This window comes from Bufo gargarizans, chromosome 3 (genome assembly GCF_014858855.1).
Source record: "Bufo gargarizans isolate SCDJY-AF-19 chromosome 3, ASM1485885v1, whole genome shotgun sequence".
NCBI classification, from domain to species: Eukaryota; Metazoa; Chordata; class Amphibia; order Anura; family Bufonidae; genus Bufo; species Bufo gargarizans.
This window is the reverse complement of record NC_058082.1, coordinates 90,809,779-90,953,957: the sequence shown is the minus strand read 5'-3', so window position 1 is coordinate 90,953,957 and position 144,179 is coordinate 90,809,779. Positions and strand designations below refer to the sequence as shown.

Sequence of the window (144,179 nt, the reverse complement as noted above, 5' to 3'; positions counted from 1 at the left end):
ACCGCAAAACACATACGGTCGTGTGCACGTAGCCTTAAGAGAGGTGTAGCACAAAATGCAAAAGCACTAATATTCCTGAATCATGACCAGGACATGACGTAATCCAGGAGAAATTCATGTATGCTGTCCTCATGCATCCTGAGGCCTATAGGTGTAAAAGGGCCGACACATATACGGTACATAGATAATATAGTACTGTACTGTATAATATAATGACCCACCAATGTCAGATATCCAGGTATTTTCCGGGTATCCGGGCATCGACTCTGGTTGCATACCGGATCATCTTCATATCTGTACAATCTAGTAGCAGATTATTTTAGAATGCTGCTATATTTCACCACAATGCCAGCGTGGGACAAGAAAGGCCAGGTGGTTTTATAAAACAAAAACCAAGGCATTAAACATATATCAATGTTTCCGCAGCATAATCCATGTTCAGAATGCCATCAAAAGATTCTCGTTGACTTTTACTTGTACACATGGTAGTTTTTTTTCAGCAGTTGATTTGAAAAATGCTTGAGAAGTGAAATGTTACTTCTTTGAAGCAGATTATTGATTTCCATAGAAGTCAATGGGGAAGCAGGAAAACCTCACTTGGAAGCCCTTCTAAAACGCTTGTAAAAATTCTATTAAAACCAATACCAAATTACAAAACTACAATAAAAAAAAACAACCCATTTCAGATACTGATCTGGTACGGTTTTGCCGTGTGAACCCAGCTGAATTACAGGAACCTTAATCCCAACTCTGGCAAGAAAGGCCGGGGTTGGACTGATTGGTCAGGACTCATGCACATGACCGTGTTTTTGATCTGTGTCTGTTCAGTATTTTTTGTGGATCGCACAAAAACCCATTAATTTCTATGGGCCTGCAAAAAAAAAACGGACGGCACACAGATGTCACCTGTGTGCTGTCCGCATCCATGCAGACGGGCTACAAGTTATAGAACCTGTCCTATTCTTGTCCATTTTACAGGCTTTTTTGCAGTAGGTCCTACGAAAATTGCGGGATGCACATGGATCGCATCTGTATTTTGCGGATATACAATTTTCAGGCAAAATGGATACGGTCGTATGCAGGAAGCCTAAGGCAGCAGTGAGGAGCCACAGTGGAAGGCTACCTATATGCAAAGCTTCTTCAATACCAGCTGCTATAGAGCACCTTCTGCTGCTCCCAGACAATATGATCCAGCTACAAAGGTTCCAACAATAACTGCCCCTTTGGCAACTGCTGGATAAGGATTCAGTTTCCACTCAGTTTAGTATGGTCAGCTAGCCCGACATTAAGTCACATCACTAGTCCCATGCTGTTATTTTCAATTGTCACAGATAGGTCTGCCATGTGAAAGTGCAAAATCTCACGGATGGTCATGGCAACGAAATATAGAACAAAAGTGGTGCATCAGTATATAGGTCTCTTTCAAATCAAGAAAGGCCAGATTCACATGGGGATAATATGGTGGCTGCATTTCAGCCATACAATAGCTAATCCGTGATTGACAGCTATCTCTCTATACACAGATATGCAGAGAAGGCTGTGAACCACTGATGGGAGTTCACCCTGGAAAGAGTAGGGACTGAGTGACTGAAATGAATAAACGCTATACGGAATCTTTTCCCACAAAAGTATATATCTGCTTAGCTCCTTCTGCCCTATAAGATGCTACCCACAGATAGGACTGCGTGTCTGTGACAGGTTCCCTTTAATGGGGTTCATACAATGCAGAATGAAACGCCCTACACTCTAGCTAATAGATTCAGATCCTGAACATGTCATCTTCTCTATTAAAGGGGGTTATCCTGGTAAAGAGGATAGGTCATCGTTATCACATCTGCAGGGCTCCGAGTCTTGGCACCCCCCCCACCGGTCAGCTGCGGCACTCACTGGACCTGGGCTCCTGCCAGCCTTCCAAGCACAACGCTATACATTGTATAGGGCAGTGCTTGGTATTGCAGCTCAGCGCCATTGACTTGACTGGGACTGAGCTGGAACTAGGCCCTGTGAGCGATGCACGATGACGTCACATGGTCTAGGAATAGGCGGCGGCACTCATGGAGCTCCCGGTCTCTTCTAACAGCTGATCTGCAGGATACGTTACACAGGTTTTGTAAACCAGACCCCTGTAAGCATATACTCTGAAACAAAGTCCTACGTGAATAAATACAGTGCGTGATTGTTGTGGTGGAGCGGATAATGTATCACACTTTATTGGTATAGACGCCTGAGAACAAACGGTCCATTTTAGCACATCGGCTATGACATCAAATATTTGCTTTATTTCAGGCAATAGCGGTTACCTTTAAAAGCAGCAAATTATATCCAAGCCGCTCTCTAATTTCCCCATCATGATATGCCAGTGCTTGATGGGCAGTACAGCTCCGGAGGCAACTGTATAAAAGGATCACGTACGAGAGGTATTCTAATAAATAGGCCCATGCACAATACTCTATGGAAGGTGGATGGTTGCCTCAGCAAATGTACCACCCAGCATACAGCAAGTCCAATGTCAAGATGTTTTTTTTATTTTGTTTTGTTTGTTTGTTTTTGTACAAAGCCCAAGTGCCTTAGGTCATTGTGGACCATGGCGCCCAACTAGATGTGATCAAGTTGGGTCACATCCCATCTTCTGCCGTGCAGTCTGTACACGTAGGGCAGGATCTCGTCATTGATATTCTCCGCACGGCTAATTGCTTGTACTGCAATAATGGTTTTGTTAATTGCTCATTGGACAAGTGTTTGCTCAGTAGTCATTTCCATGTCACCAGCTTTACTGTTCAAGGGAAACTCACAATGATTCTCTTAATCGTCCCACATTGCGAAACCTTGAGAATGTGAAAACAGATTTGCTTCAATAAAGAAATGTTAGATGTTGACTAATGTGTACTGCGGTACTTTCCTAGGTCTATCCTGTGATTTGGGTAAAATGACCTACCTTGAATGCAGTAATGGATCCACGGGGCTGAGATTACTGGTCCCTGTTTTAGCTATATATTTCCTACCACAAACCTTAGCAGTTCCCGACAGAAGGGAAGAAGGAACACACACACAAAAAAAAAAGTTTTAAGGTGGATTCAGTGTTTATTTTTCAGGCATTTTTGCTATATTTTTTCCCCACATTTTATGGTGTAAGGCAGAAGCAATTATTGGGATGGGACAGTTCCCGATAACTGCCTGCTTATCATCGGAGGAGAGAGCTGCTTTTACATGTAGTGATCACCTCCACTGTATGATGATGCGCAATGGCTACTGTCATCGCTCATCCTCATATTGGCATTAATTGTTCCTGGGCAGCAGATCCCTGGTCACACAACACGATCTGCTGCCCAGAGTGTTTGTACGAACGTTCGTTAGCAATAATCTGCCCATGCAAAGGTGCCACCAATTACCTGATGCATGAGTTAATCGCACAAAGGATCACCTCGAACATTGTTTGCAGGCAGCAGATCACACTTTGCTGCCGTCTAGCAATAAGTCTGTATGGGGACGATCGATGGCATTAGTGATCGTTCCTCCCCGTACTTGTAAATGCTGCAATCTCCTCCACTGGTGAGCAAGCAATTGTCGGGAAGGAAGCACAATCACTTGCTGTATTGGGCCATGTAAAGGGGCCTTTACATGGGGATATTGGGAAAAAGTGTTCGTGGTAACTTTAGTTCCCGATAATCTGCCCGACATTTGGCCCATGTAAACCCGCCTTTAGGCTAGGTGTTTCCATATTTAGTGCCCAAAACAATGAAAGATCATATAACTAGGTCTAGTCAGTCTGACCTGTAACTAAGAATGGAAAAGAGGCAGAGCATGTATGGTCAGAGCGCATGTCGGCATATACATTAGGAGGATCTCCCAACATATACCTCTAAGGCTAGTTTTACACTAGCGGCAAGGAACTCCGGCAGGCTGTTCCGGTGGGTGAACAGCCTGTCGGATCCGTACTACCGCTCCGGCCCCATTAACTATAATGGGGGCGGGCCGGAGTGCATGCTGCAGCATGGCAAACATGCCAAGAGGTGGCCGGAATAAAGCTACGACATGTCATAGTTTTATACTGGCCGCCTCTCGCCATTTCTGCCATGCTGCCGCCGGAACTCCGGCCAGCCCCCATCATAGTCAAAGGGGCCGGAGCGGTAGTCCGGGGGCACGCGTGTACTAGCGGCAGCACGGATCAGACAGGCTGTTCACCTGCCGGAACAGCCAGCTGGAGTTCCTTGCCGCTAGTGTGAAAGTACCCCAACATAAGGTTGTGACATATCCCACTGTATACACATACAATGGGACACACTGCTAATTGGCTGCTAAGAAAAGAAAAACCCCTATATACCATTAGGTATACTATGTTTCCTGTATGGAATAGCAAAGTCTACTATACAAAAAAATTTATAATTAAATGTCAAAAATCTGAATTAGTCTTAGGCCTTTTTCCCCGTTTACTTTCCGTTTTTTGCGTTCCGTATAAGGACCGTATACGGAACCATTCATTTCAATAGATCCGTGAGAAAAAAAAAAAAAGGTACTCCGCATGCCTTCCGTTTCCGTATTTCAAAGATAGAACATGTCCGTTATGTGGACAATAATAGGACAAGGATAGTACTGTTCTATCAGGGGCCAGCTGTTCTGATCCGCAAAAAACGGAATGCACAAGGACGTCATCCGTATTTTTTGCGGATCTGTTTTTTGCAGACCACAAAATGCTGAAAAAGCTATACGGTCATGTGCAAGAGGCCTTACCGGTAATTCTGTTTCATTGAAGGCATACTAGGAGATTGACCTTGGATCTTTGTAGGGGCAGAACAGAGAGATTAAATTGTCCCTTTGACCCCCTCCCTCTAATGTTTTCTAAATTACTACAGTAAACTGGATTTAGGGTGAATGAGTATAGACTTCATACCCAAAATAAAATTTGAAGGGAAGGAATATAAGTGCCATCATGGTGGAGTCAAGGAAACAGAATTAGATGTAAGACTAATTATGATTTTCCATTTTATCCCCTATGACGGCATACTAGGAGAACAGATAAATAACTATGGGGTTAACAGTCTGCAGTACCTTACAACCAAAGGCAAGATCTGCAGTAGCCGATAAGTCTTACCTACTGTATAGAGTCTAACAAATGTGTTAATATGGACCAAGGAGCCACTTTGCAAATTTGATTCAATGAAGCACCTGTTTTTTCTGCCCAAGATAAAGCTACTGCCCTGGTTGAATGTGTCTTGATTCTTTTTGGGCAGGAAAGACCCCGACGAGCCTAACAAAAAGCTATAATGGTTTTAATCCACCTAGCAATGGATGCTTTAGATAATTTCTTCCCCTTGTTTTGGCCAGAGAACTGAATTAGATTGTCGACTTTTCTAAAGTCTTTAGTGACTTTCAAATATTGTAGAATAGTTATTCTTAGGGTACTTTCACACTTGCGGCAGAGGATTCCAGCAGGCATCGCTGGAACTGCCTGCCGGATCCGTCAAAACGTATGCAAACTGATGGCATTTGTCAGATGGATCAGGATCATGATCCGTATGACAAATGCATTAAAATGCCGGATCAGTCTCTGGTGTCATCCGGAAAAAACAGATCTGGCATTTCTTTTAATATTTTTTGCGGTCTGAGCATGCGCAGACCGCAATGCCGGATCTGTTTTGCCGGAACACTCAGGGCCGGATCCGGCATTAATGCATTTCAATGGGAAAAAATGCCGGATCCGGCGTTCCGGAATATTGGACTGAGATAAAACCGCAGCACGCTGCAGTATTATCTCTGTCCTGAAAAGTCAAAAAGACTGAACTGATGCATCCTGAACGGATTGCTCTCCATTCAGAATGCATTAGGATAAAACTGATCAGTTCTTTTCTGGTATAGAGCCCCTAGGACGGCACTCAACGCCAGAAAAGAATAACGCTAGTGTGAAAGTACCCTTACTGTACATCTAGAGAATTAAATTCTTCCTTTGCATTTCTTGGATTGTTACAAAAGGAGGGTAAAATGATTTCTATTAAAATCCGTGACCATTTGTGGTAAAAAGCTTGAAACTAGTTTTAGTACTATACTATCACCTGATATACAGTAGAAAGGTAAGGTTCTCTTGAGGAGAGAGCCTGAATCGCTATAAAAAAAAGGACGCTTTGTAATATAGATGTTTAAGTGAGACTTCGGATAGTGGTTCAAATTGATGCTTAGTTTGTCCTTTGAGAACTGTTTAAATTCCTCTAAGGAATACGAGGTTTAATAGAGGTCCTTAGTCTGAATGCTGCCTTCAATCTTTTAACCCATCTGTGATCTGTCAGGTCAGTGTCAAAGAAGGTGCTAAGTGCTGATATCTGGACTTGAGTGATGGGTTTTAGGCCCAAATCCAATATTTATTGTAAATAGTCCAAAATAGTCTATATAAATGGTTTTGACCAATTCGGAAATCTAAGACCAGCTGCAAAGTTTCTTCCAAATTTTGAGGCATATGGCTGATGTAACTTTTTTCCGGCTAGCCTTCTCAACAGCCTTTCAGACAGACCCTGTTTTAGTATTGAACCCCCAGGATCCAAGCCGTCAGTGTGAAAATTTGGATGAAGGATAAGTACTTGAGATAATATGTTCTCCTGGGAAGGAAGGATCCAGGGATCTGACGGGGCTCTCCGTTTTCGAAGGGCAAACCAGCCACTTTTAGGCTTGAGAGTCAAAGGGAAGGAAGTAAATACATAGGTCAGATTCCATGTCCAAATTAGAGAAGGCATCCACTGCCCATGGATTTTCTCTGGGATTTATGGAACAAAATTTCTGCACCTTGGCATTTATTTTGGACGCAAAGAGTTCGATTTGTGAAGGGACCCATTTGTATACAGGTATAATCTGGAAAATCTGCCATTTGCTTTTGCGACCCCTTGAGATGAACTGCTGAGATACAGCAAACGTTTGCCTCTGCCCAGCAAAATATTCTGACAGCTAGCTTTCATAGGGCCTCTGATCTTGTTCCTCATTGGTGTTTAAGTTACTCCACTGTTGTCCGAAAAGATCCTCCGATGCGTTCCTTTTAGATGATGTTCTGTATGTTTTAAAGGTTTCCAAGACCGCTTTGAGTTCTCAATAGTTGGAGGAACTGGGGGTGCGTGGCCTGGCCGGCAATGTAGAAGGACGTGTGCGCTTGTAGTCCCGGGGCAGCGCTAACAGAATCCTCTGTCATCTTGTGGCTGATGCACTAAAACAGCCTGGCACCACTGCTACTTGCTGAGGAACCTCTCTGGACCCCAGGCCAGTATGACCCGCTCAGCCAGAAAAGAAAAGGAAGCGGCGGGACCAACTCAACATGGTGTGGCCACATCGTCTAAAGCGGCGGAGGTCGCGGCGCGCCTGGAACAATACGCCCGACTCCCCCCAACCAAAGAGGACCCTGTACATGAGGGCGCTCTGTCAGAAGCGATGACAGAACATGCAGCAGTTTCGGCCGATTACCTGGTGGAGCGAGGCACCTGCTCCCAAGATGGCGGATCCACGTGTAGGAGCTGGAGGCAAGTGGAGGGGGGGCCCTGCTGCTGAGTCTGGCTCACTGCAAAATGTCAGTGTACAACCCTCTACCTCCTTTATTCCCACATTGCCACTACTGGCCGATCCTACTATCAAAGACATATATGCGGCCGTGCACCAATGTAGTGCAGCTCTGATGACCCTCAACACATCCATTGGGTCCCTCAAACAAAATGTGTCTTTTATTAGACAGGATATAAGAAAGGCTAATTAAAGAATTACTGTAGCGGAGGGGCAAGTAAGCCAACTGGAAGACCAAGTCTCCCCTATGAAACGTGATCTGGCTAAAGTAATACACAACGTCACTCTCCTGATAAGTAAAACAGAGGACTTGGAAAACAGATCGCGACAAAATAACCTTTGCATTTTGGGGGTCCCTGAAAAACCCGAAGGACCCCATGCTGCCCAATTCTTTGAGGATTGGTTTAGAAAGATATCTGGAAAAGACTCTGTATCCCTTCTTTGCCATAGAGAGGGTGCACAGAGTGCAGTATCGCCCACCACCACTGGGCGGCCCTCGTAGACCAAAGCTAATGAGGATTTTACATTTTCAAGATAGAGATACCATTCTCCACAAAGCAAGAGAGCACCAGAATTTATCTATGGCTGGATATAAAGTTTCTATCTTTCCTGACTTTTCAGCGGAGGTGCAGAGACGACATGCACGATTTCTGGATGTTAAAAAGCGACTACGATCGCAGAATATACAGTACACCATGCTATATCCCTCAAAGCTCTGAGTACTGTTTAAAGGGAAAACCCAGTTCTTCGAATCCCCGGAGGACGCCAACCGGTGGATTGAACAAATGGAATCCTATCCATCCGAAAGTTATGACAACGACTGATAGAAAAGTGAAAATTGCTGTACCTGGGTCTTCACTGAGGACAATCTAGAGGACTCTGGGGATGGGCAGATAAGTATAATGTTCCATATTTGTTGAGCGTTCATGTTTATACTACCGCCACAATGCTCCAGCGAAGTAATTTGGTGCCATCTTCTGGCAATGACTTTAATAGCCATATTTGTGCTGTTCATTTGTTTAGGTGAAATGCCAAGCGTTAACTGTACCAAAATGCCATCTGTCATATTGTTTTATTGCTGCCCGGGTCGCTACTACTGAGACCTGTTCCGTGAATGCGGATATGTTGTTGCCTTCTATGCGGAAGGTCACAGGAACCTTTCCTGTGCCTCAAGTCCTGTTCTGGGACCATCACAAGTTCTTTTTGTTGGGGATATTATGTTTATTGTTCACTTAGGCTCAGAGCCTGCAGAGAGATGATACACGCAATTATTCTTTCATTGCCTGGTGAATATCTTATCTTGTTGCCTAGATCTTCCTTCCTTTTATGTCTCCCATGGGACGATGGTCGGATAAAAATCACACTATACAGGTCCTTCTCAAAAAATTTGCATATTGTGATAAAGTTCATTATTTTCTGTAATGTACTGATAAACATTAGACTTTCATATATTTTAGATTCATTACACACCAACTGAAGTAGTTCAAGCCTTTTATTGTTTTAATATTGATGATTTTGGCATACAGCTCATGAAAACCCAAAATTCCTATCTCAAAAAATTAGCATATCATGAAAAGGTTCTCTAAACGAGCTATTAACCTAATCATCTGAATCAACTAATTAACTCTAAACACCTGCAAAAGATTCCTGAGGCTTTTAAAAACTCCCAGCCTGGTTCATTACTCAAAACCACAATCATGGGTAAGACTGCCGACCTGACTGCTGTCCAGAAGGCCATCATTGACACCCTCAAGCAAGAGGGTAAGACACAGAAAGAAATTTCTGAACGAATAGGCTGTTCCCAGAGTGCTGTATCAAGGCACCTCAGTGGGAAGTCTGTGGGAAGGAAAAAGTGTGGCAGAAAACGCTGCACAACGAGAAGAGGTGACCGGACCCTGAGGAAGATTGTGGAGAAGGACCGATTCCAGACCTTGGGGGACCTGCGGAAGCAGTTGACTGAGTCTGGAGTAGGAACATCCAGAGCCACCGTGTACAGGCGTGTGCAGGAAATGGGCTACAGGTGCCGCATTCCCCAGGTCAAGCCACTTTTGAACCAGAAACAGCGGCAGAAGCGCCTGACCTGGGCTACAGAGAAGCAGCACTGGACTGTTGCTCAGTGGTCCAAAGAACTTTTTTCGGATGAAAGCAAATTTTGCATGTCATTCGGAAATCAAGGTGCCAGAGTCTGGAGGAAGACTGGGGAGAGGGAAATGCCAAAATGCCTGAAGTCCAGTGTCAAGTACCCACAGTCAGTGATGGTCTGGGGTGCCATGTCAGCTGCTGGTGTTGGTCCACTGTGTTTTATCAAGGGCAGGGTCAATGCAGCTAGCTATCAGGAGATTTTGGAGCACTTCATGCTTCCATCTGCTGAAAAGCTTTATGGAGATGAAGATGTCATTTTTCAGCAAGACCTGGCACCTGCTCACAGTGCCAAAACCACTGGTAAATGGTTTACTGACCATGGTATTACTGTTAGGGCTGCAACGATTAATCGATGTAATCGATTATATTCGATAACTGGATTCGTTGTCGACGAATCCAGTTATCGAATAATCGCCGATTCGTTGCTATGCGGGCGGTCGCTGCATCTTTATTTTACCTTTTTACAATGACGCTCCTGTAACAGCCAGGCAGAGCGGACGGCGGCGTAACGTCACTCACTCACGTGACACGCCTGCTCCGCCTCCTTCATTCATGAGGTGGGCGGAGCAGGTGCGTCACGTGAATGAGTGACGTTGCGCCGCCGTCCGCTCTGCCTGGCTGTTACAGGAGCGTCATTGTAAAAAGGTAAAATAAAGATGCAGTGATTAGTCCGACTTATAAGCATCGGGGCCGGGGCTGTTATGGGGAGGGGGGAGGATCTGTCTATGGCACTGCTATGGGGAGGGGGGAGGATCTGTCTATGGCACTGCTATGGGGAGGGGGGTCTGTGTATAGCACTGCTATGGGGAGGAGGGGGGGTCTGTGTATGGCACTGCTATGGGAAGGGGGATCTGTGCACTGTTATGAGGAAAGGGATCTGTGCACTGTTCCCATAGCAGTGCCACCCACAGATCCCCCTCCATAACTACGCCACCCACAGATCCCCCTCTCCATAACTGCGCCACCCACAGATCCCCCTCTCCATAACTACGCCACCCACAGATCCCCCTCTCCATAACTACGCCACCCACAGATCCCCCTCTCCATAACTACGCCACCCACAGATCCCCCTCTCCATAACTACGCCACCCACAGATCCCCCTCTCCATAACTGCGCCACCCACAGATCCCACTCTCCATAACTACGCCGTCCACAGATCCCCCTCTCCATAACTACGCCGTCCACAGATCCCCCATAATAGTGTCGTCCACAGATCCCCCATAATAGTGTCGTCCACAGATCCCCCATAATAGTGTCGTCCACAGATCCCCCATAATAGTGTCGTCCACAGATCCCCCATAATAGTGTCGTCCACAGATCCCCCATAATAGTCTCGTCCACAGATCCCCCATAATAGTGTCGTCCACAGATCCCCCATAATAGTGTCGTCCACAATTTGTTTTAATATGGCCTTTGAACATAATTTTTCAAGTAAGATCATATAAACCTCTCTGTTTTGTAATTTTGTCGTTTTTCCCGATTAATCGTAGAAATTAATCGGCAACTAATCGATTATTCAAATAATCGTTAGTTGCAGCCCTAATTACTGTGCTCAATTGGCCTGCCAACTCTCCTGACCTGAACCCCATAGAGAATCTGTGGGATATTGGGAAGAGAAAGTTGAGACGCAAGACCCAACACTCTGGATGAGCTTAAGGCCGCTATCGAAGCATCCTGGGCCTCCATAACACCTCAGCAGTGCCACAGGCTGATTGCCTCCATGCCACGCCGCATTTAGGCAGTCATTTCTGCAAAAGGATTCCCCACCAAGTATTGAGTGCATAACTGAACATAATTATTTGAAGGTTGACTTTTTTTGTATTAAAAACACTTTTCTTTTATTGGTCGGATGAAATATGCTAATTTTTTGAGATAGGAAATTGGGGTTTTCATGAGCTGTATGCCAAAATCATCAATATTAAAACAATAAAAGGCTTGAACTACTTCAGTTGGTGTGTAATCTAAAATATATGAAAGTCTAATGTTTATCAGTACATTACAGAAAATAATGAACTTTATCACAATATGCTAATTTTTTTAGAAGGACCTGTAGTATGGAATGTTAGAGACCTGGGAGATCCTACTAAACGCCAAGCATTTTTTATGGCCGTTCAAAAGTATCAGCCAGCCATAATATGCCTCACTGAGACTTACTTGACTAAACAATCCCATGGGTTGCTTCATAAGCCATGGATCTCACAGGCCCTTTTCTACACACGCTAGGGTAGTTAGTGTCCTAATTCACAGAGCTATCCCCTTTGAATGCCACTCAAGCAAAATTGACACGGAAGGTCGATATGTATGCCTGCAATGCTCTATATTTGGGGTACAATTTTTCCTAATTGCCATGTATATCCCACCACCATATTCCTGCGGCGCCATAAGGGAGGTAATGTCATGGGTATCTCAGGGGCCACAGGTGCCAATCCTAATGTTGAGTTATTTTAACAAATATTTAGATCCTTCTATGGATAAATTTCCGCTGCCTCCTAACCTAACAAATTCTGGTGAGACTTCATTGGCAAAGCTACTCAGAGAACTGGATCTGCATGAGAATTAGATACCCCCAGGAACGGAGTACTGCTGTTTTTCTGCGTCTCATGGGTCCCTATCCAGAATAGATTTGCCCATTGGGTCTCTAGAAGCACTGTCCTATACCTCTGTTATAGAATACCTACCGCGCTGCCTCTCTGATCATTCACCTATCCATATAGAATTGAGGTTTGGAAATGATAGGGGGCGCTGTGGTTCAGTGCTCTGGAAGCTCAATCCCTTCTGGATACAACTATTAGACAAAAAAGATCCTCTAACGAACCAAATAAATGAATTTTTCAATCTCAATAAAGGATCAGCAGCTATAGGGAATATATGGGACGCTATGAAAGCATATGTAAGAGGCCTCTATATCCAGAAAATTAATAGACGCAAAATTAAAACGAGGGAACTCACTAAAGCTTTACAGCAGGAAGTGACCAGAAGTGAGCAATTGTATATTAGTACACCCTCCCAGCAATCTGAAACAGTATGGAAAAAATGCACAATCTAAACTTACTGACCATTTATTGCATATAGCAGACAAACGTTTTTTTCATGAAAAAAAAAAAATATTTTGAGGCAGGGGAGAGTGAGTACGGGTAGTCTACTGGCCAGAGTAGTCCGGTCACAAGAGGGTGCGTTCAAAATAGCAGCAATTAGAACCATGGATGGGGCACTCTTGGTGGAAAATTCAGTAATCCTTGATACATTCCATAAATATTATAAGGAATTATATTCTTCTAAAATGACCATGGGAGGAGATGATATAAAGGAGTATCTTGGGCGAATATCAATCCCTAAATTGTCCCTAGAATCTGCTGCATACCTGGATGAACCCCTTACTTTGGAGGAACTGGAAGTAGCCTTGAGCGCCTTCCCTAATAAAAAGGCCCAGGTCCGTGGAATTTTTTAAACGGCATCGAGACTGTCTCCTCCCACATCTTTTAGAGACCTTTAATGATGCGCTGAGAACTGGGATATTACCTACATCTATGAGGGAAGCGATCATGGTGGTTATTCCAAAACCCAATAAGGACCCAATAAGACCTGACTCCTATAGACCCATTTCTCTCCTATCAAAATGATGTAAAACTTTTAGCCAAAGTATTGGCCAATCGGCTTAATAAAGTAATTACTCAATTAATACATAAGGATCAGACGGGCTTCATGCCAGATAGGAGCACGGCCAGTAATCTTTGTCGATTATTCCTGAATATCCAGAGGCCATTAAATACCGGGGGTTGCCATGCAATAATTTCCTTAGACGCTGCCAAGGCTTTTGACAGCGTAGAATGGGAATACCTATGGGAAGATTTGGAGGTCATGGGCTTTGGCCCGGGATTTGTCTCTTGGGTCAAATTGCTGTACAACTCCCCGCTAGTAAGGATTAGAGCAGATGGGGTACTTTCTAATCAATTTCCATTACATAGGGGCACACGGCAGCATTGCCCCTTATCTCCCCTATTATTTGCAATAGCAATTGAACCCCTAGCTTATCTTTTACGTACCTCCCCAGACTGGTAGTGATTTTCATATAGGGCCCCAGGAAGAAAGAGTCTCGTTATACGCAGACGATTTATTATTGTACAGGTCCTTCTCAAAAAATTAGCATATTGTGATAAAGTTCATTATTTTCTGTAATGTACTGATAAACATTAGACTTTCATATATTTTAGATTCATTACACACCAACTGAAGTAGTTCAAGCCTTTTATTGTTTTAATATTGATGATTTTGGCATACAGCTCATGAAAACCCCAATTTCCTATCTAAAAAAATTAGCATATTTCATCCGACCAATAAAAGAAAAGTGTTTTTAATACAAAAAAAGTCAACCTTCAAATAATTATGTTCAGTTATGCACTCAATACTTGGTGGGGAATCCTTTTGCAGAAATGACTGCTTCAATGCGGCGTGGCATGGAGGCAATCAGCCTGTGGCACTGCTGAGGTGTTATGGAGGCCCAGGATGCTTCGATAGCGGCCTTAAGCTCATCCAGAGTGTTGGGTCTTGCGTCTCTCAACTTTCTCTTCCCAATATCCCACAGATTCTCTATGGGGTTCAGGTCAGGAGAGTTGGCAGGCCAATTGAGCACAGTAATACCATGGTCAGTAAACCATTTACCAGTGGTTTTGGCACTGTGAGCAGGTGCCAGGTCGTGCTGAAAAATGAAATCTTCATCTCCATAAAGCTTTTCAGCAGATGGAAGAATGAAGTGCTCCAAAATCTCCTGATAGCTAGCTGCATTGACCCTGCCCTTGATAAAACACAGTGGACCAACACCAGCAGCTGACATGGCACCCCAGACCATCACTGACTGTGGGTACTTGACACTGGACTTCAGGCATTTTGGCATTTCCCTCTCCCCAGTCTTCCTCCAGACTCTGGCACCTTGATTTCCAAATGACATGCAACAGTCCAGTGCTGCTTCTCTGTAGCCCAGGTCAGGCGCTTCTGCCGCTGTTTCTGGTTCAAAAGTGGCTTGACCTGGGGAATGCGGCACCTGTAGCCCATTTCCTGCACACGCCTGTACACGGTGGCTCAGGATGTTTCTACTCCAGACTCAGTCCACTGCTTCCGCAGGTCCCCCAAGGTCTGGAATCGGTCCTTCTCCACAATCTTCCTCAGGGTCCGGTCACCTCTTCTCGTTGTGCAGCGTTTTCTGCCACACTTTTTCCTTCCCACAGACTTCCCACTGAGGTGCCTTGATACAGCACTCTGGGAACAGCCTATTCGTTCAGAAATTTCTTTCTGTGTCTTACCCTCTTGCTGGAGGGTGTCAATGATGGCCTTCTGGACAGCAGTCAGGTCGGCAGTCTTACCCATGATTGCGGTTTTGAGTAATGAACCAGGCTGGGAGTTTTTAAAAGCCTCAGGAATCTTTTGCAGGTGTTTAGAGTTAATTAGTTGATTCAGATGATTAGGTTAATAGCTCGTTTAGAGAACCTTTTCATGATATGCTAATTTTTTTTAGATATTGGGAAGAGAAAGTTGAGACGCAAGACCCAACACTCTGGATGAGCTTAAGGCCGCTATCGAAGCATCCTGGGCCTCCATAACACCTCAGCAGTGCCACAGGCTGATTGCCTCCATGCCACGCCGCATTTAGGCAGTCATTTCTGCAAAAGGATTCCCCACCAAGTATTGAGTGCATAACTGAACATAATTATTTGAAGGTTGACTTTTTTTGTATTAAAAACACTTTTCTTTTATTGGTCGGATGAAATATGCTAATTTTTTGAGATAGGAATTTTGGGTTTTCATGAGCTGTATGCCAAAATCATCAATATTAAAACAATAAAAGGCTTGAACTACTTCAGTTGGTGTGTAATGAATCTAAAATATATGAGTCTAATGTTTATCAGTACATTACAGAAAATAATGAACTTTATCACAATATGCTAATTTTTTTAGAAGGACCTGTATGTGGGAGATCTACAGGAGCCTATAGACCCCATAATGCACGAAATTACCGATTTTGGGAAATACTCTGGACTAAGAATAAACTGGGACAAAGCCACAATTCTCCCATTGGATCCTACCCCACCACTCAATTCAAATACTTAGGGGTGATGATAACACCGATACCAGCTGAATATATAAAACTGAATCTAGAGCCATTAATTACTAAATTTGTAGTCAAAATGAATATTTGGTGCAAACTACCCCTTACTGTAATTGGCCATTGTAACTTAAAATTATATTCATGCCACAGCTATTATATACAGTACAGACCAAAAGTTTGAACACCTTCTCATTCAAAGAGTTTTCTTTATTTTCATGACTATGAAAATTGTAGATTCACACTGAAGGCATCAAAACTATGAATTAACACATGTGGAATTATATACATAACCAAAAAGTGTGAAACTGAAAATGTCATATTCTAGGTTCTTCAAAGTAGCCAGCTTTTGCTTTGATTACTGCTTTGCGCACACTTGGCATTCTCTTGATGAGCTTTAAGAGGTAGTCACTTGAAATGGTCTTCCAACAGTCTTGAAGGAGTTCCCAGAGATGCTTAGCACTTGTTAGCCCTTTTGCCTTCACTCTGCGGTTCAGCTCACCCCAAACCATTTCGATTGGGTTCAGGTTCGGTGACTGTGGAGGCCAGGTCATCTGGCGCAGCACCCCATCACTCTCCTTCATGGTCAAATAGCCCTTACACAGCCTGGAGGTGTGTTTGGGGTCATTGTCCTGTTGAAAAATAAATGATGGTCCAACTAAACGCAAACCGGATGGAATAGCATACCGCTGCAAGATGCTGTGGTAGCCATGCTGGTTCAGTATGCCTTCAATTTTGAGTAAATCCCCAACAGTGTCACCAGCAAAGCACCCCCACACCATCACACCTCCTCCATGCTTTACGGTGGGAACCAGGCATGTAGAGTCCATCCGTTCACCTTTTCTGCGTCGCACAAAGACACGGTGGTTGGAACCAAAGATCTCAAATTTGGACTCATCAGACCAAAGCACAGATTTCCACTGGTCTAATGTCCATTCCTTGTGTTCTTTAACCCAAACAAGTCTCTTCTGCTTGTTGCCTGTCCTTAGCAGTGGTTTCCTAGCAGATATTCTACCATGAAGTCCTGATTCACACAGTCTCCTCTTAACAGTTGTTCTAGAGATGTGTCTGCTGCTAGAACTCTGTGTGGCACAGTGGCATTGACCTGGTCTCTAATCTGAGCTGCTGTTAACCTGCGATTTCTGAGGCTGGTGACTCGGATGAACTTATCCTCCGCAGCAGAGGTGACTCTTGGTCTTCCTTTCCTGGGGCGGTCCGCATGTAAGCCAGTTTCTTTGTAGCGCTTGATGGTTTTTGTGACTGCACTTGGGGACACTTTCAAAGTTTTCCCAATTTTTCGGACTGACTGACCTTCATTTCTTAACCACTTCAGCCCCGCTAGCTGAAACCCCCTTCATGACCAGAGCACTTTTTACACTTCGGCACTACACTACTTTCACCGTTTATCGCTCGGTCATGCAACTTACCACCCAAATGAATTTTACCTCCTTTTCTTCTCACTAATGGAGCTTTCATTTGGTGGTATTTTATTGCTGCTGACATTTTTACTTTTTTTGTTATTAATCAAAATGTAACGATTTTTTTGCAAAAAAATGACATTTTTCACTTTCAGCTGTAAAATTTTGCAAAAAAAACGACATCGATATATAAATTTTTCGCCAAATTTATTGTTCTACATGTCTTTGATAAAAAAAAAAAATGTTTGGGCAAAAAAAAAATGGTTTGGGTAAAAGTTATAGCGTTTACACACTATGGTACAAAAATGTGAATTTCCGCTTTTTGAAACGGCTCTGATTTTCTGAGCACCTGTCATGATTCCTGAGGATCTACAATGCCCAAACAGTAGAAAAACCCCACAAATGACCCCATTTCGGAAAGTAGACACCCTAAGGTATTCGCTGATGGGCATAGTGAGTTCATAGAACTTTTTATTTTTTGTCACAAGTTAGCGGAAAATGATGATGATTTTTTCTTTTTTTTTTTTTTCTTACAAAGTCTCATATTCCACTAACTTGCGACAAAAAATAAAAAGTTCTATGAACTCGCCGTGCCCCTCACAGAATACCTTGGGGTGTCTTCTTTCCAAAATGGGGTCACTTGTGGGGTAGTTATACTGCCCTTGCAATTTAGGGGCCCAAATGTGTGAGAAGAACTTTGCAATCAAAATGTGTAAAAAATGACCGGTGAAATCCGAAAGGTGCACTTTGGAATATGTGCCCCTTTGCCCACCTTGGCAGCAAAAAAGTGTCACACATCTGGTATCGCCGTACTCAGGAGAAGTTGGGAAATGTGTTTTGGGGGGTCATTTTACATATACCCATGCTGGGTGAGAGAAATATCTTGGCAAAAGACAACTTTGCTCATTTTTTTATACAAAGTTGGCATTTGACCAAGATATTTTTCTCACCCAGCATGGGTATATGTAAAATGACACCCCAAAACACATTCCCCAACTTCTCCTGAGTACGGCGATACCAGATGTGTGACACTTTTTTGCAGCCTAGATGCGCAAAGGGGCCAAAATTCCTTTTAGGAGGGCATTTTTAGACATTTGGATCCCAGACTTCTTCTCACACTTTCGGGCCCCTAAAAAGCCAGGGCAGTATAAATACCCCATATGTGACCCCACTTTGGAAAGAAGACACCCCAAGGTATTCAATGAGGGGCCTGGCGAGTTCATAGAAATTTTTTTTTTTTTGCATAAGTTAGCGGAAATTGTTTTTTTTTGTTTTTTTCTCACAAAGTCTCACTTTCCGCTAACTTAGGACAAAAATTTCAATCTTTCATGGACTCAATATGCCCCTCAGCGAATACCTTGGGGTGTCTTCTTTCCGAAATGGGGTCACATGTGGGGTATTTATACTGCCCTGGCTTTTTAGGGGCCCTAAAGCGTGAGAAGAAGTCTGGAATATAAATGTCTAAAAATGTTTACGCATTTGGATTCCGTGAGGGGTATGGCGAGTTCATGTGAGATTTTATTTTTTGACACAAGTTAGTGGAATATGAGACTTTGTAAGAAAAAACAAAAACAAAAACAAACAAAAAATTTCCGCTAACTTGGGCCAAAAAAATGTCTGAATGGAGCCTTACAGGGGTGGGGGGGGGGGTGATCAATGACAGCAGGTGATCACCCATATAGACTCCCGGATCACCCCCCTGTCACTGATCACCCCCCTGGTAAGGCTCCATTCAGACGTCCGTATGATTTTTACGGATCCATGGATCGGATCCGCAAAACACATGCGGACGTCTGAATGGAGCCTTACAGGGGGGGGGGGGGGGGGGGGGGTGATCAATGACAGAGGGGTGATCACCCATATAGACTCCCTGATCACCCCCCTGTAAGGCTCCATTCAGACGTCCGTATGATTTTTTTACGGATCCACGGATACATGGATCGGATCCGCAAAACACATGCGGACGTCTGAATGGAGCCTTACAGGGGGGGTGATCAATGACAGGGGGGTGATCAGGGAGTCTATATGGGGTGATCAACCCCCTGTCATTGATCACCCCCCTGTAAGGCTCCATTCAGACGTCCGCATGTGTTTTGCGGATCCGATCCATGTATCAGTGGATCCGTAAAAATCATGCGGACGTCTGAATGGAGCCTTACAGGGGTGATCAATGCAGGGGGTGATCAGGGAATCTATATGGGTGATCACCCGCCTGTCATTGATCACCCCCCTGTAAGGCTCCATTCAGACGTCCGTATGTGTTTTGCGGATCCGATCCATGTATCAGTGGATCCGTAAAAATCATGCGGATGTCTGAATGGAGCCTTACGGGGGGGTGATCAATGACAGAGGGGTGATCAATGACAGGGAAGTGATCAGGAAGTCTATATGCGTGATCACCCACTTGTCATTGATCACCCCCCTGTAAGGCTCCATTCAGACGTCCGTATGCGTTTTGCAGATCCGATCCATGTATCCGTGGATCCGTAAAAATCATACGGACGTCTGAACGGAGCCTGACAGGGGGGTGATCAATGACAGGGGGGTGATCAGGGAGTTTATATGGGGTGATCATGGGTTTATAAGGGGTTAATAAGGGGTTAATAAGTGACGGGGGGGTGTAGTGTAGTGTGGTGTTTGGTGCGACTGTACTGAGCTACCCGAGTCCTCTGGTGGTCGATCCTAACAAAAGGGACCACCAGAGGACCAGGTAGCAGGTATATTAGACGCTGTTATCAAAACAGCGTCTAATATACCTGTTAGGGGTTAAAAAAAATCAGATCTCCAGCCTGCCAGCGAGCGATCGCTGCTGGCAGGCTGGAGATCCACTCGCTTACCTTCCGTTCCTGTGAGCGCGCGCGCCTGTGTGCGCGCGTTCACAGGAAATCCCGGCCCTCGCGAGATGACGCATATATGCGTGACTCTGCGCAGGGCCGCCACCTCCGGACCGCACATCTGCGTTAGGCGGTCCGGAGGTGGTTAAAGTAATCATGGCCACTCGTTTTTTTTGCCATAATACAAATTCTAACAGTCTATTCAGTAGGACTATCAGCTGTGTATCCACCTGACTTCTCCACAACGCAACCGATGGTCCCAACCCCATTTATAAAGGCAAGAAATCCCACTTATTAAACCTGACAGGGCACACCTGTGAAGTGAAAACCATTTCAGGTGACTACCTCTTGAAGCTCATCAAGAGAATGCCAAGAGTGTGCAAAGCAGTAATCAAAGCAAAAGGTGGCTACTTTGAAGAACCTAGAATATGACATATTTTCAGTTGTTTCACACTTTTCTGTTATGTATATAATTCCACATGTGTTAATTCATAGTTTTGATGCCTTCAGTGTAAATCTACAATTTTCATAGTCATGAAAATAAAGAAAACTCTTTGAATGAGAAGGGGTGTCCAAACCTTTGGTCTGTACTGTATATTACACAATTCACCGGTATGGATCCCACAAAGGATTTTCTATAAGATTCAGGGGATTTTTAGATCACTGATATGGAAAAAGAAACAGAGAATCCGCATAAAAACACTCCAAAAAAGTAAGGAAGAGGGTGGATTTTCTCTCCCGAACCCATGGTCCTATTACATAGCTGCACAATGACAACACGTCAGGGGATGGATTAATACAACTAATTTAGACCCTTCAGCTGATATTGTTGCCCACACTGAAACAAAAAGCGCCTATTGCCTCGTTGGAAATAAGTAGGCATCAACCCCATGGTAAAAAACTTCCCACATTTTCCCTTTTGGCCAAGGTCTGGGCAAAATTTTAAGAATGAACAAATCTGACACAATTTAATGACATTACAAAACCCCCAACTGCCAGAGATATTCAGGCTGGAAGGCTTTTCCACATGGGAGGAGAGGGGCATACTCTTTTTGGACCAAATTCAATTGCATGGAGTGTTTAAATCTTTTACTCAACTACTGGAAGAGTTTGGACTACCCAAAACGGCATTCTTCCAATTCCTTCAATTAAGACATACCAAACGCAGTTTCCAAGAAACATAGTATTTGCCGCCTCTCCTCCTGTGGTAAAACAATTACTGGAAGCTGGGGTTACCAAAGGCCTGATATCCCAACTATATAAATATATTCTTGACGCTAGTACCCCCTCAACCCCCCTGGTGGTAAAGGGGAAGTGGGAAGAGGATGATGGAGCAATATCTCCAGACCAATGGAATGACATCCTGGCTTTAACTCCTAGTCTTACATTGAATGAATCTCAGAGACTATCTCAGCTGTATCTGCTACACAGAGTGTATAGAACCCCCAAACTCCTATTCAAAATAGGTGTGCGACCAGACTCCACATGCCCTAGATGTGGTGCAATGGAAGTGACACTGCTTCATATGGTATGGAACTGCCAAGAGTTAGGAAAATACTGGGAAGAGATACGAGAAATCATAGCCGTAACAACTCAGATACGATTGCCCAATGATCCCAGAATCTGTGTGTTGGGTATACCAGACTCTATAGGATTAAATGATAAATTATCCTTATGTATTCACAGAATGTTGTTCCAGGCGAGGGTTTTAATCACTAAGCATTGGATAAGAAATAGGCCTCCTAGCAAGCAGGAATATATAAATAGGATGAATACGATTCTACGTCTTGAAAGAGGGGTATATGTCAAAAGAAAACGTCCAAACAAATTCTGGTCAATATGGCAAGGCTGGATTGAATCCCGAAGTGTAGTTGACTCCAGGCTACTGAAGTGATGCATGAGGTCAGAAGACTCAGAATTCTCATGGCTTCTGATTGTGCACGATTTGTGTAACTTCTGATTGTGCACGATTTGTGTAACTGAAATTCTCATTTTCTTTAAAGGATATTCTTTTCTCCTCCAGAGGGACGAGAAGAGGTTTATGATCTGGAGTCTAACAGGATCCCTAGAAATCTTCAGTGTTAGTGGTTACAGACAGGATTTCTTCAGGTGTACTATACACCCTATATCTGTCAGGAGCTCTGGGAAGTAATCCATATCCCAGAGGATTTGGTCTTTGGTCTAGGTACGGGAAGATTATTATGCTCTTCTACCATTTCCACCAGTAGCTCGGTGAAGATCCTTGGGGCCCAACTAGATACCAAATGGAAGAGCTACAAATTGAAAATGTTTTTTGATGGCAAATCTCAGATGTTTTGGGGAATTTATGTGTATTGGCACATGATCGTAAGAGTCTTTTAGATCTACTGAGCACAAGAATGCCTCCTTCCCTATTAATGGGGCTGTAGAAGCTACAGATTCCATTTTGATCCACTTGTTCAGAATTGTTGTTTATTATAGTATGAAAAGAACCAGTTTTTTTTTTTATAAGAAAAGTCTGGAGTAATAACCTTAACCTTGCAGGGCTACAGGAACCAGAACTGCTACTCCTAACCTTACCAAATCCTGAACTTCATGCCAGGTTTTTTTCTGAAAAATTTCTGAGATGCGAGTGGTAATCTGGAATCCGGGGCAGACTGGGAACTTAAAGTGGCACTGGAAAAAAAAAAAAAAAACTAAGAGGGGGTTAAGTAGGAAACCTTTCCCTCTTCCCCACTTTGGGTAACTCCAACGACCTGATTTATCTTTCTGTCTAAATATTCTGCTTCGGGTATTATAGGAGCGAAAGGGCCATTTCCTTTTTCCCCAGGAAACCACTGCTTTTTATCGGCTGCATTCATATGGATTTTTATCAAGACCGGGTCCAAATACATATTTCACCGGAAAATGCAATAGAGCATAATTTAGCTTTCGAGGTTTTATACCCTGACCAGGATTTCATCCATAAAACCCTCCTAGCCGAATTAGATAAAGCTGCATCTCTAGCAGCAAATCTTACAGATCATGCCGAACAGTCTACTAGAAAGGCTGTCGCTGATATTAAGAGGGAAATGGACTAAATTATGTTCTCCCTTGGAGTTTTATTTTTAAGGTGATTCTCCAGTTTACTGAGCCAACGATACATGGCCCTCCAACAAGTTGCTGCTATATTGGTTTTTAACCCGTACATCACCGCTTCCCAAAATTTCCTCAATAAACAAACAATCTTCCTTTCTATAGGATTGCGTAATTGAGAGGAGTCATCGAATGGTACGGAGGTTTTCTTCACTACCTTTGCCACCTGCACATCAATTTTTGGGACCTCATAAAAAACTTTTTAATTCAGCAAGGTCAAATTCTGTAGAGACGCTCTGGGTTTAACCACTCATCTAAAACCATGTCTTGCACATTTTTTGAGACTCTGGACCTTTAAACTCTTAAATCTCCGAACATTCAGTCCTAGCCCGTACATGGTTTCTGTATGTCCTCAATACCTATAAAGGTTCTTAATGTTTTTAATAAATTGTCCATTTCCTCAAAAGAAAATATTTTTTCTTTCCCTCAATTATTTCACCTTCTAAAAACTGATTTTCTTCCATATAATCTCTGGAAGTGGATGCTTCCTCATCCAGATCAGAGCCAGGGAAGACTTTACCTCTTCATGTATCACAGATTTTAATTATTCTACGCTAGATGGTTGCTTCTCTCATAAGGTTAGATATGCAGACTTTACATAATTTCTTCCTGTAATTTTCTAGTATGTTTTGAAACAAGTTGCACACTTTCTGGTTCTGGATTTCACCCAGGTCTCTTTGCACCCCTACCAAAAGAGACAGCAACCAAATATATATGTATTATGTATAATACTCTCCTGCCCATATATACAACTGCCATTATTTCTCCCACTTGGGGAACTGACAGACTGTTGCAGAGGGAAGGTCTGGGACATCCATACGAGCCACCAGAGTCAGATCCTGGACCTGAAATGGTGCAGGAGTTCAGACCTCAGATCAGCCACATACCCTGTGGCTGCCCCTCTCATATGTGATCCTGGGACAGCATCTGTTGTCACTTCCAGAGCGTGACCAAGTACTTCCGGTGTGACACATATGGTGCAACCGAATCTGATGTCAAACGCTAGTAAAGTGCCCAATCCTGTAGGCCGACACTGATGCAACAGAGCCCCCAGCTCTGAGTGGGAACAGGCGCCCAAACAGAAGCACCTAATCCTTCTGCCAAACATTGGTATGGAACCAAAGGCAAGCAGAGGAGTCCAAGTGTAAAGGGTAAAGTGCAAGGAAAGCCCAACGCCCCCGATGTCACTAACCTGGACAAGAAAAAAAAATATATATAAAGGGGGACCATTTATTCTCTGTTCCTGCCCCTACATAGGTCAAGGGTCATTCTCCTAGCATGCCATCATGGGGGAAAAGGATAAAAATATACTGACTTATACTGCCCAAATAGAAGCCAAAAGGACACTATTGGCCTCCACTGGGTGAATGAAGCCCTATGGATACATTTGGAGAATATGCTGGGAGCTTTTTCCAAGCGTATATACCAAACATCGGCTCCAAATGTGACATGAACAGAGTCTATTCTATCCATTTCAAATGATAATTACAGTGCATGTCTGGTTACATCATTGGTAGTTGAAAATTGATTGACCATTATGTGCCTCCACCAAAAAGCTCTTTTGACACTTAAAGAGAAATCATAAAAAAAATAAAAATTGGGGGCAAACCCTTTAAATCTACAGTTTCATCAACATCAGATTATTCTTTCGACTGCAATCCAGTGGAATACAAAAAATAATGAATGCAAGCACAAAACCAGAAGAAACGTCCATTATATCTTTATTGTTAAACAACCTGGTTGAAAATAATTGCAACTGCAGCTTTCATGTACAACAAAAGATTTTCGTAAAAGGGAAAAATAATCCTAAATTTACTGTCATGAAATGATCAATACCTGATGTTCAGAGCGTCTGACCCAAACTCTTCAAGAAAGTAAAGAACTCTTTGAAGCCATGTTCATGCTCTTGTGGTATTACCTATGCTCTGTATATAAACCCTTACCTCAATATATTGACTGCTGCTTGGTCAGCTCATTAGTTCCTTAGCAGGATTAATTATAAGGATATTATATCCGGAAAAAACAAACAAAAAACAAAAAAAAACAGACTAAGTGCCTGATAAATTCCCTTTTTAGATCATGGCCATATATACCTGGGGCCATTCACTTGAATCAAAACCTCAAGTGCGTTATCAAACTTGTCCATAATTCCAACATCCTATACCCTGCACTACAAATCTAGACGTTTGCTCGCCATGAACTACTCACCAGTAAGCGACTGGAATTCCAACACTGATAATGATATGGTAGAGTTAAAGCCTGTCGCATATGCTCGTCCATTCAGGAGCGGCTATAATATAAAGTAACTATAGGAAGGACCATACGCCTGGAAACACTACCTAAATTCTCTGTGCAATGCAAACAAATGCCAGCTGATACTGCTGTGCCTTAAGGCCTGTGCTATATCTGCGTACATATATATACACTTATGAAATGTAATGACAGCAGCTGCATTTTGCACTAGAACCCATGGAGGATACCCATGGCGGGCTGGTGGATACTTTGGCTATGTTCTGCCTCCAATCCGACAGCCGATGCTGTAGGACGTCCAGGGGTTTGGCAGCAGATTTAGTTTTTTACACATTAAGCCTCTAAAATAATGAAGTTGAAATAGCAATGTTGCAGACCAACGTGGATGTCCGCTCTATGTGCTTGACTTATGTGGGGCAAGGGAGTCCAAAATGAACACCTTAAAAGGAGCCATACACGTCCACAGGATGTGTCTGTAGACTGCATTTAATATTGCTCGACCCCAGTGGGTACCAAGAGTTCAAATGGCACCTGCCGGGGTTGATGAAGGTTGTACTATCCAAAGTAGTGGAAACTGAATGCCGTACAATTACACTGAAGGCTGCTTACATAGATGTTAATACCGCTAACGTTTAGTTAAATCGGACAATACAATGCAATGGCGGACACTTATAAAGCATTTCTTGAGAATCGCTTCTCACTAGTAATTTCACATTTATCAAACTGAAAAAAAATAAAAAAATTCACATATCGACTCAAGGACTGAGCAGCCTGCAACTACCATAGCATGATGGGAGAAGTAGTTTAGAGGCTGCTCAGTCCTTAGACACAATCACCTTTCTGGACTGGAGGGCGGGCCCTAACAGAAAAGGCGCATTATATGAATAACGGATTGTATATAGCGTTTGTCATGCCTAGGATGTTAGTATTTGTATGGTTACCGGTCTCCTATAAAATAATATGCTTGTTACTACTTTACAAACTAATACAGACAGTGAAAGCAATCAAATAAAGTTAAAGAAAAAAAAAAGAAAAATATGTCAAACTAGGGTAAATCTTAGTAAATAAAACATGTTGTTGGTTTTACGAGGACCAGTCATCCTGTGTACGTGAGGTAGTATTATAAAGCTCACTCCCTAACACTAACCTCTTATTATAAAAGAAAAAAAATAATATATATATATATTTATATATAATGTCATGTTATTGCCAATATGCTAAACCAATTGTCAGGACATGGACCTTACTCTGTTCCAGAACATTTTAAGCATCATCATGATGGGACATAAAATTACAAATAATCCCAAATAAAAAATAAAAAAAAACACTCGCTAAACTCTGTCAGTTCTGGACTCATACTTCAGCTGTCCTTTCAAATCTCAAATCTTTATTAGCAGCTAACGACTAACTTTCAGGAAACACTAACTGTGACAATATGAATTGGTAACATTGATATGCTGGTGTTATGAACTGAAATGAGATGCGATATCTTCAGCCCTGCAGATAAAACCCATTTGTGATAGTCTATCCTCCACAGTCAGACTGGTACAGGTGCTTTGGCAAGGGGTGGGGCACGCTTTGTCATCGATTCTTCAAAGGCCTACTTCTATGTTGATTATTCAGCATAGTGTAGAACGGCGTTCGGGGCGAGGCCTCTTCACATGGATTCAAACTCATCGATACGCTGTTTCGTGTTTCCTTGTCGTATCTGGCGGAGTGTCTTGTACTTGTCGCGGCCTGCTTTTACGTTTTCAGCGTGAAGAACGTCATTCTGAGTTTTCTTGGTTTCATCTCTTGCTTGTGCCAATTCAGAACTTAGAGCCTGGGAATCAAATCAAATGGATTTAAAATTCACATGCCTTAGAGGTTATGTTGCCACTTGCAACCATTTTTTGTTCCAATGCATCTGGAATGAAAACTGAATTAAAGGGTTGTCTAGGATTAGAAAAACATGGCTTCTTTCTTCTAGAAACACCACTACCCCATCCATAGGTTGTGTGTGGTATTGCAGCTCTGCCCCATCAAATCCAATGGAGCTGAGCTGCCTAAGCCGACAACCCATGGACAGGGTTGGTGCAGTTTTTAAAAGAAAGCAGCCATGTTTTTCAAATCCTGGACAAACCCTTTTACTATTCCAAGTTTTACAGTTTCTACAAACCTTAAACAGATTTACTGCGTGTGTTGCCATAGTTAGACTACAAAAACAGTGTGTAGTCTGATCCTGCAGCCATGCTCCCTTCTCTGTTCCCTATACCAAATGTATTTTAGCAAAAAGTAGGGACAATGAAATTAGCAGCATACATTTGATGGATGCCAAGTCACAGGCAGCCAAATGGTAAGGCTACATTTAAACTGTGTGTAGTGTCCATTTGCAGTATGCACGAGGAATGTCCCTGGCATGTATGTCAAATGTATCCATAGGCCCCACTGACCCAACACGGGTCAAAAGAGTGTCCTTTTGGCATCTGGTATTTAGTTTTTTTTTGCATTAACATGGCAACCCAAGGATACATATTGGCAGCATCAGGAATGTACACGGTGTGAGCTGACTGTAAGTAGCCATTTTGCAATGCATATCAGTGGTTACCTGAAGCTGCTTCTTTACACGCTCGTTCTTTTGCGTTTCGGTCAGTCTCTCCTCCTCACTCCGATGATTCATCACCCCCTCAGAGGACAGTTCTGCACTGGCCTCTGCGCTGTTCTCATCATGCTCATCATGTTCATTTTCTGCGGGTGCGGCAGGTGGTGGAGGAAGAGGTGGTGGAGGGGGTGGTGGAGCAGACATCACGGTTTTTAGCTCTTCTTTGGTTTTTTCCAAATCTTCTTGTGCAGAAAATGCCTGGCCAGGACAAAAAAGTTGTCACATTCTATGTATAAATGTTGTGTATTTGCAGCAATGTAATGTTTACGGACAAGGCTGAAGCACAGCTGCGGACATATCAGCTCAAGGTCCACCGTAAAATGTTATCCATACTGTACAGACCAATGATTTCACTGTTCATTTTAAATCACGTTACATGTCCTTTAAATATGGAAGATGAAGAACAAGTCACTGCAGTCAAAGGGTAAAAAAAAAAGATGCAACTCCCAGAGACAAGGAAACGCAAGCGCCAACATAATAACGAGATCTCATCTTCACCATCAGCGACAACATGGAGCCAGAACCTGGAATGAAGCCAAGTGACTGACAGTTTGGAAAGCTGATTTTCTCAAAACTGCGCATATTTCTGACAGTGAACTATGGTGAAAAGAACAAAGATGGATACAGATTTGACCAAGGCCGAAAGCATCAAAGGGTAAAGCGGTGACTAATTTCTTGAGGGTTTGTTATCACTATTAAAAAAAAATTATAAAACTAATTCCTAATCTGACATCCAATGGAATGGAATTTATTTTATTAACACGAGGAAGCCAGATAGTCAAAACTCCACCAATAGTAAAACCAAAAAGCTACGGGTGTGTCCTTCATGGGCAATAGACACAATGGACAGGAGAGGACCGCCAGTGACTTCTATGAGAATTATTTTAGGCATGCTCTGACCTGTGCGCGAGGTCAGGAGGGAGTGGAGAAGCTGAGAATCGTGGACACAGTCATCTATGGTAATCCTGCCTGTGATGAGAATACTACAGCTACTGAAAAGTTACATTGGCATATTATTAGGCTTACTGGTCAGTGCAAAAACTGCATGACTTCGTATTTGTAAAAAGGAAAATGTTTAACATAAAAATATGATTTTAACAATAGGACACATTCCCTTTAAGGAGTTAACTCCTTAAGGACACAGCCTTATTTCACCTTTAGGACCAGGTCATTTTTTGGCAAATCTGACCAGTGTCACTTTAAGTGGTGATAACTTTAAAACGCTTTGACTTATCCAGGCCATTCTGAGATTGTTTTATCGTCACATATTGTACTTCATGACACTGGTAAAATGAAGTAAAAAATAAATCATTTTTAATTTATAAAAAATACCAAATTTACCAAAACTTTAAAAATTGCACATTTCCAAGTTTCAATTTCTCTACTTCTGTAATACCTCCAAAAATAGTTATTACTTTACATCCCCCATATGTCTACTTCACGTTTGGATCATTTTGGGAATATTTTATTTTTTGGGGATGTTACAAGGCTTAGAAGTTTAGAAGGAAATCTTGAAATTTTTCAAAAATTTTCAAAAACCCAATTTTTAGGGACCAGTTCAGGTCTGAAGTCACTTTAAGGTCATTTTTGGGTGGTTTCTATAAAGTACACCCCTCAAGGTATTCAAAACTGATTTTACAAACGTTGTTAACCCTTTAGGTGTTGCACAAGAGTTATTAGCAAATAGGAATGAAATTTGAGAATTTAAATTTTTGGGCAAATTTCCCATTTTAATCTTTTTTTTTTCCAGTAACAAAGCAAGGGTTAACAGCCAAACAAAATGCTATATTTATTGCCCCGATTCTGTAGTTTGCAGAAACACCCCATATGTGGCCGTAAACTACTGTACGGGCACACAGTAGGGCGTAGAGGGAAAGGTGCGCCGTGTGGTTTTTGGAAGGCAGATTTTGCTGGACTGGTTTATTTACACCATGTCCCATTTGAAGCCCCCCTGATGCACCCCTAGAGTACAAACTCCATAAGAGTGACCCCATTTTGGAAACTACGGGATAAGGTGGCAGTTTTGTTGGGACTATTTTTAGGGTACATATGATTTTTGGTTTATCTATATCTCATTTTTGTGAGGCAAGGTTACCAGAAATAGAAATGTTATCTACATTTGCCAATAACTCTTGTGGAACACCTAAAGGGTTAACGACGTTTGTAAAATCAGTTTGGGATACTTTGAGGGGGTGTAGTTTCTTAGATGGGGTTGCTTTTATGGAGTTTTTACTCTAGGGGTGCATCAGGGGGGCTTCAAATGGGTCATGGTGTCAAAAAAAAAAAGGCCATCAAAATCTGCCTTCTAGAAACCATACAGCGTTCCTTTCCTGCTGCGCCCTGCCGTTTGGTCATACAGCAGTTTACAACCACATAAGGGGTGTTTCTGTAAACTGCAGTGTGAGGGTAATAAGTTTTGTTTGGTTGTTAACCCTTACTTGTTAATGGAAAAAAACGGATTACAATCGAAAATTTGCCCCAAAAAAAAAGCTTTTTTTGGCACAGTTTTTATTTTTTACCGTGTTCATCTGAGGGGTTAGGGGGGTGGGGGTGGGGGGGTGGGGGATTTTTATAGAGCAGATTCTTACGGACGCGGCGATACCTACCAAAAAAATGCATCTCCAGAGTAATTTAGTTTTTAGCCCATTATCTTAGGTAGGGGCTCATTTTTTGCGGTATGAGAGGACGGCTTTATTGGCACTATTTGGGGGGGGAGGGGGCATATGACTTTTTGATCGCTTGCCATTACAATTTTTGTGATGTAAGGTGACCAAAAAAAAATCTTTTTGGCACAGTTTTTATTTTATTTTTTGACTATGTTCATCTGAGGGGTTGGGGGAGGCGTATTTTTATACAGCAGATTACGGACGCGGCAATACCATATGTCTACTTTTTTTATTTTAGTTTTATTAAATAATATTTTTGACTTTTTTTTTTTCGTTTTAGTGTCTCAAGTCTGAGAACATCCGATTGTCAGTGGCTAAATTGGGATATAAATTTAGTACTCCATGGAAGTGTGGTACTCCCTGAAGCAACCGTCAAAGCAGAGGCCCGGATGATCGGGGCATGTGTCACACTGAGTGGTGGCGTCCTTCCGTATCCCCCTCCTGTGACACTGCACCTTTTTTGGGTCCGTCCCTTCTTTCCAGTATGAGGGGACACACCTGGAAAGTGTTGGCCAGGGACGATCCGGGCGCCTCCAGTTCCCGAGGTACTCCGGCCTGCTCTTTCCCGGTCAGAAAAGATCAGGGCCTTGAGGACTGCCTCATAGAACTGAAGGAATGTCCCTGTGTTGCCAGCGCTGCGGGACAGCACAAAAAGAGTTGCACAAGGCAACCTGCACCAAGCAGACCGCAACTTTTTTGTACCATGCCCGGGTTTTGCGCATAAAGTTATATGGCTTGAGGACTTGATCAGAGAGATCAACTCCTCCCATATACCGATTGTAGTCGACGATGCAATCGGGCTTGAGGACCGTTGCTGTGGTACCTCGCACAGGGACAGGGGTAATGCCGTTACCATGAATTGTGGACAACATAAGGACATCCCTCTTGTCCTTATAGCTGACCAGCAACAGGTTTCCAGTGGTAAGGGCACGGGTCTCGCCTAGGGCTGCACGATAAATCGAAAAAATAATCAAATCGCGATAATCGGCAAATGCGATATGGCGATTTGGCCGACCCGAAAATGCCGCGATTATATATAAAGGGGCCCTGCGCACATAACTGCCTTTGCGTGTAAAGTGTTTTACTAGTGTGTGTGTGGGTGAAACAATCTCTCTCCTAACAGGTCCGGCCTCTGTACTCACTATGAATGCAATGCACTGCAGCGAGGTGGCCGGCCGGCGCGTGACTGACGTCACTTAGTAACGCTCCTGCTTCCTGAAGTGGGAGGAGCGTTACTAAGTGACGTCAGTCACGCGCCGGCCGGCCACCTCGCTGCCGCTCGCTGCAGAGCATTGCATTCATAGTGAGTACAGAGGCCGGACCTGTTAGGAGAGAGATTGTTTCACCCACACACACACTAGTAAAACACTTTACACGCAAAAGGCAGTTATGTGCCCAGTTTAGGACACATGAGGGGGACCAGCATAAGATGCTATATGTCTTAAGCTGGCCCTCCCCAGGTCCCCCATATAACAGCGCCCTCCCCAGGTCCCCCACAACACAGCGTCATCCACAGATCCCCCACAACACAGCGTCATCCACAGATCCCCCATAACTATGTCATACCCAGCCGCGTCAGCGGCTTATATGGGAAAATCCAAGCAAATAGACCTCTAGCACAATTCCTTTAAAATATTGCATCGCATATTGTTATCGCAATTTTTAGGGCCCTAATCGCAATCGCACAAAATTCCCATATCGTGCAGCCCTAGTCTCGCCCCTGGGGATAGGTACCTGGAGGCGGTGGGCAGGGAGGCCGCGTTGATTTGTCCGCACGGTCCCACAAGTGGACGTGAATCTGGCGGCGAGGGACTGGAACAAGGGGATACTAGTATAAAAGTTATCCACGTACAGGTGGTAACCCTTATCTAGCAGTGGGTGCATAAGGTCCCACACAAGTTTCCCGTTAACACCCAGAGTGGAGGGACATTCTGGGGGTTGAATACGGGAATATCGCCCCTCGTACACAAAACTACAAGTGTACCTTGTGAGAGTACCTCAAAGTTTGTACAGCTTCACACCATACCTCACCCGCTTAGAGGGAACATACTGGCGGAAAAGGAGTCTCCCTTTGAAAGCAATGAGAGACTCATCAACCGTGACCCCCCTTCCAGGCCTGTACAAATTTGGCCCCAAAGTAATCGATGACCGGCAGTCATAGGCAGGATCAACCTGGGGGGGCGGGAAATGCTGCATTATCTAAATAATGCAGGCATTTCCAGATGGCCTCAAACTGGGAGTGTGTCATGGCCGTACTGTAAAGTGGGGTCTGGTAGAGGACATCCCCACTCCAGTAATGCCTGACACTAGGTTTCTTGACTGGGCCCATGTGCAGCACAAGGCCCCAAAACGTCCTCATCTCGGCTGCACTGACCGGGGTCCAGCCACCGGGCCTAGTCAAAAAGGAGCCCGGGTGTTGAGCAACAAACTGTTGGGCGTACAGGTTCGTTTACTCCTTCATCAGGTTTACAAAGTGGTCACTGAAAAAAAGACCAAGAAGTAGTCTTATTCAGTGAAGCCCACTGTGGAAATCTGGATTCCTGGTTGGCCTACAAAATCAGGAATCACTGTCTCAAAACGTTCTGGGGTACACCAGACAAGTTCACCGGCAGGGGGCTCCGGTGGATTTAACTGGTGGGCCGGAAAACTAGTACGAGCCCCAGAGCTGCAGCACCCGTTGGGGGCTCTAGGGTCACACAGCTGTGCTGTGGACCCCAGACACCCAACTTAGGGTGATGCAATCACAAATTTTTTATTTTTTTTTACTTTCACTAACTTTCCCCTTTATATCCCTGCCTAACCCAACCTTTCACCAAGTACCTGATTGAACAGATGGGGGGTGCTGGGCACAGATGGGGTGTGCTGAGATCCGACGACGTGCAGCGCTCCTCTCTCCTGTGCTCACCTGACACAGGAGGAGAGGAGCGCTGCTATGATCCCATGATGGTGATTGGTGGTGTATTATCACACCACCGATCACCATCCTGTTCCGGATTATCGGGTCCTCAGAGACCCGAATAACCCGGAAACGCAGCAAACCGCAGGTCTGAATTGACCTGCGGTTTGCTGCGATCGTCTACACAGGGGGGGTCACAGGACCACCCGGCGCATTGTCCCCAGGTGCCTGCTCAATGATTTGAGCAGGCACTGGGTTCTGGCGGGCGGTGATCGAAAATACACAGGGTGTACAGGTACGCCCTGTGTCCTTAAGTACCAGGACATCAGGGCGTACCTGTACACCCTGTGTCCGGAAGAGGTTAAAGAGTCTTTAGGATAACCCATTGCTTATTTCTATCAGACTCCTAATCACTAATGAAGTGGATTTAAAAAACAAACAAAAAAAAAACAAAAAAAAAAACACACAATTCACTGGAAGACCCCTTTAATGACCATGATTTCCTTTGCTACACTTAGGATTATGGAAGTATGTGATGAACATTTCATACTTAATCCTAACGGCTCTCCCCCAGAGGGAGATGGACTGTGAAGAAAATTGCACTCTGTGCTGCACAATCAGACTGCTGCAGAGAGGGCTGATTGGTAATTACACTTCTAGAGGAGATAAAATTAGTTGCAATTCTGAATCATATCTCCGGAGAAGACGGATCTGTGCCCTGTATGGTTAGATCACTGGAGGCATTATCTTTAACAAGATGCAGTAAGGTACTATACAACAACCAGGTACTGAAAAATCCTGTCAGCATGATCAACCCTATTTAAACATGCATATTACCTGGTAGGGTTGATCATGCAGATTAAAATGGTACCTTATTTACCTTTGTAGGTTGCAACTAGACATGAGCAAATTTCCAGTTATAAAATTCGTTCACACTTCTATAACTGGTAAAAGGTGAATTGCGCTATGGATTCCGTTACCACAGACCATAACTCAATTCTATGACGGAATGCCTTCAAAGGCATACAGTTATTCATTCTGTCAAAATAGAAGTCTATGGCCTAAAAAATGGATCTGTCCCGTTTCAGTTATGCAGGAGAAAACTCCCCTGCATAACGGAAACTGGGTGGATCCATTATGCAGGCCATAGACTTCTATTTTGCGGAATGAATAACGGAATGCCTTCAAAGGCATTCCGAAATAGAATTGCATTATGGCCACTCATCTCTAGTTGCAACGTTATGGAGATATGAGGATTTTTATCTTTATTCATTTCAATGGGATGGCTTGGGTGTAATTACACCTGCTCACCACTGCAGATGCAACGGCGAGAAGGTGAACAGTAAAGAGGAGGCAGCGCTGGCATGGCGCGCACCTCCTCTTCAAACAGCTGATCGGCGGGGGTGCCGGACCCTCGCCGATCTGATATTGATGACCTATCCTGAGGATAGGTCATCAATTAATATAACTCGGACAACCCCCAGGCTGTGGAGCTTCGAGCACTGCTACAGCTACGCCCGTAGTGCTCATTACACCCCCCCCCCCCTCCTCTCTACTGGTGCGTTGTGACTCATTAATAATCATTGGTGGTCCAGCAATCAATCTGCTATATGGAAAAATTGCCGGGGAGGGGGTTGGACATAGGATTCCCAGGAGCGCTGTTCTTTAAAAAGTATAAAAAGAAGCTTTATTGATAAAAGAATAAGGCTAAAACACTTGTGTAACACTTTTTGATGGGGGGCCACCTTTATTCCTCAGACACATGGCAGATTTACTATTTTCTAAGCAAAGAAGAAAAAAAAAAAAAAGGGATCGGAAATGTGGACCCGGAAGTGCGGGTCCGCATTTCCGGATCCGGCCCGCACGTCCCCATAGAAATGAACGGGTCCGCAATTTCGTTCTGCAAAATGCGGAACAGAATTGCGGACATGTGAATGGACCCTAAGGATTCTTTCACATTGTGTTTTCCTTTCCAATATTGAGATCCGGCACATTAATTGTCACTGGGGAAAAAACTAAACTTAAAGGGAGTGCACCAGAATGCATTCCATTTGGTTGTCTTCCCACGCCGGACACTAAACCGCTGCAAGCAGCGTTTTTGAGTGCGTTATTGGATGTGAAACAAGATGGATCCATCATGAAACACAATGTAAGTCAATGGTGCTGGATTTGCTTTCTCAGACACAAGAGAACGGATCAGACGCCCATTGACTAGCAATGGTTTTATTGCTGATCAGTCATGGCTATTTCAGAGATAATACAGCCGGTAGAAACTGTCTTAGTTGCCCATAGCAATCAATTCCTGCTTTAATTTTCCAAAATAAAAGGTGGAATCTGACTGGTTGCTATGGGCATCTAAGCCAGTTCTACTTTACAACAATTTGACAAATGATCCCCAAAATTCATTTAAAAATTTTTAATAAATCAGAATCCCCTCCCCCCCCTCCTATTTTCCAATTCCAGCTTCAAAATTATCCATGATGCTTTGTGTTCCTTCCTGACTGCGGGTCTACTGTGCTCACATAATGCAGTGAATACAGTACAGTACTCTCTAATACAATCTCTAATACTCCTGTACCCCATGACGACAGGCATGAACATACTTAAACTCATTTGTACGCTAGCCTAAAGGCAAAGCTCGAGAACTGGGACCTTTGTGTTGTTGTAGGTGTCAGACATACGGCAAGTCTATTAAGTTCAACCACGGGATAGGCGAGGATGTGAATCTCTCTGCCATCAGGTTGCAGCATGGCTCACTTATTACAAAGTGCTATGTTTTAGAGAAAATCTAGCTGTAAAACAAGCTGGGAACAGAGTTTGGGATACAGGGAATACTGTGCAGCTTCTCCTCACCCTGCAAGGCTCGATTTACCGGTCTCTCCCTATATGCAAAAGGAAATAGATTTGTCAATAAAGTCAAGCACGGAAGACAGAAGCCGCACATCGGACTCATCCCTCGCTTCCAGCTCCTTTTGATTTGCCTGGAATGTAGCAGCATTTGAGTTAAGATGGCTCTCTGTCATTAAGGATCCCTGTTCAGGATTTCATGTTGCCCTTGGTTCGGGTAGCATGAACCCAATGACAGGTTCCCTTTAAATCATACATAGTTTGCTAATTATAAGTTTACACATTAACAAGTTACAACCCTGGCATCGGACGGGCACTTCTAATATGGCCAGAGCTGTAATCTGATTTTACTTCTTGCATTATTGCGAGGCATTTTAAGCAAGCCGCTCCACTGGCTATACACAATGACTCGCTGTGTATTCGGATTTTTGTTTTATGTGCTGGTCTTTTCATTTTCAATGCTGGACTTGAGGTAAGCAATCCATTTCTATAACCAGTAGACACACAATGTGACAACACTCTGATTACCTTTTGCTGCCACTCTGACGCTTCATCCTCCTTTTTCTTCTTCGCCTCTTCAAGTAAAGAAATCTTAGCAGTAAATTCGGCAAGTTCAGCTGCCTGCGATGAGAGAATAATTCAAAGTAAGAAACCACCACATTTCCAGCCTGATCACATTGGGCCCAGCTTCTGTGGTCTGACCTGCACACAGCACATTATAGAGCAGGAGGAGGTGAGCAGATTGATGTATAGTTTTATGAGAGAAGATTTAGTACAACTTGTATTTGTTTCAATCTCTGTTTCCTTGAAAAGGAATCTGTCACCACTATTCTAAACTGGACTGCGCCCCGAAACATGTAAGGATTTGAAGTGATGCGCATTTTATTTCTAACATGTTTCAATAAAGTATTTTTTATATTTTTGACTGCAGGAGCGCTGGAGAGTTTTCTGGATTGCAATCACCAGTGGCTGATCTGGGGTTTCTCCCTGACCGGAGTCCTGTGCTCATAAGCATTATGTGGTGAGCTGAAACATAACATTTTTTTCTCTCTAGTAATACACTAATACTACTGCGCAAGGTCACCATTTTATAATTTTCCTACTGCCCCTGGTTTCCCCGCTGTCAGCACTGAAATACATTCTGGACTTATGTGAAATGCTAACATATAAAGGACTCAACAGTCCTAACAATGTGTTTCAGCATAGCTTTAAAATCGCTGACAGTGGGGGAAGAGTAGACAAAATAAAAAATTGTGATCTGGACTCCTTATCTGCAGTGCTACTCACATATTACAGATAATAGCTCAAGATTGAAGGGAAGCCATCGCCACAAAGACTGGGTGTTATCCAACTCACCCTCACGTGATACATAGATGGGCCGGGCACACCAGAGGTGCTGACTGCGAGTGGCACTCTGCTGACTGAAGGACTTGTCTTCTATGACGTTTATATAGGGCATATGGAAATTGGCTGTCCCAGTGAAAATTTTTGTTTAAATAAAATAACAGTAAAAAATGCTATAAATGGCAATTCCCCAAGTGTTCTGATAACATGCAGGGAATCCTTGACCCATCCTTGATCCAGTAGCACAGGACAGCTTTTTGCCTTCACTGACCACGTCTTACCAGCTGTTCTTGGTTTTTCATCTGGTCTGCAGCTTGTTTGGCCAGTGCAGCCTTCGCTTCTTCTGCAGACCGTCGCTCTTTCTCCAGTCGCTCTGCCTCTTCTTTTGACTTTTTCCTCTCTTGCTCCAACTCTAAAGCTCTGCGAGTCTGCTCTTCTAATTCTATTAACACAAGAACACAAAGCAAGACAATTCATATAATGCAGGTTAAGGCCATGTTCATACAAGGCACAATTGTCACACATTTCAGATGCAGGATCTGCACCAATCATATGCAATCATTTATAGTATGATACGAGTATATGTGGACAGGGGCAGATTGGGAATTGAAAGTGGCCCTGGAAAAAATCGTAAAAGTGGCCCCATGTTTTAGGCGGGTCCAAACTAACAGAAGACGGGGCAAAAAAAAAAAGTAGGCATGGCCCACAATACCAGAGTGCAGCACAAAATACTGCTTCAGCCCAACCAAATACCACAGTGCAGCACTAAATAGTGCCGCAATCATCGCAGTATTCAACTATATCACTGTCCTGGGGGGCAGGTGCATAATTACCTGATGCTCCCAGCTTTAACTCCTGAAGTATCAGACCCATTTTATGTTTTTCCTCCCCTTGTTCCAATAGCAATAACAAAAATTTTTTCGTTCAGTGTCATGATGGCTTGCAGGACAAGATGCATTTTTTAATTGCACCATTTATTTTATCATTTCTGTTATTGGAAAGCAGGGGAAAATAAAACATTCTTTGTGCAGTTAAATTGAAAAAAATAAAATATTCCACCAAGATATTTAGGGTTTTGACATCACAGCGTTCACAGTACGCCAAAAATGACATTATGCTCTTATTTTGCAGCTCAATACGAATCCAGCGATACCAAAACTTGTGTAGGTTTTTTATTATTTTAAAAAAACCTTTGAAAAAAAGAAAACTTCTTTGCATCACCCTTTTCTGACAGAAATAACTTTTATATTTCGGTTTACCGTAGCTGTATGAGGGCTTGTTTTTGGTGTAACGAATCGTAGTTTTTATTGGTACCATTTCTGTGGTACAGACAACCTTTTGATCACCGCTATAAAAAAAAAATTGGGGGAAAAGGTGACTAAAAATGGCGAATTGTGAGTTTTTCCTTTTTTTCCCCCGTTACGCCATTTACCGGACAGGGATTATTTTTTTATATTTTAATAGTTCAGACATAGCGATACCCAATATGTTTTTTTTTTTTTCGTATGTAAAATTGAGAAAAAAAAAGGAGGGGGCAATTTTTTTTTTTTTTTACAATTACAACTTTTTTTCACTTTTTATTTATTAACTAACTATTAACCCCTTTAAGGGCTAGAACCTGGGATTATTTGATAACTTTTCAGTGTCTCCATGCTGCCCTGTGCATTCTGCACACGGCAGCAGAGAGCTTACCATGGCAGTCATGGATCGCTTAAGCAGCATCCAGGCTGCCATGACAACCGATTGGAGCCTCGCAATTTAACTGCCCTCACTCACAGGGGCGGATATCGGCGTTGATTGCAGCACCTGAGGGGTTAAACGACAGGGGCGGCACAATTGCCGTTTCCTGTCAGTGCAGCTGGGAGCTAGCCGTATGATACAGCCGGCACCCGCCGTGTATGGTGTGGGCCCGCTTCATACATCCACTGCAGAACCGTGATGTACCAGTACGTCACGGTGGCTTAAAGGGAGTCGGTCACCAAAATTTGGCACTCTAGCACAACTACACAAGATTCCAATGGTACCCTTGTTCTATTCTTCTGACTTTCACCAGCTGAAAAAAAAAACATAGGTTTTATCTATATGCAAATGAGGGCTCGCAAGTGCCCAGGTGGCGGGGTTCTTGTTGTAGGTGCCCAGGCTGCTCTGTATTCTTTTCATATTACCCCTCCCCAGCCTCTTGCTGGTCTCGCCCTACAAGGCTGTTTAATCATCCCAAGTACCGGCCGAGATCCGGCATGTGCGCAGTTCACCGCCGGCCCGGGCATGTGCACTACGGTGCCCATTGTGGGGAGCGGCATCGCTTCATGTTGTGCGCATGCGCCGGAGGACCGGAAGCAAGCAGGGAGACTGGAGGCAAGCCGAGCAAGAGAAATGTAAGTATATCCACATTGCAGTGCGCATGCCCGGGCTGGCTGCGAACTGCGCACACGCCGGATCTCAGCCGGTACTTGGATTGATGAAACAGCCTTATAGGGCGGGACCAGCAAGAGGCTGGGGAGGGGTAATATGAAAAGAAGGCAGAGCAGCCTGGGCACCTACAACAAGAACCCTGCCCCTGGGCACTTGTGAGCCCTCATTTGCATATAGAAAAAACTTTTTTTCAGCTGGTGAAAGTCAGAAGAATACAACAAAGGTACCATTGGAATTTTGTGTAGTTATGCAAGAGTTCCAAATTTTGGTGACAGACTCCCTTTAACCACTTCAGCCCCGCTAGCTGAAACCCCCTTCATGACCAGGCCACTTTTTACACTTCGGCACTACACTACTTTCATCGTATATCGCTCGGTCATGCAACTTACCACCCAAATGAATTTTACCTCCTTTTCTTCTCACTAATGGAGCTTTCATTTGGTGGTATTTTATTGCTGCTGACATTTTTACTTTTTTTGTTATTAATCAAAATGTAACAATTTTTTTGCAAAAAAATGACATTTTTCACTTTCAGCTGTAAAATTTAGCAAAAAAAAACGACATCCATATATAAATTTTTCGCCAAATTTATTGTTCTACATGTCTTTGATAAAAAAAAAAATGTTTGGGCAAAAAAAAAAGGTTTGGGTAAAAGTTATAGCGTTTACAAACTATGGTACAAAAATGTGAATTTCCGCTTTTTGAAACAGCTCTGATTTTCTGAGCACCTGTCATGTTTCCTGAGGTTCTACAATGCCCAGACAGTAGAAAAACCCCACAAATGACCCCATTTCGGAAAGTAGACACCCTAAGGTATTCGCTGATGGGCATAGTGAGTTCATAGAACTTTTTATTTTTTGTCACAAGTTAGCGGAAAATGATGATGATTTTTTATTATTTTTTTTTTTCTTACAATGTCTCATATTCCACTAACTTGCGACAAAAAATAAAAAATTCTAGGAACTCACCATGCCCCTCACGGAATACCTTGGGGTGTCTTCTTTCCAAAATGGGGTCACTTGTGGGGTAGTTATACTGCCCTGGCAATTTAGGGGTCCAAATGTGTGAGAAGAACTTTGCAATCAAAATGTGTAAAAAATGACCGGTGAAATCCGAAAGGTGCACTTTGGAATATGTGCCCCTTTGCCCACCTTGGCAGCAAAAAGTGTGACACATCTGGTATCGCCGTACTCAGGAGAAGTTGGGGAATGTGTTTTGGGGTGTCATTTTACATATACCCATGCTGGGTGAGAAATATCTTGGCAAAAGACAACTTTTCCCATTTTTTTATACAAAGTTGGCATTTGACCAAGATGTTTATCTCACCCAGCATGGGTATATGTAAAATGACACCCCAAAACACATTCCCCAACTTCTCCTGAGTACGGCGATACCAGATGTGTCTCACTTTTTTGCAGCCTAGATGCGCAAAGGTGCCCAAATTCCTTTTAGGAGGGCATTTTTAGACATTTGGATCCCAGACTTCTTCTCACGCTTTAGGGCCCCTAAAAAGCCAGGGCAGTATAAATACCCCACATGTGACCCCACTTTGGAAAGAAGACACCCCAAGGTATCCAATGAGGGGCCTGGCAAGTTCATAGAAATTTTTTTTTTTTTTCGCAAAAGTTAGCGGATATTGATTTTTTTTTTTTTTTTTTTTTTTCTCACAAAGTCTCACTTTCCGCTAACTTAGGACAAAAATTTCAATCTTTCATGGACTCAATATGCCCCTCAGCAAATACCTTGGGGTGTCTTCTTTCCAAAATGGGGTCAGTTGTGGGGTGTTTGTACTGCCCTGGCATTTGAGGGTCTCCGCAATCATTACATGTATGGCCAGCATTAGGAGTTTCTGCTATTCTCCTTATATTGAGCATACAGGTAATGAGATTTTTTTTTCCGTTCAGCCTCTGGGCTGAAAGAAAAAAATGAAAGGCACAGATTTCTTCATTCGCATTGATCAATGTGGATGAAAAAATCTCTGCCAAAAAAAAAAAATGGAGGGGAAAGGCGTCTGCCAGGACATAGGAGCTCCGCCCAACATCCATACCCACTTAGCTCGTATGCCCTGGCAAACCAGATTTCTCCATTCACATCAATCGATGTGGATGAATAAATCATTGCCGGGATTTAAATTTTTTATTTTATTTTTTTTATTTTATATATATACAAAGTGTTTGCCAAAGCATAGGAACGCCGCCTCCTCCTCAGCTCGTATGCCTTGGCAAACATATCTGTTACTGCAGAGGAGAAAATCCCGTCTTGCAGCGCCGCATACACCGACTTGCGTGTAATCTGACAGCAGCGCAATGCTTCTGTCAGAATGCACATCGGTGCTGCAGCTGGTCGATCGGTTGGTCCACCTGGAAGGTAAAAAGACAAAAAAAAAAAAAAAAAAAAAAACCAGGCCACAACGCAATAATTTTATTAACTTTGCAACAGAACATGTAACTAACTTTAACTGAACATTAACTTTTTTGCTTACTGGTGTGTTTTTTTTTTTTTTTTTTTACCTTTATAGAACAAACCTCTCCTTCCCCATGGGTGAATGTGCAAAGCGCAAATCGCCCAAAGATGTGGCGAAGTGCGTTATGCACTTTGTCCCAGGTGAAAGGAGACGTTTGCAGCAGCAGTGAGTGAATGGGCCCTAATAGCCCTGTGTGCCTGTCCTGGTGAGATGATCCCTATGCTCATAGTGTACCTGTGAGTGGTACTTCCGGAAACACTCTCCAAAGCATAGGGCAGGGTGGTCAGGACAGTCAGGACAGAAATAGCGGGTGTCACGCCTTATTCCACTCCTGCTACAGACACGACATCTTTTTCGGGGTGACGGTTGGGTTGAGGTACCAGAAACGACATTGGGGAAATGTCGCTCGTGTAGACGGCTAACTACACTGGTGGATGGGGCCACGGAACCTCCTGGGTACAGGAGGTTCTCGATGATCTCTTCCTGAAATTTGAGGAAGGATCCAGTTCTCCCAGCCTTACTGTAGAGAACAAAACTATTGTACAGAGCCAATTGAATTAAATATACAGACACCTTCTTATACCAGCGTCTGGTTCTGCGGGAAACTAAATACGGAGACAACATCTGGTCATTGAAGTCCACCCCTCCCATGTGGAGGTTATAGTCGTGGACTGAGAGGGGCTTTTCAATGACACGGGTTGCTCGCTCAATTTGTATTGTCGTGTCTGCGTGAATGGAGGAGAGCATGTAAACGTCACGCTTGTCTCTCCATTTCACCGCGAGCAGTTCTTCGTTACACAGTGCGGCCCTCTGCCCCCTTGCAAGACGGGTGCTAACGAGCCGTTGGGGGAAGCCCGCGCGACTAGTTCGCGCGGTACCACAGGCGCCAATCCGTTCTAGAAACAAATGCCTAAAGAGGGCCACACTTGTGTAAAAATTGTCCACATAAAGATGGTACCCCTTGCCGAATAAGGGTGACACCAAGTCCCAAACTGTCTTCCCACTGCTCCCCAGGTAGTCAGGGCAACCGACCGGCTCCAGGGTCTGATCTTTTCCCTCATAGACACGAAATTTGTGGGTATAGCCTGTGGCCCTTTCACAGAGCTTATACAATTTGACCCCATACCGGGCGTGCTTGCTTGGGATGTATTGTTTGAAGCCAAGGCGCCCGGTAAAATGTATCAGGGACTCGTCTATGCAGATGTTTTGCTCTGGGGTATAAATATCTGCAAATTTCAGGTTGAAATGGTCTATGAGGGGCCGAATTTTGTGGAGCCGGTCAAAAGCAGGGTGGCCCCTGGGACGGGAGGCGGTGTTGTCACTAAAGTGCAGGAAACGCAGGATGACCTCAAATCGTGTCCTGGACATAGCAGCAGAGAACATGGGCATGTGATGAATCGGGTTCGTGGACAAATATGACCGCAATTCATGCTTTTTTGTCAGGCCCATGTTGAGGAGGAGGCCCAGAAAAGTTTTAATTTCGGAAACTTGGACTGGTTTCCACCGGAAAGGCTGGGCATAATAGCTTCCCGGGTTAGCGGTTATAAATTGTGTGGCATACCGATTTGTTTCTGCCACAACTAAGTCTAAAAGCTCCGCAGTCAAGAACAGCTCAAAAAATCCCAGGGCCGAACCGATCTGAGCCGTCTCAACCCGAACTCCAGACTGGGCGGTGAAAGGGAAAACTACAGGTGCGGCTGAAGTTGGGGACTGCCAATCAGGGTTTGCCAGCACCTCTGGGATTCTAGGGGCTCTACAGGCACGTCTTTGCGGTGGCTGCGACGGGGTCACTACTGCACATGCCACCGTACCAGCTTCAACTGCCCTTCTGGTGCTCGCTACTTCACCAGGTTGTACGGCAGTGCTGGTACTCGGTCCAGGAAGGGCTGGGCTGCTGGTGTATGCCTCACCACGTAATCCGACAGCACCAGCCCCACTCTGCTGCTCTTGAAGCGGATCCTGCGCAACCTGTGGTCTAGCGACACGGGGCCGGGTACGCCTGGTGGTATCAGGGACCTCAGCCTCCTCGTCCGAACTTTGGGTCAGAGAGCCACTGCTTTCTACAGGTTCGTATTCTGACCCGCTGGATTCATCAGATGAGGGTTCCCACTCCTCATCCGACTGGGTCAGAAGCCTGTAGGCCTCTTCAGAGGAATACCCCCTGTTAGACATGTGGGCAACTAAATTTAGGGGTATTCCCTGAGACTACCCAAGAAAAAAAAGCAAGCCTGTCTTACAAAAGGGGAGGCTAGCGAAGTACCGGAGGCCGCTGCGGTTGATAAATATCAAAACTGATTTTTTTATCGCCGCAGTGCGTGTAAATCGAATGTGCAGCGATCAAAAAAAATTTTTTTTTTTTGTCACTGCGGTGGGGCGGGTGTGGGCGAACGCACGTGTGGGCGAGCGATCAGGCCTGATCGGGCAAACACTGCGTTTTGGGTGGAGGGAGAACTAAAGTGACACTAATACAATTATAGATCTGACCGTGATCAGTTTTGATCACTTCCAGATACTATAAAAGTACAAATGCTGATTAGCGATACGCTAATCAGCGAATAACGGACTGTGGTGCGGTGGGCTGGGCGCTAACCGATCCCTAAACTACCTAACCAAGGGGCCTAAACTATACTGAAACCTAACGGTCAATACCAGTGAAAAAAAAAAGTGACAGTTTGCACTGATCACTTTTTTCTTTTCACTTGTGATTGACAGGGGCGATCAAAGGGGTGATCAAAGGGTTAATTGGGGTTCAGGGGGGTGATCTGGGGCTAAGTGTGTAGTGTTGGTGTACTCACTGTGAAGCCTGCTCCTCTGCTGGATCCAACCGACGAAAAGAACCAGCAGAGGAGCAGGCAGCCATATAACAGATCATATTTACAAATATGATCTGTTATTCGGCTCTCTGATTGGATTTTTAAAAAATCAGCAACCTGCCAGCCAATGATCACGGCTGGCAGGTTGCTGACGAAATAGTCCTGAACGAAATGCCGGCGCGAACTGCGCATGCGCGGGCGCATATTCGCGTCATCTCGCGTCTCGCGAGATAACGCGTATATGCGTGACTCTGCGCAGCGCTGCCACCTCCGGACCGCACATCTGCGTTAGGCGGTCCGGAGGTGGTTAAGGGGTTAATTCTTAGAGCACCAGATCATTGTGTACCTAGCTAGCGGCTGTGAGGAGGGCTCAGACAGCGCCATAGGCATTGGCCCACCTGGAAATTTCCCTGTAGGGTCTATGGCCAGTCTGCCCCTGTTTGTGGCTGGGGGTTACAAAACTCCACATGCAGCACAAAAAAAAATCTGAGTGGAGATTAGATCCGTTACAGATACCTGCTACAGACTTTATCCGAGCGCTGTGCTCCGTTATCTCCAGCAGTCTCACAGATGAATGGAGCAGCAGTGCACATGCTTGACCTACAGCTTCATTCATTTCAAAAAGCCCTGAGGCAGACAAGGCCCCCCCATTCACGTGATCGTGGTGTTCCCAGCATTAGGACCCCCACGATTTAACAGTTCGCCCCCATCGATAGAATAGGGGCTAACTTCAAATTACTGAAATACCCTTTAACAGTTTTGCGCAAGCTCTGTTTGGCCTTTGCGAAAAGGACTCAATGGTTCAGCCTGCGCAGAGCTTGGGCAGCAGGGTTAGGGGGTGGCTGCTTTAGCTGCTCATATCTTTGGATTGGTAGCAGCTAGACAAATGGCCCGTGCGTAATCACTGAATCAGAAGCAGCCAGAATCCCAGAATTATCTCCACTACTTCAGCAGATTTCTAACAGGGATATCTTTCAAACAAGTCCATATCACTAGCTGCTACCATTCCCCAGATATGTGCAGCCAAAGCAGCCCTCCTGTCTTTAAGCTGGATGAGGGGGGCAGTTGGGTTGGTATATCATTGTACTGACCCACAGAATAAAGTTATGTTGTTACTTATACCATAAGGGAGCACTGTAAAAAAAATTCCATAAAACTGCTGTTTTTTTTTTTACCTTTCCTAAAAACAAATAAATAAAAGGTTCTTTAATATACTATATGTATCCCAAAATGGTTCCTAAAAAAACTACCGAACAATCAAGAAACATTTGTATAAAACAAAATGTAAAATGTATGCCCACTGGAACATGGGGGGGGGGGGTGTATGTTACTGGTCCTTAAAGAGGACCTTTCACTACTCTACAAACTAAAAACTAACTATACCTGTGGGCAGAGCAGCGCCCAGGGGTCCCCCTGCACTTACTAGTATGCCTGGGCGCCGGTCCGTTTGCCCGGTATAGGCTCCGGTGTCTGCGCTCCCTCTGACTGATTTCTTGTAGGAGGCGTGTCCCTTGCTGCACTGCTGGCCAATCGCAGCGCACAGCTCATAGCCAGGCTATGAGCTGTGCGCTGCGATTGGCCAGCAGTGCAGCAAGGGACACGCCTCATACAAGAAATCAGTCAGAGGGAGCGCAGACACCGGAGCCTATACCGGGCAAACGGAGCGGCGCCCAGGCATACTAGTAAGTGCAGGGGGACCCCTGGGCGCCGCTCTGCCCACAGGTATAGTTAGTTAGTTTTTAGTTTGTAGAGTAGTGAAAGGTCCTCTTTAAAGGGGTTGTCTCATCTCGCCTATACTAAGGAAAGATGTTGTGCTATGCTGTTTCAGTAGTTCTCATGCACGGCAATGAGAGCTACTAAAAGAGCAAAGCACCGGAACGCCCTGCTGTTTCCTGGGGGGGGGATGGGTTTCATCTTGCCTTTGTAACGGAGAGATGTAATGCCACCAAGAGGTTCAAAATGCAATTATGTCACCGGGGTTGTGCGCCAACAATATTTACAAGACAAACTGTATGGGGGTCTTTAGTTATTTTTTCTGCTAAACCTAACAATCTCAGTCTCACCCCCTTTCGCCAATTCATATGCACTAAGAGTAGAAACAAAATGAATGTCAAACAGAAGACTTTTTTTTACCTTTCAATAAGGGGAAGAAGGTGGTTAAAGGGGGATCTCATGGGAAGTGTTACCTTTTCTTATTAGTATTAGATTTTTTTGTAGCTTTTAAGTAGTGGTGGTGACATTTAGGATCTATTCACACGTCCGTAGAATGGGTCCGCATCCGTTCTGCTAATTGTGGAACGGGTGCAGACCCATTCATTCTCTATGGGGCAGGAATGGATGTGGACAGCACACAGTGTGCTGTCCGCATCCGCATTTCCGGAGCGCAGACCTGATCTTCCAGTCCACAGCTGAGGAAAAAAATAAAATAACATGTCCTATTCTTGTCTGCAATTGTGGACAAGAAAAGGCCGTTCTATGGGGGTGCCGGCCGGGTGTATTGCAGATCACCAAGACACTACAGACGTGTGAATGGACCCTTAGATTTGAGTCATGACTGCCGGAGCAGTTCGATACCCTTTTTCTAAGGACTGTCATTTAGACTATGATTCTGTAGGTGAATACTTTCCTCTTTGTTTATTTACCTAATGCTATTTACTGATCGTGTCTACAGTAAACCACAGAGTGGAAAGTAACTCCATTACTGATCTACAGGCAGAGCAGCCGACAGGTGGAAAAGCAGCCAGCGTACGATCCTCAACTGCAGTAATCAGAAGTGGCTGAAATAAGCACACCAATATACAGAAATTACTACCATCTGGGTCAATGCTGTGTATATTAGAGTAAATCTACCACATCAAAGGAATATATAGACAGCCAAACAAGTACTTAACAATGAATCCTTTATTATTATTCTTAATAACATTATAATAAAATAGCAGCAGCAGTCATGTATACAGGTTATTGAGAATAATAATAAAAGTTTATTGTTAAGTACTTGATGTGCTGTGAATATATTCCTTTGGTGAAGTAGATGGAATAGTAATGCTTCAACGATCTATCGCCATAGGATTCATCATCCCCTTCAGTAGTATTGTTCTTTTATTATATACTAGTGAACATGAAGCACACAAATGTCATTACAGACTGGCATTCTAATGTGAGGCAATTAGCCAAAAGGCCACATGCTCACGACAGTATGCATTCCACGGTCCACAAAATATAGATACTGGCCTGCGCAGGCTGCATTTTTCTAAGGCTACTTTCACACTAGCATTAATATTTTCCAGTACTGAGATCAGTCATAGGGTCTCCATACCGAAAAGAAAAGAAAAAAAAAAAAAAACGCTTCCGATTTGTCCCCATTCATTGTCAATCGGGACAAAACGTAACTGAACAGAAAGGAGTGCTCCAAAATGCATTCTGTTCTGTTCTCATACCGGAAAGCAAACCGCAGCATGCTGCAGTTTGCGGAGCAAGACGGATCAGTCATGACCCACAAATGCAAGTCAATGGGGACAGATCCGTTTTCTCTGACAATAGAAAACTGATCCGTCCCCGATTCACTTTTAATGGAGTTCATGACTGATCTGTATTGGCAATGTTAAAGATACTACAACTGGATCCGTTCATAACAGATGCAGATAGTTGTATTATCAGTAACTGAAGTGCATTTGCTGAAGCCTGCCGGATCCAGCAAAAACACAAGTGTGACAGTAGCCTAACAGAAGTGCCTGCTTTTGTCCGCAAAACATGACTGATACACAGTGCATTTTATTTCTTTTATACCTTTCTGTGCCTTTAGTGTCTGTTCCTCAATTTGCCGTAGGCGTTCGATCAGTTCGTCCTTTTCCCGTTCTATTCTTTCTTTTTCTTTCTCTGCTATCTCCCTTTTCTTCTTTTCATTTTCTAGCTGAGCTCTAGACGAGAAGAAACATGTTGTGAATAATGGTAAGAACCAACATTAATGATGCACAGGAGAATTTGCTGAGCAGTCACGTCCGAGGACAGCTCCTCATGTAGGTGCTAAGAGAAACACTCAAATATACAATAATTACTTTGTGCACTGGGTTTGCACAATAAAAAGCTCATCATGCACTCTTCTACACATTGCAGCATTTAAAGCGGTTATCCCTTGAGTCAGTCATTTTCATATGAAAAGTACTGGAAGGCTAGTGATGGGAGTTTTAAAGTAACTTACAGTTTCTAGAATAAAAAATACATTCCAGAATTTTTTGTTTACATGTGTCCCCTACTTTGTGCTGCTGTTAAACTCTGGAGAGAATCAATCTCTGTCTCCTTCCCCTTCTGGCAGCTGACACTATAGTCCCTTCATACTTCCCCTGCAGAAGCAGTCTTGCAGGGGCTCTGCTCTTTTCCTAACAAGCAGGGCTGGATGCTACTTCTATTGCCTGGAGAGACCTGGCTATGGAGAGAGTGACTGAACATGTGTGACCACTAGGAACCAGCTGGTGCCATGCTAAGCCAGTTAATCAAATACACTATTGGGCTCAATTATAAATCCTATGCCAGTTTTTTGTGTAAAAAAAAAAATAATTTGCATGACCCAGTATTGCGATGTTTTAAACATCCATGAAACAAAATTTAGACACGCAGGCATTTTCGCACCCTTCGACACTTGGGAATGGCTGGTGCCAGGCCATCAGTGGCAAATTTACAGGCGTAAAATAAAAGTGAAAACTACTACAGTCAGGGGCTTGAATAGTTTTCACTCCAGACGCACGGACTGCCAGATATGCACCCAATTTAGGACTAGAGCTGCACATCATTAAATAGGCGCTTCCTCCAGCAGCAGCCATGAAAGACCGGCGTAAAAAGCCAGTCTATAATAAATGACCCCAATATGCACCAGATAAACAGATAAATAATTTTCCATTGGGGCTATATGTATTATTGTAGGCAATATCTATTGGTGTCTGCCCACAATGGGTGCTGGTTCTCTCACCGGCGATACAGCTGCAGAATACCTTCCAATGGATCAGAACACTCAGCCACACAATAGACTTGTATGGATGCAGTATTACAGTCCCATATAACCTGGAGGGTGTATGGAGCAGTCATTGGATTGTGTGCATAAGCCTATGGACTTTTTGGTTACTGTGTGACACAAGCACCAACCATTCTACTAAATTTACACAAACTGCAAAGTGTCTGAAACAAGTATATGCTGTAAGTGGCATCATATATAGGACGTTCCTCACATATGAGCTTATGCAGTATGCCAGAGATTAACGTACTCCACAACAATTTATGTATGACCAGCACACAACGATAGAAATACCTTCAGTTACATTCAGTTAGTCTTTGCTAGAAAATCATTTCACAGTCAATATACCTCTACACCAAAGGTCTGCAACCTGTGGCACCTGTTTTGACACTACATCTTCCAGCATGCCACAAGCTGCAGAACACTGATCTAACTACCTCACAATACACAAGCAATAATGAAAGCAGCTGTACGCAGGATGGTGAATACTACGTGCAGGATAAAGCCTGCCTGCCCGCACTACACAGAAGTCCAGCACATAACCTGGCAGATTACTAAAAGCAGTCAATGTAAATCTGTATAACATAATCTAGTCTAATCTTCTCATCAACTGACATGGTAGCTATCTACATGGTGCTAAAAAGTAGTCGTACAGCTACATTCAGCTGCGGCTGGCAGACAAAGCATCGGCAGAACAAGCTAGGACAAATGAAAGCCATTTTATACCAGTCTTCATCCTTTAGAAGAGAAAGGACTTCGAGGTCTTCGGTATATGGACTGCAAGCTTGACCTGTGTCTCCACCCCTGCCCTAATTCAATAAATCCTGTCATCTCACACGTGCCGTGTGCGCCCCCCCCCCCCCCTCCTCCCCTCGTATTTCAGCTGCACAGGACCAGGATGAGAGTGACTAGGACAGTCAAGACAGGGCGTTCTAATGCAAAGGATGGTAAAGACTGTACGAGTGATAACTGGTCAGGTAATAAAAAGAACAGCGGCAGATCTATCCCTTCTATTCATTGCACTGGGGGGGGGGGGGGGGAATAATCTGAACGTGCAACACATTAATGTTAAGATTTAAATATTTAAGAGTTTACTGGAACTAAAAGGGTTAAAATATTCAGGGAGTCAAAGGACACAGAGAGATACATGTCCCATCTCTGGGTTATAACTTCTCTCCAAAATGGGGTCCCCCAATCTCAATTCTGTCTGGTGAAGAGTCTCTTGGCGCCACATCTGAGATGAGAAGGAACGGAGTGGTGGTCATGCATGTGCGGATATCTCTCTATTCACTGGTAACAGTCACTGATTCAGCCGAGCCACGGCTTCCATGGAAGTGAATGGTGAGAGCCACGGCCACCGCTCCATTCACTCTCTGCCACCTAACCAGGCAGGTCAGGGGTTCGGGAGATGGATGGGGTGCACAGATCCCAAAGGTACATTCAATGAAGGCTACTGAAGCTTATTACAGCCCTTAGCAGTTACACGCGTACATACTGGAATAACTAAGGTCAATGACTGCCTGTAGTGGCTGGATGGCAGGGTATAACAGGTGCCAAGGGGCCATTCACATCATAGCGTCTTAGTACTTTGCTGAGCCTTCTGCTGGGATTGGGGTGGAGCACAGTGGATACGCTTGAATATCTGAATGTATCCATCAGCAGATCTATTGTGTTTTCAGTTTTTTTTTTTATGCAATAGTGTACACACACTATTGTATCCTGCAAAACAAAAAACACACAGATCAAAAACAGGTCAAACTCCAAAGATTACTCTTGGAATCCATTTTTTTCTCATTAAAGTGAACAGATCTGCTGAGAGGTACATCTGAATTACGTTTCTGGTTATAAAAATTATTAGTCCTGCTGGATAGCTCAATGGAGAGTGGAAACATGATGTGAACGGCCCCTAACAAGAGGGATTCTCATGTTACAAATAATGAAGGTTTGTTTATTTTTTCCAAAGTAGCAAAAAAGTGAAGTTATATTTTATACTGTTCTGTTACTTTTCATATTAGAAAGCACAAACCCAATCGTACCTCTCCAGCTGCTTCTGATGCTTCTCTTCTCTGGCCTGAGCCTTCATTTGCTGAACTTCAATTGTGTCTGGCTTCCTTCGCCTCATATAGAGCTCGTGGTTGCCCATACACAAGGCCAAGATCCGTTTATTTATTCTTAATCGGGGAGCATAAAATACAAAATCCTGCAACAAAATATTCAGAGCAATAAGTTACTGTCACTTTGACCATATACAAAGGAGCAATCATTTGCAAGAAGCATCTGGCAACTCATTTTCAAATATCCTATTAATAGAGGAAGGTCCCCTATTTAGGAATCTCCTCCCATTGCAAAAATGGATAGAAAGTGCACCCAATGGTGCGCCGATGGTTATTCTAAGCTGAATGTACCTGCACTCATCCGATCGCAGAAAATAAACAGCTTAAAGGGGTTGTCTCATCACAGACAATGAAGGCATATCGCAAGGTTATGTACCCATTGTCTTATAGGTGCGGGTCCCACCGCACCTATATCAAGAACAGAGCCCTGCAAGGTCGTGGCTGGAGGACTCTGGTTCAGCCACCACCAAGCGTGCTCCCCGCAGAAGTGAATGGCAGCGCAACACGCATGGCCAGCCACTGCTACCACTCACTTCTATTGGCTCGACGGAAATAACCAAGCCAGCATTCAGCTATTTTCGGCGGCCCCATGGAAAATGAATGGAGGGTGGCTGCGCATGCGGAGTGCACCATTCACCACTTTCGGGGATCTGTTCTCATAGTTACATAGTTAATACGGTTGAAAAAAAAATTATAATAATACATACATAAGTCCGTCAAGTTCAGCCAAGGGATGGGTGGGGACGTGAATCCCAGAAGGAATTGAGACTCAGATTTCTAAACGTTTTCATAAGCATTAATGTCATTTACTTTTAAGAATTCATCTAAACCCTTTTTAAATCTGTCCACTGTTCCTGCTGTGACCACGTCCTGAGGAAGTCTATTCCACAGATTCACAGTTCTTACAGTAAAGAAGTTTTGACGCTTCCGGAGACTGAACTTTTTCTTCTCCAGTCGGAGGCAGTGCCCCCTTGTCTTTTGAGGGCATTTTACATGGAACATTTTTTCTGCGTATTTTTGTGTGGTCCATTTATATATTTGTATAGGTTAATAATGTCCCCCCATAGATGTCTCTTAAGACTAAAATTCTATTCTTTTAATCTTTCCTCATAACTAAGACCCTCCATGCCCCTTATCAGTTTAGTCGCTCTCCTCTGTACTTTTTTCAGCTGCAGAGCGTCCCTTCTATGGACTGGTGCCCAGAACTGAACTGCATATTCCAGATGAGGCCGCACAAACGCTTTGTAAAGTGGTAATATTACATCCCTGCCCCGCGAGTCCATGCCTTGTTTAATGCATGACAATATCCTGGTGGCCTTAGAAGCAGCTGATTGACATTGTATGCTGTTATTCACTCTATGATCTATAAGGACTCCCCCAGCGTTACATCACCTAGGACATATGAAGCACAGAGATTATTACTACCAAGATGCATAACTTTACATTTATCCACATTGAACCTCATTTGCCAAGTTGATGCCCAATCAGTGTTTAAAGTCAGCTTGTAGTTTATGGACATCTTCCATAGACTGTACAGTACTACATAGCTTAGTGTCATCTGCAAAAATAGATATGGTGCTATTAATCCCATCCTCAATATCATTAATAAATTAAAAAGAGGACCCAACACTGAACCTTGGGGTACGCCACTTATAACCTGGGACCATTCTGAATAGGAATCATTGACCACAACTCTCTAGACACGGTCCTTCAGCTAGTTTTCAATCCAATTACAAACTATACTTTCTAGGCCAATAGACCTTACTTTACTTATTAAACGTCTATGAGGGACAGTATCAAACGCCTTTGCAAAATCCAGAAACACTACATCCACAGCCACCCGTCTGTCCAGGCTTCTACTCACCTCCTCATAAAAACAAAATCAGGTTAGTCTGACAACTTCTGTCCTTGGTAAACCCATGCTGGTTATCACTTATATTATTTACAGTAACATACTCCTGTATATAGTCCCTTAAGAGTCCTTCAAACATTTTTACCACAACAGAAGTTGAACTAACTGGTCTATAATTGCCTGTGGAGGACCTTGATCCTTTTCTGAATATGGGCACCAGGTTTGCCTTGCACCAATCACTTGGCACTGTACCTAGAGAATCTTTAAAAATGATAAACAGGGGCACAGCAATGACTGAACTGAGCTGTTTAAGCACTCTTTGGTGTAATCCAGCCTTGTTCACATTTATCCTATTTAACTTCTCTTGAACCATATCTACAGTTAGCCAACTGAGTATATTACTGGATGTACTAACAGCCCCAGCACCTCTCTCTTTATTTGTATATACAGAGCTAAAAAACTAATTTAGTAACTCTGCCTTTTCCTCATCTTCACTGACTAACCCCCCCCCCTTACCATTATTTAGGGACCCTACCTGCTCAGACTTTTTTTTTTTACCATTTATATATTTAAATAATTTTGGGGGGTTTGTTTTGCTCCCTTTTGCCACCTGCTGATCGTTTTGTATTTTTGCCAATTTTATCTCCTTTTTACAGATTTTAAGCAGTTTGTAACCTTCAAACGCTACAGCTGAGCCTTCAGATTTGTATTTTATTGCCCTTTTTACAGTAGCTGTAAGCCATGGGGCGTTTAATTTTAGCAGTTTATACTTGTTACCTAAAGTGGAGACCGATCTAGTACGGTGAGCCCCAAATCCCGAGGGCGGAACAACCCCCCTAGAATAGTAAGCTAAGGAGATAGTCTGAGAAGAAACTGCAGATCCTCTCTTTTCTCCCTGAAACAAAAGGCAGCAGACGTGAGGACCTCCAAGGAGTGACCTGTAGATATTGCATAATACACCTCCTAACATCTAAACAATGGAATACCGATTCCTTCTTATTTTTAGGAGAGGCAAAGAAGGAAGATAACACTATCTCTTGGGAACAGTGAAAATGGTAAGAGACCTTTGGAAAAAAAAGAAGGATCAGGAGAAATCACCACCCGATCCTCCAAGATTACCAAGTAGGAGTAGGGAGGGTCAACGTAGAGTGCAGCAACCTCACCCGCCTAGCAGAGGTAATGGTCAGAAGGAACGCAAGTTTAAAGGGAGAGCATCTTTGGGGAGATCTTATCAATAGGCTCAAAAGGATCAGAAGGGAGAGCTGAGATGACCAAATTTAAATCCCAGGGAGAAAGAGGAACCCTACTTTTACAGAGCAGGGACAACTTGGATACTGCCGTCACAAACCCCTTAACCCAAGGATGTTCTGCTAACCTAAACTCAAAGCGCTTAAAGCTGAAATCTGAACTTTTAAAGTACTAGGTCTAAGCTTTTTCTTCCATCTCTCTAAAAAAAATCTAAAACAAGCGGAATGTCAGGAACATCTAACACATCTACAGGTCTATTGGTGAATCTGAGAAAAAAGACTTCCAAACTCTCAGATATCAGAAGTGACCTTCTTACGACTGGCCAACAGAGTGTTAACCACATCCTCAGAGATACCTCTTCATTAAAATCTCCCTTTCAACAACCAGGCAGTCAGGTGCAGATTCTTCAACTCTGGGTGAAAGATAGGACCCCGAGACAGAAGCTTCTGAGATTCTGGAAGCACCCAGCGGGTTGCCATTGACATCCTGCGGAGCTAGGAAAACCTTTACCCAACACCTTTTTCTCCAATAGGGAAAAAACATCTGAGATGATGGCTGACTGCTTTGTGTGATCTGAATGGTAATCTTATCACAAATCTCTCTCCTGGAATACATTGAAACTTTTTAAGCCATCCCTTTTTACAGAATTTATCCAAGGGTTGATGGAGATCTTCTGCCACTGATGAGAAAAGAGAGAGACAGACTACCTCCAACTGGGGGCCCAGCATCATTGGGACTGCTTTTTTGAGGCTTCAGACCCGGAAAAATGAAACCCCTTAGACTTCCTAGCAGCTCCTGTAAACTGCCTCTCTCTCCTCTTCCCTTTAAAGCGCTCTCTATTAAATCTGGGACGGAAAGACCTCCTAGGGGGCTGACTAACGGAGGGAAAGCCTTTTTTCTTGTCTGAGGTTTTTTTTCTAGTAAATTGTCAAGGACCGGCCCAAATAAAAATTCACCTTGACAAGGAATAGAACAAAGCTTAGCCTTGGAACTAGCATCCCCATTCCAGCCCTTTAACCAAATTGCTGTACGGGCAGAGTTAGATAAGGCAGAAGCCCCAGCGGAAAACCTTAAAGTCTGCAGAAGCATTGGCTAAAAAATATAAAGCATTATTTATAGTAGGGAAAGAATTAAGTAACTGCTCCCTAGGGGTACCTCGCGTAATGTGAGCCTCTAACTCCCCCATCCACACTTTTAGGGACCTAGCAACTGAAGTAGCGGCAATAGCGTGTTTAAAAGTCGCTGCAGAGGCTTCCCAATTCTTTTTTTAAATAAACCTCTGCTCTTTTGTCCATCGGTTCCTTAAGCGAACCCATATCTTCAAAAGGAAGTGCTGTTTTTCTGGACATCTTTCCCATCGGAGCATCAAGCTTTGGGGGAACTATCCCAAGGAGTGGATATCTCCTCATCAAAAGGATATTTCCGCTTCACAGAAGGAACAAAAAACATCCTATCAGGTTTATGCCACTCTGGCAATAACCTCTTGAATCTTTTTATGCTCAAACACCTTTCTTCTGGGACCTAAACCTTCAAACAAACAGAGTCCTGGACTGACTGCGGTGGCTTTTGATCATCCAACCCCATGGTAGCTCTTGACTAGGGAGCTAGTGTTCTCAACATGAAACAGTGGCTTCCCTGCAGACTCATCCTCAGAGGACTCATTTGATGACAACCATTCTCCTTCTTCCAAAACCAGAAAGTACATCACTGTCACTGAAGGGGGAATCTTTAGTCGCAGAAGTACTGGGGCGGCTTTTAATCAAACCTCTGACTTCTTCACGGATCATCTGTTTAATGCTGCTCATCAGAGACAGAGCCTAATCCTCCTCCATTAACTTGCTTTAACACATACTGGCATAGGGGTTTTGCCCAGGCAGAATGTAGCTTCTTTTTACACACCGCACATCCCCTTTCTTTTGTTCTGGAGGTCTTGCTGGAAGACCCCTTAGACACCCAAGCACAAAACATGACGCCATGAGCATACACTATAAAAAACATGCCGGGGTACGACCCCTCTTTCCCCACCGTGGTACCGGTGTATTATTGGTGGTTTCAGTGCGCTGAGCCTGCTCCATGTTGATAAAGCCAAACCAGCCTTTTCTCCTCGGTGCGCGCACACCTCGGCACCGCCCCCCCTTCCTCCCAACAACGCAACCCGGAAGTTAAGGATTCTAGAAAGCGGGCTGGCGGCCGAACATGGCCGCAGAAGTCGAGAAAGGGCAACCCCCCAGGCCATGGGAAGGAGAACAGAAAGGGGAAGGAGAGAGAAGGGAACCCAGTCTTCTGCAGCAGCTCCTAAAGGAGGCTTATGCAGCACAGCGTAACCCTCCTCACACCATTACATAGCGGGGGCCCCCGCAGCTCCATGTTAACTCTTAAACAGCAGATCCGATTCTTACCAGTCCCTTAGGAAAGGAAACTGAACTGGAGGGAGAGGGATGGTCCCTCTTTTAAAAGGCAGTTCTGATTCTGGTTTTCTGTCCTGAGGAGGTGGAGGCAGTCTCTCCAGGGGTGCCGTCATAGGCGAAAGAGAAATAAATTATACCTGGATAAGCCCTTCAATTTTATTGTATGTGAAGCATTTTTTTTACTACCATGAAGTGTCTCTATAGTTTGCCTTGAAATCCTTTATTGAAAAGGTGCCTTCCAGTCACAACATTTTCTATAAACAACTTTAAATACTACAAAATAATAAAAGTAGTAATACTCACCTTACCAAGTCATGCAGCCCTTCAACAGCCCCCCCCCCCTTCAGTCTCTGTTCACCCAATTTCAGCGATTATGAATTGACCCGATATACGACCACTTCAGTCAATCGCCAGCTGTAGCGGTTTTATGTTGTGTCAAATATTATTAAAAAAATAAAACTCTGGCTATAAATTTTTTTATTTTTTCTTTAAAATGCAGTTTGGGACTTTTCTGGTTATGAAGCAGATGAATCACTGAATTAGGGTACATTCACATGACCGCATGTATTTTGCGGTCTGCAAAACATATGGATGACGTCAGTGCTGCATCCTTTTTCCCCCGGATCCATTGCAACAATGCCTGTCCTTGTCCGCAAAACAGATAAGAATAGGACATGTTCTATCTTTTTTGCAGGCTACAGAACGGACACAATGTGCTGTCTGCATTTTTTTTTTGTGGCCCTATTAAAATGAATAGGTAGTGTGAATAAGGTCTTATTCTGCATTTAACATCTCTCTTCCTTATGTTATATCTAGACAGGCTAAAGAATACAATTTCGCATACATTTTTTATGTGACAGTCATTCAATGCACCACAGCACACTTAATAAGCAGAGGATGAAAAGGGAACAAGATGTCCTGAAACACCCAGCGCTAGTAGATTAATCACCGCCGCGCTGTGTAACAAAAGCGTTAGCAATGATAAAAGTTCCACAACAGCGGCTCTTACCGGAGCCTTTTTGTCGATTGGTTTTATAACAAACTTTTTGTCGTTAAATGAGATGTTTCTGATTTCGCTCCAAGGAAATCCAATTTTCGGTGTCAACCTAAGAAAAAAGGAAAGAAAAGGAGATATTTACTGCAATATGACATAACATTTGTGTGGCTGCCCAGAAAAATAACAGGGAACATGAGGCAAAGTAAATTACACAGAGAAACAGGTGGGTAACATGTCAACAGCTGACATGTCAAGTATTTCAATTTAAAAAACAAACAAAAAAACTAACTAACAGGGGAGTTAAATTAACCACTTCAGCCCCGCTAGCTGAAACCCCCTTAATGACCAGGCCACTTTTTACACTTCGGCACTACACTACTTTCACCGTTTATCGCTCGGTCATGCAACTTACCACCCAAATGAATTTTACCTCCTTTTCTTCTCACTAATAGAGCTTTCATTTGGTGGTATTTCATTGCTGCTGACATTTATACTTTTTTGTTATCAATCGAAATTTAACGATTTTTTTGCAAAAAAATAAATGACATTTTTCACTTTCAGTTGTAAAATTATGCAAAAAAAACGACATCCATATATAAATTTTTCGCTAAATTTATTGTTCTACATGTCTTTGATAAAAAAAAAAAAATGGTTTGGGTAAAAGTTATAGCGTTTACAAACTATGGTACAAAAATGTGAATTTCCGCTTTTTGAAGCAGCTCTGACTTTCTGAGCACCTGTCATGTTTCCTGAGGTTCTACAATGCCCAGACAGTAGAAAAACCCCACAAATGACCCCATTTCGGAAAGTAGACACCCTAAGGCATTCGCTGATGGGCATAGTGAGTTCATAGAACTTTTTATTTGTGTCACAAGTTAGCGGAAAATGATGATTTTTTTTTTCCTTACAAAGGCCTCATGCACACGACCGTTTTTTTTCACGGTCCGCAAAAACGGGGTCCGTGATCCGTGACCGTTTTTTCGTCCGTGGGTCTTCCTTGATTTTTGGAGGATCCACGGACATGAAAAAAAAGTCGTTTTGGTGTCCGCCTGGCCGTGCGGAGCCAAACGGATCCGTCCTGAATTACAATGCAAGTCAATGGGGACGGATCCGTTTGATGTTGACACAATATGGTGCCATTTCAAACGGATCCGTCCCCATTGACTTTCAATGTAAAGTCTGGAGTTCTTTTATACCATCGGATTGGAGTTTTCTCCAATCCGATGGTATATTTTAACTTGAAGCGTCCCCATCACCATGGGAACGCCTCTATGTTAGAATATACTGTCGGATATGAGCTACTTCGTGAACCTCAGATCCGACAGTATATTCTAATACAGAGGCGTTCCCATGGTGATGGGGACGCTTCAGGTTAGAATACACTACAAACTTTGTACAAGACTGCCCCCTGCTGCCTGGCAGCACCCGATCTCTTACAGGGGAATATGATAGCACAATTAACCCCTTCAGGTGCGGCACCTAAAGGGGTTAATTGTACTATCATATTCCCCTGTAAGAGATCAGGGCTGCCAGGCAGCAGGGGGCAGCCCCCCCCCCTCCCCAGTTTGAATATCGTTGGTGGCACAGTGTGCGCCCCCCATCGGGCCCCCCCTCCCTCCCTCTATTGTAATAAATCGTTGGTGGCACAGTGTGCCAACCACCATCGGCCCCCCTCCCTCCCTCTATAGCAGTAACATTGGTGGCAGTGTGCGGTCTCCCATTCTCCCCCCCCCCCCCCCCCATCATTGGTGGCAGCGGAGTACAACAGTAGAAGACTCATAGTTACCTGCTTGCTGCTGCGATGTCTGTGTCCGGCCGGGAGCTCCTCCTACTGGTAAGTGAAAGGTCTGTGCGGCGCATTGCTAAAGAACTGTCACTTACCAGTAGGAGGAGCTCCCGGCCGTTCACAGACATCGCAGCAGCAAGCAGGTAAGTATGAATCTTCTACTGTTGTACTATTGCTAAGTAACCATGGCAACCAGGGCTGCAGTAGCTTCCTGGTTGCCATGGTTACCGATCGGAGCCCCAGCTATTAAACTGGGACTCCGATCGGAACTCCGCTGCCACCACTGATGGGGGGGGGGGGAATGGGAGACCGCACACTGCCACCAATGTTACTGCTATAGAGGGAGGGGGGGGGGGGCGATGGTGGTTGGCACACTGTGCCACCAACGATTTAATACAATAGAGGGAGGGAGGGGGGCCGATGGTGGTTGGCACACTGTGCCACCAACGATTTAATACAATAGAGGGAGGGAGGGGGGGGCGATGGTGGGGGCACACTGTGCCACCAACGATATTCAAACTGGGGAGGGGGGGGGGGGGTCTGCCCCCTGCTGCCTGGCAGCCCTGATCTCTTACAGGGGGATATGATAGCACAATTAACCCCTTTAGGTGCCGCACCTGAAGGGGTTAATTGTGCTATCATATCCCCCTGTAAGAGATCGGGTGCTGCCAGGCAGCAGGGGGCAGTCTTGTACAAAGTTTGCAGTGTATTCTAACTAGAAGCGTCCCCATCACCATAGGAACGCTTCTGTGTTAGAATATACTGTCGGAAATGAGTTTTCACGAAGTGAAAACTTAGATCAGAAAAAGCTTTTATGCAGACGGATCTTCGGATCCGTCTGTATGAAAGCAACCTACGGCCATGGATCACGGACACGGATGCCAATCTTGTAGGACAGGTCATATTTTTTTGACGGACAGGATACACGGATCACGGCCTCGGCTGCAAAACTGTGCATTTTCCGATTTTTCCACGGACCCATTGAAAGTCAATGGGTCCGCGAAAAAAAACGGAAAACGGCACAACGGCCACGGATGCACACAACGGTCGTGTGCATGAGGCCAAAGTCTCATATTCCACTAACTTGTGACAAAAAATAAAAAAACTTCCATGAACTCACTATGCCCATCACAAAATACCTTGGGGTGTCTTCTTTCCAAAATGGGGTCACTTGTGGCGTAGTTATACTGCCCTGGCAATTTAGGGGCCCAAATGTGTGAGAAGTAGTTTGCAATCAAAATCTGTAAAAAATGACCGGTGAAATCCGAAAGGTGCACTTTGGAACGTGGGTCTATTTGCCCACCTAGGCTGCAAAAAAAAGTGTCACACATCTGGTATCGCCGTACTCAGGAGAAGTTGGGGAATGTGTTTTGGGGTGTCTTTTTACATATACCCATGCTGGGTGAGAGAAATATCTTGGCAAAAGACAACTTTTCCAATTTTTTTATACAAAGTTGGCATTTGACCAAGATATTTATCTCACCCAGCATGGGTTTATGTAAAATGACACCCCAAAACACATTCCCCAACTTCTCCTGAGTACGGCGATACCACATGTGTGACACTTTTTTGCAGCCAAGGTGGGCAAAGGGGCACATATTCCAAAGTGCACCTTTCGGATTTCGCAGGCCATTTTTTACACATTTTGATTGCAAACTACTTACCACACATTAGGGCCCCTAAATTGCCAGGGCAGTATAACTACGCCACAAGTGACCCCATTTTGGAAAGAAGACACCCCAAGGTATTCCGTGAGGGGCATGAGGAGTTCCTAGAATTTTTTATTTTTTGTCACAAGTTAGTGGAATATGAGACTTTGTAAGAAAATTTTTTTTTTTTTTTTTTAAATCATAATTTTCCGCTATTTTGTGACAGAAAATAAAAAATTCTAGGAACTCGCCATGCCCCTCACGGAATACCTTGGGGTGTCTTCTTTCCAAAATGGGGTCACTTGTGGGGTAGTTATACTGCCCTGGCATTCTAGGGGCCCTAATGTGTGGTAAGTAGTTTGAAATCAAAATGTGTAAAAAATGACCTGTGAAATCCTAAAGGTGCTCTTTGGAATGTGTGCCCCTTTGCCCACCTTGGCTGCAAAAAAGTGTGACACATCTGGTATCGCCGTACTCACGAGAAGTTGGGGAATATGTTTTGGGGTGTCATTTTACATATACCCATGCTGGGTGAGAGAAATATCTTGGCAAAAGACAACTTTTCCAATTTTTTTATACAAAGTTGGCATTTGACCAAGATATTATCTCACCCAGCATGGGTATATGTAAAATGACACCCCAAAACACATTGACCAACTTCTCCTGAGTACGGCGATACCACGTGTGACACTTTTTTGCAGCCTAGATGCGCAAAGCAACCCAAATTCCTTTTAGGAGGGCATTTTTAGACATTTGGATCCCAGACTTCTTCTCACGCTTTAGGGCCCCTAAAGAGCCAGGGCAGTATAAATACCCCATATGTGACCCCATTTTGGAAAGACACCCCAAGGTATTCAATGAGGGGCATGGCGAGTTCATAGAAATTTTTTTTTTTTTGCACAAGTTAGCGGAGTGTTTTGTGGTACTTTACACAGCTACCTGTGTCCTCTGGTGGTCGATCCAAACAAAAGGGACCACCAGAGGACCAGGTAGCAGGTATATTAGACGCTGTTATCAAAACAGCGTCTAATATACCTGTTAGGGGTTAAAAAAAAATCACATCTCCAGCCTGCCAGCGAGCGATCGCCGCTGGCAGGCTGGAGATCCACTCGCTTACCTTCAGTGCCTGTGTGCGCGCGTTCACAGGAAATCACGGCTCTCGCGAGATGACGCATATATGCGTGACTCTGCGCAGAGCTGCCGCCTCCGGACCGCAGATCTGCGTTAGGCGGTCCGGAGGCGGTTAAAGGCCAAAATCTGTGAATGTGTCTTTTGGACACTTTCATTCCAGCAGAGAAAGTCTGTGAAAATACAGGTTTCTGTGAAACTTGCTAGAGGTCAAATGTATAAGATCCCACACTAATTATCATGAGACATACATACATACATACATACACTTGCATCTTATGAAGTAGTGGCATATCGCTAAGAAGCAGATATACAAACTGTAAAAGGGAACTGTAAGGAATTGCTAACACATTTCCAGTCATAAGGCTGTTTAATATGAACAAGTCGTATTCTCTGCGAGTTCCTAAGTTCTACATGCTGGGAGATTAATTTTTTTCCATTTTTTAAAAGGTTTAGATATTTATGACCTATTCTCAGAATAGATAATTATCCGACACCTCCGCCAATCAGGCATCCATCAGAAACTATACAGTGGATGGAGCCAGATAAAGAAGCCTCTGTTTACTGTGTAGCTTCTCACAGCAGCATACTGCTATTTACTTGAATGGGAGCTGAGCTGCAATATGGTGGATTGGACACTACAGTCGACTGAGCCCTTTTCTTCTAGCGCCGTGCACTTTCTAGGTTTCCTCCACCTGCCCAAACAGCTGATCGGTGGGAGTGCCAGGTGTCAGACCCTTACTGATCTGATGTGGATGACTTCTGGTTACAATAGGTCATCAATATCTAAAATCCTGGAAAACCGTTTAACATCAGATTCTATAAAAGGTTACATTTTTTTCTTTCCATAATGCAAATCATCATAGCAAATTGTGAGCAGACACTGAGGCAGTAGGGAACCCAGGAGAGTTGAGATCAGAGTCCAGAGGAATGATGACTGTGGCTCTGCAATAAAATATACACAGCAATGCTGGCCATATTAGATGTCGGCCAAACAGCTCCCTCTCCTAACCCCCCTTCCAAACTCATGCAAGTTAAGTCCCCTTGAGAAAACAAGAGAGATAGCAGAAAGCTGCCCCTAAAACAAAAGGATTGGGCTGTTGAACCCCATCTGCCTGAGCCTCATCTCCCCCAAAACCTGTCAGGAGGACCCATACTGTTCATGTAGATTATTTCAATAGGCACATGTACTCAAAAGGTGTCCCTAGGCCTCACATGTAAAGACTTGCATGCCAGAAGCAAAGTAAAAACACCACACTTACTTGTCATCATGTTCATAAATATTAAGACCTAATGCGTCCACACCAAGCCATAGTTCAGTTCCTTTTTTATTTTTTATTTCAAAGTAATTGACACCGTACATCTCCAGATCCTGGGCAATCTTCAGGTATTCCATCATAGAGTCTTCCCTGCAGAGACAAAGATTAGATTCCATTTAGGCCTCATGCACACGACAGTTTTTTTTCACGGTCCGCAAAAACGGGGTCCGTGGGTCCGTGATCCGTGACCGTTTTTTCGTCCGTGGGTCTTCCTTGATTTTTGGAGGATCCACGGACATTGAAAAAAAGTCGTTTTGGTGTCCGCCTGGCCGTGCGGAGCCAAACGGATCCGTCCTGAATTACAATGCAAGTCAATGGGGACGGATCCGTTTGATGTTGACACAATATGGTGCCATTTCAAACGGATCCGTCCCCATTGACTTTCAATGTAAAGTCTGGAGTTCTTTTATACCATCGGATTGGAGTTTTCTCCAATCCGATGGTATATTTTAACTTGAAGCGTCCCCATCACCATGGGAACGCCTCTATGTTAGAATATACTGTCGGATATGAGCTACTTCGTGAAACTCAGATCCGACAGTATATTCTAACACAGAGGCGTTCCCATGGTGATGGGGACGCTTCTAGTTAGAATACACTACAAACTTTGTACAAGACTGCCCCCTGCTGCCTGGCAGCACCCGATCTCTTAAAGGGGGCCGTGATCAGCACAATTAACCCCTTCAGGTGCGGCACCTAAAGGGGTTAATTGTACTATCATATTCCCCTGTAAGAGATCAGGGCTACCAGGGAGCAGGGGGCTGACCCCCCCCCCCCTCCCCAGTTTGAATATCGTTGGTGGCACAGTGTGCGCCCCCCATCGGGCCCCCCTTCCTCCCTCTAGTGTAATAAATCGTTGGTGGCACAGTGTGCGCCCACCATCGCCCCCCCCTCCCTCCCTCTATTGTAATAAATCGTTGGTGGCACAGTGTGCGCCCACCATCGCCCCCCCCCTTCCCTCTATTGTAATAAATCGTTGGTGGCACAGTGTGCGCCCACCATCGGCCCCCCCCCTCCCTCTATAGCAGTAACAACATTGGTGGCAGTGTGCGGCCTCCCATTCCCCCCCCCCCCCCCCGAAACTCATATCCGACAGTATATTCTAACACAGAAGCGTTCCCATGGTGATGGGGACGCTTCTAGTTAGAATACACTACAAACTTTGTACAAGACTGCCCCCTGCTGCCTGGCAGCACCCGATCTCTTACAGGTGGATATGATAGTACAATTAACCCCTTTAGGTGCCGCACCTGAAGGGGTTAATTGTGCTATCATATTCCCCTGTAAGAGATCAGGGCTGCCAGGCAGCAGGGGGCAGACCCCCCCCCCCCCCCCTCCCCAGTTTAAATATCGTTGGTGGCACAGTGTGCGCCCCCCATCGGGACCCCCTTCCTCCCTCTAATGTTAGAAATCGTTGGTGGCACAGTGTGCGCCCACCATCGCCCCCCCCCCTCCGCACACTGCCACCAATGTTGTTACTGCTATAGAGGGAGGGGGGCCGATGGTGGGCGCACACTGTGCCACCAACGATTTATTACAATAGAGGGAGGGAGGGGGGGGGCGATGGTGGGCGCACACTGTGCCACCAACGATTTCTAACATTAGAGGGAGGAAGGGGGGGCCCGATGGGGGCGCACACTGTGCCACCAACGATATTTAAACTGGGTAGGGGGGGGGGGTCTGCCCCCTGCTGCCTGGCAGCCCTGATCTCTTACAGGGGAATATGATAGTACAATTAACCCCTTTAGGTGCCGCACCTGAAGGGGTTAATTGTGCTATCATATCCCCCTGTAAGAGATCGGGTGCTGCCAGGCAGCAGGGGGCAGTCTTGTACAAAGTTTGTAGTGTATTCTAACTAGAAGCGTCCCCATCACCATGGGAACGCTTCTGTGTTAGAATATACTGTCGGATATGAGTTTTCACAAAGTGAAAACTTAGATCTGAAAAAGCTTTTATGCAGACGGATCTTCGGATCCGTCTGTATGAAAGCAACCTACGGCCACGGATCACGGACACGGATGCCAATCTTGTGTGCATCCGTGTTCTTTCACGGACCCATTGACTTGAATGGGTCCGTGAACCGTTGTCCGTCATAAAAAAATAGGACAGGTCATATTTTTTGGACGGACAGGATACACTGATCACGGCCTCGGCTGCAAAACGGTGCATTTTCCGATTTTTCCACTAACCCATTGAAAGTCAATGGGTCCGCGAAAAAAAACCAGAAAACGGCACAACGGCCACGGATGCACACAACGGTCGTGTGCATGAGGCCTTATACAAACTTCTGAAACTCAATGGGAATCTGTCAAGTCCCTACAAGCACTACATAGAAAGGTTCTGCTGCCGCTGGCCTCAGATTGCGGTGCAATATATTAAGAGGACTGTTGAGAGTGCACTCATAATGGAGAGGAACCCAGGATAAGGAAAGACAAATTAGAAAACTGAGAGCTCGGAGTTGCTGGCGTAAAAGACAACAAATGTGCCTGGCCTGCCCCTCCCCCACCACACCCCTTTTTTGGTAAGTGGGGACGCCTTTTGTGACAAGATGTTGTTGCAGTGGCGTTTAAAAAAGTTACAAACACGTTGATTGGTATAAAAAAAATAAAACAACGTTGTTGCAAACATAAGGATTAGGAAGATAATGAATCTCCCCCACTAGGCATTACTTATCAGAACTGACTAAAAGTAAAATGGTCTGTTTCCTATAGCAACTAGTAATCACAGCTCAGCTTTCATTTCTTCAACTGCTCAAGAAAAAGGATTGGTTGCTGAGGGCATCAAAGACTTGCTGCAAGACAGTTTTCATAAGTAAGGCTAATCTTGGGGAAATTTATCAAAACTGGTTCAAAGTATAGTATTGCATGTAGCAGAGCTGTGTGTGTACAGGGTGCTTGCAGCAATGTAGCAGAGCTGTGTGTGTGTGTACAGGGTGCTTGCAGCAATGTAGCAGAGCTGTGTGTGTGTGTGTACAGGGTGCTTGCAGCAATGTAGCAGAGCTGTGTGTGTGTACAGGGTGCTTGCAGCAATGTAGCAGAGCTGTGTGTGTGTGTACAGGGTGCTTTCAGCAATGTAGCAGAGCTGTGTGTGTGTACAGGGTGCTTGCAGCAATGTAGCAGAGCTGTGTGTGTGTACAGGGTGCTTGCAGCAATGTAGCAGAGCTGTGTGTGTGTACAGGGTGCTTGCAGCAATGTAGCAGAGCTGTGTGTGTGTACAGGGTGCTTGCAGCAATGTAGCAGAGCTGTGTGTGTGTACAGGGTGCTTGCAGCAATGTAGCAGAGCTGTGTGGTGTGTACAGGGTGCTTGCAGCAATGTAGCAGAGCTGTGTGTGTGTGTACAGGGTGCTTGCAGCAATGTAGCAGAGCTGTGTGTGTGTGTACAGGGTGCTTGCAGCAATGTAGCAGAGCTGTGTGTGTGTGTACAGGGTGCTTGCAGCAATGTAGCAGAGCTGTGTGTGTGTGTACAGGGTGCTTGCAGCAATGTAGCAGTGCTGTGTGTGTGTGTACAGGGTGCTTGCAGCAATGTAGCAGAGCTGTGTGTGTGTGTACAGGGTGCTTGCAGCAATGTAGCAGAGCTGTGTGTGTGTGTACAGGGTGCTTGCAGCAATGTAGCAGAGCTGTGTGTGTGTGTACAGGGTGCTTGCAGCAATGTAGCAGAGCTGTGTGTGTGTACAGGGTGCTTGCAGCAATGTAGCAGAGCTGTGTGTGTGTGTACAGGGTGCTTGCAGCAATGTAGCAGAGCTGTGTGTGTGTTACAGGGTGCTTGCAGCAATGTAGCAGAGCTGTGTGTGTGTACAGGGTGCTTGCAGCAATGTAGCAGAGCTGTGTGTGTGTACAGGGTGCTTGCAGCAATGTAGCAGAGCTGTGTGTGTGTACAGGGTGCTTGCAGCAATGTAGCAGAGCTGTGTGTGTACAGGGTGCTTGCAGCAATGTAGCAGAGCTGTGTGTGTACAGGGTGCTTGCAGCAATGTAGCAGAGCTGTGTGTGTACAGGGTGCTTGCAGCAATGTAGCAGAGCTGTGTGTGTACAGGGTGCTTGCAGCAATGTAGCAGAGCTGTGTGTGTACAGGGGCTGCAGCAATGTAGCAGAGCTACGTGTGTGTACAGGGTGCTTGCAGCAATGTAGCAGAGCTGTGTGTGTACAGGGTGCTTGCAGCAATGTAGCAGAGCTGTGTGTGTACAGGGTGCTTGCAGCAATGTAGCAGAGCTGTGTGTGTACAGGGTGCTTGCAGCAATGTAGCAGAGCTGTGTGTGTACAGGGTGCTTGCAGCAATGTAGCAGAGCTGTGTGTGTACAGGGTGCTTGCAGCAATGTAGCAGAGCTGTGGTGTGTACAGGGTGCTTGCAGCAATGTAGCAGAGCTGTGTGTGTACAGGGTGCTTGCAGCAATGTAGCAGAGCTGTGTGTGTACAGGGTGCTTGCAGCAATGTAGCAGAGCTGTGTGTGTACAGGGTGCTTGCAGCAATGTAGCAGAGCTGTGTGTGTACAGGGTGCTTGCAGCAATGTAGCAGAGCTGTGTGTGTACAGGGTGCTTGCAGCAATGTAGCAGAGCTGTGTGTGTACAGGGTGCTTGCAGCAATGTAGCAGAGCTGTGTGTGTACAGGGTGCTTGCAGCAATGTAGCAGAGCTGTGTGTGTACAGGGTGCTTGCAGCAATGTAGCAGAGCTGTGTGTGTACAGGGTGCTTGCAGCAATGTAGCAGAGCAGGAAGCCTGGCAGGGACTCAGTGACAGGATTATTTTAACTCAAAGAATCAAATGAGTCTCTGACTCATTTGATTCTTTTAACTAATAAACTCTTAGACCATTATCTAAATCCCTGCAATAACTATACAGTGTAATTACATCAGTCTGCTCCACTGCAGCAGAGCTGTGTTTGCCAGGAGCGAGTCTCTCCAGACCTTCGGTTCACTTAAGAGCTGACTCAGCAAGTGAACCGAAGATTCGATGAACTCAGCATGCGCATTGATCTTCAGTTCACTTGCTTCTGCCGGCTCAGGAAGTGAACCGAAGATCCGATTCATGAATCTGTTCTTTTGAATGAACTGACTCAAATGAATCGATTCATGAAAAAGATCCGAACTTCCCATCTCAAACTCAGTAGCAGGCCGGGCGGCAGCGCAACTCACTGACGTCACGCGCCTGCTCCTCCTACTTCATTCATAAAGTGGGAGGAGAAGGCGCGTGAGCGGGGCCGGTGTAATAGAATACAGTGACTGCACCGGGCCCCGCTGCCATTACAACACCAGATGCCGGTGTTCCGTTTACTTGACAGTATTATGTCTATATCGTGGGAGATAGTTTTACATTACGTCTAGCTTGAAGTGCTGACTAATACAAAATTTTAAATCTTTATTTCCTTAAAACTATTTTCCACGATATAGACATAATACTGTCAATTAAACGTCACAGAGGTGCTGAAGAGGTCTAGATATTTGCATTTTGTTAACCTTTATTTTGTTTGCATTTTGTCAACCTCTACTGCGCCTGCGCCAAGTCGTCTTTTTCGCGCATGCGCAGTGTATTGGGGATCATTCACTCACAGGGACACTTATGGGGGGGGGGGGGGGATCTGTGGATGACACATATATAGCATAAGGTGCTATATATGTGCCATCCACAGATCCCCCCCATAACAGTGTGCCATCCACAGATCCCCCCCATAACAGTGTGCCATCCACAGATCCCCCCCATAACAGTGTGCCATCCACAGATCCCCCCCCATAACAGTGTGCCATCCACAGATCCCCCCCCATAACAGTGTGCCATCCACAGATCCCCCCCCATAACAGTGTGCCATCCACAGATCCCCCCCCATAACAGTGTGCCATCCACAGATCCCCCCCCATAACAGTGTGCCATCCACAGATCCCCCCCCATAACAGTGTGCCATCCACAGATCCCCCCCCATAACAGTGTGCCATCCACAGATCCCCCCCCATAACAGTGTGCCATCCACAGATCCCCCCCCATAACAGTGTGCCATCCACAGATCCCCCCCCCATAACAGTGTGCCATCCACAGATCCCCCCCCCCATAACAGTGTGCCATCCACAGATCCCCCCCCCCATAACAGTGTGCCATCCACAGATCCCCCCCCCATAACAGTGTGCCATCCACAGATCCCCCCCATAACAGTGTGCCATCCACAGATCCCCCCCATAACAGTGTGCCATCCACAGATCCCCCCATAACAGTGTGCCATCCACAGATCCCCCCCTAACAGTGTGCCATCCACAGATCCCCCCCCATAACAGTGTGCCATCCACAGATCCCCCCCATAACAGTGTGCCATCCACAGATCCCCCCCATAACAGTGTGCCATCCACAGATCCCCCCCATAACAGTGTGCCATCCACAGATCCCCCCCCATAACAGTGTGCCATCCACAGATCCCCCCCATAACAGTGTGCCATCCACAGATCCCCCCATAACAGTGTGCCATCCACAGATCCCCCCCCATAACAGTGTGCCATCCACAGATCCCCCCCATAACAGTGTGCCATCCAAAGATCCCCCCCATAACAGTGTGCCATCCACTGATCCACCCATAACAGTGTGCCATCCACTGATCCACCCATAACAGTGTGCCATCCACAGATACCCCCATAACACCTTCTGTTTCAAAATATTTTTTTATTTGGCCATTCCCCACCCCTCTTGTAATTATTCCGCTACTTGGCGCGCGGGAATGAGTCGAGTCACTTCAGTGGGCAATCCCGTCCTGCAGAGCGTGATCCCGCAAGACCTGTCGCTGTAGGTCACGGGTCTCGCGGGATCACGCGCCACAGGATGGGATTGCGCACCGAAGTGACTCATGCCCATGTAGCGCGCAAGTAGCGGATCAGTGGAACAAGTACAAGGTGGGTGGGGGGATGATCTGTGGGGTTGCCCAGACGGCTAGGCCCTTCACAGTAGTTATTAATCCCTTTCAGCAGTCCCCCATTCACTGAAGGGGAGACTGCTGAAAGGGATTAATAACTACTGTGAACGGCCTCCCCCCCTTTCACAGTAGTTATGCCCAGATATGTGCCCCCTTCACAGTAGTTATGCCCAGATGTGCCCCCTTCACAGTAGTTATGCCCAGATGTGCCCCCTTCACAGTAGTTATGCCCAGATGTGCCCCCTTCACAGTAGTTATGCCCAGATATGTGCCCCCTTCACAGTAGTTATGCCCAGATATGTGCCCCCATCACAGTAGTTATGCCCACACTGCTTCTAACAGAGGATCACTAATGGACGCTGAGATTAGATCACCCCATACGAGAGCATTGAATCAATGCTTTCCTATGGGGAAAAATTTGACCCTGGAGGTCATCATGCAGGGTGTGAGAATGTCCAGCATCAGATACCGGACCAAAGGTCTGTTTTAATCCAGGAAGCCCTCAAGAGGCTGCCAGCACTAGAGGCTGACTTATTGCTGGAAAGTAAACAATGCAGTTTCTCTAGAACATTGCAGCTCGATTTGCAAAAGGGACACTGTACCCAGACAACTTCAATGAGCTGTAGTGGTCTGGGTGCCTTTTGTGTCACTCTAACTTTGAAATCTTATTAAAGATTGTGTAGGGTGTGGCTGGAGGCGGGACAAGGGTGGTGCTTGCAGCAGAACATGGGTGGGGCCTGTAAGGGGGCCCTTGATTTATTTTGCCCGGGGGCCCTGAGGGTTCTCAGTCCGCCCCTGGGTGATACCAAATCAGTTTTTCTTTGTAACAGTTTTTATAAAATCTCCCCCACTGTCGGCAGAACTAAACTAACACGTTACATCAACATGTAACACACATTAGAGAGTCAGTCGATTCTGTACACCAGGGATCAGCAACCTCCGGCACTCCAGCTGTTCTCAAACTACAACTCCCAGAATCCTCATTTCACTTCCATGGGAGTTATATGAACAGCCAAGAAAGTGTGCATGCTGGGAATTGTAGTTTCACAGCAGCAGGAGTGCTGAAGGTTGCTAATCACTGCTAGACACTAGTCTAATGTGTATGGCCACCTTAACCCCTTAAGGACCCTGGGATTTTCCATTTTTGAGTTTTCGTTTTTTCACTCCCCGCCTTCCCATAGTCCTAACTTTTTTTTTTTTTACCATTAACATAGCCTTATGAGGGCTTATTTATTGCAGGACAAGTTGTACATTCTAATGGCATCATTTACGGTTGCATCACAAAAAGTGTAATAGCAAGCGATCAAAAAGTCACACGCACCCCAAAATAGTGCCAATAAAATAGTCATCTCAGCCCGCAAAAATCATACCCTACCCAAGGTAATCGCCCAAAAACTGAAAAAATTATGGCTCTCAGACTATGGAAACACTAAAACATGATTTTTGCTTCAAAAAAGAAATCATTGTGTAAAACTTACGTAAATTAAAAAAAGTCTACATATATTAGGCATCGCCGCATCCGTGACAACCTTGTCTATAAAAATATCACATGATCTAACCCAAGCATGCTCAACCTACGGCCCTCCAGCTGTTGTAAAACTACAACTCCCACAATGCCCTGCTGTAAGCTGATAGCTGTTCAGGCATGCTGGGAGTTGTAGTTTTGCAACAGCTGGAGGGCCGCAGGTTGAGCATGCCTGATCTAACTTGTCAGATGAATGTTGTAAATAACAAAAAAATAAAAACTGTGCCAAAACAGCCATTTCTTGTTATCTTGACTCACAAAAAGTGTAATATAGAGCAACCAAAAATCATATGTACCCTAAACCAATACCAAAAAAACTTCCACCCTATCCCGTAGTTTCTAAAATGGGGTCACTTTTTGGGAGTTTCTACTCTAGGGGTTCATCAGGGGGGCTTCAAATGGGACACAGTCCAGCAAAATCTGCCTTCCAAAAACGGAATGGCATTCCTTTCCTTCTGCGCCCTGCCGTGTGCCCGTACAGTAGTTTACAACCACATATGGGGTGTTTCTGTAAACTACAGAATCAGGGCCATAAATATTGAGTTTGGTTTGGCTGTTAACCCTTGCTTTGTAACTGGAAAAAAAAAATTTAAATGGGAAATTTGCCAAAAGAGTGAAATTTTTTAATTGTATCTCTATTTTCCATTAATTCTTGTGGAACACCTAAAGGGTTAACAAAGTTTGTAAAATCCGTTTTGAATACCTTGAGGGTGTAGTTTATAGAATGGGATCATTTTTGGGTGGTTTCTATTATGTAAGCCTCACAAAGTGACTTCAGACCTGAACTGGTCCCTAAAAATTGGGTTTTTGAAAATTTTGCTTCTAAACTTCCAAGCCTTGTAACATCGCCAAAAAATAAAATATAATTCCCAAAATGATCCAAACATGAAGTAGACATATGGGGAATGTAAAGTAATAACTATTTTTGGAGGTATTACTATGTATTATAGAAGTAGAGAAATTGAAACGTGGAAATTTGCAATTTACAAATTTTTGGTAACTGTGGTATTTTTTTTAAAAATAAAAATGAATTTGTATTACTTCATTTTACCAGTGTCATGAAGTACAATATGTGACAAAACTATCTCAGAATGGCCTGGATAAGTCAAAGCGTTTTAAAGTTATCAGCACTTCAAGTGACACTGGTCAGATTTGCAAAAAAAATGGCCAAGTCCGTAAGGTGAAATAGGGCAGAGTCCTTAAAGGGAGTCTGTCACCACATTTTAGCATGTTAGACCGTTAAAATAGGGTTATGTGATCCAGCCAGAACATAAAAACGGTACCTTTGTGGTAGAAAACGGACTTTTCAATTTGCAGAAAACGAACTTATAAGATTATCTTCTGAGCCCTCTCAAGTGCCCAGGGCGGTCTCTCAATCCTCGGAGCCCCAGGCAGGCACCTCCTAAACGGCTGATAACTCCGCCCTCCGTGCGCCTCTGCCCGCCCGTTTACTCCCCTCCCCTGTCCCTTTCCACTGCGGCTGTGCGGTACAAATCGCAGCGGGCGCATGCGCAATAGGTATTGCGATGCCCTGCCAGGAGCGGGGATCGCATCGCAATACCTACTGCGCATGCGCTGTCTACGAATTTGTCTGCGCAGCCGCAATGGAAAAAGCGAGGGGAGTAAACGGGCGGGCACAGGCACAAGGAGGGCAGGGTTATGAGCCGTTGGGGAGGTCCGGTCTTGGGCTCGGAAGATTGAGACACCGCCCTGGGCACTTGAGAGGGCTCGTTTACATAATCTTCAAAGTTCATTTTTGGCAGAAAGAAGACTCGGTTATATGCAACAAAGGTACCGTTTTTAACTGCTGGGTGGCACATATAACGCTATAGGATCTGTCTAATATGGTCAAATGTGGTGACAGACCCTTTAAAATAGCAGAAACACGACGACTAAGGTGCCCGCTGCACACGTGAAAGGGCGCCATGTTTGGGGACCGGACTTCCTTAAAGGGTTAAAGTGAATGTGTCACATTGTACATGCAGTCCTATCTATGAGCAGATTAATATATAGTTTTGCAGGAAAAGATTCCTTAAAACTTGCATTTCATTAGTTTATGTCTCTGGTCTTTCTATGCTTAGAAGTCCAGTGGGTGGTATTGATGGACAGCTATCTCTTCACAGGGAAGTCTGTCAATCACTGACAGGACCACCCATTGGGCTTCTAAACATAGAAATTCTAATGAATAAATTACAAGCTATACCAAACCTTTTCCCACAAAAGCTATACATCAATCTGCTCAGCTCCTCCTGAATAATATGCTGCCCACAGGCCGATGTCTCACAGAACCTGTATCCAGGTACAAAGAGGGGATCGAACATTGTATAGAAAGATTCAGAACCTGGTTACAAATATACACACAGTAAAACGGGTGATCTGGGTGCAGTACCTCAACATGCTCCTGTGTTCTTCGTGCCAGGTTTGTATTCTTTCTTCCCATTGTTCCTTCGTCAATTTATGTTGTTCCAAAACCCTGAAGATATTAAATATAAATATTAAATATAGATTTATAGCAAGAAATAACTGGAGGACAAATGTTAGCAGAGTTCAAGTAGAGGGCATGGCGATATAAGTCAATGTAAAAGTATATCATCTATGCATAGATAAGTACAGCGACTGCTCCAGCAAGAAAAAGTTCTCCACCACCTATTAACAGTGCAGGATATTTCAGAAAAAATAAAAAATTATCTATGGACATGGGAAATTTTTTTTTTGTTTTTTTTAAACCCCAAAAATGATAATGTTTCCTTCCAACTAGCACATTTTATCAATGCACAGGTATTTAGACCCCTTTGAAGTTTGTTAAAAAGGTACCGCAACGATAAGTTGATCACAAGGTGCCACGCTGCTGGGACCACCAGACATCTGCTGGGGACCCCTACAGCAAGTTTGCAGAATTCTATTTACCTCCTGATCCAGTGCAGGTGGGGGTCCCCCAATTATGTCAGGTTCACAGCTGTCATGCATGAACTCACAGGGGAAATTTATTCCCTCCACACAAGTTTACTGGCATTAAAAAAAAAAAAAAAAAAAGTCGCTAACATTGCGTTTGTCCCTATAACGCCACTTGCGCAAAAAATATGTGAGCAAGTTGTGTTAGTCTGCCACCCTGCCAATTTCACGAAAAATCTTCTCTATGTATGCCAGTAGCCCAGCCATGTCCCTCTTCTCCCTGTCCTGTATCTGGCTGTAAGATAACTGGCTGCAGCAGGAGCCTCACCTCTGCCCTGTCTACAGTAGAACAAAAAGACTGAAAATCCAACCTCTGGGCTAAGCCCCAGTAAGAAAGTTCTCCCACCCACCTATTACCAGAGCTGGATACTTCTAATAGCAATATCTATATGGGTACGTGATCACATTTTTCAATTTCAAGTTCAACCCCAAAAATTATGGCTTAAAGGGGTTTTCCCAGACAGACTGATGACCTATCCTTTGGATAGGTCATAAGTATCTGATTGGTGGGGGACTGTCACCTGGCTCTCAGTAGCACCATGGCCTTCAGGCATAGCGCCGTACATTGGATAACGGCTGGGGAGCTTTGGTGCACCTAGGCCATGTGACCGATGAACAGGACATCACATGGCCTAGGGAAAGCTGCAAGAAGTCAGCAGCGCTACTGAGAGCACTGGTGCCTTCTCAAACAGCTGACTGGTGGGGTGCTTGCGGTGATCGGACCCCCACTAATCAGATACTGATGACCTATTCTGTATTCTCTGGAGGATTTCTACCAGTTACAGAATCATGCAGAAAATCCCTCAAAATGAAAGAGTGAGGGCAAGATTATCTCCTGCTTACTTTTGTCATTTGATTTTAATTTTTTTCTATTCTTTTAATGCTCTGCACACCATATATGCAAATGGTCTATTACAAGATACAAGACTGCAGTTTCACAATCTGAAAGGCTCATTGTAAAGAGAAAAAAAAAAAAGCTGTTATAATGCAACAGAGGCTACGGGGGAAAAAAACAAAAAACTAAAAGCAAACAAAAACTAAAAATACCAGAATAATAAAGGACAAAGGGAGGGAATGACATCTTTGCAGCTAAACTGGTTCACAGACTGCACTTTTATATCTGTGCTAGTTACTTCAAGTTATTGTTCGCAGCACAAAGCACTTATTTGGCAGAAGGAGGACATTTATTTACAGATTCCATTTGATGTCCATTCTCTGAGAACATGGGAATCAATACTCCAGGGCAAGAAAAATGCTAGGCCATCCCGTTCTTTAGAAGAATGGTAGTAAATGGCGGCTTCCGGTGACAGCATTATGTAGGTTGGCGCGTCCCCTCACTTACCGTTGAGGCAGCAGGCGGTCATTGGCCAGGTAACCCGGCTTGTGGGCATCTTTGCTGTAATCGCCATACTTTGACTGCACGGCATAGGATGCCAGCAGGACCGCCGTCTCGGGGGGACAGTAGATTTCATCATTTAATATTGCTTCTTTAACTTGCAGAAAGAACAGTCTCTGGGTTATCTCCTGAATTAATTCTTCGGAAACATCCTCTGGGAAAAACTTGGCGCGGAACTTGAATTGCAGAGGGTTTTCTTTTCGGACGTCCTGCTGAGTCACCTGAAAAACCAAGTTCAGGTCGTCATAAGAAATTCTTAGCAAGTGGGATCTTACAATAACGTTTGGCCGTAGAGGAGCCCTGTGTAAGGTGGATCTCATACGGTCTTATCAGTTCCTCGTCACAGAGCTGCAGTCCCACCTACAATAAGCTGGTGTGTGAACATTGGTGCAAGCATCGCAGAGGCCAGTGAAGGTGATTTCTTTTGGCCATAATACAATACTCATATTAAAAGGGGTTATCCAATGATTATTATAAAAAATTAAAATCAGACATCATATGGTGCGAGCAGGTAAACAATGAAGGGAAGGTTGTGTGGAGGGCACCTCCTCTTCAAACAGCTGATCAGCGGGGATGACGGACCCCCACCGATCTGATATTGATGACCTGTCATCAATAAAAATTACTTTGATAACCACTTTAATGTTTCTTTTTTTCAGTTATCATTAGGGGAAATTGTCTAACAACTGTTATACCCAGGTTTGCATTACTTTATGAGGCTCTCCACCTGAAGGTAGGAAATGGACAATGACATGGTATGGTGATACAAACTGGCTACTAAAGATACAGTGTCTTACAACCACAGCCTCTTACGTTGGTCCCCAGCAACCATCTCAAGGTGAAACTGGCATTGAACACGGCACAAGCGTTTGGCAGAATTCACTCCACTCATTCACAGATATTACAACTATACTAATTAGAATTGTGTATTTTAAGGAAGAAATTCAAGGCAAGGGCCACTTAGGGCCGCAGTTTGAATATGCCCGACAAGGGATTTCTGAGATTTGTTTTTACCGATGACCTAACCTCTGGATAGGTCATCAGTATTTGATCTGTGGGGGTTCGGCAACCCTGCGATCAGCTGTTTTGAGAAGGCACAGGTGCTCCTGCGAGTGCCGCTGCCTTCTCCTTGCTAACCAAGCACAGTGTCTTACATTGTATAGTGGTTGTGCTTGGTATCACAGCTCAGCCCCATTCACTTGAATGAGGCCGAGCTGCTCCTAGGCCACGTGACGTCACTGGCCTAAGAAAAGCAGAGAGAAGGCCACAGCACTCACAGGAGAGCCACTGTCTTCTCAAACAACTGATTGCGGGGGGTCCTAATTGTTTGACCCCCTCTGATAGGTTGTCAGTAAAAAAAAAAAAATATATATAATATCTTGGAATACCCCAAGCACAAGTAATACAAACCGGATTCCAAAAAAGTTGGGACACTAAACAAATTGTGAATAAAAACTGAATGCAATGATGTGGAGATGGCAAATGTCAATATTTTATTTGTAATAGAACGTAGATGACAGATCAAGCGTTTAATCCGAGTAAATGTATCATTTTAAAGGAAAAATACGTTGATTCAAATTTTCACGGTGTCAACAAATCCCCAAAAAGTTGGGACAAGTAGCAATAAGAGGCTGGAAAAAGTAAATTTGAGCATAACGAAGAGCTGGAAGACCAATTAACACTAATTAGGTCAATTGGCAACATGATTGGGTATAAAAAGAGCTTCTCAGAGTGGCAGTGTCTCTCAGAAGCCAAGATGGGTAGAGGATCACCAATTCCCACAATGTTGCGCAGAAAGATAGTGGAGCAATATCAGAAAGGTGTTACCCAGCGAAAAATTGCAAAGACTTTGCATCTATCATCATCAACTGTGCATAACATCATCCGAAGATTCAGAGAATCTGGAACAATCTCTGTGCGTAAGGGTCAAGGCCGTAAAACCATACTAGATGCCAGTGATCTCCGGGCCCTTAAACGACACTGCACCACAAACAGGAATGCTACTGTAAAGGAAATCACAGAATGGGCTCAGGAATACTTCCAGAAACCATTGTTGGTGAACACAATCCACCGTGCCATCCGCCGTTGCCAGCTGAAACTCTACAGTGCAAAGAAGAAGCCATTTCACTGGGCCAGGGATCATTTAAAATGGAGTGTGGCAAAATGGAAGACTGTTCTGTGGTCAGACGAGTCACGATTCGAAGTTATTTTTGGAAATCTGGGATGCCATGTCATCCGGACCAAAGAGGACAAGGACAACCCAAGTTGTTATCAACGCTCAGTTCAGAAGCCTGCATCTCTGATGGTATGGGGTTGCATGAGTGCGTGTGGCATGGGCAGCTTGCATGTCTGGAAAGGCACTATCAATGCAGAAAAATATATTCAGGTTCTAGAACAACATATGCTCCCATCCAGACGTCATCTCTTTCAGGGAAGACCCTGCATTTTTCAACAAGATAATGCCAGACCACATTCTGCATCAATCACAACATCATGGCTGCGTAGGAGAAGGATCCGGGTACTGAAATGGCCAGTCTGCAGTCCAGATCTTTCACCTATAGAGAACATTTGGCGCATCATAAAGAGGAAAGTGCAACAAAGAAGGCCCAAGACGATTGAACAGTTAGAGGCCTGTATTAGACAAGAATGGGAGAGCATTCCTATTTCTAAACTTGAGAAACTGGTCTCCTCGGTCCCCAGACGTCTGTTGAGTGTTGTAAGAAGAAGGGGAGATGCCACACAGTGGTGAAAATGGCCTTGTCCCAACTTATTTGGGATTTGTTGACACCATGAAATTCTGATTCAACATATTTTTCCCTTAAAATGGTACATTTTCTCAGTTTAAACTTTTGTTCCGTGATTTATGTTCTATTCTGAATATTAGAAGTTGGCACCTCCACATCATTGCATTCAGTTTTTATTCACGATTTGTATAGTGTCCCAACTTTTTTGGAATCCGGTTTGTATTTTGACAAAAATTAATTAATAAAGTCGCCTGCACGGAAATTGCCTATTTGCAGTCAAGGAGGTGGCGATGCTGGACTGTCAGGACAAGCTGTCAAGGCAGGCCCAGAAGAAATCCTGCGCACATGCTTTCGTCTTCTACTTTCAGTGCACGCCCCCAGTTTCATGTGCATCTGAAGCCAGGACACCTATACGCTGCCTCACTGCACATGCACTGAAGTAGAAGACTGCACAAGTGTAGGATTTCTGCTGAACTTGTTATAAACGTCCATCGATCAACCGTGACTGGTCAGGATTAGGGCACAGTCAGGGTGACCTGACAGTCCAGCGTCTACACCTCCTTGACTGCAAAAGGGCAACTTCCATGCAGGTATGATGCTTTTTTTTCCCATTAAAATTAGACATTTGCTTGGGCTACTAAGAATACATTTAGAAATGACAGGAGTGGCACGGTCGGGTAGTGGTCCCATTTTAGGGGGCTGAACAGTTTCTAACAGGTAATGTTTAAGTATGATTAGGATTCTCTACTGATGCTGATAGATAACATACAAGGGTCTACAACCTGTATAATTGTTCTGCCTTCATCTCGTACCTTTGATGACCAACAATGGTATAGATCATGAGATGCACGTACGAGGCTCTTTCACAGTTTTAAATTCATACTTGGATGTAACACCAAATTATTAGGTCACATTAGTAGCACTTGGTTTTCTTACTACAGATCTGAGAATACATTGTGAGCAGCCAGGTTACCAACGCCTCACATGTGCCCACCTGCTGCTGCGCCAAAAATAAATCTATTACACTTAAAATAGAAAAAAAAAAAAAAAAAAAAAAAAAAGGAACGAAGACCGAACGCTCTGAATGAAAGGACATTTCAGAACAAAGGGTTAGACAGATAAAAGGAACTGAAGAGGCGAACAAACCTTTTTATTGAGCTTCAGCCATGTAGAGTAACCCTTGCTGTCCACGTACTGAAGCCCAAAGAACCAAACCTCTCGTAGACCCACAGTTTTCACCACCTGGAAAGGAACATAAAAAGGATCAGCATGAGAAGAATCAGATACACACACTAAACAGGAAGGCAGCAATAGAAATATAATAAAGTGAAGGTTCAAAAATTAGGGCCTCACAGGATGTTAATTAACCTAAGAATGTATCAGAGCAGGGTTTCTCAACTCCAGTCCTCAGGGCCCACCTGACTGTCATGTTAACAGAATTTCCTTAGCATTCAGCAGGTGATATAATTATTGTCACTGCATCAGGACTTACCACAGGTATTCATTCTGTGGGATATTCTCAAATCCTGACCGGTAGGTGGGCCCTGAGGACTGGAGTTGAGGAACACTGCCTCAGAGGACATCCATATGACCAGGGGGGCAGCATTCAATCTCAAGATATCAGTGTTCATTTTAACCATCTCCCGTCTCGCTAACGCCGGCGTCAATGCTGCGGCTCTGCCAGGTCACTCTAACGCCGATCGGCGTCATCTCGCGAGACGCGAGATTTCCTGTGAACGCGCGCACACAGGAGCGTGCGTTCACAGGAACCGGAGGTAAACGAGCTGATCTACAGCCTGCCAGTGGCGATCGTTCGCTGGCAGGCTGTAGATGCGATTTTTTTAACCCCTAACAGGTATATTAGATGCTGTTTTGATAACAGCGTCTAATATACCTGCTACCTGGTCCTCTGGTGGTCCCTTTTGCTTGGATCGACCAGAGGACACAGGCAGCTCTGTAATAAGTAGCACCAACCACCACTACACCCCCCCCCCCCCCTGTCACTTATTAACCCCTGATCACCCCATATTAGACTCCCTGATCACCCCCCCGTCATTGATCACACCCCTGTAAGGCTCCATTCAGACGTCCGTATGTGTTTTGCGGATCCGATGATACGCAAAACACATACGGACCTCTGAATGGAGCCTTACATAGGGGTGATCAATGACAGGGGGTGATCAGGGAGCCTATATGGGGTGATCACCCCCCTGTAAGGCTCCATTCAGACGTCCGTATGTGTTTTGCGGATCCGATCCATGGATCCGCAAAACACATACGGACCTCTGAATGGAGCCAGCCTTACAGGGGGGGGGGGGTGATCAATGACAGGGGGGTGATCAGGGAGTCTATATGGGCTATATGTCATTGATCACCCCCCCTATAGAGGCTCCATTCAGACGTCCGTATGTTTTGCGGATCCGATCCATGGATCCGCAAAACACATACGGACCTCTGAATGGAGCCTTACAGGGGGGTGATCACCCCATATAGACTCCCTGATCACCTCCCTGTCAGGCTCCATTCAGACATTTTTTTAGGCACAAGTTAGCGGAAATTGATTTTCTTTTTTCTTACAAAGTCTCATATTCCACTAACTTGTGACAAAAAAAAAAAATCTCACATGAACTCACCATACCCCTCACAGAATCCAAATGCGTAATTTTTTTTTAGACATTTATATTACAGACTTCGGCTACTTTCACACTAGCGTTCGGGTGTCCGCTTGTGAGCTCCGTTTGAAGGGGCTCACAAGCGGCCCCAAACGCATCAGTCTAGCACTAATGCATTCTGAGTGGACGCGGATACGCTCAGAATGCATCAGTCTGGCAGCGTTCAGCCTCCGCTCAGCAGGCGGACGGATCCGTCCAGACTTACAATGTAAGTCAATGGGGACGGATCCGTTTGAAGATGACACACTATGGCTCAATCTTCAAACGGATCCGGTCCCCATTGACTTTCAATGTAAAAGTCTGGACGGATCCGTTCAGGCTACTTTCACACTTAGAATTTTTTTTTACAATATAATGCAGACGGATCCGTTCTGAACGGAGCCACCGTCTGCATTATATGAGCGGATCCGTCTCAGACGGATCCGCTCTGAACGCTAGTGTGAAAGTAGCCTTCTTCTCACTCTTTAGGGCCCCTAAAATGCCAGGGCAGTATAAATACCCCACATGTGACCCCATTTTGGAAAGAAGACACCCCAAGGTATTTTGTGAGGGGCATGGCGAGTTCATGTAAAATTTTATTTTTTGTCACAAGTTAGCGGAAAGGGAGACAAAAAAAAAAAAAATCAATTTCCGCTAACTTGTGCAAAAAAAATAAAAAAAATTTGAGGAACTCGCCATGCCCCTCAAGGAATACCTTGGGGTGTCTTCTTTCCAAAATGGGGTCACATGTGGGGTATTTATACTGCCCTGGCATTTTAGGGGCCCTAAAGTGTGAGAAGTAGTCTGGAATCCAAATGCCCTCCTAAAAGATACTAATTGGTATTTGGGCCCCTTTGCGCACCTAGGCACGCTAACTTGTGCAAAAAAAAAAATAATAATTCGAGGAACTCGCCATGCCCATCACAAAATACCTTGGGGTGTCTTCTTTCCAAAATGGGGTCACTTGTGGGGTAGTTATACTGCCCTGGCATTTTAGGGGCCCTAATGCGTGAGAAGTAGTTTGAAATCAAAATGTGTAAAAAAAGCCCTGTGAAATCCTAAAGGTGCTCTTTGGAATGTGGGCCCCTTTGCCCACCTAGGCTGCAAAAAAGTGTCACATGTGGTATCGCCGTACTCAGGAGAAGTTGGGCAATGTGTTTTGGGGTTTCTTTTTACATATACCCATGCTGGGTGAGAGAAATATCTCTCTAAAAAACAACTTTTCCTTTTTTTTTTATACAAAGTTGTCATTTGACTGATATTTCTCTCACCCAGCATGGGCATGTGTAAAAAGACACCCCAAAACACATTGCCCAACTTCTCCTGAGAACGGCGATACCATATGTGTGACACTTTTTTGCAGCCTAGGTGGGCAAAGGGGCCCACATTCCAAAGAGCACCTTTAGGATTTCACAGGGCTTTTTTTTACACATTTTGATTTCAAACTACTTCTCACGCATTAGGGCCCCTAAAATGCCAGGGCAGTATAACTACCCCACAAGTGACCCCATTATGGAAAGAAGACACCCCAAAGGTATTTCGTGATGGGCATAGTGAGTTCATGGAAGTTTTTATTTTTTGTCGCAAGTTAGTGGAATATGAGACTTTGTAAGGGAAAAAATAAAATAAAAAAATTCATCATTTTCCGCTAACTTGTGACAAAAAATAAAAAGTTCTATGAACTCACTATGCCCATCAGCGAATACCTTAGGGTGTCTACTTTCCGAAATGGGGTCATTTGTGGGGTTTTTCTACTGTCTGGGGATTGTAGAACCTCAGGAAACATGACAGGTGCTCAGAAAGTCAGAGCTGCTTCAAAAAGCGGAAATTCACATTTTTGTACCATAGTTTGTAAACGCAATAACTTTTACCCAAACAATTTTTTTATCAAAGACATGTAGAATAAATTTTGAGAAAAATGTATATAGAATTGTAGTTTAAAAAAATAAAATAAAAATGTACAACTGAAAATTTTTTTGCAAAAATTTCGGTAAATTTCGATTAATAAAAAAAAAGTAAAAATGTCAGCAGCAATGAAATACCACCAAATGAAAGCTCTATTAGTGAGAAGAAAAGGAGGCAAAATTCATTTGGGTGGTAAGTTGCATGACCGAGCAATAAACCGTTAAAGTTGTGGAGTGCCGATTTGTAAAAAAGGGCCTGGTCACTAGGGGGTATAAACCTGTGGTCCTTAAGTGGTTAAAATAACTTTTCTAATTAACACCAGGAGTCGAAATTCATAATGGACGTGGTACTTACACATGAATTGATATTCTATCTGCTGCATCTCAGACCTGACAGCACTGGACTCCAACATCTTGCTACAACTCCCAGGATGCCGACAGCTTGCAGCTGAGAGTTGTAGTTTCACAATCAATGTTCCCTCCAAGACGTGCTATGCTTGAGTTCACGTCTCAGAAACTGTCCCTACTCAGAGGGCGTCTGGTCCAGCTGAGACTCTCAGAGCTCCTGAATGATCGGACAGAGCACACCTGAATCACTTCGCCCAATCATAGAAAGAACCATGCAGCCGACAGCTGCACCATCTTCTGTATCCCCTGCCTGCACTCAACTCTAGGATCAGTACTGCTAAACATCAGGGTTCAACTTTCCGTTACAGCCACCACCACACTGGGACCTGAAGAGGCGAATTACCAGCTGGACCTGGACATGCAGCATCCCCACCAGGAATCTCAAATTTAGCTATTTGACTGCCCTTGACCACCAAGGGTTTACATTACCGCCACTGACACCTAGTTTTAGGAATCAATGAGGGTCATAATGCTTGGACCTCTACCACTTAGAAACTAGTAAAATGTTCTACCAGGATGTCATCAATGTCTATGCCGAGATAACCCGAGTGGACATCTTTTAATAGGTAATAGGTTAACAATGGCTGCCGACTGTGGACGTGTGCAGCATCCCAGACATGACAGCTGTCCATGAGGACCTACCAACCAGATTTCAGATGATCAGCTAATTGTAGGACATGAAGCAACCCCATAAAAATGGTCTGCGCACCTGTCTAACTTCGAATCTCCAGTGATTTATTTATTTTTTTTTGGGGGGGCAAATGAAATACGGACCTCACCACTCTATGTGCGACTGGTGCTAGGCTTATAGTGACCAATAACTGCACCAACCAGAAGTGGAACATCATATTGTAGTCAGCGAATATGACGACTGCATCTGGTCGTTATCAGACCTACATACAAATCTTTCGGATCTGTTATTGTCATGATTGCACTAAACTAATGCAGAAACCTACAATCTGAGAACAGCAGGGCTTTGTCTTGTAGTTCGGAAACAAACCCTTGTAAAATTAAAATCTCTCAGACCGACATCCTCATAATTACTGAGACGTCTGTCTGCCTGGAGGCAGCATGGCTCTCAAACCCAGCTCAGGTTAAAGAGTCACTGAATGGCGGCGTGTGCATCCAGCTTACCTGGTCGAAGAGCTGTTTCCCAGTTGTATTCGGCTGGATGGCAAACTCCAACTCTGCGTCCATGGTGGTGACCCGTACATTGATCTTTAAATAGAAAGAAAAGAGATGATACAGGTCAGCCGCGAATAATGAGAGAAATGTATCAGCCAGAGGCAGAGAAAGGGACCAGACACTGATGCCTTCAGGTTCCCCATGAACAAGCTCATGTCGTGTCCACACCAGGACTCTGCCGCTTGCAGACAAGGGAAATGACAGGATGTGATTGATGCGGCATAATCAGTTGTCACATGAAATTGGGATCTGTCACCGAGAACCACACGCTCACAGCATGTGCTCAGTGCTGTGGGGCTGTTCAGCAGCAGCACCGGGTGAAACCAGAATGGGTGTAGCTTTGAGGTCCATATGCCACTCAGGAACAGCTACAAGCTGCAAATATCTGCCTGACTACAGGAGGAGTGCACAGAACACGGGTATAGGTAGACGGACTTCACAAATCCCAAAAGTTTAGTTCATCCCCGCACCAGACCTAAAGCTAATAAAGGAGACTGCGGCACTAACATACTGTTTACCTGCTACATACCTAGTGCTTATGAAAAACTCTTCCTGGGAAAGCTAAATGACAACCAATATGACCACCGTAAGAGCCCCTACAGGGGTGGTCATCCAGTTTCTGTTAAAGGGAGTTGCATCATGACTAATGTAAAAGACGAAAATCAGACATAGTACAGTCCTGATCAAAAGTTTAAGACCACTTGAGAAATGGAAAAAATCATATTTAGCATGGCTGGATCCTAACAAGTAGAGCTTCAACATGCAACAAGAATAAATGGGAGTGAGACAAAACATTTTTTGAGCATTCAATTTAATGAAAACGAATAAACTGAAACAGGATGTTTCAGCTGATCAAAAGTTTAGAACCACACCTCCAAAAAAAAAAAAAAAAAAGCTTTTTTTCTTTTCCCCCCAATCAGTTTTATGCAGAAGAGATATAAGAGGCAATTTATTACTTGACCACTTTTCTGGTGTAGAAGAGTCACATGTTTTGGCACAATCTGGTTTTGTACAAAAATGTATGGCTTGTTACAGTTTTAGGCTTCATTCACACATCCGCAATTCCATTCCGCATTTTGCAGAACGGAATGGCGGACCCATACATTTCTATGGGGCCGCACGATGTGCGGCCCTGATCCGGAACTGGGACGCGCACTTCCAGCTCTGCAATTTCGATCCTGAAAAAAAATAGAACATGTTCTATTCTTGTCTGCAATAGCGGACAAGAATAGGCATATTCTCTTATTGCTGGCAATGTGCGGTCCGCAAAATGCGGATCCGCAAAACACACACGGATGAGTGGGGCCTTTAGTGGCCCATCAAATTTACTATAATTTATGGCAGTGTACAAATTATGGCACAAATGCTAAATTTGCTTTTCTGGCACACAGACTAACAAAAGATGCACCAAGTTTTTTTTGTGGTCTGTAGCTGTATCTTACTCTTATCCTTCACAGGATAGGGGATAACTATTAGATTGGTGGGGGTCCTAATGCCGGGACCTCCACTGATCATGAGAACGGGGACCCCGTACCCCCTTTAGCATGATTGCTAACAGGCTTTAAAATAAATATCAGAAAAAGGAGGGGGGGGGGGGGGAAGAGGTTCAAAAATAAAAATAAATCGCATATTAAAATCGCTCATTTCCTCATTAAAAAAAAAAAAAATAAACATAGGTATTGCCAAATCCCCAAATACCTAAACTATTAAAATATATAAATAGCTATCCGGCAAGGTGAAGAGAAAAAATTAAAAATTTAAAAACTGCTGATTAATTTTGTTGCTTCACCTCCCCACCAAAAAAATGGAGTTAAAAGTGATCAAAAAGTCACCCCCCTCCCCCAAAATGGCATCAATAAAAACTACAAAATCACCCAGCAAAAGATGAGGACTCTCACAGCATCATAAAATGCAAATATTAAAAAAAGTCACAACATGACGATGTTTATTTTAAGTACTGTAACTAAAGAAAAACTAAATAAGGCTACTTTCACACTTGCGTTCAGAGCGGATCCGTCTGGTGTCTGCACAGACGGATCCGCTCATATAATGCAGACGATAGGATCCGTTCAGAACGGATCAGTCTGCATTATATTTTAGAAAAAATTCTAAGTGTGAAAGTTGCTCAGACGGATCCGTCCAGACTCTACATTGAAAGTCAATGGGGGACGGATCCATTTGAAATTGCACCATATTGTGTCAACTTCAAACGGATCCGTCCCCATTGACTTACATTGTAAGTCTGGACGGATCCGTTGGCCTCCGCACAGCCAGGCGGACACCCGAACGCTGCAAGCAGCGTTCGGGTGTCCGCCTGCTGAGCGGAGGACAAACTGTGCCAGACTGTGCCATTCTGAGTGGAAGCGGGTCCGCTTCCACTCAGAATGCATTGGGGCTGGATGGAAGCGTTCGGGCCGCTTGTGAGAGCCTTCAAACGGAACTCACAAGCGGAGCCCCGAACGCTAGTGTGAAAGTAGCCTAAAAGGTTGGTTTTACTGTATTACACTGCTTTCACACCTGAGCGTTTTACGCGCGTTTTTGTCGCGCGTTTTTTGTAATAGTAAACGCGTGTTTTTATGCGCGTTTGTGTGATTGACTGCAGTGTCCTATGGCCACAAACGCGCGTCAAAACGCCCCAAAGAAGCTCAAGTACTTGATTATGCATCGGGCGTTTTACAGCGCGATCGTACGCGCTGTAAAACGCCCAGGTGAGAACCATTCCCATAGGGAAGCATTGGTTTTCATGTGTTGAGCGTTTTACAGCGCGTTTGAACATGCTGTAAAACGCTCAGGTGTGAACTTAGGGTAAGGGTACTTTCACACTTGCGTTGTTGGATTCCAGCAGGCAGTTCCGTCGCCGGCAATCTGTATGCAAACGGATACCATTTGTAGACGGATGCAGATCCATCTCACAAATGCAATGCAATACCGGATCCGTCTCTCCAGTTATCATCCAGAAAAAAGGATCCAGTAGTTATCTTTTTCACATTTCTTAAAGGCCTGCGCAGACCGCAAAACCGGATCCGATTTTCCAGAACACTTAAGGACGGCTCCGGCATTAATGCATTTCAATAGAAAATCATGCCGGCAAATGTTCCGGAATTTTGGACAGAGAAAATGCTGTATTTTCTCCATCCAAAAACCGTACAGTGACTGAACTGAAGACATCCTGATGCATACTGAACGGATTGCTCTCCGTTCAGAATGCATAAGGATAAAGCTCACACGAACGTTGTTTATTTCTGTGTACATTACGGGGTTTTTTTTGCGGATAGGGTGCAGACCCATTCATTTCAATGGGTCCGCAAAAAGTGCGGACAGCACACCGTGTGCTATCCGCATCCATATGTACGTTGCGTAGCCCTGCAAAAAATAAAAATATATATAGTCCTATTCTTGTCCGTTTCAGGCATTGTTACAATGGATCTGCAGCAAAAAAAAAAATAAAAAAAAAGGATGGCATACGGCTCTTTTTTTTAAAATTTATTTTATTTTTTGCAGATCCGCAATTTGTGAATTTGTGGACCGCAAAACACATATGGTCGTATGCATGTAGCCTAAAAACTGATTATTTTTATACTTTTTATTTTTCCGGTATTGAGACCCTAGGTAGGTGTGAAAGTACCCTAAGGAATGCTTTTTTTTCCCCCCAATTCCATCTCATTGTCCTACAAAAAAAAAAAAAAAAAATCCTCATGAGACTATGGAAATGGGGGAACAAAAAAAAGTTACTGGTAAGCCTGGAAGTAAAAAATTAAAATGCAAAATGGAAAACTGCTGCGTCAAAAAGGGGTTAAAGGAGCCTTAAAAAAAAAATTTTCATTTTTTTTGGTCCAGAACGTTCTCAGCGCTGACAGGAACCGTGCTACTGACACAAAGCAAAGGGATTTGAGCGAGTGACAGAAATAGCCTCGGCACCGCAGGCTTATCCACTTGGTGATTTTACAAGGTGTTAGTCATTTGTTTAGTGAGAATGATTATTTATAGGCAGCAAGTCCAGGAAGGACGTTACTTTTCAACCAATGGATAAACATGGACCTGCTCAAAGCTCCCTCCCATTCACTGCTGCCTGTCCGTCACATTACCAAGACCTGGGTATATGCCCCGATAGGGAAGTCCAGGACTTGAGACCCCGCTCTACAAACAGGGAGAGATACTCTATACAAGCAGCTCCCTCTCTGGAGGACTCGAGCTCATATGGTATCAGAAGATAAGAGTCATAATTTGCTCTTTTTTTTTGCCAATAAAGTGGCTCGCTAGACCTGCCCCAAGGTATACGTCTGTGATGTCCTTAATATAAGGATATACTGGCTAAAGTCTGTGAGGGTTTAGTCAGATTTGGTTGATTGCATCCATCACAGCAGTGCACCACCTATTCTTGTAAAGGTTTATTTCATATAGTCAATTACATCCACACATTTTTCTATCTGGTGTAGGATGTTCTTGTGGGACTTGTGCAGGATTTGCTCCCCCAGGTATAGATGCACAACTCCATATGGGGTTGAGCATTTCTCGCCTCTTAAGACCATGTAATTTTGTCATGTATTTTATTTCTTCCCAGAAAATCCCTTTAACATACAGCATTACCCAGAAACCCAGATACAGCATTAAGGCTCATGCACACGACCGTATGCCCTCCGAGACATACGGTCCGTGAGCGGGCCATATGTCCCGAAGCGGCATACATCGTGCGCACGGGAGCGCACCGCATCATAGGTTACTCATATGATATCAGGAGTGCGGAAAAATAGCCCCGCAGGCGGCCCAATGCGAGTATCATAGTAACCTATGATGCTGTGCGCTCCAGTGCGCACAATGTATGCCGCTCTGGGACATATGGCCCGCTCACGGACCGTATGTCTCAGAGGGCATACGGTAGTGGGCATGAGCCCTTACCCAGAGTGTTTCAGGTAACCAAATGTAGTGAACTAATTGCCTGCAGTAGCTGGCAGGATTGTGCCATAAATAATGGATGTGGGCTTCCGGCCAGAGGAATGACTTCACTGTCCACTTACAGAAGACAGGTCCCCTCTCCTGACATGTCCGTTTTAGTAACTACTTGCATCCCCAAGTAATGACCATCCTTGAACATCTATTCTTATGACTAGGTTGTGCCATTCCTTTATTATTCCTGCTAGAAGTTATGAATGAATTGACAGCAGTCTGCAATGAAGGTCCAGATGGGTATTACCAATTGATGTGCGAAGTTCATATTATTCACTATGCACAGGATAGCGGATAACTAGCTGATTGCTGGGAGCCCCAGCATTTGGACCCCCACTGATCCTGAGAATAGGGGTCCCATTCCCCTGTTGTGATTGAGTGACAGGTCGAGCTTGCACACTGCTGCTCCATTCATTCTCTATGGGAGAACCGGAAATAGCTGAGCACTGTATTCCATCTCCAGCGCTGACAGAGAATAAATGGAGCAGCAGTGTGCATGCATGACCTGCCACTCCACCAGAACGGGGGAACGGGAACCAGCATCGGTATGGGTTCCAGCATTGGGACCCTCAGCCATTAGCTAGTTATCTATATATAAAGTGCTTGGTTGGAAATATACTCTATATAAAGTGCTTGTGCCTGAGAGTGTATTTCCTAAGAGAATAAAACATCCTGAAAACGCTGAATAAAGTCAATACAACTGATTGATGCATATGAAACACCACGGATGTGCACAGATTGACTGAAAAAACCTGCCAGTCAAAAGGACCCACAGCAAGTGTTAAATCCAAACAAAGTTTGGTAAATGTGGTGCGGTAAGGATAACCCACAAGCCGAGGCGTCCCACGGCTGTGCGAGACCAACACCACTTTTTACCTGTCCCAAGGTCTTCAGATGGAAATCTGCTGCCAAAACTAAGACCCATCCTGACATGTCAGTTTGAGATTCCCTGGATGAATCAGAACTTTGTGCTATTTTTATATACAGTCAGGTCCATAAATATTGGGACAGACAATTCTAACATTTTTGGCTTTATACACCATCACAATGGATTTGAAATGAAACAAGATGTGCTGTAACTGCAGACTGTCAGCTTTAATTTTAGGGTATTTACACCCAAATCAGGTGAATGGTGCAGGAATTACAACAGTTTGCATATGTGCCTCCCACTTGTTGAGGGACCAAAAGTAATGGGACAATTGGCTTCTCTGCTGTTCCATGGCCAGGTGTGTGTTATTCCCTCATTATCCCAATTACAATGAGCAGATACAAGGTCCAGAGTTCATTTCAAGTCTGTTATTTGCATTTGGAATCTGTTGCTGTCAACTCTCAAGATGAGATCCAAAGAGCTGTCACTATCAGTGAAGCAAGCCATCATTAGGCTGAAAAAACACAACAAACCCATCAGAGAGATAGCAAAATCATTAGGCCGGGCCAAAATAACTGTTTGGAACATTCTTAAAAAGAAGGAACGCACCGGTGAGCTCAGCAACACCAAAAGACCCGGAAGACCACGGAAAACAACTGTGGTGGATGACCGAAGAATTCTTTCCCCGGTGAAGAAAACACCCTTCACAACAGTTGGCCAGATCAAGAACACTCTCCAGGAGGTTGGTGTATGTGTGTCAAAGTCAACAATCAAGAGAAGACTTCACCAGAGTGAATACAGAGGGTTCACCACAAGATGTAAACCATTGGTGAGCCTCAAAAACAGGAAGGCCAGATTAGAGTTTCCCAAACGACATCTAAAAAAGCCTTCACAGTTCTGGAACAACATCCTATGGACAGATGAGACCAAGATCAACTTGTACCAGAGTGATGGGAAGAGAAGAGTATGGAGAAGGAAAGGAACTGCTCATGATCCTAAGCATACCACCTCATCAGTGAAGCATGGTGGTGGTAGTGTCATGGCGCGGGCATGTATGGCTGTCAATGGAACTGGTTCTCTTGTATTTATTGATGATGTGACTGCTGACAAAAGCAGCAGGATGAATTCTGAAGTGTTTCGGGTAGGGCTGCAGCTAACGATTATTTGAATAATCGATTAGTTGCCGATTAATTTCTTCGATTAATCGATTAATCGGGAAAAACGACAAAATTACAAAACAGAGGTTTATATGATCTTACTTGAAAAATTATGTTCAAAGGCCATATTAAAACAAATTGTGGACGACACTATTACGGGGGATCTGTGGGCGGCGCAGTTATGGAGAGGGGGATCTGTGGGCGGCGCAGTTATGGAGAGGGGGATCTGTGGGCGGCGCAGTTATGGAGAGGGGGATCTGTGGGCGGCGCAGTTATGGAGAGGGGGATCTGTGGGCGGCGCAGTTATGGAGAGGGGGATCTGTGGGCGGCGCAGTTATGGAGAGGGGGATCTGTGGGCGGCGCAGTTATGGAGAGGGGGATCTGTGGGCGGCGCAGTTATGGAGAGGGGGATCTGTGGGCGGCGCAGTTATGGAGAGGGGGATCTGTGGGCGGCGCAGTTATGGAGAGGGGGATCTGTGGGCGGCGCAGTTATGGAGAGGGGGATCTGTGGGCGGCGCAGTTATGGAGAGGGGGATCTGTGGGCGGCGCTGTTATGGAGAGGGGGATCTGTGGGTGGCGCTGTTATGGAGAGGGGGATATGTGCACTGTTATGGGCATAACAGTGCACAGATCCCTTTCCCCATAACAGTGCACAGATCCCTTTCCCCATAACAGTGCACAGATCCCTTTCCCCATAACAGTGCACAGATCCCTTTCCCCATAACAGTGCACAGATCCCTTTCCCCATAACAGTGCACAGATCCCTTTCCCCATAACAGTTCACAGATCCCCCTCCCCATAGCAGTGCTATACACAGACCCCCCTTCCCATAGCAGTGTCATACACAGACCCCCCCTCCTCCCCATAGCAGTGCCATACACAGACCCCCCTCCCCATAGCAGTGCCATAGACAGATCCTCCCCCCTCCCCATAGCAGTGATATACACAGACCCCCCTCCCCATAGCAGTGCCATAGACAGATCCTCCCCCCTCCCCATAACAGCCCCGGCCCCGATGCTTATAAGTCGGACTAATCACTGCATCTTTATTTTACCTTTTTACAATGACGCTCCTGTAACAGCCAGGCAAAGGACGGCGGCGCAACGTCACTCACTCACGTGACGCACCTGCTCCGCCCACCTCATGAATGAAGGAGGCGGAGCAGGCGTGTCACGTGAGTGAGTGACGTTACGCCGCCGTCCGCTCTGCCTGGCTGTTAAAGGAGCGTCATTGTAAAAAGGTAAAATAAAGATGCAGCGACCGCCCGCCCGCCCGCCCGCCCGCATAGCAACGAATCGGCGATTATTCGATAACTGGATTCGTCGACAACGAATCCCGTTATCGAATATAATCGATTACATTGATTAATCGTTGCAGCCCTAGTTTCGGGCAATATTAGCTGCTCATATTCAGCCAAATGCTTCAGAACTCATTGGACGGCGCTTCACAGTGCAGATGGACAATGACCCAAAGCATACTGCAAATGCAACCAAAGAGTTTTTTTAAGGGAAAGAAGTGGAATGTTATGCAATGGCCAAGTCCATCACCGGACCTGAATCTGATTGAGCTGCATTTCACTTGCTGAAGACAAAACTGAAGGGAAAATGCCCCAAGAACAAGCAGGAACTGAAGACAGTTGCAGTAGAGGCCTGGCAGAGCATCACCAGGGATGAAACCCAGCGTCTGGTGATGTCTATGCGTTCCAGACTTCAGGCTGTAATTGACTGCAAAGGATTTGCAACCAGGTATTAAAAAGTAAAGTTTGATTTATGATTATTCTGTCCCATTACTTTTGGTCCCTTAAGTGGGAGGCACATATGCAAACTGTTGTAATTCCTACACCGTTCACCTGATTTAGATGTAAATACCCTCAAATTAAAGCTGACAGTCTGCAGGTAAAGCACATCTTGTTAGTTTCATTTCAAATCCATTGTGATGGTGTATAGAGCCAAAAATGTGTTGATGTCCCAATATTTATGGACCTGACTACCATTGGATGGTTATTTCATTGGATTTACTTCCTCCATATTCGATTGAGGATATCAGGATCATCATGATCACGTGGCCAGCCAGCACTTCCTGCAGACACATCACGTAAGACAACAGCATTCCCTACCTTCGTTTGGTGTGGCTTTCGTTTGGGCCCATAACAGCAGGACGCATTACTTTCTTACTGTGAGGACGGTATTTCCATCTGAAGACCTCGTGACAGGTAACAAACGGTGTTGGTCTCGCACAGCCGTGGGACGCCTCGGCGTGTGGGTTATCATTACCACACCACATTTACCGAACTTTGTTTGGATTTAACACTTGCTGTGGGTCCTTTTGACTGGCAGTTTTTTTCAGTCAGTCAATCTGTGCACATCTTTGGTGTTTCATATGCATCAGCCCGTTTGAAGTTGTATTGACTTTATTCATCGTTTTCAGGGCGTAAAACACTCACCGGCCGTGAGGGTTCTGCATTTTGCGACCACACATGGCCGGCGCTATATAGAAAACACCTATTGTCCACGATTGCGGACAAGCTCCATCTTTTTTGCAGGGCAGCAGAACTAAGGATGTGGACAAAACAGTGTGCTGTCCCCATCTTTTGCGGCCCCATTGAAATTAATAGGTCTACACCCGTTCTGCAAAATTGCAAAACAGATGCAGACCCAGAATTATGGTCGTGTGAATGCACCCTAAAGCTGTATCATCATGGCTGACTATAGAGTACTGCCCCCGTCTGCACTACATTATCTCACAGCTTTGTATGTGAATTTAACTCTTCCTTCACAATTGTTTAGCTTTTTAAAATGATTGTACAAATGAAAAAGGCAAGATTTTCAATCTTTACAAGCATTTTTTAATATCTTTTTTATAGCTTCTATTAAATCCTATAAAGGAGCATATGGAAAACGCAGCAGAAGAGTTGAGATCTTGCACTAATCAGGAGATGACGGGGCTCTAGTTGCAGTTTATCTTGAGAAAGGGCCGAGTTTGTTGCTCTCGCTCCATTGAAATCAACACGAGTACGCACCTCCCTGTGCCTTCACATAATGGACAACATGTTACACTCCACATGAGCTGTCATCTGGAATGAATTTTATTTTGGGCAGTTTTCCTGGAGGTTCTTCCACCCTTACGTGCCAGTTAAGAGTTACAAATCCCCTGCACAGGCATCAGGATACAAATTTATAACATGCTGCTGTATCTGCAGCCACCACTATTGATCTTATTGAGCACCCGTCAGCAGGATCAACCCTATTAAAGAATGCATACTCTGTGGTTGCCTTGCAAAAATGCGGTTGTGGTGTTCCCAAGAGGAAAAAAATAAATAAAAAATGTATTCTTTATGCATAGGTGCTGTACACTTCCTTTAGATTTCCCCGCTGAACATGAAGGGGATGTTCTGTGCATTTTTAGTGGGGAGGTCGGGGGACAGATTTGGTGTATGGTCAGCGACACAATGTTTTGCAGAATTGGGCTCTGCTTGCACTGTCAGTCTTCAGTCGGGGGTCCCATTGGTTGGACTGGTAGATCAGCACAGCATGTAGCACTATTTTGTGCATCAAAACAATGAATACTATGGGGGTACAAATTAACAGCTGCAGGTGGTGTGGCATCTAATGGATCCAGCACTGTGGAACACTGTCAATACAGCCTTGCCTCTACCTTTGTATGTAGACATGCAAGTCTAGCGTTAAGACTTCAGTAGCCTGCCCGAGATGTCTGGATCCGGCATTACCGGCTGCTACCCGACACCTGCCAACCCGATTCGCCATCATGAGGACTGGCAGAGATCCGTCCACAACCCGGCAAACATGGCGAAAATCGGCCGGCTGATTTTCAGCACGTTTGCCGGGTTGCGGACAGATCCCCGCCGCTGCCCTGAATAGTGAATGGGGCCGGATGGAGACACGGTAGCTTTCCGATAATGCAGAGAGATCCAGCAGGATGATCCCTGACTGATCTCAAAATGGCAGTGTGGAACTAGCCTAAGGAGTTTATGACCTGTGAGTTGACAAAGTGATATTTTAAGGGCACTTTCACACCTGCGTTATTGTCTTCAGGCATGGAGTTCCGTCGTCGGGGCTCTATGCCGGAAGAATACTGATCAGGATTATCCTAATGCATTCTGAATGGACAGTCCGTCCTTCAGGATGCATCAGGATGTCTTCCGTTCCGGAACGGAACGTTTTTTGGCCGCAGCAAATAGAGCAGCATGCTGCGCTTTTTGCTCCGGCCAAAAATCCGGAACACTTGCCGCAAGGCCGGATCCGGAATGAATGCCCATTGAAAGGCATTGATCTGGATCCGGCCTTAAGCTAAACGTCGTTTCGGCGCATTGCCGGATGCGACGTTTAGCTTTTTCTCAATGGTTACCATGGCTGCCGGGACGCTAAAGTCCTGGCAGCCATGGTAAAGTGTAGCGGGGAGCAGCATACTTACCGTCCGTGCGGCTCCCGGGGCGCTCCAGAGTGACGTCAGGGCGCCCCAAGCGCATGGATGACGTGATCGCATGGATCACATGATCCATGCGCATGGGGCGCTCTGACGTCATTCTGGAGCGCCCCGGGAGCCGCGCGGACTGTAAGTATACCGCTCCCCCGCTCCCACTATGGCAACCAGGACTTTAATAGCGTCCTGGGTGCCATAGTAACACTGAAAGCATTTTGAAGACGGATCCGTCTTCAAATGCTTTCAGTACACTTGCGTTTTTCCGGATCCGGCGTGTAATTCCGGCAAGTGGAGTACACGCCGGATCCGGACAACGCAAGTGTGAAAGAGGCCTAAAGGAAATAAGAATCTCAATGTAATATTAAACACATTTCTAAAGTGTACCTTTCAATTCAGGGGATGTGCGTACATGAAGAATCACAGTATACGGCCATTATAGGACTTGTATCCTGTAGTTATCATTAGTTTTCCCCTATGCAGGTTCTATATCTTCTAAGGGCTCATGCCCACAAAAGTGGGAGAACAAACAGTGGTCCACAGTGCACGGGCACTGGCCGTGTGCACTGTTTGCGGATGCGAACCCATTGACTTTAATAGTTCTGCGATCCACAAGACATGGACCCGAAAACCCACGGATGTGCTTCGTACTGTTTCCATGGGCCTTCGATCCGTGCCTCCGCTGCGCAAAAGAGAACATGTCCTATCTTCGGCCGTCACGGACCCATTCAAGTCAATGGGTCCACATCGACACCACGTGCCAGTATATTGCGGACCAGCCATTTGCAGTCCGCAATATGGGCACAGAGCCCTTATGTTCGTGGGCATGAGACCTAATGCTCAGTTTTTCCTGAGCCAGTGGGTGGAGATCAGCTGCTATGAGGACAAAACGCAGAAAATAAAAAATAAGAGATCCTGCTCCCCTACCCCTTTGTAGAAACCCTCTGAAGCAGCACAGAGGATATCTATCTGTACTGAGCAGTGTAGCTGTGAATCCAGCTCTGGGGTGAGAGACAACTTACTAAAGCTAGCAGGGCCTCTGTCTTCCTCCAGCAGCTCACATCCCTATGGACTTCTACCGTCAGTTTGTTAACTCAGCTGATAACCTCTCATCGATCAGTGAATGATCAGAGAGGAGGAAGCGGCGCATTTGTTTTTTAATACAGGTATATTACACAGTATTGTATATTCACTTGTATTATTAACATGCAAAGTACAACAATCATTTTATAGAAAGTTAAGCCTCTTGTTGCGAAATGTTCAGCGATGCTGGAGCCTCATTCCTTTTTCCATCTGAATAAGGAATAATCTGCAGGGGGTGAGCAGACATGTGGCTCAGGCACTAAACTGAGTCAATAATGGACATTCCTTGGTATTAAGTTAACTATAAACCGCAGGATGGCACTGGATCAGTGCACAATTTGTACTGTGGCCACTAGAGATGAGCGAATTTCACGTTTTGAATTTTGTTCACACTTCGTTTGTTGGTAAAAGGTGAATTGCATTTATGGATTCTGTCACCACGGACCATAACTCAATTCTATGACAGAATACCTTTAGAGGCATTCCGTTATTCATTTCGTCGTAATAGAAGTTTATGGGCTGCAAAACGGATCCGCCCCGTTTCCGTTATGCAGGGGAGTCATAGAATTGCGTTATGGTCCGTGGTAATTGAATCCATAACGCAATTCACCTTTTACCAACAAATGAAGTGTGAATGAATTTCATAAGCGGAAATTCGCTCATCTCTAGCAGCCACCATAGCAGCAGATACTGTCGATTCTTGTAATAGGGATGACACTGCTGCTTGTATAAATGCTCTAAACACAGCATTTACAATCTGCAGTAATAAGTACTTATCCACAAGAGTCTGCATGAAGCACAGTCCATGGAATACTCATGTGAGTGGGGAATTTGTATCCCAAGAGTCTATTCACATATTGTGAAAATTGCCGATCTGACCACGATTTATGAACAGACCCTGTTATTACACTGCATTCATGGATATCTTTCTAGTACTATGATTAAAGGAGTATTCTGACTATTGACTGTTACGTAGATGATTTGCATCCGCTGTGTCACTGAACAGATTTGACTTTGGGCTACTCCTAAGGGCATTATCTAAGTAACCCCCCCTTGGTCTTCACCCTTTAACCCCTATACAGGGATCTGGACTTCGTTCATAGTCAGGGACAGGCCAAGGTAAGGCACAGTTTGTGTGATCCCAAAAACAGCCGAGCTCAGGGTGGGCAGTGAAGGGTCAAATCCGGGACACAAACAGAAGTCGATACACGGGCAGATAGAAACAGCACACCTTTTGAAGGAACCTAGCAAACTAAAACCTTTTTTTCTCAGGCACCTTCCTATGGAGAAAGACAGTGGTCAAGAAAGGGGGAGAAGAATCAGCAAGCTGCCTGCTCGAAATCCGATATAAAAAAGAATAAAAGAAACTGCGTAAAAATAAAAAATAATAACACCACACTAAAAGGGCCTGTCCCATCCCCATCTACTGATCATGGGGGTCCAACCAATGGGGCCCTAGCCAATTACTAGAAAGTGAGGCCCGTGTTCCCTCATTTAAATGGATGAGTGGTCATATATGCGCGCTTGTTGCTCCAGTCACCTCTATAGGGTTGCTGGAGATAACACTTCTACTGGATTATCTCCAATAGCCCCATAGAGCTAAATGGAGCAGAAGACGCTCCGTGTCTACCGCTCCATTCAAACTGGGGAACATGGGCCGTCAGGACTAGCAGGGACCCTAGCGCTTGCACCCCAACAATCAGACCCTTATCCTTTATCCTGTGAATGGGGGATAAGTGCTAGTAGTAGGAATTATCACTTCAAAGGGGGTTTGCTTCTTCCAGAAACAGCACCACTGAACCATAGGTGAGGTGCAATCCCAGACACGTGTATAATAATGTGCTGTTTTTGAAAGAAAGCAGCCATGTTTTTAGAATCTCACACAGCCCCTTTAAGAGAACAATTCTAATAACCCTATCCCTATGTATGACGTCACCAGGTCCACAAGTGCCCGGCCATTAGGTTACATATTTTACAGAGTTGTATGTCTGTGCACTGAATAGATATTGCACTTGCGAAAGTGATGAGCTCATGGTGGAGTCTTGTGTTTACTGCTGCAAGTCCCTGCCGGACACACGGTCTGCAGAATGCCGGGAATGCAGGCACCAATCCCGGCACGTCCACGACCATACATAAAAAATAAAATACCCAAGTACATACAGATTCAGGCTATGCATGACAGAGGCAAGAGAAGAGACTCATCCTCATCTTCACTCAGTTTACAAGCATCATCCACAGCATTCCCCCCCGGCAGATTACACCGACTGTTCTACCTGCTAAGCATATGTGCACTTGATGGAGTTTCCATACAATCGTACTCTGCACCATATCCATACAAAACTCCTACTCCTATTGTAGCATGTGGCAGAGTATGAATAACAGCTAAACATCACTGTGCTTTCACATTGAAAGGGGTATTCCTGTTACATTAGATTGGTGAGGGTCTTACGGCTGGGACCCCCGTCGTTCATGCAAACTGGGATCCTGTACCCCCTGCAGCGCCCTGACATGAACGAAGCATGAGTGCGGCTGCTCCATTAATTTCTATGGGAATTCCGGAGACAGACAAGTACTGGTTACGACCGCCCTTCAAGTCCAGCAACGGAGGCCATGCTGGCACATTGTAGGCAAAAAGTGCCATCCTATGCGCACTCCCATGGTACCGGCCACCAGTGAGGTCGGCGCTTTTTCCTATAATATGCAAGCACAACCAACTTTGCTGGATTACAGGGTGGTCATAACCATGCTAACAAGCAGTGTATCATGTGATGGAAAAATGAATCCAGCCAGCAAAGGAAGCAATATGGATAATACCAATACATTAGTAAGTGCCTTGTATTCACTTTCCCTACCTGATAAATGCCATTTGCTGTATTCAAACCCCTTTAAGCTGCTCCTCTGACTATCAGACACTGGTAAATGGTTAATTTTGGAAGGAAAAATAAATAAAAACCTCGCTCAGCTAAACGCCCCTAATTACATGTTCTCAGGCTGCTCCTGCCTGCATTACTTGTGTTTTTCCATCCCAGCAGAACAAAAATAGAGGTGACAACAGTGAATGCAGAGTCATTGTCTCATCACCCGTGCCAGGCTATGCTCGTCAGCCTCCTCACCAAACAGATAACTAGCAGCCAGCACCTACACAGAGGGACAGTCCATGCCCCTCTGTTTTAAGGGTATATTCAGACGTGGCAGATTTGTGTCATTGTCCAAATCATCTGCATGGGACTTGCCGAAAACCACATTCTTGTTGCCAAAACAACTTAATACAGATGTTTGTAATGAACATTCACAGACATTTCTGCCACAAATCTGCTGCATGTGAACACAGCATAAAGGGTAGAGAAGAGGCCGCTATCCAGATCTGAGCTTTCTGTCTGTGGTCCAGAACAAGAGCATGGCTTGCACATATGTAGAGATTCGTCCTAGCATCTTATCCCTAAACTTAGAAATTTTTTTTATGATTACCTGTCCTCAGGATAGGTTATCCGTATCTGATCAGTGGGGATCTGACAACCAGGACCGCCGCCGATCAGCTGTTTGGGAGAAGGCTCCGGCGCTCCTGTGAGCTCACCAAGCACAGCGCTGCACATTGTATAGCTGTTGTGCTTGATATCACAGCTCAGCCCCGTTCACTTGAATGGGGCAGAGCTGCTCCTAGGCCACGTGACCAATGAACGTGACGCCACTAGCCTGGGAAAAGCAAAGAGTCAATGCCTTTTCTAATAGCAGATTGGCAGTGGTCCCGGGTGATGGACCCCCACCGATAAGATACTGATGACCTATCCAGAGGAAAGGTCATCAGTGTCAAAATCTTGGCAAACCCCTTTAAGGAGCTACAATATATGAAGTAAGAAATAGTCACCGACAACCTTTCCACTCCAAATAGTAGTGTGAGATTGGGGAGTTGTCAGCGCCACTTTTAGGCCAAGATCTCACCTCACAATATTAGTTTATTGACATTCTGAGCCCCGATAAATATCTGATACATATGCAAATTAGTTATAAAGAGCCCAAGGGCCAGTCCCCATCACATTGGGACCAAAACAGGCAGAGATGAGCCACTGAGGGGAGGAATGAGGCTCGATTCAGTTGGAAGGACCTGGGCACAGTTAGCAATGGGGACAACCCCTAGGGATCTTTTCAACTAACTTGCATAAGAGTCAAAAGATGTTTTTTGGGGGCTCAAAATATCAGCAAACGGACATAAAGGTATGTTTGGGATACTATGTATGTCCACTACAGGGCACCAAGAACAGCATCATTCGTGCTGACAGACTCCCTTTAAACACATAAAAATATACTTATTTGTCGAACCCAGTAAGCATCGAAACCGTGGAGGTAAACTGGCGAGGGAGAGTATAAATTCTGTTTTCTTTTTTCACTTTTTTTTTGTATTTCACAACAAAAATGTGCCCCTTTGAAGGTGTATTCCAGCATTTAGTTGCTGGCGGTCAATTCTCAGGACAGACCAACAATATCTGATTGCATAGTGGAGAGAGCTGGTAACCACAGTGCTGCTCCCATTCCAGTCAACATACAATGGACGGAGCAGTGTAATTACAGAGCTACTGCAGAACAACTGGTCACGTCGGATGTTACACCCCCACTGGTCATATACTGATGGTCTATCCTCAATATAGGTCATTAATAACTAAGTCTTGGAATACCCCTTTAAGGGCAAAATAAATTTGATTGATAAGGGGTTAAAGGTAATCTCTTGCAACAAAGAAAAAAATAAAAATAAAAACACAACTTGGCCAAAGTGTACAACCACTTTACAAACTTTCTAAAGCCATTGGTGACATCAGACGCATAAGAATTCAATCTCCCTTATTTTGTATGTACGTGGGTTGTCACACGGCATCTATGTTTGGCTGTTGCCTAGCGATAGAAGTTATAGCCAGTGAGTGACAGTCAGAGGTCCGTGTTCTTGTGAAGACTTGTATTGTAACAACTCCGTATGCAAGAGCAACGTTAATATGCATTTATAAACCACTACAAGCTATTTCACCGCCAGGATTTCCACAGTAAGATCACGGACAGACAGAGGTTATGGACTCACCGGCTTCGGCATCTTGTCTGCGCGCTCTAACAGACTGCAAAATGATTGTCCTTTCCTGTGGAAAAGAATATTTGAATTAATAAACCACAAATAGCAAGCAGCAGGTGTTCAAGTCATACGTGCGACCGTCCCATGAATTGAAAATCTACCAAATATGAAAAGGGCATCTGTCAGCAGTTTTGTACCTATGACACTGGCTGACCTGTTACATGTGCGCTTGGCAGATGAAGACATCTGTGTTCGTCCCATGTTAATTGCTGAGAAATATGGTGTTGTATTACATGCAAATGAGCCTCTAGGAGCAACGGGGGAGTTACCATTACACCTAGAGGCTCGGCTCTCCACAACTGCTGCGCCCTCTACACTGCCTGGTCCTCTCAAAGTGCAGAGGGCAAGGCAGTTGCACAGAGAGAAGTGCCTCTAGGTGCAATACCCCTTATTGCGATTATACCTAGGGAGGGGGGGGGGGGGGGGGGCGGCATTGGAACTACTGGGCGAACTATAGGCAGGCAGCATTACTACTCCAGGGGTTTTCATACCATGGTGGCTTTATTGCTACGGGGGGAATTGGTGGATATCATTACTACTAAGGGGGCACTTTGGTGAGCATTAGTACTACTGGGGACACTATAAGGGGGCATATTTACTACTTGATGGGACTTTTGGGGGCACTATTGCTGTGGGCACCCTGGTACGCATCACCACAGCACAATTATTTTTGGGGAACATTGTTTCAGCACTTCTTGCCGCACACAATTATTTTGGACAGCATTGTAGCATTGTGTGGCAATAATGATTCAAGGCGACACCATCTGTGAGGAACTAGCATTTTCAGGGGGGGCATTTTTTTTTTTTTTTACAGTATAGGATTGGAGGTGGCAGGATGGGGTGTTTAGAAGGTGGGGAGCATGATGGAAAAGTAGGAACCCAAGATGTCTGTGTGGCAAACTCTGCAGAGAATAGGACGTGGCTGAAAGAAGTCATCATGGTGGTCTGGACCGAATGGAGAAGATGAGAGATTAAGCATCTTCGGTTGCAATTTTTTTTTATAATATTGTACTCATTTCGAGCCAAAAATCATTTTTTCAATTGGTCTAAATTAAAAATGATGAGCCGTTTTCCCTGCACAGTCTTGAATTTATCTACTTGCATGATCTGTATTTTGTCTCTGTTCTGTCAGGCACGGAGCTGACGGGCTCATTATCTGTGATCTCTGACCTTATAAAACACCAATTAAAACTCAGTCTTAGGCCTCATGCACACGACCGTTGTGTGCATCCTTGTCCGTTGTTCCGTCTTCCGTGATTTTCAGCGGACCCATTGACTTTCAATGGGTCCGTTGAAAACTCTGAAAATGCACCGTTTGTCACCCACGTCCGTGATCCGTGTTTCCTGTCCGTCAAAAAAATATCACCTGTCCTATTTTTTTGACGGACAACGGTTCACGGACCCATTCAAGTCAATGGGTCCGTGAAAGAACACGGATGCACACAAGATTGGCATCCGTGTCCGTGATCCGTGTCCATTTTTTTACTATCATTTTCAAGGCAAAATCAGGCAAACTGATATTCTTCACTTTTCTGGTCTGGTGATACTCCAAAAATCAAGAAAGACACACGGAAGAAAAAAAAACGGACACGGATCACGGAACCCCGTTTCGCAGACAGTGAAAAAAAATAGTCGTGTGCATGAGGCCTTACTCAGTGTGGCTTAAATAAGTGTTTATGACCATTTAGTAATTAAGGTTACTTTCACAAGCGTTTCTATTTTCCAGTATTGAGATCTGTCATAGGGTCTCAATACAGGAAAAAAATGCTTCCGTTTTGTCCCCATTTAAAACGCATTCCGTTCTCATACCAGAGAGCAGCATGCTGCGGTTTGCTTTCTGTCCTGGGATGCAGGGCAAAACGTCATGACACAATGCAAGTCGATGGGGACAGATCCGTTTTCTCTGACATTCTGCCACAATAGAAAACGGATCAGTCCCCCATTGTCCTTCAATGGAGTTCATGACAGATCCGTCTTGGGTATTTTAAAGATAATACAACCGGATCCGTTCATAACAGATGCAGATGGTTGTATTATCAGTAATGGAAGAGTTTTTACTCAACCCCGCCGGATCCAGTAAAAACGGTAGTGTGAAAGTAACCTTACCGAGTTATTAGATGACCGATTCAAAGTGAAAGTACCATTCTCACTGCTAGAAAAACAGTTAGCTCTTTGTGAAAGAACGGATCAATATTTTTAATACAGAACAATTTAATAAGTGATTTTTACCCCCAAAGTGAGTAAAATGCAATCATTGCGTCCTGGCGGCGGCCCCGTTATTCCTCTTGGCCGCACCGGCGCGTCATCTCGCGAGAGGCAAGATTTTCTGTGAACGCGCGCGCACACACACAGGAGCGCGCGTTCACAGGATTCGGAGGTAAACGAGTGCATCTACAGCCTGGCAGTGGCGATCATTCGCTGGCAGGCTCTAGATGCTATTTTTTAACCCTTGAAAGGTATATCAGACGCTGTTTTGTTATTCCCAACATAATTTACAGCGCAGTAATTCCCAACATAATTTACAAACAAATACCCATCCTTAGAAAACACTGGAGAGTGTCGCGCTCATCCACAGGAAGCCAGGAGCCCGGACCTCGCCCTGAACCTTGGCGCACAACAAGTCCCAGAATGAAGAGAAAAACAGTCCAGCTTCACTGAAAATACTTGAGGCTTTATTAAATCCCGTGCAGATAAAAACCAACATTCAGCAATGCAAGAAATCGACCGGTTTCGGATCACTATAGGTGCGGATCCTTAGTCATGATGTGCCATCCTATTCCGTTGCAGGGGGAAAAAAAGAAAAAAAAAAACGCAACAAAATCCGCAGCACCGGCGATTTACCAGTAAGTGCAGGCTACACCTGGACTTGCCACTGTTTCAGGCTACACGCCCAGATGCAGACTGGCAATCAGCTATAAATCATGTCCACCACCCACAACCAGTAGCACGTGTACCGGCACCCTTAAGCGAAGGGTTACACTGCACATGACTGCTGCAATAAAATGAATCTAGCGGGAAAATGTCCTTCATAAAACAGCCAAACTCTTTAGTCTAACATCTGTGCACTCGCTCATACACACTCCATGACGTGTACCGGGACCGACCTAAAAGACCATCTGAAATGAAAACCACAGCCTTCACTGGTATTGCCAGAATATAAAACTTTGCCACCAGGGACACTTACGATACATCAGCCCCGAGGGAGCGGTTGGCAGCTGCTCATAGAGCTCTGCATACAGGATATACATCCTGCTCATCCCGCTTCATCGCCAGCCAGGGTCGGATTAATCAGTTTTCTGTGCAGGAAGAAACAAACAGTGACGGCTTCTGCACTCCATTCAGCTGGTAAAACCATATGCTGAAATATAATTGTAGAAGTATGATGAGACACCGAAATCTGCTCTGCACCACCGTGACCCTATGGCAGCGCAAAGCTGAGGAAGGGGCACTAGTGTTACACACCTTCCCGTAATAGTCAGTGCGTTCTGCAGAGACAAATATTACTTCCTGTCTAGGTGCCCACCATGGTCGCTACATGTATGAGGTGGACTAGGGCAGCTCTAAAAGGGGTTAATCCAGGAGTCAAGGGCTGTTAACCCCTTAAAGACCAGGACAATTTTCATTTTTTTCCTCCCCGACTTTTAAGATGCATAACTTTTTTCATTCATACAGCCTAATTAGGGCTTATCAAAGTAGTTTTTTTTAAGGGCACACTGCTTTTCCTATATGGATGAGCGATCCTCAGGATAGGTCATTAATATCAGATCGGCTGGGTTCCGCCACCCCCACCGATCAGCTGTATAAAGCCGGCACAGTGTCCTCAGTTTATCTGCTCGCTTGATTTGGAAAATTTATAATTTTTTTTACTGGGGAGCCAACCACTTTTCACAGACCCATAGACTTCCATGTGCATGTCTGGTCTGCAACACAGAAAAGTAGCGCATGCTTCCATGGGGTGTGCATAACCATACAAGAATTAATGGATCCATGTGATGTCTGAAGAACATGAACTGCACACGTCTGATTTACTTGTGTGTGTGAATAGGGCAACGTGCACACAACAGTGGGGAAAAAAAAGCCCATTAAAAAAGGACACGCGCCTGTGCATCCATTTTCTTTCCTCATTAAAGAGCCACTGCATCTCCGGGGCGCCTGATCTAGTGATGACTTCGATTGTTTCTTTTGTGGTTTTGTCACATTTTATTCCAAGATTTTGGGAAAAAAAAAAAAGATGAATTTCATAGTTTTTTTTAAATAAAATCCCAAACCCTGCAGTGCACAGAGTATACAAAGCGCCCCCAGAGCGGCCCCAAACAGTACCAATGTCTGTACTAAAACCGGCCATGTGAATAGCCCCGGCCGTCACCCTGCACAGAGGTGCCATCTGCTCCGTTTCTGGAACTGCATTGTGGTCCATTTAAGCAGAGTCGGGTGCAGTTTCCTGCACAGGTGGGTGGCCGGAAAAGCTGTTGTGTGGAGAAAACTTAGAAGGGCAGGCAGCCGAAGGCGTTAGTCACACGTCAGCGGTCTCCACGTACAGCACACGTACCCATTCATTTTAATATGTGTATTTACACATCTGTGTTTTAGTACGGACCATGGGTTCAAGATTTTAGCTCAGAAAGATACCCTATTTTATCTGCTTTTACGGATCCACAGACCCAACACAGAAGCCATCTGTGTTTCACAGATCATTTAATCGAGATGCTCAGAGTTAATTTTCAGCCTAGCAGTGTCCGTGGATTACAGATGATACACCGAGAGCAAAAAACGGACAGATTCTTCATGGATGAACCACTGCCCATCTAATTACAAATGTGTGAATAAGGACTAAACCAGCAAATCCAGAAGTCAGACCCCCAACGACCATATAGTGATGATCCTAGCGATAAGGCCTCAGTTTTATAAAATGGTAACACCCCGGCCTTGACCATAGACCCAACATAGCTCTTCTTCATGGTCCGCGACTCGCCGTAGTCACATGAAAGATGCAGAACAGACTGTTTAGAGCTCAGAGGTCTATGCAAGAACGGCAGCATCAAAGTGGGCTAACCCTGAATCCAGGGTAAATAGTGGGGGACCCACTTTTAAGTAAATCTTGGAGAGGTCTTACAAAATTTCGAGCTTTGGAAACATTCACATGCGCTTTATTGTACGCAACCAATTATTTTCCATTAATATCCATGCGATGACTTTCTAATTCCACAAAACACAAGTCATTAAAACTCCCCCATTAAACAAAATGCCTTGTAAATCACAAACATATGCTCCATTCACCCCGCATTCAATCTGATCTGTTCCCCGTGGGGCAGGCAGACAATGAGGAGCTGAATGCTGCCGCTAGACAAGGCCCTGGTGTTTATGTTCATGGTGCACTCATTACCGTGTGTGTACAACATGCCAGAGATACCCACATCTGTGCCCAACACCAGACACCTGGCTAACGTCACAGTAACACAGCGTAGAAATGGCCAACCTCTCACCATGACGTAGGAAGCACAGAGCCAACTCCGGTGCATTTGTAAACTGCATTGTAGAAAAACACAAAAAAAAAACACTTAACTCATTAATGAAGATTAGCTGCAGCTTCTTTTTAAAGAGCCACTGCATCTCCGTGGGGCCTGATCCCATCATAACGTAGATTTTCTTTTGTGGTTTCGTCACATTTTTATCCAAGATTTTGGGAAAACTGTCTCCTATAAATTTACCTGCTGGGTACGCTCACATGTGGTAGATTTGTTGCAGAAATCTCTCGAACTGTAAATCTAACCCATACATACATCCGTTCCTATAGAAAGTGAATGGATTTTGGCAGATATCGGATATATGGAATAGATCTGTGACGTGTGAACATAGTCTATGAGTACCTGCACACGGTACAGAGTAGGGGCTTTTCAGGGCAGATTCCTGTGTGGAAAAACCAGCAAAGTGTATGAGAATAGATAAGTCCCAGGTACACTTTGCAGATTTTCTTCTACACAGAAAGTGACCTGCTGTGTGGATTATGTCCGCTGTTTTAGATGCAGATTTCACCCCTTTTTAAATCAAGGGCGAGATCAAAACTGCACCGAAATCTGCAAATGCAGCTTTTGGTGCAGAAATGCATGGATCTTCTGCGTGTTCACCCGCACCGCTGCGCAGGTACCCTCATGAGGCGGGTTTACACATGGCAAATTTGTTAGAGGTTTTCAGTGCATGTCTGCAAACTACAGTAAAATGCACACCTTTGGGGGCAATTTTCTTTATTATTGCATTGTACTCATTTTGAGCTAAAAATCATTTTTTCAATTGGTCTTTATTAAAAAATATGGAGTCCTTTTTTCTGTACAGAGCTGTGATGCTATAGTAGCTTTTCCGTCATTTGGAGAGCAGACAGACTCCTTATCTCTGACCTTATAAACGCTCATTAAAGCTTAATCTTACTGATAAGAATATGGTTAAATAAGTAGTAGTTTAGAGATAAGGTTTCAGTTAGAAAAACTTAACCCTTTGTGACAGAACAGCTCAATATTTTTAATAAAGTAATAAAGGCCAATTGAAAATATGATTTTTTTTTTTGCCAAAAATGAGTAAAATGCAATTGTAAATAAAAAAATAAAAATCGCCTCCAAAGGTGTATAAACAGGTGAAACTGGAAAAATGAGAATATTGTGCAAAGTATATTTATTTCAGTAATGCAACTTAAAAGGTGAAACTAACATGAGACTCATTACATGCAAAGCGAGACATTTCAAGACTTTATTTGTTATAATTTGGATGATTATGGCTTACAGTTTATGAAATACCAAAGTCTCAATTTTGAGGTACCCTTTACTCAGGGGGTATGGATTAATTGGCTGACTAGCGTGTGACACTGAGCCTAGAATATTAAAACCTTTTAGCAATATTCTAATTTTAAGTTGCATTACTGACATAAATGAACTTTTGCACAATATTTTAATTTTTCGAGTTTCACCTGTAGCCTTTAAGACTACCTGCAGAGATTGCGGATTACACACTTTTTTCAGGCTGATTTTCGCGTGGAAAAACTGCAGCGTAATATAGTACCAGCAAAGTGTATAATATTAGACAATTCTTATGCGTTTTTCCATCCAGACATCGATCTGTCGTGTCTACAACAAATCTACATCATGTTAATTGTTCGGGCGATTTTATGTGCAGATTGATCTGCAGAAAATCTGCATCAAATCTGCAACACGTGGTATTTGGTGCAGAATCACACGAAAATTTTGGTTCTGAAATCTGCATCGGTGTGCAGGTACCTGAAAGCTGCATAGAGTCCCATGTATTACTGATCTGTACAGACACTGTATTGCCACATAGCAATTTTTGTCCAGAAGAATACCTCTATAGGGCTAGGTCTACACGACTACATTTATCGCATGACAAATGTCGTCGTAGACCTAGCCAAAGGCCGGGGTCAGATGTCAGAGTTAAGGATGTGTGCTGTTCGTGGTCTCTACACATGTAACCATTGACTTTAGTGTGTATTCACACATCCAGTGGTTTTCCATGGGTCAGTGGTGACACCAAAGAAGCATGCGCTATTTTGTTCACGATTACAGATGCCTCACGCACATTAAAGTCTATGGGTCCGTGAAAACCAGACATGACACGTAGGCCACCCAAGTTCAGTCTGCGGTTTTCACAAATCGTTGCTAGCAACTGAAGATCACAGAACCACGGATCAAACACGGACAGTGTCTCAGAAAAAGAACGAATTGTGTTAGATTGGACACAGGTGAATAAGGCCTAAGGCTAGACTTATCCAGCGACTTGCAGCCTGACAACATTGAGCAGGAGCTGCGCCCGCCCAATTAGCTACAGGTGTCCGGCTGTGACTGATGCGCCAACATTGGTGAAAACACTGATGCATTAACCCTAGAGATGCCGCGGTCAGTGCTGACCGCGGCACATGCGGTGTATGGGGAGGGAGCTGTCATCAGGTCCTCACGCTGCTGTGACGGGGACCCGATGGCTTGGAAGGCAGCCAGATGCGTTCCTTAGGCATCGTGGCTGCCTTCCATGAGAGCCTGTGAGATCCAGCCCCCTGTATTACAGTGTGTAATACACTTACAGCCAAAGCATTACAATATAGAAGAAGTATTGCAATGCATTGTACAGGGGATCAGACCCCCAAAAGTTGAAGTTCCAGAGTAGGAAAAAAATTATGCGAAAGAAAAAATAAATAAAAAAAGTTATAAAAAATTGAGTTTTACAAAAAAAAAAAAATGAAAAAAAGTTTGTTAATAAGAAAAAAAGGGAAAAATAGAAAAGTAGACATTAGGTATCACTGTGTCTGTATCGACCGGCTCTAAAAAAAGTATCACATGATCCACGCCGTAAAATAAAATATAGAGAATGTCTCTATATTTATTTATTTTTACGGCGTGGATCATGCGATACCTTTTTTTAGAGCCAGTCGATACGGACAGTGATACCTAATGTATACTTTTCTATTTTTCCCTTTTTTTCTGCCTCTGTAACAACCTGCTCTATAAAAACATAAGAGGGCACCTCAGGTGAATGCTGTAAAAAAAAAAAAAGATTTTTAAACCATGCCAAAACAGCCATTTTTTTTCCTTGCCTCACAAAAAGTGTAACACCAAGCGATCAAAAAGTCTCATGTACCCTAAAATGGTGCCAATGAAAACATCACCTCATCCCACAAAAAATGAGCCCCCACATAAGATAATCACAAAAAAATGAAAACCCATCCATCAAAATCTGTGCTGCAAAAGCCATATGGCACTCCTTCCGTTCTGACTCCTGCATGAGCCCCCACAGCAGTTTACCACCACATATGGGGTGTTGCCATATTCAGGAGGAAATGAGTAACAAATTATGGGATGCTTTTTCTCCTGTTACCCCTTGTGAAAATGAAAAATTTGCGGCTAAAGCAACATTTTATTGGAAGAAAACCATATTACTTAGGGTACTTAGGGTACTTTCACACTAGCGTTTTTCTTTTCCGAGTGCCATCCTAGGGGCTCAATACCGGAAAAGAACTGATTAGTTTAATCCCCATGTATTCTGAATAGAGAGAAATCCGTTCAGGATGTCTTCAGTTCAGTCACTGTACCGCGTTTTGGACGGAGGAAATACCACAGCATGCTGCGGTATTCTCTCCGTCCAAAATTCCAGATCAGTTGCCAGAATGACAGATCCAGCATTAATTTACATTGAAATGTATTAAAAATACCGGGATGTCGGTAAAAATAAAAAAAATAAAAAATTGAAATGGATTTGTTTGTCCGTATGACAAACGGAGAGACGGATCTGTTCTTGCAATGCATTTGTGAGACAGATCCGGATCAGTCTACAAAAGCTGGCCATTTGCATTGCAGCCTAGAGAGTTTTCTCCCCTTTTTTTCCCACTCACACCAACACCTATATATACAAATATTATTCGTTTTTTTGTTTATTTTTTTATTTTATTTGGGGGGGGGGGGCTCCCATGCAGTCAATGGAGGATTCATAAAAAGGAAATTACCTGTAAGTAATATGTTTTTACCCTTTCATCCTCCATGACGGCATACCATGAGATATAACAGATTAATTATTGCTTAGGGTGGGACTACGGCCTGCAAAACTTTCCTTCCGAAACAGGTCATTTTTTGTAAATGTATGAGGGCTTGACCATGCTGCTGCCCTACAAATTTGTTCTATGGAAGCATTTGCTTTTTCCGCCCAGAATGTTGATACTGATCTTGTGGAATGGGCCTTTCGGTTTTTGGTGGGGGTCACACCCAAGGTATTATAGGACTCAGATATAGCAATTTTTATCCATCTGGACAAGGATTTTTTTTTTTTTTATGACCCTTATGACCTGGTTTTATGACCCTTAAGTCCCTAGGAACTGTACATTTTACAATTAGTTTGACTTCCTGAAGGGTTTTGTGGCCTCTAAAAAAAGCCAGGATAGCTCTCCGCACATCTAGCTTGTGAAATTAAACTTCCCCTTCCGATTTTGGATTAGAACACAAAGAGGGAACTGTAATTTCCTCCTGCCTGTGAAAATTAGTAACAACTTTAGGAAGAAAGGAATTGTCCAACCTAAACACAATTCTGTCAGGAAACACAGTAAAGAAAGGGTCAACAAGTTTTAGGGCCTGAATTTCACTTACCCTACGTGCTAAGGTAATTGCCACTGAAAATAAAGTTTTTAGTGTAATATATTTTAAAGGCTCAAAGAGGGCTATAGTTAACCCAGACAGTACTAGATTAAGATCCCACGGAGGAACCGCAGGTCTTAGAAAGGGTCTTTATCTACCCCTTTCAAAAACCAGATGACCAAAGGATGGTATGCAATTTTTTTTTATCAAACACAGAACTTAATGCGGATACCCTTAAAGTATTTGGACGCAATCCTCTCAAATCCAGATTGCAAAAATAGTTTGAATAGAGAACTCCTGGGATGAATTTTTGGATTGGGAACACCAGCCGCAGAACCTTGTCCAGATCTTGGAGGTAATCTCCTTCCTGCTGGCTGCCATGGTGTTAATTATGGCGTCTGATAAGCCTTTAGCTCTTAGACCCCTTTCACACAGGCGAGTTTTCCGCGTGGGTGCAATGAGTGACGTGAACACATTGCACCCGCACAGAATCCGGACCCATTCATTTCAATGGGGCTGTGCACATGAGTGATGTTGTTCACGCATCAGTTGTCCGCTGCATTAAAATCGCAGCGTGTTCTATATTCTGTGTTTTTTTTTTAAACACAACGCAGGCCCTATAGAAATTAATAGGACATAGGAAACGGACGTCTGAATAGGAATCATGGCAGGTGCTCAGAAAGTCAGAGCCGCTTCAAAAAGCGGAAATTCACATTTTTGTACCATAATTTGTAAACGCTATAACTTTTACCCAAACATTTTTTTTTTATCAGACATGTAGAACAAAAAAATTTAGCGAAAAATTTATATATGGATGTCTTTTTTTGCAAAATTTTACAACTGAAAGTGAAAAATGTCTTTTTTGCAAAAAAAATCGTTAAATTTCAATTAATAACAAAAAAAGTAAAAATGTCAGCAGCAATGAAATACCACCAAATGAAAGCTCTATTAGTGAGAAGGAAAGGAGGTAAAATTCATTTGGGTGGCAAGTTGCATGACCGAGCAATAAACGGTGAAAGTAGTGTAGTGCCGAAGTGTAAAAAGTGGTCTGGTCATTAAGGGGGTTTCAGCTAGGGGGGGTTGAAGTGGTTAATATGGGATCACTTTTGAGGGTTTCCACTGTAGGGGTATACCAGGGTCTCTTCAATTACAAAATGGTGCCCAAAAACAATTCTAGCGAAATCTGCATCCAAAATCCATATGGCGCTCCTTAACTGCAGAATCAGAGTAATCTATATTGAGGTTTATTTTGCTGTTAACCTCCCTGACGGTATTCCCGAGCGTGACTCGGGGTTAATTTTCGCTGCCAGAAGCGGTAACCCCGAGTCACGCTCGGGGTAGATTGCAGAGGGAACCGCGGGTGTCCTTACGTAATCCCGGCGATCCGGCGATGTTCCCCGCTGTGATCGCCGGTGAGAGCCCCGGCGGATGTCTCATCTCTCTTCCTGGTTCCGCCTCTGTGAGCCGCAGCGCGTCAGAGGTGGAACTGGGCGGGAGATTCAAAAAAAATACATTGTATATAAAAGTCAAACACACACACAAAGTTAGGTGATACAATCCTGTCAGATTACAATATCACCTCAGATTTGATCTGATCATTCTACACTGCCCTGGCTGCCCTTTTAGCTGTTTTTTCTAAGCAAATAAAAATATATAAAAAAATATATTTTTTTTACCATGGCATCAAAGCGTCACTTTATCACCACCAAAGCGGGTTTGGATCAGATAAGTGACAGCGACAGCGACACAGAGCCCCTCGCAGAATTGAGCGACAGCGATAGCGATTCGTGGAAAGATTCATCATCCGACTCTGACACTGACCAGAGAAGTGGCGACAGCGACGAATCTGCACTTGAGCTCAGTGAGGTGCGCTCTTGGTGCCCTATTGATTGCGGTATGGATGCAGTACCACCGCCAAGATTCCCGTTTACAGGATAGCCTGGGATGAAGGTAGACGTTGATCACAATGATCCTTTGGCGTACCTAAAATTATTTCTGACTGATGACGTCATTGAAAAGATTGTCACGGAGACAAACCGCTACAAAGAGCAGCAATCCACTACTCTGCACAGCAAGTTTTCCAGAACCAGAAAATGGGAACCAGTGAGTAAGGAGGATATATGGAAATTTCTGGGGCTAATACTTCTTCAGGGGGTGGTGGGGAAACCCCTGCAGAAATGGTACTGGACTACCAATAAATTGCTGGCAACCCCATTTTTTGGCACCATCATGTCCGAGTACCGATTTTCCCTCATAATGAAGAATTTACACTTCACCAACAATGAGGAATTTGACGAAGCCACACATCCAGCGCCGAAACTGAAGAAGATCTGGGAAGTATTCCAAATGATCCTAACCAATTTCCAGCAGGCCTATGTGCCAGACAGAGACATCAGCATTGATGAAAGTCTGATGGCTTACAAAGGACGCCTCAGCTGGATTCAATACATCGCATCCAAGAGAGCGCGGTTTGGAATAAAATCTTATTTGCTCTGCGAGTCTACAACTGGCTATATATGGAATTCCATCATATACACCGGCAAAGGAACACAATTCAACCCCAGGTACAGCAGCTATAGGATGGCAACGTCATCAGTCCTTTCACTGCTTGAACCATTGCTCAATCAGGGGTATTGTGTTACAACAGACAACTTTTACACGTCGCCTGAGCTGTACGAGTTTCTACTAAAAAACAAGACTGACGGATATGGAACCGTTAGGGCCAACCGACGTGGCCTGCCATGTATGTTTTCCAAGAAAAAACTGAAAACAGGAGAAATGGTGGCCTGGCAGAAAGGAAAGATGATGGCAATGCGTTGGCGTGACAAAAAAGACGTGTGCCTAATGAGTACAGTACATAACACCTCCACTGCCACGGTCCACACAAGAGGTGGAAAAGATGTCATAAAGCCACAACTTGTGATCGACTATAACAACACCATGGGAGGAGTCGATAGAGCCAATCAGGCGATTACATTCTATCCAGCTATGCGGAAGCAACAAAAAAAATACTACAAAAAAATATTCAGGCATCTCCTGGAACAATGTCTGTGGAATGCCTATATACTGCACAAAGGAAAGAGTGACAAGCCTCTTGTTCACTCTGACTTCATCTGGAAGGTGGCAGAGCAGATTTTTGTGAACTACCAAACGCCATCAGTGGCCGTGAACAGATCTGGAGGTCGCGCTGTTGACGTTGTAAACCCAGAGAGGCTGACTGGTCGTCACTTTATGGATTACATCCCGCCAAGCGCAAAAAAGGCAGCACCTACAAGGATGTGTGTAGTTTGCTGCTCAAAGCGAGATGGAAATGGAAAAAAAATCCGAAAGGAAACCAGGTTCCATTGCCCTGATTGTGACGTTGGTCTATGTGCAGTCCCATGCTTCAAAATTTACCACACCCAGGATGTTTACTGAATTTTCTTTTGTTTGACAAATTTCATTATTAATTACATTACTGAATAAAATTATATTATTTATTAGATTATAACTCATGATTTAATTTTTTCGAACTTTATCACATCTGAGAGGTCTACTAGAGTCTTCTTTGGTCAGGTTTAAGTAAGTAATTACTAAGAATTGCAGGCCTACAATACATAACACCAAATTTCCATGCAAAAAAATGGTACCGCTTTTGGAACAAAATTCCTGACAATCATACCGCCAGGGAGGTTAACCCTTGCTGTGTTGCAAGACAAAATTGACTAACATATAAAAAATCTACCAAAAAGTGAACTTTTGAAATTTCACCTCCATTTTCCTTTAATTCTTGTGAAACACCTCAAGGGTTAACAAGGCTTGTAACATCAGTTTTGAATAATTTGAGGGGCGTCGTTTCTAAAATGGTGTCATTAATGGTTGGTTTCCATTACGTAAGCCCCTCAAAATCACTTTATAACTCAATTGGTGCTTAAAAAAAAAAAAAAAAAAAATGGTCTTGGAAATTTTGGTGAAAATTTGAAAGATTGCTTCTAAAATTCGAAGCCCAACATCCAAAAAAATAAAATGACATTTACAAAATTATGCCAACATAAAGCAGACATATGGGGAATGTTGATTAATAATTATTTTATGAGGTATTACTGTCTGTCTTAAAAGTAGAGAAATTTGAATTTAGAAAATTGTGAATTTTAAAAAAAATGTTGGCTTACTTCATAAATAAAGGTGAAATATATTGACTCAAATTTACCACTTTTATGAAGTACAATGTGTCACGAGAAAACATTCTCAGAATGGCTTGGATAAATAAAAGTGTTCCAAAGTTATTACCACAAAGTGACGAATGTCAGATTTGCAGAAATCGGCCTGGGATTTAAGATGAAAACTGGCCCGGTAGTGAAAGGGTTAAACATTGATGGCCTATACTCAGCACAAATCATCAATATCTAGTCGGGTTAGACTCCCAGCACCCCCAACAACCAGCAGCTGGAAAGCCTGCGGCCTCTCCTTAAGGGCTCATGCACACAAGTTTTTTGCGTTGCGTATACGGGCCGTATTTTGATTCCGTATACGGAACCATTCATTTCAATGGGCCCACAAAAGATGCGGACAGAACTGTGTGCTGTCCGCATCCGTTGCCCCGCAAAAATTATGAGGCATGTCCTATTCTTGTCCGTTTTGCCGACAAGAATAGGCATTTCTATAATGGGCATCCTGTTCCGTTCCGCAAATTGAGGAAGGCGTCCGTTTTTTGCAGATCCGCAATTTGCAGACTGCAAAAAACGGCACTGTCGTGTACATGAGCCCTAAGCCTGTGACAGCAAGTCCATTGGTCTCCCCCCCTCAAGCAGAAAACCCTTTTAAGTCATGCAAGTTGCCATGCAGCCCTAGCTTTATAAAGGGCCAAACAATTTCATATTTTACATCAGTCAGGAACCCCTTTAAATGGCAGAGTTCAACATGTTCAGAGCAGAACAGTGTAGGGAAAGGGATTCTTATGGAGTAATTATTCTTGAAGAATCCTTTTCTGACTCACTGAGGGGAGACCAGGAAGCGGAGTTCTTCCATTCCCCGGTATACAGGCATATTGGTGATTGCTATTAGATGGGCTCCAGAAGAAAGCAAGTCGCAGATTGATGAAATAGGGCTATTCTTCCCCTGCAGCATGTACAAACAATACAGACCGCCACATGGATTATGGAAAATGTACTAAAATGAACTGGAAAAACTGCAGCTTTGATGTGAGGATGAAAGAGGATTCTGGGAAGCGTCAGGACAGTCTCATCTCTCACCCCAATAGAAGCACGGTGACATGATCCATCAGCGCTTGGGATCTCAGGAAATCAACATTTTCCACATAGTGGATTATCTACTACAATAAGTCAGGCTCACCGGACGTCATGTTAAAGGGGTTTTCAATTTATACAATATCATGAATGGGACAACCCTGCAATACCCTGTACACTAATCAGACGGCAGCAGCTCCTGCCCAAGCAGCCACCCTGCGGGGGTGCAGAGTGCCAGGCCCCCACCAATCTGATATTGATGGCCTTATCTAAAGCCATTCTGATAAACTAGAGGGGTCCCTGGTTCAGAACCACCACTGGAACAAAGATTTCAGCAGGACCCACGCGAGTCTTGATGTCCCTTGTGAGGCCACTGAACCCTTACCGTGGGCCCTCGGTCAGATTTCCAAGTCATTTAAAGGCTATGAACACCTTTGGGGGCAATTTGGTCACCAACCTGTTTTGGGCTTAGAGAACAAGCTGTATGAGGGCTTGTTTTTTGTGGGACAAGTTGTAGCTTTTAAATGGGGCCATTTTGGGGTACTCATAACTTACCGATTAACTTTTCTGGGAGGGAGGACATCAATTCCGCCACTGAGTTATACATTTTGTGGCGTTCATTTTTTTGGCATAAATTACACGATTCCATTACTCTTTGGATCAGTGTGATTACAGCAATCCCAAATACAAATATTTTTTTAATTTTAAACGTTTTTTTGCATCGCCACATCCTAAGACCCATAACTTATTTTCTTCCTGCGGAGCTGTGCAAGGGCTTGATTTTTGAGGGACAACTTGTACTTTTCATTGGTATTTTGGGGTACATAACACTTTTTGGTGTTTATTGTGTTTTTTTTGGTGGAAAATAAGCAAAAAAATTGCAATTCTGGCTTTTTTTTTTTTTACGTATTCAACATACAGGATAAATTATGATAACTGTAGTGCGGGTCATTACAGATGCAGTGATACCAAATACGTGGAGGGGATTTAATTTTACAATTTTTATCCACTGAAAAGCTTTTTAGAGTTTTTAAAATTTAGTAAAACTTTATTCAACTCTTATTTCTACTAATTTATTAGTCCCACAAGGGGACTTTAAAAGCCGATCTTCTGATCACTGCTATAATGCACTGTACTACTTTATGTAGCACAGTGTATTACACGGACAGGCAGCCCCTGGCTCCTGCCATCTCATTCACAGAGGTGCAGACAGAGAGGGAGCCCCTCCCCCATCAGATATGTCAAGCAACAGCAGAGCTCCTGCTGCTTAAACTAGACCGCTGTAAAAAGGTGGCTGCCTACATTAAGGCCTGTTTTTGACAGCCGTAAAAGGTGTATTGGCCATCACTAAAGGGTTAAACATTTTCAGCAGTTTTTTGTACTACTGTCGACTGTCAGCTTCTGTTTATACTAAACTCATTTAAGACATTCTTATCAATTTGAGAAGAATTTAGTTATGAGTGTTTGAGCCATCAGATCTGCTGGATGACGGGACTCAGGGTAAACAAAAACTGACAGTCTGCACATATACTCAAACTTAAACCTGTAGTACAAAAACTGCTGAGAAATTTTAATAAACAGTGATTGGAAATGTAATTTTTAGCCCAAAATGAGTAAATCAAACAAATTGCCCCAAAAGGTGTTCATAGCCTTTAAAAACTAAAACCACTGGAGGACTCTATTAAATGAGCCCCTTAGAGCCCAAAGAGCAAGCAGATGCAAGAAGTCCTCAGAAACCTCATGTAGTGGGACCACAATAAAACACACTGTATGGTGCACCACTGGCTTGTGTCGGCTACAACATGCTGACCGAGGCCGGCGTTGGCACCCGGCATACCCGAGCAAGTGCCGGGGGCCACAGCTCCTGCAGGGGCCCGCAGACCGCTGCCAGAAGCAATGAGAGCTTACAGCAATACAGAGGGAGGTCCGGTGGCACTCGGAATGGTGAAGCAGGAAGACTTCTCCCCGCTCCATCATGCAGCCTGCAGACACAGATCGTGCTGCCGGCCTGTGTGGGCACAGCCTGCAGCTCAAAAATCTGCATAAGCTCCGCCCACACCGTGCTGCAGAGCGATCTGTGCCTGCAGGGAAGAGAGGACTGAGCTTCAGGGATGGGACAAGGTGAGTAGTTACTGTGTTTTTTTGTTTTTAATACATAAGGGTCACAGAGAACTTTATTACTATGGAGGGGGCACAGATGACTATTACTATGGAGGGGGAACAGAGGGCTATTACTAATGTGAAGGGGCACAATGGGCATTTCTACTATGGAGAGGGCATTACTGTGAAGGGGAACAGTCGGCATTAATACTATGAAATGGGCACAGAGGGCATAACTACTGTGAGAGGGCACAGTGGGCATAACTACTGTGAAGGTTGTACAATGAGGGCAATACTACTGTGAGGGGGTACCATTTTTATTAAGTATTGGGGGGTGTTTGTTAGAGAAAGGCGCCCCCCCAGGTGCCAAACACCGTAGGCCCGCCACTGAAGCAGGGAACTATTTGCTCCACCGTTGAGCCACCAGAGCTCACGATGTCCTTACACATGGTCCTGTTGATCTGTGTAGGAGGAGAGTGGGGCAGGCTGAGAATCAGCCTCTGCTCCTCCTACACAGCAGCGCGATGTGTCACAGTATCCTGCTGCTGCTGATGGGGAGCACGGATCATGGGGGAGCCAGGTGACTGAGGAGAGGAGGATTTATTGCTTGTTTTTTTTCACTTACTGTTGAGAGGGCACAGGGCACATATCTTGGCATATCTATGGTAAAAGGGGGATATATCTTGGCATATCTATGGTAAAAGGGGCATATATCTTGGCATATCTATGGTAAAAGGGGCATATATCTTGGCATATCTACTGTGAGGGGGGCACATAACTGTGTAGACCTAAGGGACTGAAACACTGGGTAGAAAATAAAAGTAGGCACATAAGGTTCCCATATATCCGCTCTGTAGCGTGCTCTGTGTAAGGTATTTAATCTATAATACATGCAGTTTCATTGCTGTAAGCGCTGTACAAAATACCACAAGGGGCCCCACTGAGACCATTGCCCAAGGGCCCACATGAACCTGGAGACAGCCCTGATGCTGACCACGGTGTACCAGGTATTTATACCCACAGAAGTTTTATGGCAGTTCCACTGGATTATGCAATTATTTGACCAGTAGACCCCCCACTGATCCACAGAATGGAGCATAAATGTTTGGCCTTTGACCCCCCCCCCACTCTTTTCACAACCCACAAATGATATCCTTTGTTCTCAGGAGATAAGCTGCGTCAGAAGTGTCTGCAAGCGACTTATTCTCCACTCCCTATTGAGAACATGTGCACGCTTGGCCGAGCCTAGTGTGCATGTGTATGGGGGAAGGGTTGTGAAGAATAGCTGCCACTAGAATGAGCATTCAGTTGACATCTATGGATGATGTATGGGCATTTTAAATATGCCCAGGAGTTGTGTACTCAAAGACAAAGGATATTACCAACCTTTTATGGAACTGTCTGGATTCCCTTCATTCTTTACCCAGCACAGCGCTATAATTAGCAGTGGCTGAGCCAAGTAGTGCAGCTCAGTTTCATTCTAGGTAATTGGTGCCGGCTGAAGGGCCATCAATGCTTTAATCAGGAGGTCCAGAGAGGCAAACCCCCACCGCTTTAACTTTTGAACTGGAAGGGGGGTCCAGTCTGCATATAATTGACGTTACACAGATGCTAAATGAGCTCATACTACTCCTATCAGAATGGGTTTCTTTAAAGAGGTTGTGTCACTTTTAGCAAATAGCATTTATTATGTAGAGAAAGTTAATTGAAGGCACTTATTAATGTACTGTGATTGTCCATATTGCCTCCTTTGCTGGCTGGATTCATTTTTCCATTACACTATTCGTTTCCATGGTTACGACCACCCTGAAACCCAGCAATCCATCTATAGGAAAAAGCACTATCCTATGTTTGCTTCCGCGGTGCAAGCACAACCACAGCTGCTGGATTCCAGGGGGGTCGTAACCATGGAAATGAGCAATGTATAACGTGATGGAAAAATGAATCAAGCCAGCGAATATGGACAATCACAATACATTAGTAAGTGGCCTGTATTAACTTTCTCTACATGATAAATGTTATTTGCTCAAGTGAGACAGTGCCTTAAAGATACTCTGATTTTCTCCCACCCTTTAAGCAGATACAACTGGCTTCCTATAACAGCCTTTAGGGCGTGTGGATGATGAAGTAAGGAAATGCCATTACGAGCTGTAATGGCCAGAGGGGGTGATGTCAGCAATCACAGTCCATGTAAAGTCCTCCACAATTAACTATATACATACAATGTATTTCATCATAGAGCAGCGAGGATATAGACGACCTGAAGCCACAGGGGTCCTCAGGATCCCCCACCTGTTCCTTCCCATTGTCCTCAGTCATGTCAGCGCACAGTGCGGGGCGCCCCCATGTACTGGATGGAAGGGGAGGGCTCCCCCCGTCTCTAATCACACAATTCTTTACCCTCCTATCCTCCTCCATCAGGAGGCGGCGGATGCGAACAAGAACACAAAAGGAAGAAGCAGAATAACTTCCAGTGGCTCCCCACTGTGCTTACTCAAAGCTTCTTCCCTCCCAAAATTATATTTAGCTAAAGCCTCAAGGTAAAAGGGCTGAGCTGCAGTACCAGACACGGCCCAAGATCAAGAGAGGCGCCGTTACTAGAGAAAAAAAATAAAACCTTCCGCCCGACAGCACACCTGCGGCCATCAAAAAAAGAATAGAATAGAACATGTCCTATTTATGTCTGTTTTGCGAAGAAGGATAGGACATATCTGAAATAGTGAAAAAAAAAAATGGCGGCAGGCTCTCGATCACTATACATGTTTTGTGGATCTGCAATTTGCGGACCTAATAAGGCCTATTGCACACGACCGTTGGTGTCCCGTGCTGCGGACCACATATGCAGATCCGCAATACACGGGCGCCGTTCCATGGGCATTCCGCATCACTTCATGGGGTCCGCAAATCTGGAGATGCGGCGGAACAGAAGCACGGAACGCTACCCTATGGAAGCACTACAGAGTGCTTCCGTGGGGTTTCGTCCCGTACTTCCATTCCGCAAAAAGATAGAACTGTCCTATCTTTTGGTGGAACGGGCGGATCGCGGACCCATTAAAGTGAATGGGTCAGTGATCCGCTGCGGCTGCACCACGGTCGGTATGCAGAAGGCCCAAACCAAATTTAGTAACTTATCGGCCTCACGTGAAGTCCACAGGAATGTGTGGAAGGAGTAAAGGGCTTTTTTTGGGGGGGGGGGGGGGGGAATTTAAATAACGATGAACGATCCTTTTCTATTGTGAAATCTGCTCATCTTGGCTTGGTCACAAAAATATTCTGCCACAAACCTCCATTTATAATCTGCGATTGCCTCAAGGGGTTGACTCACGAAGACACCGCCGCACAGTTATGGCATATAGACATCATAACGGGGGATCCCACTCCGCTTCTGTTTTGGCAGACTCCCATCATCCTTTTATCACATGTACAGTCATGCATCCAAGTGGCCTCCATGTAATATTATTTGGGAGATGCCTCACTGGCTATGGGGTCTACTGAAAATCCATTGCTTTCTACATCCACAGCTTTTTAAAGTGACCGTTCAATTCACATGTACAGAACACTTACCTGACCTCTTCATCGTTCCAGCTGCAGATCCGACAAGTCCTGGGCTCTTCTCCCATCCAAGATGGCCGCACTGCTTCCCAGACTATCCTTCATGCTGCTCATGTGAGCAGTGCTGGCCAATCCTAGAGCAGGGCGTGTCTCGGGCTACCGACGCACACCACACATCAGGCAGTCTGAGAAGTTGTGCCGCCATCTTGGTTGACAGAGGAGTCTGAAACCCGGTGGCTCTGCCACCGAGAAGATGGAAAGGGGGTCACCGTGTATGTGTTCTGTTCATTCCCCAGATTTTCCTGAACGGGAGGGTCCCTTTAAAGCAGAGGGTGCACAACCTTTTCTTTTTGAAGGACACATTGTCAGACCGAAGCAATCACAAGGGCCAAAAGTAAAACTTAAAAGGTTTTTTCCAACTCAAATACTTTACTTTTGGGATATTGTACATACAGTATATATCATAAATGTCTGCTACAATCCCAGGACTCCCATCAAGTTGGATGAAAAATACATGAGAGCAGCGACAAGACATATGGCGGTTACCAGATGGTTGGGGGCCGCGTAGAATGGTACCCAGAGCCGCATGTGGCCCCCCTGGGCCACAGGTAGTGCACCCTGTTTTAAAGTGTTGGATCACACAAAACATCTATAAGCTCGGACACTTGGGGGTGCAAAGGAAAACTGACTTAGTTGCCCATGGCAACCAGATTCCACCTTTCATTTTTCAGATCTCCTTTGGAAAATGAATCAGCTTGGTTGCTAGGGGCAACCAAGTCTGGTTTCCTTTGCACCAGTTATGATAAATCTCCCCCTATTGCTCTAAATATTTCCATTCTAAAAATGTGAAGGGAACACAAATTGCAGGGTTACCGCGCCTCTCACCGGGTCACCTAAATATAAGTACACCTAGAATAAAATAGTGGTGGATATGGGAAATTAAACTTGAAAATGATAACTTTGGCAGACGCCTGTGGAGGCCTTTCCTGCAGAGAAAGGGCATGGCCCTGAGATTCACAGGCCGCCCGTTATAGCTGCGGCTGTAAATAGTCCTGACATGGCAGAGGTCCACGTCTCTATTTATACACAGGAATGCTACTATCCCCCGCGGCTTCACGCTATATCCCTTCAGTACGTGTGAACGGCGAGCGATAAACACGTGACCCACATTCAGCCTAAAAACCCAGGAAATAGAATGATCATAACAAGCAACTAAACCAACAGTAATAAAACCCTGCAGACCGCTCCGGCACCGGCTCTGGAAGTAAGCGGTCGCGGTTTACAGACTGCACAATCCCGTTAAGGCTACTTGCACCAGAAATTCCACACCAAAAACAACATGTTACTCGCGGTTATTGGTGCGGATTGAATGCCGTTTTGCTGCAGATGTCATCCTTGTTCAGAATAGGGTGAAATCCACAAAAATAAATTGACATGCCGAGGATTTCAAAACCACACGGAACAAAAAAGTAAACTGTACGAGATTTGTCTAATCTCATACATTTTGCTGGAACTGCATTAGGGCTCATGCTGCACACGAACGTGCCGTGTTTTGCAGCCCACAAATTGCAGATCCACTAAACACAGATGCCGCCCGTGTGCATTCTGGAATTTGCGTAACAGGCGGCCCATTATCGAAATGCCTATTCTTGCCAGCAAAACGGACATGATCTATAATTTTTGCGGGGCCACAGAAAGGAGAAACGGATGCAGACAGCACACGGAGTGCTGTCTGCAACTTTTGCGGCCCCGTTGAAGTGAATGGGTCCGCATCCGAGCCACAAGAAAACACGGCTCTGATGCGGAACCAAACCACGTTCGCGAAAATGCACCCTTACGCTGCGTTTTTTTTCCACGTCAGGAGAGGGGACAGGTGCTCTTTAATCCCTTAAAGGAAAACAAGTGATACACAATAAATATTAGTTGTCTGCACAATTTCTCAATCTGCAGTATTTTCTGTCACATGATCTAGGACTTGCTCAGCCCCATAGAAGTAAATGGAGCTGAACTGCATCACCAAGCATAGCCACTATATAAGGTACGGCGCTGTGCTTGGTGAGCTGAGAGAAGGCCGTGGCACTACTGAGAGTACCAATGCCTTCTCAAACTGCTGATCAGCGGGGGTCCCGGGTGTCAGACGCCCACTGATGAGAGGATAGGTAATCAAAAAAAAAGATATAATAATTTTAAGGTTCTTGCAAGGGGACAAAAAATAAATGAACCAGCTGCAACACGGGGGGGGGGGGGGGGGGGGGGATGCTGGGGGGGCATTCGAAGTTACTGTTGAATTACCTCTGCACTAAATAGGTAGCTTGGATCTACATTAATTCAGGGGTACTGCCTGGGGTCTGAATTAATGGAGGGGCTGACATTTGTTGCTAGAGATGTAGGCACTGGTTGGAAATTTGGGGAACAGTCTCGGCTCTGCTTAAAGAGGACCTTTCACTAATATATAAACTAAAAACTAACTATACCTGTGGGCAGAGCGGCGCCCAGGGGTCCCCCTGCACTTACTAGTATGCCTGGGCGCCGCTCCGTTCGCCCGGTATATGCTCTGGTGTCTCAGCTCCGTCTGTTGTATTGGACTGATTTTTTTGTAGGAGGCGTGTCCCTTGCTGCAGTGCTGGCCAATCGCAGCGCACAGCTCATAACCTGGCTATGAGCTGTGCGCTGCGATTGGCCAGCACTGCAGCAAGGGACACGCCTCCTACAAAAAAATCAGTCCAATACAACAGACGGAGCTGAGACGCCGGAGCATATACCGGGCGAACGGAGCGGCGCCCAGGCATACTAGTAAGTGCAGGGGGACCCCTGGGCGCCGCTCTGCCCACAGGTATAGTTAGTTTTTAGTTTGTATATTAGTGAAAGGTCCTCTTTAATCTGCCCTAAGCCTAAAACTAGGGATCGACCGATTATCGGTTTTACAGATATTCAGGATTTTGAAAGTTATTGGTATCGGCATCTATTTTGCGATATTCCGATAATGTATTGGGAACAAGGATTGCGCTGCTGTCAGCGCTCTCCATGTTCCCTCAGCAGCACAGGGGAGAAGGAAGCAGCGTCTCCCTCCCCCTGTGCTGCTGCCGCCAATGAGAGGAGGGAGGACAAGAGGAGGGGAGGGGCTCTGGCCACTGCACCACCAATGAAGAGAACTCTCATTCATATACAGGAGGCGGGAGCTGGCTACAGAATCACATAGCCGGCTCCCGACAGGTGCGTTATGCACCTGTCGGGAGCCGGCTATGAGATTCTGCAGCCAGCTCCCGCCTCCTGTATATGAATTAATAAGAGTTATCTTCATTGGTGGTGCGATGCGCCCGCCCCCCCCTGATCATCCCCCCCCCCCACCCCCCCCATACTCTGCTGTCAATGATTATCCCTTTATTACCGCTAGCCTGGGATATAACAGACAGCACCTATAGAACTGACCGCCCAGCAATATAATACCGCTGGTACGGGAGACGCCCCGGCTGCATACATGAACACCTTCAGAGATGATCAGTGACCAGCGCTCGGGCTTTATCCAAACACTATTGATGAAAAGCAAACATCTGCTCGAGTGTCGGCATAACTCGCTCCACAGCCATAAAGCCCTGTGTACACAGAGCAGCACGGCCCTGTGTACTGACACCTACCATACAGATGACCAGCAGAAACACCAACACCGCTGCAGTTTTTGCAGTTGTGCTCAGATTTATTTTGCAGTTATTTTCTGGAAACTGCAGCCTTTTTGGTTGCAACTGAGACAATCCTGGTAAAGACCCGTGACAACACCACAAATAAATGGCCCTAAGAACAAATGAACTCAAGTGTCGACGAGGCTTCCAGACTTTGTGGGTGGAAAACCCGAAGCCACGGTCACATCTGTGGCAGAGGAACAGACACTACTGGAGCTTACCATATCTGGCACAGCCGGATCCCCATTCACTGCAATGGTCTCCGATGGCCTTCTGGCGTAAATCTACGCAGCGGTATTTGTGCGGCCAGATCCCCATAGTGAATGGGGATCCGGCTATGCCACATAAGGTAAACTCTGGAAGTCTATTCCTTGGCTGGAGCAGAGTTAGTGTCCATTCACACGTCCGCACTTTGGGTCTAGAGCCGTTCCACAATTACGCGGAACGGGTGCGGACCCATTCACTTTCAATGTAGTGAAGTGCTGTCCGCATCCGCACTTCCGTTCCGCGGCTCCGCAAAAAAATAGAACATGTCCTATTCTTGTCCGCAGCTGGTGATTGATCATGTCATGGACCATGTGATGAGCATAGTGACATCATCAAAGGTCCTATTCCTCACAAAAGAAGACAGAAGAGATGCCGGCTGCACGAACAAGTGGATTAAGGAGAGTTTATTATTATTTTTTTTGTTTTTTGTTTAACCCCTCCAGCCCTATTGTACTATGCATCGTGTATTCAGAATGCTATTATTTTCCCTTATAATCATGTTATAAGGGAAAATAATACAATCTACACAACCTTGAACCCAAACTTCTGTGAAGAAGTTTGGGTCTGGGTACATTTATTTAAAACGCATTGCACCCGCGCGATAAAAACTGAACAGAACGCAATCGCAGTCAATACTGACTGCAATTGCGTACCTACTTGCGCGGGTTTGCCGCAATGTACCGGGACGCATCCGGACCTAATCTGGACACGCTCGTCTGCAAGGAGCCTAAGGCCTCTTTCACACTATCGTTTTTACTGGATCCAGCAGGAATCAGCAAAAACGCTTCCGTTACTGATCCGGTTGTATTATCTTTAACATTGCCAGGACTGTTCTGTCATGAACTCTATTGACAGTAAATGGGGGACGGATCAGTTTTCTATTGTGGCAGAGAAAACGGATCTGTCTCCATTGACTTACATTGTGTGTCATGACGGATCCATCTTGCTCCTCATTCCAGGACGGAAAGAAAACTGTAGCATGCTGCGGTCTGCTCTCCGGTTTGGGATCACAACTAAAACGAAACTGAATGCATTTTGGAGAATTCCGTTCTGTTCAGTTTTGTCCCCATTGACAATGAATGGGGACAAAATGGAAGCGTTGCTTTTAGGTATTGAGACCCTATGATGGATCTCAATACCGGAAAATGTAAACGCTAGTGTGAACGTAGCCTTAAACTAAAAAACGCCCAGGCAGTATCCCTGCCACAATATGGGGGGCAAGATTCTGCACACCCATCACTGACAGATCACTGCAGAACCTCACACAGGCCGTGAGGAGATCTGTACCTGCAGAGAACAGGGGGGATATGGGGCGAGGGCACGCCCTGCCGGAGGGGAAGCAGTTTGTAGGCACATCCATGGCTGTATTCAATGGTGCAGTTAAAAAAAAGAACTCAAGAAAAAGCAGTGGTTCTCAATGTTGCGGTTCTAAAAGGAAAAACATTCATTTAATATGTTCAGCTCAAAAAACCATGGCAAAACTGCACGTAGCATGAACTACACCGACCCACGAGATCTGAATACACGGCCTCACTCGTGGGTTGTTTTTAACCCTTTTTTTTGCAGTGAAGATGACAGCTACAAATATTAACTGAAAGTCTATGGGAAACGTGAAATGCGGGGCGCACCAGTACGGTATATTCCGCTACTGGAGTCTGCGTTAATTAGGTGGCATTTTTTTTGTCCTCCAGTGTTTAAAAAGCCAGCATGCGGTAGGCTTTTTTTCCTGGCGTTTTGACATCCTCTCTATAGGGAATAATGCAGCATGCCCTCGTTGCAGCCTCTCTTCTCAGGTGGTTTCCCATACACTTCTCTAAATGGGGGGGGGGCCCATCTGTGAAACCATATGTCAAAAACGTATAACCAAAATAATTCACTTTTTTTATTTTTTTAAAGTTCAGAAACAAACTGCCACATAAAAGCGGTGAGTGAATGCAGCCTTAGGACTAGATCACAGGGAGGGTTTTTTGTCTGCAGAATTATTTGCAGATTCTGTGCAAAAACGAAAACAAAAAGCAGCGGGGCGGCTGCAGGATAGGAGGCCGCGGCGCTCATGTGTCCCCGGGTTTATACTGCGAGAGAGTCCGCTACATTCAAACTGAAAAACTATGGGCAAAACCACGCACATAACAGTGCAGTCACAATACCGTATTTTTGGCCCACATTTTTTTTGCGGATAGGATGCATTTCAACGGGTGCGCAAAAAAACGCAGACAGCCCGTGTGTCTGCTCCGTGACCCCACGAAAAAAGATAGAACTTGTCCTATTCTTGTCCGCTTTCCGGACAAGGACAGGCATTGACGTCATCCGTATTTTTGGCGGATCCAAGTTTTGCACACTGCAAAATACATAGTCATGCGAGTGCACCCCAATACGTGGCAGATTCTGACAAAGGCTAAATGGGCTGTGTGAACTAGTCCTTACATTTCCTGTTCCTTTTTGAACACCCCTTAACTAGTGTTGAGCGAACTTGTGTTTTAAGTTAAGCGTCTAAAGTTTGGGTTATCGAAGAATCGCATTAAGGATTCCGCTACCACAACGGAATTTAGAATCCATAACGCGATTCTTCGATAACCCGAAGCCAAAACACAAGCTCGCTCAACACTATCCTTAACCCACTTCGGGCTTTTGCTCAGTGGCAATATAAATATGAAAATATGTCACCGCTCCCGAGCCCTCACCGCCCTGCAGCAGACCGCACTCTGCCACCCTCCGGCACCGCAGTTGGTGCAGGAACTTTTCGGGTATATTTTCACGGCGCGGAATAAAAGTTATAGTTACAGCACACGGGATTTCAGGAAACCCCATCTGGAGTCAAGAAATTTAAATAGGCCCCAGGCAAGACAGCACCCCCCGCATTCTGGGCACAAGGGACCCTCCAGGCCACAATGAGTTAACAGGTCATCACATGTCAACTTCCATTGACACAGCAAACGTACACCGTGGGGGGGTAGCCCCAAATGTAGCTTCACCGGCAACTTACCAGACACGTTCTCTGGAGATCTGCCCGTCAGCGCCCACACCCCAAAATACGTATAGAGCGCATTGGCAGCGGGAACGTGGGAATGCACCAAATTTAGCAAGTCGCCCCCCCCCCCCCCGACTTGACAGAGAGGACACACACACACATATATACACACACATACAGGTGACAGGACTGTGCACAGGTAATAACACAGGAGGCAGCAGAAACTAACCCCAATTTTTGGATGTGACCCCCACAAACCGAATCCTTTACACCCCAAAAGACAAACTTCAGAGAGGAGTCCAAGAAAGTTTATAAGAAGTGCAGGAGTAACATGGAGTCTGGGGGTGATAACCTTACCAGGACCTGTGATGTAGCAGCGATGAGTTTGTCAGCACGGAGTGTTACACCAAATATAGGTGACACACTCGGCTCTGCTACTTCAGGAGAGTGACACTGAGGCCTCTGTGTGACACACACATAAAGTAACAGTCCTCAGCCTCCGGCCGCCATCATGAACTTGCCCCCTCCTCCTCCTCCTCCCCAGGATTATAATGACCAGCGCCGAGTAAACTTCATCATCCCCCTGACTTCTTCACTCCTCAGCGTCAAAGCGCAACGTCGTGTCTGAAAAAGGCGCTAAACTTCCTGAGAAGGCGCTCCCCGTACCTGTGTGAGGCCCGGGCTCCCCCGTTACCGCCGCCGCCTCCTCCCTCCTGCAGGCTCCGTTACTCGGGCGGCTCCGGAGGATGTCGGCGATGCTGCTGTGTGGGCTGAGGCCGCGCAGTCTCCCTGGGGAGGAAGAAGAGAAGGAGGAGGGAGGGCTGCACAATATGGCCGCTTCTGAGGGGAGGTCACAGCCAGCGGACAGATTATATATTAGCTCTAGAAAGATGGAGGACCCTTCACGTCTAATAGCCGGGGCTGCGCCTTCTCTGTGGCGGGCGTCATGGCGGCGCCCACATCCTGACTGGAAACAGAGGGCGACACTTGTTGCTTGTGAGGAAAAAGTGCGTCTTCTCCGCCCTGAGCATCCAGAGCGGCCCAAAAAGTGCAAATGTCGCCTGTCTGCTCAGAATTTAGGGCTAAAAAGTGGGAAAATAATGTAAAATCGGTCAACAGAAGCGAATTATCCCTTACAGGGAAAGCTGGCTGATGGCAACATGGCCGCCGTTTGGGCTTAGGGCTCATGCACACAAACATATTTTTTGTCCGTGTCCATTCTGTGTTTTTTTTATTTATTTTTTGCGGCCCGTATACGGAACCATTCATTTCAATGGGGGGCAAATAACGGAAATGACATCGTATGTCTGCAAAGAATAGAACATGTCCTATTGTCCGTATTGTGTACAAGGACACGCATTGTTACAACGGGTCAGCAAAAAACCGGATGTAACACGGATCTCATCTGTTTTTGTTCCGCAAAATACGGTCGTGTGCATGAGCCCTTGTACAGGGGTTGTCGCTCGGCCGCGGAGACAAATATAGTGGCGGCCGAGAGGGTGTTCACAGAGGATTTTGGTTGCCGATTCTGACCAATCGTCAATTTACACAAAGTGTTTTTGGGGGGTTTTCGGCCCTCGTTTTTTAAAAACCGCAGCAGGGGGGAAAAAAGAAGTGACGGATTCTTTCTTGGTGCGAATGCTGAGTCAAATTCACGTCTATATTTCGGATTGACATGGGTAGGATCGAAAAACGTGTTAAAACTACTACTGCTAAAAGAACACGAGGAATCCTGAAGTAGAATCTGTTAATTTTTTGGGGAACAGAAAAAAAAGCTCCATGTGAACATACCCTAAGAACATGGCATGATGCAGAAGGGAAGTACTAGCAGGTGGAGAGACGTTTCGTCATTTAAACAGATGTTTGTCCCCCGATGCGACTGTTTTAACAAAATTGTCACATGGCCCGACGCAAAGCAGCCGAACAGAACTATAGAATGTTTTTGCGCCTAACTCACGAGTAAAAAATACATACACCTACATAAATTGGCCGAAAAAGATGTACAAAAAAACACAGCCACCAGAGTCAAACGGGGTGCAAATGCTTCAAAAACAGGCGCACTTTCAATAGTAAATGAGCCTCCAAAAAATTAGGCTGAAGTAGGAAAAACTAGACTAAAACGGGCGTAAAACATTATAATAACTCCAAAAAATTAGGCTAAGATAAGAAAAACTAGACTAGGGCCCTTTTCACACGGGCGAGTTTTCCGCACCTAACGCATTGCACCCGCACTGAATCCAGACCCATTAATTTCTATGGGGGTGTGCACATGAGCGGAGATTTTCACGTGAAAATCCCAGCATGCTCTATATTGTGTGTTGTTCACGCAACACAGGCCCCATAGAAGTGAATGGGGCTGCGTGAAATTCGCAAGCAATTGCAGATGCGGTGCGATTTTTCACACACTGTTTCTAGGAGACGATCGGGATGGGGACCCGATCATTATTATTTTCCCATATAACATGGTTATAAGGGAAAATAATAGCATTCTAATTACAGAATGCATAGTACAATAGGGCTGGAGGGGTTAAAAAAATAATATTAACTAGAAAAGGTACAATTTCTGGGGAAATTGTGTGATGTGTTCTTGCCTCCACCAGTAGCTTACAACTGGAGTGGGCGGAGTAACTGGGTGGAGTGTAGACTCCGCCCACTTTTATACATTTTGACCTTTGTCTCACACTGACCCACCCTGCCGAGTTTGGGTGCTGTGAGAATGACAGCTGTTTAAAGGTTTCTTATTGAAGTCAATAGGGAAAATCTGATTGGTTGTTTGTGGCTCCACCCACTTTTTAGCATCCCCAAAATGAGATATACATTGGCACAGTCCTCCAGTGACCAACTGTGCCAAGTTTCAGAACCCTGCCATTAACAGTCTAAGAGCAGCGGCAGTTTGAATTTTTCCCATTTAAACAAATGGCTAAAATTTGATTGGCCGTTGTAGACTCCGCCCACTTTTTTTTTCATTTTTGACCCCAGTCACCCAATGACCTTCGGTGCCAAGTTTGGGTATTCTGGCTTTAATATTGTGAGAATGACAGCAATTTAAAGGTTTATCATTGAAGTCAATAGGAAAAATCTGATTTGTGGTTGTTGGCTCCGCCCACTTTTTAAATTTTTGAAGCCAAAGTAATCTATGACCTGATTTCTGAGATTTGAAGCCCCTGACATCAATAATGGCAGCATTTTTCAATTTTCTGCATTTTTCAATTTTCCCATTGAAATCAATCAAAGAAATCTGATTGGTTGTTTTTGGCCCCGCCCACTTTTCTAAATTTTAATCCTAATCCTAAATTGTCCAACTGTACCAAGTTTGTGGAACCTGCCATTAACAGTCTAAGAGCAGCGGCAGTTTGAATTTTTCCCATTAAAACATATAGCTGAAATTTGATTGGCCGTTGTAGACTCCTCCCACTTTTAAACATTTGAATTCTAGTCACCTATTAACCGAATATATTAAGTTTAACAACCCTGCCATTAACAATGTTGAAATGGCAGCAATTTTAAATTTTCTCATTGAAGACAATGGGGAAAATCTGATTGGTTGTTTGTAGCTCCGCCCACTTTTTAATGTCCCCAAAATGTAACAGAAATTTTCAGGTTGACCCCATGACTGAGTGACCCAAGTTTGGTGAGTTTCACTCCGAAGCTGTATGAGTGACAAACGTTTGCATTTTTCCAATAAAACTCTATGGGAGAAAAAAAGAGGTTTTCGGGGGCCCGCCCCAGGGGCCCGGAGGGTGGGATCGGTTAACAAAGCACAAGCAAGATCCTCGGGTATGTGCCAACCAAGAGTGCAAAGTTCGGTATTGATACTCCTAAATCTGTGGGAGGAGTAGCAATTTGAACGTCTCATTGTAGTCAATGGGGAGAATTTGATTGGTTCTGTGTGGCCCCGCCCACTTTTTCGGGTCTCCGAAATGTTCTAACAAATTGCGCGTTGACCCCATGACTAAGTGACCCAAGTTTGGTGACTTTAGTTTCAAATCTGTGCGACTGGGAGAGATTTGAAAATTTTCCCTGTCAAAGTCAATGGGAAAAACATGGATTTTGGGGGCCCTGTCCCAGGGGCCCGGAGGGTGGGATCGGGTAACAAAGCACAAGCAAGGTACTCGGGTGGGTGCCGACCAAGTCTGCAAAGTTTGGAATTTGTACTCCTAAAAATGTGGGAGGAGTAGCAATTTGAAAGTCTCATTATAGTCAATGGGGAAATTTTGATTGGTTCTGTGTGGCCCCGCCCACTTTTTGGGGTCCCCGAAATGTGCCCAAAATTTTCGGGTTGACCCCATGACTAAGTGACCCAAGTTTGGTGACTTTAGCGTCAAAGCCTGGCGAGTGGGAGCGATTTGAAAATTTACCCTGTCAAAGTCTATGGGAAAAAAGGGGGCTTCCGGGGCCCGCCACGGGGGCCCCGGGGGTGGGATCGCTCCACAAAGTAATAGCAATCCGATCGGGAACAATCTGCACGTTTTGGTAAATTTTTGTCTATGTAGTGTAAAAACTGTGGGAGGAGTTAGGGTGGCAAATTTGGCTATAATAATAATAATAACTAGAAAAGGTACAATTTCTGGGGAAATTGTGTGATGTGTTCTTGCCTCCACCAGTAGCTTACAACTGGAGTGGGCGGAGTAACTGGGTGGAGTGTAGACTCCGCCCACTTTTATAAATTTTGACCTTTGTCTCACACTGACCCACCCTGCCGAGTTTGGGTGCTGTGAGAATGACAGCTGTTTAAAGGTTTCTTATTGAAGTCAATAGGGAAAATCTGATTGGTTGTTTGTGGCTCCGCCCACTTTTTAGCATCCCCAAAATGAGATATACATTGGCACAGTCCTCCAGTGACCAACTGTGCCAAGTTTCGGGAACCCTGCCATTAAAAGTCTAAGAGCAGCGGCAGTTTGAATTTTTCCCATTTAAACAAATGGCTGAAATTTGATTGGCCGTTGTAGACCCCGCCCACTTTTTAATTTTTTTTGACCCCAGTCACCCAATGACCTACGGTGCCTAGTTTGGGTATTCTGGCTTAAATACTGTGAGAATGACAGCAATTTAAAAGTTTCTCATTGAAGTCAATAGGGAAAATCTGATTGGTGGTTTGTAGCTCCGCCCACTTTTTAATGTCCCCCAAAATGTGACAGAAATTTTCAGGTTGACCCCATGACTAAGTGACCCAAGTTTGGTGACTTTAGTTTAAAATCTGTGCGACTGGGAGCGATTTGAAAATTGTCCCTGTCAAAGTCAATGGGAAAAACATGGATTTTGGGGGCCCTGTCCCAGGGGCCCGGAGGGTGGGATCGGGTAACAAAGCAAAAGCAAGGTACTCGGGTGGGTGCCGACCAAGTCTGCAAAGTCTGGAATTTGTACTCCTAAAAATGTGGGAGGAGTAGCAATTTGAAGTTCTCATTAAAGTCAATGGGGAGATTTTGATTGGTTCTGTATGGCCCCGCCCACTTTTTGGGGTCCCCGAAATGTGCCCAAAATTTTCGGGTTGACTCCATGACTAAGTGACCCAAGTTTGGTGACTTTAGCGTCAAAGCCTGGCGAGTGGGAGCGATTTGAAAATTTACCCTGTCAAAGTCTATGGGAAAAAAGGGGGCTTCCGGGGCCCGCCACGGGGGCCCCGGGGGTGGGATCGCTCCACAAAGTAATAGCAATCCGATCGGGTACAATCTGCACGTTTTGGTAAATTTTTGTCTATGTAGTGTAAAAACTGTGGGAGGAGTTAGGGTGGCAAATTTGGCTATAATAATAATAATAACTAGAAAAGGTACAATTTCTGGGGAAATTGTGTGATGTGTTCTTGCCTCCACCAGTAGCTTACAACTGGAGTGGGCGGAGTAACTGGGTGGAGTGTAGACTCCGCCCACTTTTATAAATTTTGACCTTTGTCTCACACTGACCCACCCTGCCGAGTTTGGGTGCTGTGAGAATGACAGCTGTTTAAAGGTTTCTTATTGAAGTCAATAGGGAAAATCTGATTGGTTGTTTGTGGCTCCGCCCACTTTTTAGCGTCCCCAAAATGAGATATACATTGGCACAGTCCTCCAGTGACCAACTGTGCCAAGTTTCAGAACCCTGCCATTAACAGTCTAAGAGCAGCGGCAGTTTGAATTTTTCCCATTTAAACAAATGGATGAAATTTGATTGGCCGTTGTAGACCCCACCCACTTTTTAAATTTTTTTGACCCCAGTCACCCAATGACCTACGGTGCCAAGTTTGGGTATTCTGGCTTTAATATTGTGAGAATGACAACAATTTAAAGGTTTATCATTGAAGTCAATAGGAAAAATCTGATTTGTCGTTGTTGGCTCCGCCCACTTTTTAAATTTTTGAATCCAAATTAATCTATCACCTGATTTCAGAGATTTGAAGCCCCTGACATCAATAATGGCAGCATTTTTCAATTTTCTGCATTTTTCAATTTTCCCATTGAAATCAATCAAAGAAATCTGATTGGTTGTTTTTGGCCCCGCCCACTTTTCAGAATTTTAATCCTAATCCTAAATTGTCCAACTGTACCAAGTTTGGGGATCCTGCCATTAACAGTCTAAGAGCAGCGGCAGTTTGAATTTTTCCCATTAAAACATATAGCTGAAATTTGATTGGCCGTTGTAGACTCCTCCCACTTTTAAACATTTGAATTCTAGTCCCCCTATTAACCGAATATATTAAGTTTAACAACCCTGCCATTAACAATGTTGAAATGGCAGCAATTTAAAAATTTCTCATTGAAGACAATGGGGAAAATCTGATTGGTTGTTTGTAGCTCCGCCCACTTTTTAATGTCCCCAAAATGTGACAGGAATTTTCAGGTTGACCCCATGACTAAGTGACCCAAGTTTGGTGAGTTTCACTCCGAAGCTGTATGAGTGACAAACATTTGCATTTTTCCAATAAAACTCTATGGGAGAAAAAAAGAGGTTTTCGGGGGCCCGCCCCAGGGGCCCGGAGGGTGGGATCGGTTAACAAAGCACAAGCAAGATCCTCGGGTATGTGCCGACCAAGAGTGCAAAGTTCGGTATTGATACTCCTAAATCTGTGGGAGGAGTAGCAATTTGAACGTCTCATTGTAGTCAATGGGGAGAATTTGATTGGTTCTGTGTGGCCCCGCCCACTTTTTCGGGTCTCCGAAATGTTCTAACAAATTGCGCATTGACCCCATGACTAAGTGACCCAAGTTTGGTGACTTTAGTTTAAAATCTGTGCGACTGGGAGCGATTTGAAAATTTTCACTGTCAAAGTCAATGGGAAAAACATGGATTTTGGGGGCCCTGTCCCAGGGGCCCGGAGGGTGGGATCGGGTAACAAAGCAAAAGCAAGGTACTCGGGTGGGTGCCGACCAAGTCTGCAAAGTCTGGAATTTGTACTCCTAAAAATGTGGGAGGAGTAGCAATTTGAAGTTCTCATTAAAGTCAATGGGGAGATTTTGATTGGTTCTGTATGGCCCCGCCCACTTTTTGGGGTCCCCGAAATGTGCCCAAAATTTTCGGGTTGACTCCATGACTAAGTGACCCAAGTTTGGTGACTTTAGCGTCAAAGCCTGGCGAGTGGGAGCGATTTGAAAATTTACCCTGTCAAAGTCTATGGGAAAAAAGGGGGCTTCCGGGGCTCGCCACGGGGGCCCCGGGGGTGGGATCGCTCCACAAAGTAATAGCAATCCGATCGGGTACAATCTGCACGTTTTGGTAAATTTTTGTCTATGTAGTGTAAAAACTGTGGGAGGAGTTAGGGTGGCAAATTTGGCTATAATAATAATATATATGTGAGATAATAGTATGTGGTCTTGCTATGCAAGAACACATAATAATATATATGTGAGATAATAGTATGTGGTCTTGCTATGCAAGAACACATAATACTAGAAAAGGTACAATTTCTGGGGAAATTGTGTGATGTGTTCTTGCCTCCACCAGTAGCTTACAACTGGAGTGGGCGGAGTAACTGGGTGGAGTGTAGACTCCGCCCACTTTTATAAATTTTGACCTTTGTCTCACACTGACCCACCCTGCCGAGTTTGGGTGCTGTGAGAATGACAGCTGTTTAAAGGTTTCTTATTGAAGTCAATAGGGAAAATCTGATTGGTTGTTTGTGGCTCCGCCCACTTTTTAGCGTCCCCAAAATGAGATATACATTGGCACAGTCCTCCAGTGACCAACTGTGCCAAGTTTCAGAACCCTGCCATTAACAGTCTAAGAGCAGCGGCAGTTTGAATTTTTCCCATTTAAACAAATGGATGAAATTTGATTGGCCGTTGTAGACCCCACCCACTTTTTAAATTTTTTTGACCCCAGTCACCCAATGACCTACGGTGCCAAGTTTGGGTATTCTGGCTTAATATTGTGAGAATGACAACAATTTAAAGGTTTATCATTGAAGTCAATAGGAAAAATCTGATTTGTCGTTGTTGGCTCCGCCCACTTTTTAAATTTTTGAATCCAAATTAATCTATCACCTGATTTCAGAGATTTGAAGCCCCTGACATCAATAATGGCAGCATTTTTCAATTTTCTGCATTTTTCAATTTTCCCATTGAAATCAATCAAAGAAATCTGATTGGTTGTTTTTGGCCCCGCCCACTTTTCAGAATTTTAATCCTAATCCTAAATTGTCCAACTGTACCAAGTTTGGGGATCCTGCCATTAACAGTCTAAGAGCAGCGGCAGTTTGAATTTTTCCCATTAAAACATATAGCTGAAATTTGATTGGCCGTTGTAGACTCCTCCCACTTTTAAACATTTGAATTCTAGTCCCCCTATTAACCGAATATATTAAGTTTAACAACCCTGCCATTAACAATGTTGAAATGGCAGCAATTTAAAAATTTCTCATTGAAGACAATGGGGAAAATCTGATTGGTTGTTTGTAGCTCCGCCCACTTTTTAATGTCCCCAAAATGTGACAGGAATTTTCAGGTTGACCCCATGACTAAGTGACCCAAGTTTGGTGAGTTTCACTCCGAAGCTGTATGAGTGACAAACATTTGCATTTTTCCAATAAAACTCTATGGGAGAAAAAAAGAGGTTTTCGGGGGCCCGCCCCAGGGGCCCGGAGGGTGGGATCGGTTAACAAAGCACAAGCAAGATCCTCGGGTATGTGCCGACCAAGAGTGCAAAGTTCGGTATTGATACTCCTAAATCTGTGGGAGGAGTAGCAATTTGAACGTCTCATTGTAGTCAATGGGGAGAATTTGATTGGTTCTGTGTGGCCCCGCCCACATTTTTCGGGTCTCCGAAATGTTCTAACAAATTGCGCGTTGACCCCATGACTAAGTGACCCAAGTTTGGTGACTTTAGTTTCAAATCTGTGCGACTGGGAGAGATTTGAAAATTTTCCCTGTCAAAGTCAATGGGAAAAACATGGATTTTGGGGGCCCTGTCCCAGGGGCCCGGAGGGTGGGATCGGGTAACAAAGCACAAGCAAGGTACTCGGGTGGGTGCCGACCAAGTCTGCAAAGTTTGGAATTTGTACTCCTAAAAATGTGGGAGGAGTAGCAATTTGAAAGTCTCATTATAGTCAATGGGGAAATTTTGATTGGTTCTGTGTGGCCCCGCCCACTTTTTGGGGTCCCCGAAATGTGCCCAAAATTTTCGGGTTGACTCCATGACTAAGTGACCCAAGTTTGGTGACTTTAGCGTCAAAGCCTGGCGAGTGGGAGCGATTTGAAAATTTACCCTGTCAAAGTCTATGGGAAAAAAGGGGGCTTCCGGGGCCCGCCACGGGGGCCCCGGGGGTGGGATCGCTCCACAAAGTAATAGCAATCCGATCGGGAACAATCTGCACGTTTTGGTAAATTTTTGTCTATGTAGTGTAAAAACTGTGGGAGGAGTTAGGGTGGCAAATTTGGCTATAATAAGAATAATAATATACTTGTGAGATAATAGTATGTGGTCTTGCTATGCAAGAACACATAATAATAATAATATATATGTGAGATAACAATATGTGGTCTTGCTATGCAAGAACACATAATAAGAGCTTACAACTGGAGTGGGCGGAGTAACTGGGTGGAGTGTAGACTCCGCCAACTTTTGTACATTTTGACCTTTGTCTCAAACTGACCCACCCTGCCGAGTTTGGGTGCTGTGGCTTAAATTCTGTGAGAATGACAGCTGTTTAAAGGTTTCTTATTGAAGTCAAAAGGAAAAATCTGATTGGTTGTTTTTGGCCCCGCCCACTTTTCTGAATTTTAATCCTAATCCTAAATTGTCCAACTGTACCAAGTTTGGGGATCCTGCCATTAACAGTGTAAGATCAGCGGCAGTTTTAAATTTCCCCATTGAAATAAATGGCTGAAATTTGATTGGCCGTTGTAGACTCCGCCCACTTTTTAATAAATTTTTGAATCCAGTCACCCAATGACCTACGGTGCCAAGTTTGGGTATTCTGGCTTAAATACTGTGAGAATGACAGCAATTTAAAGGTTTCTCATTAAAGTTAATAGGGAAAATCTGATTTGTTGTTGTTGGCTCCACCCACTTTTTAAATTTTTTAATCCAAAGTAATCTATCACCTGATTTCAGCGATTTGAAGCCCCTGACATCAATCATGGCAGCATTTTTCAATTTTCTGAATTTTTTTTTTTCCATATTGAAATCAATGAAAGAAATCTGATTGGTTGTTTTTGGGCCCGCCCACTTTTCAAAATTTTAATCCTAATCCTAAATTGTCCAACTGTACCAAGTTTGGGAAACCTGCCATTAACAGTCTAAGAGCAGCGGCAGTTTGAATTTTTCCCATTTAAACAAATGGCTGAAATTTGATTGGCCGTTGTAGACTCCGCCCACTTTTTCATTATTTTTTGAATCCAGTCACCCAATGACCTACGGTGCCAAGTTTGGGTATTCTGGCTTAAATACTGTGAGAATGACAGCAATTTAAAAGTTTCTCATTGAAGTCAATAGGGAAAATCTGATTTGTTGTTGTTGGCTCCGCCCACTTTTTAAATTTTTGAATCCAAAGTAATCTATCACCTGATTTCAGCGATTTGAAGCCCCTGACATCAATCATGGCAGCATTTTTCAATTTTCTGAATTTTTTTTTTTCCATATTGAAATCAATGAAAGAAATCTGATTGGTTGTTTTTGGCCCCGCCCACTTTTCAAAATGTTAATCCTAATCCTAAATTGTCCAACTGTACCACGTTTGGGAAACCTGCCATTAACAGTCTAAGAGCAGCGGCAGTTTGAATTTTTCCCATTTAAACAAATGGCTGAAATTTGATTGGCCGTTGTAGACTCCGCCCACTTTTTCATTATTTTTTGAATCCAGTCACCCAATGACCTACGGTGCCAAGTTTGGGTATTCTGGCTTAAATACTGTGAGAATGACAGCAATTTAAAGGTTTCTTATTGAAGTCAATAGGGAAAATCTGATTGGTTGTTTGTAGCTCCGCCCACTTTTTAATGTCCCCAAAATGTGACAGAAATTTTCAGGTTGACCCCATGACTGAGTGACCCAAGTTTGGTGAGTTTCACTCCGAAGCTGTATGAGTGACAAACATTTGCATTTTTCCAATAAAACTCTATGGGAGAAAAAAAGAGGTTTTCGGGGGCCCGCCCCAGGGGCCCGGAGGGTGGGATCGGTTAACAAAGCACAAGCAAGATACTCGGGTATGTGCCGACCAAGAGTGCAAAGTTCGGTATTTATACTCCTAAATCTGTGGGAGGAGTAGCAATTTGAACGTCTCATTGTAGTCAATGGGGAGAATTTGATTGGTTCTGTGTGGCCCCGCCCACATTTTCGGGTCTCCGAAATGTGCTAACAAATTGCGCGTTGACCCCATGACTAAGTGACCCAAGTTTGGTGACTTTAGTTTAAAATCTGTGCGACTGGGAGCGATTTGAAAATTGTCCCTGTCAAAGTCAATGGGAAAAACATGGATTTTGGGGGCCCTGTCCCAGGGGCCCGGAGGGTGGGATCGGGTAACAAAGCAAAAGCAAGGTACTCGGGTGGGTGCCGACCAAGTCTGCAAAGTCTGGAATTTGTACTCCTAAAAATGTGGGAGGAGTAGCAATTTGAAGTTCTCATTAAAGTCAATGGGGAGATTTTGATTGGTTC

General features: G+C 44.5%; 1 protein-coding gene across 2 annotated transcripts; it reads right to left on the bottom strand.

Moving 5' to 3' along the window:
- Positions 1-24,837: 24,837 nt before the first annotated feature.
- Positions 24,838-133,004, bottom strand: RDX (radixin). 2 transcript variants are annotated; one of them, XM_044285042.1, is made up of 14 exons: positions 132,788-133,004; positions 104,170-104,224; positions 86,565-86,648; positions 81,614-81,709; positions 77,670-77,944; positions 75,765-75,848; positions 64,916-65,062; positions 59,103-59,199; positions 52,508-52,671; positions 49,253-49,383; positions 38,059-38,219; positions 36,962-37,054; positions 27,971-28,222; positions 24,838-27,205 (listed from the first exon to the last, which is right to left on the bottom strand). In XM_044285042.1, exons 2-14 carry the CDS (start codon positions 104,179-104,181, stop codon positions 27,041-27,043), a joined length of 1,761 nt encoding a protein of 586 aa, XP_044140977.1. In that variant the 5' UTR covers positions 104,182-104,224; positions 132,788-133,004; the 3' UTR covers positions 24,838-27,040. The 2 variants fall into 2 exon arrangements, with proteins under 2 accessions (XP_044140977.1, XP_044140978.1); XM_044285043.1 differs by lacking the exon at positions 132,788-133,004 and adding an exon at positions 132,479-132,628.
- Positions 133,005-144,179: the final 11,175 nt, after the last annotated feature.

What these genes read in the sequence shown, in the direction of transcription:
- RDX (XM_044285042.1), bottom strand. An exon ending in TGAAAAACCAAGAACAGCTG is followed by an intron (nt 37,055 to 38,058) that starts GTAAGACGTGGT and finishes CTCTCATCGCAG; the next exon opens with GCAGCTGAACTTGCCGAATT. An exon ending in CGTCAGAGTGGCAGCAAAAG is followed by an intron (nt 28,223 to 36,961) that starts GTAATCAGAGTG and finishes TGTCCTGGCCAG; the next exon opens with GCATTTTCTGCACAAGAAGA.